This window comes from Panthera leo, chromosome B4, assembly GCF_018350215.1.
Source record: "Panthera leo isolate Ple1 chromosome B4, P.leo_Ple1_pat1.1, whole genome shotgun sequence".
In the NCBI taxonomy this organism is placed as follows: Eukaryota; Metazoa; Chordata; class Mammalia; order Carnivora; family Felidae; genus Panthera; species Panthera leo.
The window spans coordinates 79,830,567-79,968,538 of record NC_056685.1 but is presented as its reverse complement, the minus strand read 5'-3'; the positions used below and the strand labels follow the sequence as shown (position 1 = coordinate 79,968,538).

Genomic DNA, 137,972 nt, shown 5'->3' with positions numbered 1-137,972 from the left:
CAGCATGAAGTTTGACACAGGGCACAATCCCATGACCCTGGGATCATGAGCTGGGCCGAAATCAAGAGTTGGATGCTGGGAGCACCTGGGTGGCTCAGTTGGTTAAGTGTCCAACTTCAGCTCAGGTCATGATCTCATGGTTCATGAGTTTGAGCCTGGTTTGGATTCTGTATCTCCCTCTGTCTCTGTCCCTCCCCCATTCATGTTCTCCCTCTCCCTCTCCCTCTCTCTCTCTCTCTCAAAAGTAAATAAACATTAAAAAAAATTTTTTAAATGGGCCCCTGGGTGGCTCAGTCGGTTAAGCGTCCGACTTTGGCTCAGGTCATGATCTCACAGTTCATGGGTTCAAGCCCCACGTCAGGCTCTGTGCTAACAGCTCAGAGCCTGGAGACTGCTTCGGATTCTGTGTCTCCTTCTCTTTCTGCTCCTCCTCCACTCATGCTCTGTCTCTCTCTCAAAAAATAAATAAACATTAAAAAAAAATTTTTTTTAATTAAAAAAAAAAGTCAGACGCTCAAACCGACTGAACCACCCAGGCACCCCTGCTCCGGTGCTTTTTAAAAAACTCTTCAACTATTATGATATAATTTACAACTTGATTTTTTTCATTCCACATAAAAAAAAAAAGTCTTCATTTGAGGTTTTTGGCAAAGCACTGACCAGATCTGGGTTTGTAAGATCACTCTGGCTACCAAGTGGAGGACTCCAGGTGACAGGGAGGACTGAGGATGGTAAGAGTGGAAAAGGGGGTAACAGATGTTCAAAAGGTAGAATCCACAGCAGAGGTCACTGATGGCGAGCCTGGGAGGCACGGGTTTGTTTTGTACACGCTGCTCTTCAGCACCATGAACAGGGCCTGGTTGATTGAAGATGCTCAATAAATACTTGTTGAATCAGAGAGGTTGATAGGGACGAAGGAATCCAGATCGACTCCCAGATTCTCATCCCAGGGTGACTGATGGGATGATGGTGCTAGTATCCAAGATGAGGGTCCCAGGAAGAGGAGCTGGATTGCAGGGAAAGATTAATCCAGAAGCTGTCTTTCTGGGCCGGAGGAAATGGGGCTGCATTGCACAACAGGGGTTGATGATAGGGAGCAGAACAGACTCCCACTTCTCAGGACTGAGGGCAATGAAGGATTTGAAGCGATCCAGAGACTGGAGGGGGGGAAAGTTTCAGTCATGCTGGAGGCAAAGGGAGAGTCGAAAACCAAGCGAGATTCAAACACCAGTTTCCTCAGAAGGCCAGGAGGGCAGGGCCCTGCTTCCGCGTTACCCACAACCAATGCCTTGTTGCCCTTTGTGTGGCGAGTACCGCAGCCCATTAGCCAAGGCAGAGGAGGAGGAAGAAGGTGTAATAAGTGATTCTAGAATCATAAAGACCTTGTCAGGTGCCCACACTCCCAACTTTGCTCCCACTCCATATTCATCAACAAGATGGACGGGCAGGGTGCTCACAATTGCTTCCTAGGGACTTGTTCTTGACCAAATCCAATCTCTTTATTCAGGGAAGGATGTGAAATATAACCTGCTTTCCTGCTCTTAAAACCCAGAGTTCTGGTCATCACCTCGAAAGGATGCCCCCTCTGCGAAGAGCTCCCTCAAAGCTACTGTCCCTCCTCCTTCCCTTACCCCACCCACCCCTGCCCAGGCCCAGCCACCTCCCACCCTCCGCTGCCAATCCACCTTTAAACAGTCTCTCGTTTGTCTTCTCCTTCTCTTTCTCTGACACACTCCCCTCCCCTGGAAGCCTTCCCTGCCCCACCCTCCCCTGCACCCTAGCACTGATTTCCTGAACTGAACTCTGCAGCTCTCAGCTCCAATCTCATCCGTCTTTGTCCCTCTTTTCAGCCCTCACCTGAGCCTTCCATGGCTTGGCCTCAGAGTTCTTTGGGTCCTGGGTATGATTAATGGCATTTCCCTATGTCATCCCTGGGTTCTGGGGCTGGAATGCCTTTACCATCCCCGGTGCTCCTCTTGTGGGGGGACCAAGCATCACTTAAGTTTTGTTTGGCAGAGTAAGGCACTTCCTTCTCTCAGAATAAGAGCCATTGTAGATCCACGTCACTCGATGCCCTTTCCTAGGAGTACTTATAATTTAGACTTGTTCTTTATTCACGGAGTTTTAAATATCACCAAGAAATGGAGTAGGCAGAGGGGGAAATCTTGGAAGAGCTGGTCAGGGTCCAGTCAGCCCACTTCTCCATGAGCCTGACATGTGAAGGGGTGCTGGGATCCACTCGAAAGGCCTTTTGTCCTCTGGATCCAACCCCTAAGAGTCACCAAAGGACCAACCTAATGATCCTCAAACCATGCTGTGACCAGTCCCCTCCCACCTTGAACTTGGGCAGGCTTCTGACTTTTATCAGAGCAATACACCCGGCAAAATACCACCTCACTGAACCCCTACACTGACCAGAGCTCTAAACCGTCGGAGTCACACTGTGTGACTTAAACAGGTAGACACTTAACATGGATACCCCAAGTCACGTGCCCTCCCCAGCTAACCAAGGTTCTTCCTTGGCAGGGAAACTATTTGGATTCTTTTTCCTACTTTTTCACTATCTGGACAGTTAAATTTCTCTGCAATCAATATATATTACTTGTGCCATTAAGAAGAAAGTAAAACTTTAGAAAGACCAGGAGTTAGGAAGTATAGCTACAGGAGGTGTATAGCCATGGAGGTGGCTTCTGCTGAGTTGGTAACACAGCCCGAGTTAGGTGTGCGTCTTGTGGATGTGCTAATGAACAAAGGGCCACCCCACGGCAGCCTTGAGCCCTGGGCAGCCCACACCCGGCCAACAGGGGCACCTGCAGGGGATGAGAACGCAGGTAAAGAGAGGAAGGGTCGACAAAACCTGGACGGTCGAATTCCTTTCACAGCCATAAAACTTAAAAGATCTAAGTGACAGGAAGCTTTGGGGTTTTTCTGTAAGAATCCAACCGATTTTAAGTGTTATGCTTTGCAGCCTTCTATAAAGTATGCTGTTCACCCAGTTGATGATTAGTGGTTCAGCTAGTAATTATTAAACAGGAAGGAATCAGGAATAAGTTGCTGTAAATTTAAACTGAACACTTCATGTTCTGAATGCTAAACTTGAAGGTTAAACATTGGGCAGGTGGGAACAGTAGTGTGGTTTGTATGTTTTGCTCTTTTAAAGAGTAACAAAGTTAGAAACCCTGGCTCTTGTCCAGGCTCTGTCCCTAACGTAAAGATTCTCAAACTTTTCTGCCAAAGTCCCTTTGATATTAGAGAGAGGTGAGTGAATGGACCCCAGCAGTCTGGGGACTCAGCTTGAAGGGCTCTGGCCAAGGACCAGGCCTCTTTTGAGGCCTTTGGTTTTATTTTTTTTTATTATTAAAAAATTTATTTATTTGAAAAAAATTTTTTAATGTTTTTTTTAATTTTATATTTGAGAGAGAGAGCACACAAATAGGGGAGGAGCAGAGAGATGGAGACAGAATCTGAAGCAGGCTCCAGGCTCCAAGCTGTCAGTACAGGGTTCGACGAGGGGCTTGAACTCATGAGCAGTGAGATCATGACCTGAGCCAAAGTCAGATGCTTAACCAACTGAGCCATCCAGGTGCCCCCCAAAATTTATCTTTATTTTAATTTATTTTTGAGAGAGACAGAGAGTGTGAGTGGGGGAGGAGCAGAGAGAGACAGAGACACCGAGTCCAAAGCAGGCTCCAGGCTCTGAGCTGTCAGCACAGAGCCTGATGCGGGGCTCGAACTCACAATCCAGACCGTGAGATCATGACCTGAGCCGAAGTCAGACGCTTAACTGACTGAGCCGCCCACGTACCCCAGGCCTTAGGTTTTAGCTTTAAAACTATGCAACCTGGGCATTTTATTATATAGCATATTTTGTGTGTGTGTTAAAATAAAAATGATGTTTTAAAATATTTGCCATCAAAACCTCTGTGGTACTCAGAGAAGCTTCTTATGTATCCTGTGACACCTTTACCATGCGGCCACTGCAGTGTGGCCCTAGGGCACCGGCGCCCCGGGTGAGCAGTGCTTCTGTTTGAGGCCCCCTAAGTTCCTTCTCTGATTCTTTGATTTGTCATACTTCTCCGCCACTGTCCAAAGTTACATCTCTGATGACGACCACTTAGCGAGCACTTCCTGTGTGCCAGGCTGCATGCCAAATGCTTTATATGCATTGTCGTTTAAATTGTCACAGCCACGTGGAACTCGGCGAGGTGAAGTGGCTGGCCTAAGGTCACACAGGTGTCAAGGGGCCAAGTGAGTATTCCGACAGCAGTCTGATCGACTCCAAGCTGCCTCCCGCTGCCTCAGGGAGGCTGGAGCCCCTGGCTAAGTGAGTGGCAGCCTGCCTGGGAAGGAGATCGTTGTGGTACATCTAGAAAGAGCGTGTAATATAGGAAGCGTTATTTTCTCCAAGTTTCAGAGATAAGGAACTTTCTCTGAAGGGACGCCAGGTCTTGACCAAAGATCACCTCTCCATTTCCCTGCTGGGCCCTTGCAGCCCACCCTGGAGGGAGTTTCCCCCAACAGGCGGGGCTTCCTGAGCGGCCAAGATGCTGTGGGCGGATAGGCTCTCTCCTCCTGGGCCCTTTCCCCCTAAGCCGGAGTCCCAGGCACCTCTCCCAGTTTGGAAAGCAGATTATTTATGGTTTATTTTTGACACCAGATCATCGCTGCCCAAGTTTCATCAATTTGTCACTGTTTTTATTGTCAGCAATTGCCCATAACTGGAGCACATTTAAAATGTCATTGATCTTGGTATTACAGTGTCATAATCTGACAGTAATAGGTGTAGCCAGCACAGGAAGCCCAGGCCCTGAGATTGATGGCGTTCAGCACACCAATTATATTCTGTCCATCTAAGTGATAAAAGAGTACGTAGGAGGCATTCAATAGATAAATTAGATATCGCTCCCAATTATGTCCCTTTATTTTATGGAGTCATATGTTCCCCTTAGAACTTTTTTTCTTCATTTGGCTTGTAAAGGGAGCGTTACTTGACCCCCAAAGATGAGGGCTGCTCCCCTGCCTGACCCACCTTAGGTTTCTCCCTGGTCCCTGTCTACCTTCTAGAAGTTTCTCACCAAGGCTCTTCCTGAGCTCACCTAGGAGGTGCCTGGCATGCAGTGAGTGGGCAGAGGAAGGAGGTAGAGGTGCCCCAGTGTCTTTTGGGAAGGACTGGGAGGTCGGATGGTGCCTTTTGTTAATGTGACTCTGGCTGATAAGTCAGATGGGGTGGGGAGCCATTGCACAGGCTACCATTCTGCAGTCCCAAACCAGCAGAGCCTTCAAATTAGGACAACTAGGGAATTGCTAGGACTGGGGAGGAAGAGGACGGTCAAAGAGCTTTCAGTCCTCGGGAAGTGAATTCATCCAGCTCCTACCTCCACTCCAGCCTGAATTGAGCCAATTCAAACCTTTCCTCAGAAGAACCCCCAGGGCCACCTGCAGCCCTGTTCCAGGCCGATGGCTTCCTCAGCTTGACTCCCAGCACCACCACTGTGCCGGGAGAGTGAGGCAGCTCTCCTAGGGAGGCTGCGGGCTCCCTGCTGGAGAGCAAGCCCCACAGGCTGCTCTTTTTTTCCAAGACGGAGTGCGTGGGCAGAAATGAGAGACAGGGAATAGAGGTGCCCAGCGTATAAAGCCCTTAAACTCTGAGGACAGCCTTGGCCTGATCCAGACCCCTGTTCCCCAAACTCCATGTCCCCCTGAAGCCGGAAGGAAAGACACAAGAGGCCGAGACATCAGGTGGTAAACAGTGTGCCAGGTCCATTTATTGAGCTTTGCAAGCGGAGGCATCCACGGGCCGGGTGGCTCCCCACAGCCTGTTGCCACCTCAGCTGTTATAAATAATCCTGGCACTAAGTGCCCTGTTACACGGAGGGGAAGTTGTTCTTACAGTGTGAAACCTGAGCATATGGGTCAGGGGAGGAGGGATGATGGGGGGACAGGAGAGAGAGAATGGGGAGTCATCGCCCCGAGGCTTCTCAAGTACACCCCCGAGCTGGTGATAGATGAATTTCTGGAGCAGCGGATGGCATTTCAAGTGAAATGTTTATAGGAAGCAAGTGTGATTTAAACAACGTCTTGGCCGATAAACACCAGCCAGATGGGGGGAGAGGGCAAAGCGAGGGGTAGAGGAATCAAAGGCCTGGAGGCCCCCAGTGTTAAGTAGCTGTCTGAAGCTCTGCTCAAACACACACACCAGCTTTGGTCTTAACATGTTTTTAAGAGCTGGTTATGATTTCCTTGAGGGCGGCTCAGATTAAGCCTAGAGTAGAGCCCCAGCTGAGCGCCTTCAATAACTGTCCATCACGTCATCTTTAAAGACAGCAGCCTCCTTCCTCCCCTCGGCTCAGGGAGCCTGAGACCGGCGGAGGCTGCCAGGCTGCCCGGCTTGTCAGCCTGTTCCTAGGCAGCACTGGGCCATCTGCCCTTGAACGGGTGCTGCCCAGGTGCCGGGGCAGATCCTGGGGCAGGAATTGAGCCCCGCCCTCAGAAAGCTCTCAGTCGTCCAGGAAAGAGAAAAACACACAACCTGGAAAAAAAGAGACAAAGTGAACAGAGCAAAAGGATGGAAGCCGAGGCAGAGAAAACGGTCACCAAATCCAGAACCCTTGTCACCGCGTGCACTGCTGCCACCTGGTCTGAGCCACTTGCCTCTGACGTGGACTAGTGCAGTAACCTTGCCACAAGCCCCCTGTATCTTCTCTTGCCCTATGCAAACCATTCCCAATACAAAAGGCAGAAGGACCATTTAGAACTTGGCACGGCATGTCTTTCCTCCCTGCTTCCCTAAGAGTGAATGAAGATCAAAGTCCTTAAGACAGTATTCAAGGCCCTGCATCATCATCTCGCCCCTCAGTGCTGCTGTCATCCTCCCCCGCTGTCCTTGCTCACGACTTTCCAGCTACCCTGGCCTCCAGGCTCCACACACTTGCCAGGCACGCACCTGCCCTAGGGCCTTTGCACCACCTGCTCCCTGTGCTTGGAACACCCTTATTTATAATATCTGTGGGCCTTACTTACCCCTTCACCTCTAAGTCTTTGTTCAAATACTATATTCTCAATGAGACCCCCGCTGACTCCATATTTGAACTTGCAGACCTCTCTACCATCCTGTTTTTTTAAATGTTTATTAAAATTTTTTTAATGTTTTTTTTGAGAGGGAGAGAGAGACACACACACAGAGTGAGAACAGGGGAAGGGCAGAGAGAGATAGAGACACAGAATCTGAAGCAGGCTCTAGGCTCTGAGCTGTCAGCACAGAACCTGACCTGGGGCTTGAACCCATGAACTGCAAGATCATGACCTGAGCTGAAATCCTAAGCTTAACCGACTGAGCCACCCAGGTGCTCCTAATGTTTATTTATTTTAGAGAGAGAAGGCATGCTTGAGAGTGCAAGCTGGGTGGTCGGGGGTGGGGGGGGAGGGTGCTGGCGGTGGGGGAGAGTGCAAACGGGGGAGGGGCAGGGAGAGAGGGGGACAGAGGATCTGAAGTGGGCTTTGTGCTGACAGCAGAGAGCCAGATGAGGGGCTTGAACTCTCGAACCGAACTCTCGACCGGCGAGATCGTGACCTGAGCTGAAGTTGGACGCCTAAACCACTGAGCCACCCAGGTGCCCCTGGCCCCTGGACTTCTCCACCATCCTGACCCCGCTTCCCCTGATCTGTTTTTTTTTTGTTTTTTCTCTTAACATTTATTTATTTTTGAGAGACAGAGTGACAGAGCATGAGTGGGGGAGGGGCAGAGAGAGAGGGAGATACAGAATCTGAAGCAGACTCCAGGCTCTGAGCGATCAGCACAGACCCCGATGCAGGGCTCGAACCCACAGACGGCAAGATGATGACCTGAGCTGAAGTCGGATGCTTAACCGACTGAGCCGCCCCCCGCCCCCGCCCGGCGCCCCAACCCTGATCTGTTTTTTTTTCTATACCCCTATCACTTTCTAATATACAATATGGTTTACCTATTTAATAAATATATTGTGTATTATCTGTCTCTTCTGCTAAAATGTAAGCTCCACAGAGGCAGGGGTCTTTGTTCACTGATGCATCCCAAGGACCTGGAATAGTGCTCAATAATTGCTTAGTGAGTAAATATGAAGGATGAGGTTAACCAGGGGAGGGTTTGGAGAGGAAGACAGGGGGAGGCCATCCCAGGTGTGGGGTTAACTTGGGCCTTATCTCACTACCGGCCATGTGTGAGGATCTGGGAGTCAAGGAGATGGGTACGGTGCAAGATTGGGCCAGTGCATCGCCCAAAAAGGAGAGATTCAGTTGCCAAAGGGACTGGCCTGGATTTACCCCCTGCTGGAAGACTTGGCTTTGGGTTGGGATTTCCTTAACTCCACGGCCAAAGTGTAATTTGGGCTAATAATACCGAAGGGATGTGCCAAGCAAGCATGACGTGGTTGGCAGTAATGGCTGGGCCAGGAGTTCAGAGGCCTTCAAGGTGGGGAGAGGGTGGCTGATTGCGTACGTGGGGCGGGGGAGGGAACCAAGTCACCATCTCCAAGAGGAGGATCCCCCCCCACACTGAGGGCAAAATAAAAGATCCCAGGCTGCACCTGGAGTAGAAGGAAGTGGAGCGAGGCATCAAGAAAGACTTGCCAACCGTGCAACAGGTGGAAGAGGGAAGGTGTGGAGCCGTGTGCGCTGGGGATCCCGAGCAGGCTAGGCTGATGCCGAGGGCCCTGCAGGCCTGTGAGAGAGACCATGGGATGGCAGGGTGGAAGGCCAGGCCCTTGAGCAGCTTCTGCCTCTGCCCGGCCCCACCCCTCCCTGTCACCTGCAAGGCTTCCAAGCTCCTAGGGCGTGGGAGGGGAGACTGACAGCATTTGGTGGCCCAGACCCCACTGGTCCACGTGTGGGCCTTTAGCACTTCTCCTCAAATCCCCAGTGCTCAGCTCAGCTTTGCGGTGACTTCAGGGGACAAGCCGCGCGAGGTAGAAAGTATCTTAGGAGACGGATACAAGATAGTGGTTGGTGTGGTAATAATGGAGACAGGACCCAGGTGGCCTGGGAGTCCCGAGGATGGGAGGGAGACTTACTTGTCACTGTATCACTTTTGGTGCCTTTTGAGTTTTCAACCACGTACATATATTTCCTATTCAAAAGACATAAAATAATTAAAACAGGACAAAACAACCACAGCAGCAACAAAGAATAGATCCAGGGAAGCGGGAACCTAATGCCTGCGATGGCTACGCTGAGGACGCTGACCTAGCTCTTCCGTCCCCTCTGCACCCTCCTCCTCATCTGGTATCTCCGTTCTCTAGAGGGCCAGAGAGGGGTGTGGCTGGTCTGATGTCACACAGCATTTAGGGGCTAGCAAACGTCTGTGGCCAGGTGTCCAGACTCTGGAAAGTTGACAGGGTCAGCTTTCTCTCTTGGTCTTCAGTGGTCTGTCCTCCCCCTTGACCTGTCCATGTTGTTTGCAAGGCTGTGCATATGCTACAGATCAGCCTTCAAAGAGGCATCCTTTTTTTAAAGATTTTTTTTTTCTAACGTTTATTGATTTTTGAGAGAGAAAGAGACAGAATGCAGGCAGGGCAGGGGCAGAGAGAGAAGGAGACACAGAATCCAAAGCAGGCTCCAGGCTCTGAGCTGTCAGCACAGAGCCCGACCCAGGGCTCAAACTCACAAACAGCAAGATCATGACCTGAGCTAAAGTCCAACGCTTAACCTACTGAGCCACCCAGGCGCCACCACCCCCTCCCCCCAAAGAGGCATCTGAAAAGGTGCGTGGTCTTTTTTTTTTTTTTTAATTTTTTTTTTAACATTTATTTATTTTTGAGACAGAGAGAGACAGAGCATGAATGGGGGAGGGTCAGAGAGAGGGAGACACAGAATCTGAAACAGGCTCCAGGCTCTGAGCTGTCAGCACAGAGCCCGACGCGGGGCTCGAACTCACGGACCGCGAGATCGTGACCTGAGCCGAAATCGGGCGCTTAACCGACTGAGCCACCCAGGCGCCCCAAAGGTGCGTGGTCTTAAATGCCATCTTTCTCAGAGTGTTGCGTGTTTACGGAGCTCTCCTCTGTGCCCCACTCCCCTCCATGTGCATCTGATAGTTTATTCCTTCCCTTCCTGCCTCCTTCCTCTCCACCTCTCCCGACCACCAAAGTGGCTCTCCACTGCAATTCAGCCCTGCCCGTGACAAGACACGTGACCCTGAGCCAGTCATTTAACCTTTCTGTGCCTCTGTTTCTTCATCTATAAGCGCGGAGCGTGACCTTCCTCCCACGGCTCCTCATTCATCCATTTGTACAACAAGCGTGTATTCTGTGCCAGGCGCTGAACCCAGCACCGAGGATCACACGAGACAATATGTGTGGAATTAGTACAGAGACACAGAGAGTTATTGCCAAGGCCTCCTTCCTTGGATGCTTTGCTGGGCTGGATGCTCTACGTCCTCGTCTACATGCCTCTGGAAGAATTTCTTCAGTCTATGCCCAACCTCTCAGCTTCCAACACCGCTCCTGACATCCTCCTCTGGAGAAAGTGTCAGGGGCTGCAGCAATAGCCTTTTTCCCAGGCGTTTCCACTGGACTAGATCCCGAGGGCCTCACTTTGCCTGCAGTAAGGAATAATGCTGAAATTCGCCTGTGGGTCTTGGTCTGGAACTTGAAAAGTGTCCACCTCTCTTGCCCTCTGGGGGCCCCATCCCTGATAATCTGCTCATTTCTCTCCCTCCTCTGCTCATTTCTCTCCCTTCCTGAGCCTCACACCGCCTTGGGGACTGGCACAGAGGCAAAGATTCTGGAACTGGAAACTCTCACATACGCCTCCCTCTAAATCTAACCTGGGCTGTGGATGAAAGCTGGTCCCTTCTGTCAAACAACCACCACAACCTCAGAGCATAAAAGAGAGCTTGTTTCAGATAGAGGAAAGAGAAGTTTCCAGAGCTCTTGGAGAGAGATTGTCCCCACTTGCTGCCTGGCCATTGAAGATTGGGTGAGTATGACTTAGAGGGAGGGATGTTTGTGGAAAAGTTGTGCCGCTTCGGCCTTGGTCACGACAAAATCCCAAGTCAAGTCAAAGCGATGATGCTGGACAATGGGGAAGGAGGGAGACACATCCTGTTTGTTGGGAACAGGCTTGAGGAGAGAGGTTTCGTGAGGGGTTCGATGGAACCACTCAGGTCCCCCAGAGGCCGGAGGAAGGAGATGACCTGAGCCTGCAAAGGATTTGGGGATGCCATGATGTCGCAGGGACTGTGGGGAAGCCAGGGACATGTCAGCTCATCTGTGTCTAGAGCACAAACCCCACGGACAGGGACCAGGTTCTCTCGAACTGCACAAAGCCTCACACCGGGCACTGGAGAATCTGACTGAGGAGGGCAAGTCCTTCCCTGGAAGATGGTGCCAGCCCCGCCCTCAGGAAAGGACAGCTGCTTTAGAGTCCCAGCAAAAAAATGATTCCAGACTGTGGAACCCGAAAGTGCTTCATGGACGAGTTCCTCAGTCCTGCCTACCACAGCCTGCTTTGATCTCACAGTTACTGTGGGATGTCGCCCATCCCCGGAAGACTAACTGAGCAAGGAATAAGGGTCTTGCTTTCAGGTCTAGTCTGTGGACCACGGGAGGCAAAAGAAGTTGGCCAAACTTCCAAGCACCTGTCTCAGCTCCTGGGGAGCCCCATGGAGCGTGAAGGAAGGGGTTCCTCTATGGAGCTGCCACAGGCCATGAGGATGGATGCAGAGCAGCAGAGGGCAAGGGGGGTGGAAAGGCCAGAAGAGGTGGGGCTCCTAGAACCCCTCCTGGCTGCAGGTGAGGGAGCTCCTCTGGGTGGTCAGGCCCCTTCCCCCGGCCCAGGACAGACTGCAGCTTCTGGAAGGCAGGAGCTGGTCCTGCATCCTTTAGGCAGCCCCGGTGCCCAGCACAATGCAGACACTCAAAACTCATGTATTGACTGAATAAATGAGCCTGGGGGCCAAAAGCTAGGCCAGCCAGCAGATGGAGTCGGCCTTGGATACGGGCTCCCCCCATTTGGGCCTCAGTTTCTCCATGTGTAATGTGAGGGGGCTTCCGTAGCTTATCCCTAAGGTTCCCAGCAACCTGTTTGCTCTCTTTTTTCCAAATTCTCCTCCCCCCCCCCCCCCAGTAAAACCCTTCTCTCCCACGAATTCTCTCCCATTCTCTGCACCCCTGCTCAGTGCCTCCCCCCACCCGCGCCAGCCAACTTGCTCCTGTTTCGCCCTTTACAGGTGTTTCTCTTTCTGCTTCTGGCCATTCCTCCCAGCATGCCCCGGCCCCCTCCCCGGAGCCTCCGTATTGGGGTTCCCCTCCCTGCCCCTCGCTGGTTCTAGCGCCCCCTTCAGCGCCCTTAGGCTCCAGGGCGGGAGCTGGGAGGAGGGGGGTCCCAGAGCAGCCTTGGGGCCTGCCCAGGTCCCCCTCCCCGCAGTGGTGCCAAAGCGCGCCCTCTCCCCTCGCTAATGCGATCTGGAGAGACCCTGGCGGGCGGCGGGCAGTCTGGGCTGAGCGTCCCGGGCGGCGCTGATGGATGGTCCCCTGACAGTAATCGCGGAATGAGGACGCGCTGGCGACGCTCTCGCCCGAGGCCGGCTGTTTGGCTAGCCCGGGAGTCCCTCCTCCAAGGCGCGGGGGCCCCCAACCCACCTGGCTTTGAAGAGGCCTGCGGCCTCCGGGTCAGGGCTGAGATGGGGTCTCTCCCTGCCCTCTTTCCCTTGGAGACCTCGGTTTCTGTTTTGAAATCATCCTTGGGTCCTACGCTGCAACTGTGATTCTGAACAAGCCACTCACTCATCTGTCTCCAGCCTCAGTTTCCCCTTCTGTATAATAGGAAATAATGGTCTTTCCAAGCCTGGATGGAGAGTGTTAACAGCCAAGGAGAAAACACGGGGGGAAATTACCATCTCCCTTAAGCTGAAATTGATTTTCACTTTTAGTTTACAGTGCTCAGAAGAATACAGGCTAATGTACTGCTCGGAATGAGAGCTGGGTGGATATCCACACACAGAACATATATTTATGCACGTCCGCATGTCATATAATGTTTTGGGGTGTCTAATAAGTACACCTGAAAGTAAGAGATGGCAGTCAGCGTTGCTAACGTGTGTTTAAAGAGAAGCACAGCAGCGCGACATTTCTCCAGGGAGGTGGCCGCCTGGAGCAGGACCCTTCCTCCACTCTACTGAGACCCGCCCACTCACCGAAACCTCATTCCTTATCCTGTCTTGGGATCCCCTTCAATCCAGGGCTAGGCTGACTCAGGGCTGTGAGGAGAGAATCTTTCTTGGGGAAATGTTCTCAGACGATTTCCCAGCCCCCTCACCCACTTCTGGGTGACACAGAGTTCTAAGGCTCTTCCACTCCTTCAACCCAAGGGATCCCCATGGGGGGGGCGGGGGGGGGGCTGGCCCTGCAGAGGGGCCCGGGGCAAGGATCCAGAACCAATTACAATTCTGAGAGCACACCCAGACGCCTCCTCACTCCCTTTTAACCTTTCTCTCTCGTCAGGAACCAAATTGAGTTAGTCTTGAGTTTTGATTTAATTCCCGAAATGGAGTCATAATCTGTTTAGTGTCCTTTTTCCCAAGTCCTGGGTACTGAAGTGTGCGTGGGGGGTGGGGGAGTTAATGAGAGAGTTGCTCTGTGGCCTGTGGAGAACCCTCACACACACTTAACCTCCCAACACCACCAAAGAGCAGGAGACACCAGGAATGCCACTGGTGGTATAATGGTGATGGTGATGACAATGGTGATGTTAGAGATGCCGGCTAGTATTTACTGGGCGCCTACTGTGTGCCAGTACTGAGCTGGGCCCTGTACATGCATCTCTCCCAATGACCTTCCAGGGAGGTACCATGAATGTTTCCAATTTACAGATGTAGAAACTGAGACTTCGGTTAATTTCAGGAGCTTATGCTGTGTCCACAGCTATTCATTGAACAGCAGAGCCCCAATGTAAAACCACACAGTCTGTGCTCTTCTCCACTTAGCTGGGTGAGACAGAAAGTTCTACAAGCCCCAGCTCCCTCATTTGCACAACACAAACAATAAATAGGGATAATAACACGCTCCTTTCATAGGGTTGTTCTGTTGATTAAATGAGATACGTATTTGCTGCATTCAGGGTAAGCATTTAATTGCTTAAGTGCCTTCAACACTGGGGTGGATGGAGTAGGGCAAAGGAATGGGTACAGTGCTGGGGGGGGGGTGACTGTTTATTATAAGTTGTTCCTGCTGATAATAATAGCATGTATTAGAGAACGTGCTGGGCACAGGCAGTCCTACAAGGAAAAGATTGCTACGCCTGTTTCACAGATGAAGAAACTGAGTTTCAGATAAATTAAGTAAATGGCCTAAAGCCAACCGGTTAATAAATGGCAAAGTGGTGCTTGTATTCAAACAGTGGGCCCTTGGACTCCCAAGCCTGCCACCCCCGGTGCCCCAGGGGGGTCACCAGAAACTGGCCTCCCCTGGAGGAGGTGGGGGGAGGGGAGGGCAACACCCTCTACCACCTGCAACCCAATTTTCTCCAGGTGAGCAATGTTTCCTTAAAGGAACAGGAGGAAAGTCAACAACGAGGCAGCTGAGACAGGTTCTCCCTCCCCCAAAGCCAAAGTGGAGCCTCCCTTCCCTCCCTCTCCTCACTCCCCTGATTCCTCTGCGCTCAAGTTTGTGGCCATTAAATAGAAGAGGAGAAAGTTTGAATCAGGCATGAAATATTTATCAGTTAATTACAATATGCAGATTCTGTTCCTGGGGGTGATTTATCTTTTTGGAAATATAGGAAAAGATCCTGGAAACTTGTATCCTAATTGCTTGGCCTATTATTGTAGCAACCAGGTAGAAATTCCATTTACTATGTAACTACAAATTCTCCTACTGGCTGCCTCTGCCTCTGTCACTGGTGGTCTGGGACTGGATGCTTTTTTGAGGAGAGAGGGGCCTCTCCGAGGTCAATCTGTCCATTCCCCTGTTTCCTCTTGGGGAGGCCCCTTTCAAAACCCTAGTGATGGTAGGAAATGAAAAAGATGAGAGTCTCTAAAATTCTGAAGTGTCCAGAGAAGCCAATGCTAAGTGGCACCCTCCCCCAATGAGGCAATGAGGGCTGAGGCTGTGAAAATGCCCACACTTGGAAGAGCTCTCAGCTGGCAGCCTCTCGCCTCCCATATCACCTCCTAGGGCCCATACCTCAACCCCAGGCTGCACATTAGCATCACCGGAAGAGTTTTCCAACCAGATGCTTAGGCACTACTCCAGGCCAACCAAATCAGAATCCCTGGAGGGGGGGACCCGGGCATCAGTATTTTTTAAAGCTCCCCAGTGGGTTCCAATGTGCGGCAACAGATGAGACCCTCCGGGGCTAACAGGAGGGTATGGCTCCCTGGTGAGGGGGCCCTGCTCCTCTGTGTGACTATGTAATTTTTATCACTCCCTTTCAGGTGGTGGAGGGGACAATCCCTTCACTTTTATTGGAATCTGAAGAGCATCCTTTATTCCCCTTACCAGAAGCTTCTAATATTAATAACTACCATTTATCAAGCCCCTGCTGAATGCTCGGATCTATGCAAATAAAATTTAATCGGATCTACACAACTCTGTGAGGTCAGTGGGTATGTCCATTTTATGGAGGGCTCAGGGAGGTGAAGGAATCTGCCTCGGGTTCTACAAACTGGCAAGTGACGGCTCTGGGATTTGAACTCAGAGCCTGTGCTGTAACCACTGTTACAGATTCTCCCAGATTCTCCGGGCTGGAAGTGCTTCAAAGCTAGTATGGGAAGGGCCTGGGGATCATCTTGGGGAGGGGAAAGGCAAGGGAGACAAGAAGGGGGCATGTGGATGGAGCTCGGAGAAAAGAGGGCTGTGGGGGGAGGGGCCGGGGTGTGTGGGGATGACCGGAGGTACCAAGAGGAAGAAGGTGTGGCGAGGGAAGGGGGCAGTGGTGGTGGAGAAAGCTGGGGGAAGGGGTTCAGGAGCGGGAGCTGGCAATCAGAACGCTGGGAAAGGTGAGTTGTGCCCACCGAGGACCAGGACCGGGTAGCTGGAGAGGGGGAGGGACCTTGTGTCAGAGGAGGGGTCTTTGTGAGGCACGCAGCAGTGAGGAATGCCCGCCATGAATACTAAGGGCAAGAAGAAGAGAAAGGGCCAGAGGGGGCTGGGTGATGTTTAGCGGCCGGGGTGATTAATGGGGGTGAACGGAGGGTGAAACTCAAACCCTTCGAACGGAGATGGTGGGGAATGGTTGTCCAAGAACAACAGCGCACTGTTTCATCGAGAAAGCCAATGTCCAGAGGAGGGGCGGGTGGGGAGGGCGCCTGGGCGCAGTCGCTCCTTTCCTTTTTCCCAAGGTCTCTTTATTTGCCATCAGACAGTAAATTAAAATATGCTCGCCAACTCCCGGGGACTCTCCAGAGGGGCTTCCTACCTGCCTCCTGGCTTGGGGGAGACCAAGGATGCTGGAGTGACTTGGGGAAAGAGCAGCTGAGGTCTGGGATGGCAGCTGAGATGTCTCCACGGTCTGCTCCACTGGGACATGAAATGGCCATGTGCTGGCCGGGCCACAGGTCCCCTCTGGACCAGGCGGGCACTGAGCAAGTCACAGGGGCTGGGTCCCCACACGTCCTGTGAAAGGTGGCGGTGTTCTCAGAGTAAAGTTCTCAGGGCAGTCACAGCGTGAGGGAGGCATTGCCTCCATGAGGCAGAGTTGGGGGAAGGAGGAGGGAAGGCCCTGGATTGGGGTGCGGATCTGGGTTTGAGGAACAGAGGTTAAAACTCTCAGGAAATAGGAGGTCTGAACCCCCTCCTTCATTTTCTACCTTCTGCCTTTCTCTAGATGCAACTTTGGGAACTGCCTCTGCCTCCACCCCCCCCCTCCACCACCCCTATCCCGGTCAGCATTCTCAGAGGGCAGGGAAAGAGGGGAGAGGGAATGAAGAAAATGTCTCCGTGCAGGGGGAGGTGAGCTGCAGGCAGGGATTCGGATGGAAATTATCTCACAGGAGACAATTTTCTCCCTCTCTAGGCCCTTACAGATGTGAAACAACGGGCAGATCCCACTCCCCACCCCCAAACATCCAAGAGCATGGTGTATCTTGAAGCCTTTGCCGCTTCAAGGGAGTGGGGTAGGAGGAAAGGGAGGCCAGGAAAAGGAGGGGCCAGTATTCAGGGGTCTCCGGAGGGCTGAGGGAGACCAGCTTGTCCTAGGGCAGGGGAGGCAGGAGGTCCAACCTTGATCCCAGATCACTTGGATTGTCGCACCTGGGTGTCCTTTGCCACCAGGCCTTACCCCCTGTCTCCACACACAGCTCGGCTAACCTGCTTCTCTCGTTGGAGTCTTACTCACAGTCTCCACTCCACCTTTCTAGGAGCCAGGCCTACAAAGCGCTTTGAAATCTGAAGTTAGTGGGTGGTGGTTAATGGAGCGCAAACACTCTGTGAGGTGCAAACATGACCTGACTGGTAATGTGGCAACCGTTCCACACAGGGGCCGAGTTCAAGGGCTGCCTTCCAGAGGACCAGGCCTCAGTTTGCTTGTTCTGAGGGCAGGGGCTAACAGAGGGTGCCCTGTGCTTCACAGAGGAGAAGGAAATAAATGAGCCCACTGGAGAACAACGGCCACAATCAACGGTCTTAATTATGAATTAATAATTCATAATTATTCCAGACTTGCAGATAAGCACAAGCCCGCTGAAATTATTTCCCAGGGAGGAATTCAGTTGGAGGGGGTGGGAAGGGGACTGCATTGCGGCCATTACTTCTAGAGGCCCTGAAGATCATTCCTCTGCTTCCCAACCAGAACGTGGAAGAGATTCATGAGCTGCTTGGTGGGTTCCCCCTTACGGCTATTACCCGCCCCCCATGCTTCTAAACACAGGGCCACACTTCCTCCCCATTCTACCCTGCCAAAGGGACCTCAGAACCTAGACCCTGGATTTCTGTGGTCTCTCTGGCCCCTGCTGCCTGTCCTGCTTTTTATACAAAGATGGGTGTCTCTTCTCCCTCTCTCTCCTCCCTTCTCATGGAGATTGTCTAGGAGGCCTCATGGTGGTGGAAGGTCTTCCAGTTCTAGGTGGGAAGAGAAACAGGGAGTACCCCTTCTAGTGTGGATGCTGTTAGCTCCAGGGTCTGGGTTCGAGGGGCTGACGCTGACCTACTGAGAAGACATCATGGGATGTCTTGGTGGTGGGGCCTAAACAGGGCCAAGGAGGCATACCCACCCCCAGACCCAGCTCCCTGCTGCTCTCCTCTCCAACATCCATAATTCCAAGTTCCCATTTTTTAAATCTCTTAAAGGAAGCTCAAAGAGCTACTCAGACCCTCACAGCTCCAGATCTCCTCTCTCTCAGGGAATCTGAAAAGGAGAGATTCCTGTTTCTCCCCAAATTCAATGCCTTAGACCACAAAGGGGCCTTATTATCTTCTGGCCATTAGGAGACCCTTGACCACCATCTCTGCTGTGGAACCACCTTCTTCAATATTCTAGAAGAAAGAAGGAGCAAGTGGCCAGTGGCCAAGAGGATCTGGCATTAGAAAGAATTTTCAATCCCAATTCTACAATTTTCCCATCAGCCTCAGCAGTTGCACCAAATCTGCATGTGAGGCTACATCTCAGGATGAAGGGAGTTGGCACAAGCGGACCTAAAGCACTCTTTTCCAAACCTGTGGGTGCAAGGATGTGCTTGAAAATCTGCTTCTGGCCTAGGTGGATGGTCAGCGCAGCACACCCAGGGGGGACCCACTGCCATGGGGACCACACAACCACCCTTCACTTCAAGCTCCTTCCCTGGCCCCACTTTTGGTCTCAAGAGAGGGATCAGTTAGGCGTGATCCAAATTATCCAGATAATTAATTGTGGAAGCACGACTTGCGTTCTCTTAAAATGCCACTCCTTTGGCCTCCAGAGATCATTAAATCCCTTCCCTAGCTCCTCCTATTCTCTACCCGCCTCCCCAACGTACTCCAAAATCTTAGCTACGAAAAAATCCTAAAGTAGGGGAACAAACTTTCCTGATCTACCATTTTTTCCCCACCTGCAACTCCTGTCCCCTCCCCCCAAATTTTCTCTCTTCTGAGCCTCCGCTCTTCGCTTCTTTAAAAAAAAAAAAAAAAAAAAAAAAAAAAAAAAAAAAAAAAAAAAAAAAAAAAAAAACGAAGAAGAAGGAATTTTCAATAGTCCCACTTGTCAAGCGAAGACCATCTTTTAACCTTCAACAGCAGCGAAAGCCGTGTGAACTCTCGGTGAACCAAGATTGAAGTCATAAATCACGCGTACAAAGGCGGCTGCGGAGGCTGGCGCGGGCTGCTGCACCTTTAACGCTTTCTGGGGCTGACAGGCGGCGGCCCAGCTAAAGTTCACAGCGCCCGGGGAGGGCCCGCCCCCGCCTCCCCTCCCCCGGCCCGGGCCCCGGCCTCGGCCCCCGGCCCGCCCGGCCCAGCCCGCGCGAGCCTCGCCCGGAGGCCCCGAGCTGCTCTCGCGCGCGCAGGAGGGGGGGGGACATTCTCTCTCCCGCCGCCCGCTCGCTGCTCGGCCGCTCGGCCGGCGCCCCCACCCCGCCCCGCTTGCTGTATTTAAATAGGCAACTGGATCCACACGGACACAATAATTTAGCTTGTCTATGGCATTTTCTACAGGACCCCAAGAGATGGACCTTCCACTCCCCCTTTTCTCTCTAGAACTGGCATCTTTCATCTCTGTCTATACGGGCCCAATTATACAGATCCTTGGGGTTCCAATAGGATCTGAAGCATTGGAACCAAGAACACCTGGCCATAATTAGAAAGGATTTTCTTTTTCGTTACCTTGTCTTTCTTTTCCTTTTTTCCCCCTTTCCCTTAAAAATTCTATTGTTTTAATTTCAGGTATTTATCTGCTTTTAAGAGGGCTAGAATTAACCACGGTGAGGGCGGGGTAGGAGGGGTGGGGGGAAAGCCCAGCCTTCAGCCCCTTGCAGAGATCGCCAGGCTTCCGAGCCTGCCCCGCCTCGCTTCCTTTCCTTGGCCTTCGGCCTCCTCCTCCTCCTCAGATCGTTTTTTTTTTTTTTTCCTCCCCCCACCGTCTTCTCTCCGGTTTAATTAAAGTTTAGCGACTCCACTTGCCTTTTTTCTCCTCTCTCTCCGAAAGCGGAAACCTGACAGACCAGCGGCCATGGGCCAAGCAGCCCCGTGGCCCCAGCACAATCTGGGCCCGCCACCGTCAGGGCCTCCCCCTCGCCCGCCACCCTCCGCCGCCGCCGCCAATGGCCTCCTGAACTGGTGCGCAGCCCCTCCACCATCCCGCAGGTGTGCAGCCGCCGGCCTGAGGGATCTGAATGACCGGGGCTGGGGTAGGGGTGTCCTGCCTTCCCCTAAACCCACCCCTAGACTTGCTCCAGAAAGTTTGGAGGGTGGGTACACCCCGACTGAGGTAATCAGCTCCCCCAAACCCATGGCTGACTAATATGATATGACAAAAGCTGGTGATGGATTTGGTATATGTTAATTCACAATGCCCTTTCCTCCAGAATTTAACTATAAGTTAATACACACCGGAAACCACGCGCATACACGCTCGTTAATGGGCTTAGGTATTAGCGAGTCCTAACGATGCATACAAATGTGCTCTGCGCTCTGTAGGCCCCTCAAGATTTATGGGCCTTGAGCTCTCTGAAGCTGTAAACAAGGAGAAAAAAAGAGAAAGAGAGAGAGAGACTGGGGGAAAGAGACAGAGGCCTGACTCACCCCTCCAGGTTGTGGGAGAGAAGGGATCTCTGCAAGTGGGTTCTTATGTATTTTGCTTTCCTTACAAGCTCGGTGTCTGTGGGTTTCGGCATGGGGCTGGGGCTGGGGCTCGGGTGGTGGTTGCCCTGAATGCTGCTGGGATGCGTGGGCAGTGTGGTGTTTGTGTGCTGGGGTAGGAGGACTCCTGCCTCCCAGGCCGGGGCCTGCATCTAGCAGATATCTGTGGGCGTATACCTGTGAGTGTGCAGTGTGCTAGGTGTGTGTGTGCATGCAAGTGCATGTGTGAGAAGCAGGCCTCCCTCTGGGCCTGGCTGCTGTCCCCTGAACCCGGTGAACAAATCTCTAACAACAGTCATAATAACAATAAATAATAAATAACAATAAAACAGTAGTTAACAGTCCCTCCCTAGCAGGGTAACAATAAAATGCAAGAGGAGATATTTTGAGGAGGGGCCAGGGGAAGGAGTCATGATCACAGCATCTGAGGGGAAGACAAGGAAGGGAGGGAGGGAGGAAGGAAGGATGGAAAGAAGGAAGGAAGGAAGGAAGGAAGGAAGGAAGGAAGTTAGCTTCTTCCTATGCCCTCGGGGGGCTGGGTTTGGGAACCCCCTCTCCAGACAAGGTCCTCTGGCTAGAGGAGGAGAGGGAGAGCCAGGAGGCCACTCTTTCCTGCTTCTTTTACTCTGGCTTTTGCTTTGTGCGATCAGGGGAGGGATCCCACATATGGGGGTGATTAGTGGCTTTGGGGTCTCTGGAGCCCCTGTTTTAAAGAGAAGAGCAAGCGGACAGGGTCAGACGAGGGGGCAGAGATGGATGAGGCGATGGCCAGAGCCAGGGGTCCCGGCCAGTCGGGCCGCAGAGGTGCTGGGGGAGGACCTGCCGCCGGGTATGGACAGAAGCAGAAAAACATTTATGGCCGCCTGCAAGAGAGAGGGGAGAGCAAGGCCGGGTTTCCGGTAGGCCAGGGAAAGTTCCCTTTCTAGGGGCTTTTCAAACAAACAAACAAACAAACAAAAACAACCACCACAACAGCAACAACAACAAAAAAGGAGAAGAAGGGAGGGGTTGAGGCGCGCTGAATTTTCCCTCGCGGTCTTGGAGCCTGCGGATTTCCATAAAAGAAGAGAAGACCACGCTCCCGGATCCTTCCACATCTGCCTCGTTTTCTCCAGGTACAATTTTCTGGTAATCTTATCTATGTATTTATCGTGTGTGGTGGGGAGTCACATGTGTAGGGATACGGCGCTCGCCCAGAGAGAAAGCCGCCCCACAGTTTCGGGTCTAACGAAATCCACCACCACCACCACCACCCTCCCCCTTTAAAAACAATTGTATCCCCCAAAAAGGAAAGAAAAAATCAAAGAGGAAATATAAAAACGCAAATTAGCCAAGTTTTTAAAAGAGAAAGGAAAGAAAAGGACAAAAAAAATGACCATAACAAACAAGCGTTGAGAACTTTTAAAAGATTTAAGTCACAAACCTTTTCAGAGGTTTTGATTCTTTTTCAACAGCCGGTGACCCATCTGGTCTGAAAGGGACGGAGAACTACACTTGCCACTGAGTCACTTCTTTAAGACCGGTGCACACACAAAGATTCGCAAGAGAACCCGGGGCGTCCTTGCATTTGAACACCACGCGAGGCGGAGGATACTGATAACCAGTCGGACAAAATACTAATAAAATAAAATGAAATCGGGGGAAGCGCTGAGTGCAGGGCGAGCAGCGAGAGGCCGGATCTTGGGTTCCAGGCGGCCCGGGGCGACGGGGGGGCGCCGAGCGGGGCCAGGCTCCTGCTGGCGACCCTGCTCCGTCTCGGCGTCCCCAGCCCGGCCCGCGGCCCCCTTCTCTCCAGCCTCCGCGCCCCTCCTGCCCTCTCGGCTCAGATGCCTGGTTCGGCCTCCCTGGTGCGAGAATTTGGGACCTAAGAAGGGGCAAAGTGACTCAAGCCAGACTCTCCATTTTTCTCCCCTAGGCCTCTCCACTTGCCCAGGCGCTCAGCCACCCGGGGACCGACACAACAGGGGCTTCTGGGCCGCTCCCTACCCACTCCTGTATGGTTTCCCCAAAGTCTAGCGACCTCCAACCCTCCTTGTTGGGGGGGGGGGGCAAATATCAGTGGCCAGACTCCTCTGCACCCTGTCATGGGTGACCTCACTTCAGGAATATCTTGAAGGAGAAGAAAAAGAAGGCCGGCTTAGAGCCGTGTTTACATCTAGTTCTACTGATCTGTTCACATCTGGAGAGTTTATTTATAACCCCCACTATAACTCTCCCTGTTTGGAGGCACTGATGTCTAGAAAATATTGCTCTATCTCTAACCATACCTAAATGTGCTGTGCTTGTATTTACAGATTTATGCTCGAGGAAAATATAATTATTTCCATTGTATTTGTGCATATACAATAGTTATAGAAGTAGATTTATATATGAGAAAATATACGACTCTCTTACAGCCATCCAGTTTTATGGACATTTGATATCCTGACAGATTTATATCTCCGAGCAGCTATATAGATAAATGTATATCGTTAGAATTATGTATCAGGAGATATATACTTATTGATTGTGATATAGAGTAGTTAGAACATTCACTCAGAGCCATATATGGCTGTGGAGATATTTCTATATTATTATCACTATATATAGGCATCTCTATTTATAACTACATAGTTATAAAAATAGACATAAGTAATTATAGTCCTATATGTACATGCTGCTATCTCTCTGTAGAGTTATAGACACTTGTGAATATAACTCTGTAGAGATATCTGTATGTATATAAGGGTGTAATTACCTCGTGATGTGTGTGTATTGGGGCTCAGACCAGTCTATCTCTGTACAGACATATTTATATGTAGGGGCTGAGAGAGACTTATTCACAGAAATATTTCCAGAGAGCCAACTGAAAAGCAGGATCGGGCCATCTAGGAAATCAGCTAGCAGAGTTCTTTACTTACGGGGAGAGGGCCACAAGGTAAACAGAACATAGGAAGCCTTGAGAAGAGGAGGCAAAATGACTGGGGTGTGGCGGGAACAGTCAAGGAGGACAGCGGTGAACCCCAGGCACTGCCTGAAGACAGGGAGCTGGTTTTGTGAGGGGCAGGTACAGATGGTCGTGGGCGCGGGTCTTGTGGAAGGGGAGGCCGGGAACAGTACCACAACCTGGAGGTACACTTCAGCTCCGCGGCCCGGGAGCAGGCCTTGGGTTTGGCTTTCATGCACTAAAGGCCAGCTACCACCTAGCCCCTTCTGCGTTCCTGGCACATTGCTCTTGAACCCCAGTTTCAGGGTCTCAGAAAGGTGGCTTCGGAGGTCAGGAGACTTAGGGACAGGACAGGGAGGGGTGCGCTTTCACTGCCTTTGCTCTCTGGGGCTACGGCCAGGAAAGCCAGGGACTGTGGCCAAATAAAGCTTGCTTTCACCGGGGGCCTCCTGTGCCCCTGGGGGGGCTGTGTGGTAGGAGCCTGTGTGGTAGTTTGAGGGGTGAATTTTCAAGTGTTGGGCTTATTCTGATGGGAGTTTCGGGAGGCCTTGCTCAACCCCCTTTTTTGGAGGCCCAGGCCTCAGGAGCTTAATCCTGCTCCATTGGGTCACTCCTCTGTTGCTCCCCAGCTTGGGGTTCCCTCCCTTCTGGGTACAGAAGGCTATACCCTCCAGCTTCCTACCAGCACTGCCCTGGGCCTTGAGGGGAGAATTTGCCTCTAATGTGTGGGGAACGTGGATCGGCACCTCTAGACCTCATTTCTCCCGCTCATATCTACCTGGCTCTCTCTCCAGCCTCCTTCCAGGTGCCAACTGGGCCCGGACTCCACAATTCTTCCCTGCCACCAACCATCCCAGGAGAAAAGACATTTTTCCCCTGGCCCCCGTTCTTTCCATCTTTCTTTCTTTAAACCAGGAAGTCACAGACCTCTTTGCTCAATGGTTTGTTTGAGGGAGTTTCCCTGCACTCAGGATCAGTGGCCGGTCAGGCTTCCAAGATCTCTAGGATTCTGGCAAGGAAGTGAAGACCCCTGGGCTGGGGTTAAATGCCAAGTGCCACCCTCCACACACCCCTGCCCACGGGATTGGAGCTTCTCCGGGACAAGGACTCTATCTTCTGCCTGACACAGAGGGGTAGCCCGATACGTGCTTGTGGAGATAAACCGAATGGCGGTCAGTGCAACAGCTTTTGGTGGAGAGAATCTCACCTTCTGTGGCCACTGCTGAGAGCTAGCTAGCAGGCACCTGGGGGCCCTGGCTGGAGCCAGGCCAGGAGCCCATGGTGGCTGGAGATTAGTGCCCAGCAGAGAGCAGCCTGAGCTGAGACAGGCGAGTAGGGGGTAGAGTGAGGCACCGAAGCCAGGATCTGCCCCCATAGAGTGACTCCATCCCCCACCCCAGCCTCCTGGCTCCCCAGACCCCCAAGCACATGAAAACTAAACCAGAACTGAGACCTGGACTGGGAAGGAGCTGCCTGTCAGCCTGAGGGCTCCAAAAAGGAACTACCACTTGGTCCCTTAAGAAAGACATAAATAGGGGTGCCTGGGTGGCTCAGTCAGTTGAGCGTCTGACTTCGGCTCAGGTGACGATCTCACGGTTTGTGGGTTCGAGCCCCATGTCGGGCTCTGTGCTGACATCTCAGAGCCTAGAGTCTGCTTTAGATTCTGTGTCTCCCTCTCTCTCTGCCCCTCACCCACTTGCACTCTCTCTCTCTCTCAAAAATAAATAAACATTAAAAAAAAAGAAATACATAAATAAAACAAAAAATAAATCAGCATGAGACAGGCACCCTGGTAGAAGGAAACCCCTCAGCTGGGCTCCAGGGATACTACCAAATGCATCAGAATAAATATTTTAAAAGTTTTTTCACTTAAAAAGTTCACAAATTTTCTGATTCGGTAATATTCTGTAATTAGGTTGTTTCATATAGTTCTTTTTTTTTTTTTTAAGTTTATTTATTTGTTTTGCGGGGGGGGGGGGGGGGTGGTGGTGCAGAGAGGGAGAGAATCCCAAGCAGGCTTTGCACCACCAGGGAAGAGCCACCAGCACAGAGCCCGATGTGGGGCTTGAACTCGTGAACCTCGAGCTCATGACCTGAGCTGAAACCAGGATTCGGACACTTAACCGACTGAGCCACCCAGGTGCCCTTCTTTTTTAACCTGTCATCACTCCCTGTAGATTTGGTCTGTGCAGAATAGGTCCTGGAGTTTGGGGAAGGCAGGTCACCGTGAGTGTATGGGGTGAGTATAGGCAGTTTCTCTATCTAGTGAGGATCTAGGTCTGCAGGGAAGGGTCAGCCTTGCCTCTCCCATCAAGGCCTGGAGCAAGGAAGACTCTCCCAAATGCGATTCCTTTTTTCCATAAGAGTCTTTAGGGGCAATCTGTCCTGTGTCTGGGTGAGGGTCCAAGATCCAGAGAAGGATCTAAGTTAAACCTTAATTCTAGCCCCAGACTCTGACAGTTTCCTCCTGAAACACCCAGCCCTTCCCTCCCCAGAACACCTAATGCCCATAGAGATGGTGGGTGCTTTGCCTAAAGAAATGCTGAGTGGGAGAACGGAGGGTCCGGCATTTACATGGGTTTGCCTAAGCAGGACTCTGGGCAGGTGCCTGGACTCTGGCCAGGATCGGGCTGGCGTGGGGGCAGTTGCTGTAAACCTCAGAACCTGTGGCTTCAGACAATGATTGTCCTTGGCCAAAAGACGGGAGATGAGAAACCCTGGCCATACATCATTAATCCTGGAGAGTCCTAGCTCTCTTACCTGGGCTGGAATGGCTCCTAGCTGTTTCTGGGTCCCAACCTCCTTTGAGAAGCAGATAAAAACAATCTGCCCTCTCCCCACCAAAATGTGCATACCCACAGTGTTGTTGAGGGTTGCTGGGCTCATACAGAGACCAGGAAGCCCATGATCTCTGGGCTGCGTCTCCCTTGCTTCTTGTGACCCATCTCCAGTTATCTCCTTTTGCTTGTACCCTCCCTGAGTGCCTCTGCTTAGGAGTCAGGCAGTTCTTCTCTGCCATTCTTGGCAGAGCTCTCTTCCTTCTTTCCTTTTCTAGAGCAGGCACCAGGCACAGGCCTTGCTTATGCCGAGCTCCCGATCGGCTCTCCTGCAGAAACGAGGAGAGTGGCTATTAACTGAAGCCTGGTCTACACTGCCCTACTACTCCACTCATCTGGGGGGGGGGGGGGGGGGGCAGGGGGAGGGATCCTGAGGGCATAGTGACAGCATGGAGGCCCGGCTATAAGGGGTCTAATTCCCATTTCTAGTGGAAACTTGGATGCAAGGAGCAAGTTGCAATTGCTATGATAATAGTCATAATAATAACAATAATAATTTATTTAGCATATCATTAGATGTGTATTTACTGTCTTCCCTCTGCTTTTTTACAAGTGTCTCCTAAGGAATTCTCACAACACCCAGGGGAAACAATAATAAGCTAATTACCACCCTCCGGCTCCTCCTCCTCCCATCCACGGAGCACTTACACAGCCCCTCTTCGTGTTTACACCTATTTAGCACAGTCTCCCCTTCCCAATTCTCCTCTCCCATTCCCAGTTTTTCCCATCCCTGTTAAGGGAATTTCCCCCTAATCTGGGGTGGGGGGAAAGGTTGGGGAGGAGAGTAGCTGAGCCCCAGAGAGTTTTGGGTATTAATGTTGTTTCCCTGGCCTCACAGCAATGTTTAGGATGATGTGGGAAGAACCAGATTCTTCTCTGATTGTGCGTTGGGGGGCAGAAATTGCCTGCACATCGTTTAGAGGCAGACTGGGTTAGAGAGGGGACGGGTGCCTGCATGATGCCAGAACATCGGAGTCAAGTGCAGGAGAATGGCTGGTCCTGCAAATGTAACATCGGTATCAGGGGCTTTCAGACTGTTCAGGCCAGACCTCAGAGATGCCGGGCCCCATCTATCCCCCCGGTCTCTTTTGGCATTGAGAAAAGAAAAAAAAAAGGGAAGGGAAGGGAAGGGAAGGGAAGGGAAGGGAAGGGAAGGGAAGGGAAGGGAAGGGAAAGGAAGGAGACATGTGCATATATATATATATATATATATATGTGTGTGTGTGTGTGTGCATATATACATTTGTATATGCACACATTTTCGCACATATATTTTTCCTGAGTGAATAATCATGACCATGGCTACACTTTTTAAAATACTCATTTCCTTCCACTTTAAATAAAAAATCGTATCTTCTCAGAGATTACAATGAAAACACAAACCAGACATGAGTTTTTGGATGACGGGTTGCGAGTAGTCTCTTGGACCACCTAAAAAGCCCCCTGGAGTCCCAGTGATCTGTGGAGCTCACTTCCTCAGCCCCAGCCCAGGGTGGAGAGCCAGAGTCAATGTCATGAGAGTCTTCATCACAGACGGAGCAGCTTGGCCTGTCATCGAGATCCTGGGTGTTGCTGCCCAGATACCCAGACCCTGAGGTCAGCCTCCACCTCGCTGCCCTGGTGGCATGATAGAAATTTGTGTGAGGGTAGTTTATGTTTTTGTTTTTTTTTAAGTCCCTATCATGGAGGCAGCCATCCATCCTCTCTGTGGATAAGGCTATCCTCACCCTGAACCTAAGGTTTCCAAGCTGCTTAGAGGAATCCAGAACTCTCTCTCTGCATCTTTATTACTGATAAAGTCATATTACAGTAATATTACTGATTACAGATCTTGAGAGATGAAATGAAGTTGGAAAGAAACTGGATTCATCCAGGTAAAAAGAACATTATGCACAATTTATCACGATGTGAGCTTCTGTTTGTTCTGAACATGGTGGTCATTCATTCCATGACTTAGTTCCAATTTATGGACAGTGTCTTGAAGCCCCCTCAATACTCATAACCATAATCGCTTCCATTTAGAGAAGATGACTATATGCCAGGTGCTTTATACTGAATTTGATGAGGAAATGTAATCTCAGAAAGGTTAAGTCACCTGCCCAAGGTCACATAGCCAGGTTTGAACCAGGTTTCCCCATCTGCTATGTTTTAACACTTCCAAGTCATGCCTCGTGGGTTAGATAAACAGCAGATAGTCATGGCAATGAAACTGATATTTAAAAAAAAAAAAGTTTTACATCCTATGGACATACTGGGGGGCGGGAGGGGGGGGTGGGGAGGGCACTTGTACACTGGCTCCTACAGTGGCCAATCCAAATGCATGCACACTATTGGCATTTTTCTCTCTCTGAATTCAGTGTTACTGGCAGCCCCTGTGATTTCTCAGCATAATGACTGCCCTCACCACTTGGAGTCCACCCCTTTCCCATAGCTGAGGCCTCTGGGTTCTAGGGGAGCCCTTGACTTTCCACTACCCCAGGCAGAGTCTAGCTTTCTCACCAGGGTCAGCCAATGTGAAACTGAGAAGTATCTCGAGATTAATCTTCAGAACCCCTCACTCCCTGAGCATCCCTCCCCAACTCCCCAGCAGTGCTTTTCTTGTTCTATCCTTGTTTGATAAACTACCCCAGCGGTGCTTTTCTATTTGAAAGGATGTGATCTGCAGAGGACCGCACTTAACACCTCGTGCTCTAATGGTGGAGCTCACGGCATTTCAGTGGCAAGATAATTGGGGAGGGGGAAACAGAGTCTTCCCAGGGGCTTTAAACTGCATCAATGCATAAGGCTGATCCTGCACCTCATTATCCATTAACTTCAGATGAAAGCTATCAAACTGGATCCCTTATTCTGATATTTGAAACTGAGCAGACAGGGGGCTGATTTCTCTGCTTTCACCTGACTGCTGGCACCAGGCAGATACCCTGCCATTGTCCTGCCTCATCTTGCCTTTGCCTCCCTCCCCTGGGGGGCAGGGTCCCTAAGGGACACAGCTCCCCATGGTGTGGCTGCAGGGGCCCTGTGGAAGAGGTTGAGTTGTCAAATGAGGAGACACCACAGCTAACACCCCCTCTCCCCCACCCCCCACCAACTCTGGAATGAAGATGGAGAGTTTTCTGTGCCTGGTTTGGTTCACGGAGACACATAGTCCATCATTTGATTTTCTACAAAGAGTATTCCTTCCCTGCCCCCCAGCATCCTCTAGTTTTTTTTCTCAGAGCTGGAAGGATCTTAGTGATGTCCTAATCGAACCACTTCATTGTGAAGGAAGGGAAACTGAGGCTCAGACAGACACCAGGACCCAGGTATTTCGATCCCTAAGCCGTGCTGCATCTAGCTCTTTGCACTTCAGCTGAATACTTTTTTCACCGCTCCCTCTAAACCCCAGGATCCAAGCTTACCTTCCATGGCAGACTACACAGACACCAACAAATGCCATGATGGCGGAGCCCTCCCAGCCCAGGAGCGACCACTTTTGGGCACAGGCTTCAGCATACCCACACCATGCTCCATAATCCCGCTAGAGCCCATCTGTAATTTCTGTGAAGTTAAAGGGTTTCTCTGTTCCCCTGGTTTCTGCCCCACTCCCCAGAGCTGGCCAGGGCCTGCAGAGGGGCTGGAGGGCTCAGGCAGAGAGCAAATGGGTAAACACAACTTTTGTTCCTCGCAGCCTCACGTGAGGACCGAGGCTGCTTTGAATAGAGAAGTTTCCTTAATATGCTGTCAAAGGAAAGAAACCTGTCTCATCGTCCAACTCTGATGACTGAAGCCCAGGGAAGGGAGTTGAGCTTAATTAGCGTTAGGAATGCTGATTCCGCATAAGAAAGAACTTGCCAGCCTGGGGAGAGTCGTCTGATGACTGGGATCTCTGAATACACCAGGTAAATTCTCATCTCCTCTCCCCCATATAGTCAAGTTAAGCTCACAGGGTTCCTTCCCGTCCAAAGATTCTGGTTACTTTTCCCAGTATTTGGTGGTCTGTCTAATCTTAGATTCCTCAGGCAGTGCTCCCTCAGTTTCCCATTGGGCCTTGGCCCTGGGAAACATTTTTAAATCTCACGTTGGTCCTCAACAACTTCCCCATCCTTAAGAAACCAAACAAAATCGAACCAGTTCAGGAACAAAATCCGCCAGATCCCTTATCAGTCTGATGTGGGTACAACAGCACTGGCCCGGGAGTCCAGAGTCTTGGTGTCTCTTATAGGCTGAATTATGTTCCTCCCCAAATTCATAGGTTGACGTCCTAACCCCCAGTACCACAGAGGGTGACTATATTTGGAGGCAGGGCCTTTAGAGAGGTAATTAAAGTAAAATGAGGTCATATGGGTGGGCTCTAATCCAGTATTTCAGGTGTGCTTATAAGAAGAAATTAGAACACAGACACAGAGAAAAGACCACAGGAAGTCAGGACCACGTGAAGAAGACCATCTACAAGCCAAGGAGGGAGACCCCGAAAGAAACCAACCCTGCCAACACCTTGATCTTGGACTTCTAAACCTCCAGAACGGCAAAAGAAATAAATTTCTATTGTTTAAGCCACCCGGTGTGTGGTACTTTATTAGGGCAACCCCAGCAAACTAATACAGTGTCTAAGTATGTCTCAGCCATTGATTTGATTTGCCGGGAGATCTCGGACATTTAAAACTCTCTAAGCCTCAGTTTCCACATGAGCCCAAAGGTCCCATCTTGTGAGTCCCGGTAAAGGGAAAGCCCTGCTTATACTACACAATGTTTACTTTCATGTCATTGTAAGTGGGCACAGTTCCAGATACATGTCCTCATCCAGTCACACACACAGCCCTGCATCACCGCCTTATCCTTCCAAAATCGTACAGTCAACGTACACAGCCCGTTCCCTAGCCGAAATGCCAGTGTAGATTCAACTTTCGATGCAAATGTATTTGGGTCCCCTGACTCAGAGGCTGTGGCTGCTCCTGCGCCTCACCAAAACTGGTTGAAATGACAATATTTTAGTCAGTTGACTGGTTTTGGTGAACTTGGTGCCACAGAGCCCCACTGGTCTATCCCCACTTAATTGATGGATTTTATTTTTAAATTGTCAGATTCTGGCCATCTATTCCCCCCCCCCTTAAGCATATCTATTTATTTTTGAGAGAGAGAGAGAGAGGACAAACAAGAGAGGGGCAGAGAGCGAGAGGGAGAGACAGAATCCAAAGCAGGCTCCAGGCTCTGCGCTATCAGCATAGAGCCGGATGTGGGGCTCGAACCCACAAATCGTGAGCTCATGACCCGAGCCAAAGTCAGACGCTTAACTGACTGAGCCACCCAGATGCCCCGTGGCCATCCCTTTTGATTCAGAATCACTCTGTGGCCATGCAAGGCCTAGTCAACCACCATCTGATCCATTGAGCAGCGTCACCTTTTTTCTTTGAATGGATTGGCAAGTTCACTCAAAAGAGTCAAACTCAGACAATGACAATTGACACAGCCTCACTCAGGCCCTGAGAAAGCACTCTCGGGTCATGTCTAGAAGATGTCACAACACCCACCTGGGTTAACCAATTCAGTGAAAAATCAGTCCAACCTATACCTATAATACAGCATAGGCAAAACAATGTTCCTTTGTCAGCCTGAGCTGACTTAAAGTCTGTATATGGCCCATGTCCTTCCCCCTTCTTACTGAGCTGACTTCTTAGGACAAGAGATGTACGTTCATATGGACACACAGTACTCTCAGTCTTGTCTTTTGAGGAGAGAGGACTGGGCAATAGAGAACTTGTGCTGTCAGGGGCAGTGGGAAGACCTTGGGATGACTTATCTCAGGGGCATGTCTATGTGAACATGACACAGATTGTAGCTTTGGCTGCTACGTGACCCGTTTGATGGGAGGAGAGGGAAGGCGCCAGCTAGAATGGACCTTGGCCATGTTAACTGGTCCTGAATAAAAGCGGGCCAACGTGTATTTGCATGCATCCCGGCTTTTGTATTTGACTTTCTGTATTTTTGTACCAGGGCTTAGTTTGTATCCCTGCATATTCACACATGTCTGAGCGTTTGGATTTGTGTCTCAGCATTTTCCCATGTGGTTAAGTCCGCTGATATGTACTTGGACATTTGCATCTGTCTCTGAGCATTTGCATGTGTTTGTACATGGCCTGTGCATGGATTTGCCTGTGCCTCTGTCCGTATCTTCTTTTGGGTTTCTGTAGGAGGACGCTGTTACGTGTGCATATCTGCATGTCTTTGGAGATCGGTAGCTCCAAGGAGACTTCAGACATTGTAAAGTCTGTGCCTGGCAAGCCAAGGATGAAATCTGATGCTGGAGGATGGTCAGGCAGGCCCTCTGCTCAGATTCTTTCTGGCTCAACAACTATTTTCCTCCAAAATGAGGTTTGCAGTGTTTTCCACGGGCCCCTTCTGGCAGCCTCCACCAACTCTAGACCTCCAGGGTCCCCTCTCAGGCCATTTTTTAATGGACCTAATGAGTGGAAGGGAGTGTCTGGAGGTGAACTGAGAATTTAAGACAGGAATAGAAGAGGAGACTTTATAATTTCCTGCCCATTCTACCTTTTCCCTTCTTAAAAAAAATTTTTTTTAATGTTTATTTATTTTTGAGAGAAAGAGAGAGACAGAGCGTAAGCAGAGGAGGAGCAGAGAGAGGGAGACACAGAATCCGAAGCAGGCTCCAGGCTCTGAGCTGTCAGCACAGAGCCCTATGCGGGGCTCGAACTCATGAACCGTGAGATCATGACCTGAGCCGAAGTCGGACGCTTAACCAACTGAGCCTCCCAGGCACCCCATCTACCTTTTCCCTTATTAATATTCGTCAACTCTGAGCACGAGGCACAGGGGAGCCAGCTGGTCTGAGTTATTAAAGCCCTTTCTCCACTCTTTGAAAGCTAATTTTACTAAAAAATTTTTAGGTGGTTATGAGAAGCATATTGTGGTTATGTTGTAAAAAAAAAAAAAAAGTCTTCATCTTTTAGAGACATCCATTGAATTGTTCACAGAAGAAATGACATGACGTCTGAGATTTGTTTCAAAATATATGAGATCGTGTTGGGTTCGATCTAGATAAAAATTAGATTGGCCATGGGCTGATCGTTGTTAAAGTGAGGTGACGGGTATATGAGAGCCTGCTCATATTATTTTCTCTGCTATCGTGTTTGGACTTTTCAATAGTAGAAAAAGAATCATGTCCACTCAGGCATCTCCTACTATTTTCCCCCTGCGCTCCCCATCCAGAGATGTAGCTCTAATTGTTTCCCCCCATTACACAGGTGAGGAAGTGAAGGCTCTCGCTGGGTAAGGGATTTGCCTGAGGCAACCGGGAGCAGAATTCAGGCAGCCTGACTTCCTACCAAAGGTTCTTCTCATTGGATCCTGCATAAACGTGAGCCTCGTGCAGCCACAAAATACAGAATTTGTGAATAAATACCTATTATGTTAATGAAACAACTAAGACTCCGCTTGCTCATACATTTGCACGGGGCTTACCCAGACAAGTATCTGGACCCCCAAGGGCTCCCCACCTCCGTTCACACAGCTCTGCTTTCCTTTGTTGTACGCTTGTAGATCACTTATTTTGAAAAGATGTGTTAGACACAACGTGTGGGGTGGAGGGGGCGGGGAAGAAGGGGATCGGATCGTTACATCGGTTCTGTGTTCTCGTGTGAAGATCTGGGCAATTTACATACCCTCAGTGAGAAGGTACCGACAGGGGACCTGGAAGGAAGAAATGTTTCCCGACAATGGATGGATCAAGCCCCAGGACCACAGACACGTGGAGAGTTTGTCAGGCTGGTGCCCTGTACCTCTTGACAAAAACTGCAACTCTGTGCGCAGGTACAAGATAGTTTTCTCCTCTCATACACAGATATGTTCAGATAAATATAACCGTCACATATGCTTCCTTAAAGAGTTCGTGCGTGGCGTACATCCACGTTCGGTACACGTTACACAGCCGTGTCTCTAGAGAGAGGGGTTCTGAGTAGGTCAGTGCAGGTGTAGGAGTTAGAAGGCAGGAGTTCTAGTCTACTCTCCACCACTTGCTGAGCATAGATCTTCAGCAAGTCACATCACTCTCTTTGGCTCAGTTTCTCCTCCTGAAAGACAAGACTGATATTAATAGCTAAGCTGCCCATCTCAAGCGACGCTAAATGCAGGAAGGCCATTTTTTGCCTATAAATTTGTATTTTACCCCACACTGTCATACTAAAAATGATGGCGATGAATCTGTGACATATATGTACGTATGCATGTATATCTGTTCATCGAATCCATGGGACAGAAAAATTGAATCGACTGCCTAAGACAACACATTCCAAAGACATCATGGAATCGTGAAATGATGATAGGTGTTAGAGTCAGAAACACCACTAATGAGCTAAAACGGTGTCCAATATAAGTGATATGGAGTGGCTTCTGCTGGTTAGCTCAGTCAGTTCGATCAGTGTTTCTTAAAATGTGGCCCAAGGACCCCTGGGGGTTCTTGAAGACCCTTTCAGGAGCTCTCAGAGCGGTCCCTCCTCTTCCAACTACCTATCTGCGTGAGGCTATGTACTTCGTATACTTCAGCCAAAACAATGAATGTATTGCAGCAAACTGAATGCAGAAACAGGCGTGAGAATCCATTCGTCTTCTCAGCTAGACATTAAAGAGATTTGCCTAGGGGTGCCTGGGTGGCTCAGTCGGGTGAGCATCCGACTCTTGATTTCGGTTCAGTTCATGATCTCGTGGTTTTGGGGCTCTGCACTGAGTGTGGAACCTACTTGGGATTCTCTCTCTCTCTCTCTCTCTCTCTCTCTCCCTTTTTCTCTGCCCCTCCCTCCGCTCTCACTCTCTCAAAATAAATAACTAAGCTTTAAAAAAGAAAAGCGATTTGTCTAAATGCGAAACGAGGACATCCTTTTTACTAAATTGTTTTGGCAAATATAGTTATTTTCCCCAAAAGTTAGTTATGTTACCATGTAAGAGCTTTATTATCTTTTTTGAGAAGATTTTTAGAAGGTTTGAGTTTTTTTTCAACGTTTTTTATTTATTTTTGGGACAGAGAGAGAGACAGAGCATGAACGGGGGAGGGGCAGAGAGAGAGGGAGACACAGAATCGGAAACAGGCTCCAGGCTCCGAGCCATCAGCCCAGAGCCCGACGCGGGGCTCGAACTCACGGACCGCGAGATCGTGACCTGGCTGAAGTCGGACGCTTAACCGACTGCGCCACCCAGGCGCCCCTAGAAGGTTTGAGTTTTAATTCTAATAAGGGAAATCCTGAGAGATAGTATTTTTAAAAGCTCTTTGAGATTTCAATAATTTTTAAGAGTGTAGACAGTGTACGAGTGTGAAGACCAAAAAGTTCGAGAACCACTGGGGTTAGAGCCTGTCAATGGCAAGAACCTGAGGTTACTGTAGGCCCTGCCTGCGCCCAGGCTGGCGCTGCCCCACAACCTCACCAATGGTCCCTGCCAACCTCATGCCATCCTGACGGCCAGTGCCCATGTCCATCACGAGCAAAGAATTGGAGGAGTTCAGAGCACCCACCCTGGAAGTCCAGCAAGTCTGACTGGAGTCCTGGCTCTGCCCATGGGGCATATCGCTAGCCTCCTGGGCCTCCCTCAACTTCCCCTTGGGTAGAACGGTAATACAATAGCTTCCTTACAGTGTGGTCATGAGGCTCAAGTAAGATAACAAATTTAGCACAGTGCCTGCTCCATAGTAAGCACTTAAGAAAATGCCTATTATTGTTAATAATAATAATAGGAAGAAGGAGGAGGAGGAGGAGGAGGCGGAGAATAGCACTCATTGAAAGCTCACTGTGTGCCAGGCACTCTTCGAAGTGCTTTTCATACATTAACCCACTTACTCCTCCAATGCCGCTGTAAGGCAGTTAGCAACCCCAGGAGAGAACTATTCTGCAGTCGCTGCTGTTAGTGTGGCTGTGGCAGTGGTTTCCTAGGTCCTGCCTCCGAGCAGAGTAGTGCAGACTAGAGGGTTAGATACATGTTTGTGGTTTTGATTGAACTGTGAACAAGTGAAAGTATTTGGTGAGGAATCTGATCATCCGGAGGCCTCTAACTCCACCTGCCTCTATAGCCACCCGAGGCCTAAGGAGCCCAATTGCAGGATCAAGGGTGAGTCCTCAGGCCACAGGGTCTCCAGTAAAGGAACAAGCCTTTTTGAGCAGCATGCGGGGAACAGGGGACAGCAAAAGCCTCGATTACCAGGGATAAGTCAAAGAAGTTACTTCATAGGCGCTGTACTTGGGATGTTATTGTCTGTCACAAATCACCTCCACACACACACACACACACACACACACACACGCACGCCTTCAACAAAGTCACCCACCCACACATGCAGGAACAGAAGAAATGAATGTGTTGAGGTCCTAGCATGAATCTGTCATGAGTGTTTTGAGGGTGTGTCTGTAGGTAAACGTGTGCAGAGAGAAAGGACTGTGTGAAATTACAGGCTGGAGGGAGGGACTCTCTTCCCAGTCTTTCCTCTTCCGTCCCCATTAGCAAAAATTCCATAACAAAATACAGACTCCCACCATCTCCTGTATCTTTCTTGGGTCAGGTTCCCTCAGAGAACATTCTGGCTGGTATGGGTCTATCCAACCAGTTGAGGGACAGGGGGGAATACTTCAGTTGCCTCTCATTGCCATGGAAACTGAGTGGCAAGCCACGGGGAGCATGAATCTGGGGCTCTTGGCCAACCACTGGTCTTCAAGGACAGAAGAGGGAGCAGGATGCCAGGCAAGGCTAAATCTCGGGAAGGAGCTGGAGGGAATGAAGGGAGGAGGGGAACTTATGCTCTCCTACCAGCTTTCAACTGTGGGCACTAGGGCAAAGACCTTGGGATTATTCCAGTCTGGGGCTCTGGGATACGAAGCGGGTTCTTGCTAAAGACAGGTCTCCCAGGCAGAGTTCAAGAGTCTTGGCCTGAATTATCTGGACTCAGACCCAACTGGATTGACACAGAGAGGAAAAGATAGCCTATTATTTACCCTGACTGGGTTTACCGTACTCTCCTTAAGCTTCGGAGACCACATATTCCTGGATATGAGTGTTGGAAAGGAGGATCTCAGGGAGTCATTTTTTCTTTTCTTTTTTTCTTTTTTGAGAGATAGAGAAAAGAGGCCCTCCAGTGTGCACAGTATGGACACTGTCTTGATTTCTTCAGTTTGGGTTACGGAATTCTGGGAGCTATTGAGGGACATTCTAATTGCTCAGAGAATGAGTTTGCCATCAAAGAAAGGGGCAGAATGACCAGACAGAGGGGTTAGGAAAGGCCATCTCCCCTCTGTGGTCAGGATAGGAAGATATGTTCAAACTCTGGAGCCCAAAACAGCCCTCAGAGAACTGGGGCAATTATTTCAAAATTCTGCACCAAACCTTTCGATCTCAGATACCTTGCTTTTACCTGAATTTAATGGATAGCTGTCCCAGTGAGAGAAGAGACTGGTCCCTGGGGGCCAGGACTCAGACTGCACCATTGGGTGGGGGGGCCTCTCCAGCTGGGAAGGTGAGATTCAAGTGACTTGGGGTTGGGAAAGCTTCTCAAGGGTTGGCCTCACAGGTCTCTGAGCCCTGGGGTAGCAAAGCCCTCTAGAAGCCAGAGGCCCTCCATTTGGGGGCCTCTTTGATTCCCAGAAGTGGAGGGAGGAGGAAAAGGAGGAAAGGAGGGTGTGGGGGGGAGGGGCAGGCAGGAACAGATGCTTCCAGATCTAAAGAAATAATTTGAGGGGGAAAGGCAGGATCAAACGGAGGAAGAGGAGGGGGAGGTGGGGGGAAAGGAAAGAGAACAAAGGTATAGTGGGGATTGGAGCCTCTTTGGTGGAGGAGATAAAGGGGAATCCGAGTGAGTTGGCTAAGCAGACATCTGCCCAGGCTGTAAAACCTTGCTCTATTTGCTGCTGGCTCTGGAGCGGTCAGATCAGCCCCTGAGGTGGCCTGAACTGGAGGCTCAGCCAGGAACCTTTGAACGTCAGCTGTCCCTCCAGATTGCTGCCCCCCCCCCCCACCTTTTGGTTCTTCTTCTCCACTTTCTCAGTTGGAGGGGAGTTCTAGGAGGAGCACTGGGGCTGGGGAATGTCCTAGAGGATTGCTGCAGGATGAAAGGGGCAGAGCAGCAGGGATATGAGGAAACACCGAGCACAGAAAGCAGTAGAAATGCCAGGCAGAGACCTTGAAACAGCTGAGCAAAGACAAGCAGGGCTGCAGGCAGTCACATTGCAAAATGGGTCGAAATCGGCAGAGAGACAGAGTCCAAGAAGAAAGGTTTCCAACGAGGGGTGGGGGGAGGCACGCATCTCTCCATGTGACCTTTGAGCTTGCTCAGGCAAGACAGGGCTTGAGATGGGGGGCTGGGGAAAGACGGGAGCAAATGTACATGGGGAATATTCCATGCCTCCCCCATTTTCTCCTCTCACCAAACTGCCTTCCTTTTTTGCCTCCAGCTAGAACCAACTGCTATTCAGCAACCATATTTTCCAAGGTCTATTCTAGCTGAGTAGAAGGACTCCACACGCGCAAAGTTACAAACACTGTGCAACTGACAAAAGGGACAGAGTCTCAAACAAGAGCCAGGCCATCGTAGGGATGGGGAGAGATGGGGGGAACAAGAACAAACTGGTTGGGGGACATCTCCCAAGTTACTCACTCTGTACCCACCCCACCCTCCCGTGGATCACCCAGCCCTGTCCCTGCCCATCAGATTTAAGAGCAAATTCCCCCTTTTCTAAGAGCCCTAATCCTAATCTAGTGCCCAGAGACAAAGGCCAGGGGAAGAGGGAAGCAATTCTTCCTGTGTTGGGGTGGAGGTGCCGGGAGGACCCATTGGCCTGGAATTCCTGTGATGGAGGAGACCATTTGTTGGTTTGATGACCTGGGATGCTTCTCTCTCTGTGCCCACAAAAATCTTGAGAGGGTCCCATTTCCCCGCTCTTGTAACTCGGGGAAAAGTATGCATTCATTGCTAGCGAAAATGAAATCTCATTCGGTAGTGGTAACTGTGGGGGATCGGTCGGTCGAGGAGCAATTGAGAGTGTGCTCAATATTCCACGGGAAAAAAAAAAAAATGAAGGCCGAAGAGGGCAAAAAAAAAAAAAAAAAAGGCGGGGGGGGGGGGAGTTTGGGCTCTTAAAGGGCGAGACCCCGGAGGTGGAGCGGAGTTCACCGCGCAGTGAACCCGCTCGGCCGGCCGCGCAGCCCGAGGCCCCCGCCCAGAGCCCTATTGTCCGCGGTCCGAGCCCGGGGTCGTGACCCAGCCGAAGGCGACACGGCGCCCGGGGCGGCCGTGGCGTGGAACCCGGAGGGGGCGCCGGGCCGCTGCCGGCCTCTCGCACCTCACCTTTGCCCGGGCCGGCCCCATCTCGCCATCCTCAGGACCCCGGTCGCTCCAGAAGGGAGCCGGGACCCCCGGTGGCGGCAGCCGCTCTGTGCCCCATTCTCTCGCACCGGCTGCCTGGAAGGCCAGAGGCCGGCAGCGGGGACCTGGGGTCGGACTGTTTGGCAGTGCCTACCACACGCTCCGTTTTAACGCTTCGCCCCCGGAAGTTCAAATATACTTCCCTCTCTAGATGCTGGAAGTGGGAAGAGAGGGTCAGAAAAGAGGAGTGAGCCGAGATGACACTTCTTTGGGTTTGACCCATATCCCCATCACGGCTGGCAGAACAGACCCTGGAGTGCCCTACGTTTTAGGAAATCTGGCCATTGCTGCTGGGGACTGGAAATTTTAAATAGTCCTTTCCATTTATTAGGCTCTGTAACCCTAGTCACCCTCAAACATGGGAGACCCTCCCTACCCATCCTTGTCTTCTCTGCCTCCTAATTTAATTCATCAGCTAGCTGGGTCTACAGGAGGATGAAACTGCAAAGGCCCTTGACCCTGTTTGCGCGGATGTGGGCTCCGTTGCTGGATGGACCCTTTTTAAAAACGCAGCTACAGAGCTGATGGCAGAGAGAAGAGAAGACAAATCCTGAGGAGTGGAGACAGAGCCAGGTCTGAGAAGGGGCTCCTGGACCTAGAGGGCAGAGGAGCAAACCTTGGTTTCTCCCTGCTAGCAAAGCCAAAAGGGATCTGAGCTCCCGGAGGTACACAGACTTTAAGGTGGCTGAGGGACCCCTTCAGGTCTCTGGTTCACACAGTGTACCCTACCATTTTTAACCCCCAAGAGGCAGCTAAAATTCCGATACCCCAAACAGTCACGCGCTGCAGAGAAAAAGTAAAATGGGGCTAGCTCTATGGGGTGTAGCAAAAGCAGGCCAAGTTGGTAGGGGGTGATCAGTTCTACCAGAAAGAGTGGTCAGAGGCAAAGGCTCTTTTTTTTTTTTTTCCCCTACCAAATCCCCCAAATGTTTATTTTGGGCTTCTGCCCACCAGATAAATCAAGCTAACAGATTAGGAAGTTCATAAAATTGTATTCTTAGATAATGATATCCAGAGAGGTAATAAATATCCCCTCTGCTCTGATGGCCGCTGGTGTTGGGGGGGAATCCTTCGTCTCTTTCTCCGAGGCTGGGAAGGGTTTCTTAGAATTAGCTCTTTGAAGGTGGGGTACCAGATAGAAGCTGTGGAAAACCATGAGAAGGAGCTTTGTGAGGGCAACACCAATGCTCCCCCCAGGACTTGGCAAAAAGCAGAGGCAAAGATGTGGAATCACGTAGGCATGCTGCTTCTCCCATCATAGCACCCTCCACCTCAAGGGCCCCCTTCGGAGTCCGTCTCCCCTAATCTTGGACAAGCAGACAAGTGGTGCCTAGCAGAGGGTACCCTGGTCCCAAGCTCTGAGAACCCCTTGTTTTATCTTCCCTACCACTCCCCCAAACACACACATACACATCCATCTCACAGCAGGAAGGCGGCTCTGCACTGCAATCCGCTAAGTCCACGCAGGAGAAAAAAAAAAAACAAACCCAGAAGCTGATGCCCAGATTGCAGAGAAAACTTTGTAGGAAACTTCATGCAAGCAGCAGCGAGAGGCCCTCGGAGAAGTAAAGTTCCCCAGTCCTTCCCCCACCCCAGGCTCGCTTTCCCTCCCCACCTTCTCCTTTTGGAGCAAAGTTTCTTCACTCCCCAGGTACAAGACTCGGCCCAGAAACTCCATTTCCCCCAAGCGGAAGCCCTCCGTTCAGGATTGGATTTCCCGCCTTCCTTCCCCAAGATCGGGAGTTGAGCTAAAAACTGAATGGCAAAACGAGACAGAGTTGAAAATGCTGTACTCCTTGCCCTGAGCAGATCAAGTGCTAACTACTTACATGTCAAGGGGATTTTTGATCTGTGGGGATCTCCTGGTGCTTGGAGAGAAGGACCTTGGAAGACTGGCGTTGCCGCTTTCACCCCGTCTTCTTTTAACTTAGCCATTGGAGAGAGAGATACAACGCGCTGGCAGGCATTCATGCGCCTTGCCTCTCCCTTTACTGTGGGCAAGAAATCTCCAGCCCTACAAAAGCAGTGGCATCGTATCTGGAGACCAGGGGCTGAGCGAGGGCTGGTTTGGGAGGGTCGGAGATGGGGGTGGGGGAGAGGTCAGAGGCGCTGCCGAATATAAAGGCGATGGGAGAGAAAATGCTGTGTCCTCCCCGTGAACCTGGGTTGTGTCCTCCCCGCACCGCCCCCCCAGCAGCCTTTCCCCTCTGCTCAACCCAACTTAAATAAAAACTCCAGCCCTCGGCTTCCCAATGAGGCTGGAGCAGCCCGAGTGGAGCAGCAGCGGGGACCCAGACCTCTGGAACTAGGGGTCCGGCCAAGGGGTTGGCCCTTCATGCCCCTCACTCCCTCCTCCGCCCCCCACCCCATCTCTGTCCGGCACCCTGATCCCATTCTGGGCAGTCAGGTCCAAGGAAAGGAGAGCTTTGGGGAAAGAGGAGAGAATGGAGCCCACTGGAGGGAAGGCCAGAGGCCAAAATCTTCACAAACTCAGATGTAAGGGGGTTTCGTTTTGTTTCATTGATCAAGAATTACAGATTTCTAATGTTTCCCCTTTTCAGATGGAGCGGGACAGAGAACTATGTGTACAGTATGTGTGAGAGGAGGGAGAAGCCCCTAAAGAAGGGGAAATAAAGGAACAGTCCCAATCCTTTCCGGATGTTTTCCTGCGCTAGACAGCGTCCCTTTCGCAAGTTCAGAGAGAAGCTTAAGAAATAAAAGATGGTAATTTTTCTCCTCCTTGCTTTCATCTCTTCCACTTTTGGGAGGAGAGGGGATTAAATTCCTCTAAAACCAAAGAAGCAAAGTTAGAAAAGACTATGGATCTTAAGTTCCTTTTCTTTCTCCCCACCCCCCTTTTCCATTTAAACTTCCTTCAGGGTTGAAAAGACACCCAAGTTCCCCCCCCCCAGACCTTCTTTCCCTTTTCCCAAGCACAGTTAGACCCCCTTTTACTGCCCCAAAGTCAATTGCCTCAAGATGATAGGAGCTACAGTCAGATTTGGCTCCTAATTCACTTGATCACATAAAATAACTCCAGATAATTGTTGGCCCTGCTTCCGCACACTGTAGGCAGCATGTTTTGCTGTCTCCAGGGCACCATTGAGGGAGGGGAAAGTAGACCTCCAGGACCAAGTGATTCCCCCCAACACACACACACACACACACACACACACACACACACACACACGCATGCACACACCACTCCAAGTACCAGCCAGCAAGTGGTTCAAGAGGAAATAAATCCAAAGCATACTGAACAACAGATTTTCACAACTGGTCCCATTGTTACCTTCCACTCCAGAATTTAGGGAGAGAGGATAAGGGTATCCCTGGCTCCTCTACAAATCCCAGATCTCTTCTCCCTCATCTCTTCTACTTCTCAGAGCCCTCAATTCGGAAATTTGGATAAATTGTCTGAGAAACTCACCAAATACCACCCCCCCCCCTTCTCCCAACAAACAAGCAAAAATTTGAGCAGGCCTTGCTTAGGGCCTGGTCTTCAAGATCAGGATTATTTGGGAGCCTTTGGCTTAAATTAATTATTCAGGTAATCCAGGCCAGTTTTGGTTGTTGTTGTTGTTTGTTTGTTTGTTTGTTTCCCTCATTTTAGCCCCCAGGGAAACAACTGGAAAAAAATTTTTTTTTAACAGCCGGAGAGCCTTGTTTCAGCTAACTTCAATCCCTGCCAGGACCTGGGAGGTTATAGGAAAAGGGGTGGTCCCTGCCTCTCCCTGTGTCTTTTCTCAACACCTGGCAGGTCCATGATAAAAGTTATGGAAAAAAATAAAAGTTCTTCATTATCTCCAGGCATCAGGCTTTGAGGCCTACACATGCAAGGGGGCCTCCCAGGCCTCTGGCCTCCACTTCACCCTTCTTTCCAAGTCTAAACAAACAGAGAAGCCACCCTGACAGGTCACTTCACTGCTACAGAATCACCAGCTCAAAATCTTCCTTCTTTTAAGGAGCACATGCTGTTGAGGGGGCATCTTCCTTAATCCCTCATCCCTAAAGGGTCCAAAACGATGAAAACTCTTCTCTGTCCCACTCCCTAAACTTGCCTTCTTGTCTGCAAATCAGGCAGGCCTACTCAGCAGAGAGAAAAGAGAAGAGGGGAGAGGGAAATCAACAAAAAGAAGATGGGTACCTAACTACAGAGAAGTGAGACCCTCCCAGCTCCACTCTAAGTACCCCCAGAAGAGTCTGGCCTCTGCAGACTCAGGGAAGGGACAGGAGAGATCAGCACTAATCCTCCATATGCCCTCTTCTGAGGATCCCCTGCCCCAACCCCCTTGCTGGTTCTTCTAAGGACATTGGAAACGGAGTGGAGAGTTAAGATTTGTGTGTTTGCTTAGAGTAAACTTAGGCAACTATCGAGAAGGGGGGATGTTATCAGGCCAGAAGGAGGAGGGGATAAAAAGAAACCATCAGACATTGACGTAAAACTAATTCACATCCACTGGTTTATTATTGATCACGGGGCATTTCACATCGACACTAAAATTCTTTATTGCAAGTTTTACAATAATCAAGTAAATTCAGTCCAAAAACACAATAACCACGATGGTGGGGGGGGGGGGTTCTACCTATAGACTGCCTCTCTGAACTGAAAGTTCATTTTTATTTTCTTTTGGCTCCTCAAACTGAACAGCTCTGAGAGGCTCTTCAGATGCATTTAGCTTTGTCTGCTGTCTTCCCCCCTCTCCTCCCAGCCCCCCCCAACAATAATACAAAAGAACTTCATAGCTTTGTTCTCCTTAAAATGACTTCCCCCTCACTAACCTCCCCTGGTGCATTTTCAATGCAAAAGGCCTAAGGAAAGAGGGGGGAAGGAGGAGGAGGAGAAGGAGGAGAATTGGCTTAAAAATCTCTCTTTCCTTTTTTTCTGTTCCTCATTTCCCCTGAAATTCACCCAAACCAGACCATCGCACCTTGCAATATATAATTTTTGCAGCTTTCTTCCTTAAAAAATAAATAACCCCCCAAAATGGCCTTAAAAAAAAAAAAAAAACCCCAGCAGGTACCATGCTAAGACAACATCACATGCTTAAAAGGGTCCTTAACAGTGGAAGGGAGAGAAGGGCAGAGGGCTTATCTGTTTTGTCAGTTTGGAATTGACAAGGGATAAGGTGGGAGGAAGAGAGAAAAGAACCAAAAAATATATATATATTAAATTCTATAAATAAGAGTCAATTTGTGTGTGAGGGGAGGATGGGGGCATGGGGTGGGGGCAGGGTGTGAGTTATGTTTTATAACCTGGTAATGTCCTCTGCCCGTTGCTGCTCCGGCGGCGTGGCGCTCTGGGAGTGGTCTTCAGAAGTGCCCGGGGTGGCTGCCGAGAGGGTGCTGGGCGCAGCGCCGGCCGGGGGCGCTGACCTGACTTTGGTGTTGGGGAGTCGGTGGTCCTTCTTCCATTTCATGCGACGGTTTTGGAACCAGATTTTGATCTGCCTCTCAGAGAGGCACAGCGAGTGGGCGATCTCGATCCTTCTCCTTCGGGTCAGGTAGCGATTGTAATGAAACTCTTTCTCTAATTCCAGGACTTGCTGCCGGGTGTAGGCTGTCCTCGAGCGCTTGGGTTCCCCTCCGTTATAATTGGGGTTCACTGGGGGGGGAGGAGGAGGGGAAAAGCAAATAGTGGGGTTCAGAGGCAGCAGGCTCCCGCCCCCCACCCTCACCCCATCCTCAGCTCTGTGGAACAGGAGGAGGGGGTGGTGGAAATAAAGTCATCAAGCTAAATGGGTTATAAAGAAGTTGAAGGAAGCTGGAGACTTTGTAGTGTAATAAGAGGGGAATCCTCATTGTAACGACACTGAATTATTTATGCGCCCTTAGAAAGCGAGCATAGTTTTCACACATACATAACAGATCGTAGCACATGGCTCGGACTGCCCAGAGTAGCTAAGCCATAAAATTTATGGGGGATGTAATTACCCATTCTCGCTCGTAAATCCAGTTCAATTGTGCTAACCCAGAGTCGCTCCTGGAGAGAGAGGGGGAAGGAGAGAAAGGAGGACGGGGGCCGGAGGGGGCCAGGGAGGGTGGGGAGCGCTGGGGAAGAGGGGAGGGAGGGGGAGAGCAAAAAGCAAAGTTGCCTACCCGTGCTAACGTGGATTTTTTTCATCCATGGGTAGACTATGGGTTGCTTGCTGGCGGCGCTGGAGGGATGGTCAGGGGCTGGCTGGCTGCAGGCTGGCGGGGCTGGGGACGGGGAGGCGGAGGCGCCTGAGAGAGGCGCCGGCTCGCAGAGCGGCTGTGATTTCTCGGGGTGGTGGTGGCCCGCCTGGGCCGGCCCGTGGCCTCGCGAATTGCCCGGCCCCTGGAGACTGGTGCAGCTATACTGGCGCTCGGGGTAGCTAGGGCGCGGAGGCGGTGGTGGGTACAGCTCCTGGTGGTGATGCTGGAATCCCGATTCCCTGGTCCGGCCGTAATATTCCGGACTGTGTTCAGGGATGTAGCTATTTTGCGAATATTCTTCGCATGGAGGAAATTTCGGATCGATGTAGTTAGAGTCCATCAAATACGAGCTCATGATCATTAATTTCTGGAGTGGAAAATAATTTTTCTCGCTTTGTCGTTTTTCTGCTCCATAAAGCCCTCCTACTAGCTAGCGACCCTGTAAAGTTACTTTCACCATGTGACTCCGCCGGCCAATCACACGGAGCAACCCAGTCCCCGGATAAGGAACCGAATCGCTTTATTCAAAATGTATCCAATTTTTTTTGTGTGTGGTGGTGGTGGTGGTGGTGCTGGGGGTGGTGGTGGTGGTGATGTGGGGTTAGCTGGCGGGGGCTGAGGTGCCCCCAGTGCGCACGCCGCCGACTGACAGCCCTCCCCTGCAAAAGGAGATGGGAAGCCCCCAGCTCCCTTCCAAAGCCTGGGCACTGGGGGGCTGTCGGGAGGCTGTGATTCAGCCCCCTCCCATGGTCTCCCCTTGGGCCTCCGGTGGGTCCCCTGGGCCTCGGCTCCTGAGCTTTTCCAGAGGTCTCCATTCATGGCGATCCTGTCTCAGTCTGTGTAGGTCACCGGGCAGCGCCCCTCTTTTGCAGGAAGAGGAAGTTGAATGAGGAGGACTGGAGTGGAGGTTGGATGGGGAGGGGCCCAGGCTAAGCCCAGGAGGCTGGAGAGCCTGGGGTGCCCCCCATCCAAGGATACCAGAGTCCAGCCCCCTTCCCCGTACACACTCACCCAACCCTCTGGCCATGGGGCCGGCGAGGCAGGGTCCCAGCTGGACCGGGCAGGTAGAGGCAGCGGGATGCAAATGATTCTGACGTCATTTCTGGAAGTCTGGGGGTTGAGCCCCCGCTGAAGAGAGACAGGAAGTGGTTGGCAAAAGCAGAGTTCAGAAGCCTTGCCCTCCTCCCCTAGAACCCACTGACCCTCCCTGCCCCAGCCCCAGAGCAGATGATCTCTTCCACCGCTGGCTGCTGTTTCCACTCTCCTTCCGTCTGGCCTGCTGCTTTCTTACAACTACCTCCAGGGCTGGTTCCTAAGGACCTAGGGCGAGGAGAAGTGGGATTTGCCAGGAACCAGTGCCCTGTGATGGTGCCCAGCCACGGCCCTGAGCGCTCTTCTTTCTTCATCCCCACAGTGAGCCGACCTAACTGAGAGGGAGGCCTGTGTGGGTAGAGCCTGCTTCCGGCCAGGGATTGTATCCATGTAACACATGTGTTTACATGTAAACACACACTCCCAAGGGCCAGCTCCAGGCTGCCTTCCAAAAGCTGAGGGGTGAGCTCACGGAGCTGGGGAGGCTGGGCAGGCCTCGGGGGTCTCCAGCCCATTCCTCCACGCTCCCGTCTCTGCCACCCACCCACAGGAACACCCTGATGGCAGGGTGGCAGGGCCCTGGAGGAGGGAGGGGGCAAGGAAGGGCTGCTTTTTCCAACCCCCCCCCCCCACGCAGCCAGGGGTGGCCACGCTGTGCCACCAATTCCAATTAGCTGATCCCATAACTCAGAGTTGGGGGGTGGCAGAAGGGAGAGCCCAGGGAGGGAGCTGGGTCCCCTTGTTGTACTTGATAACAATTATAGTTTAAAATCATAGCTTGCCAGGGCTCGGCTATATTTTACTTGATAACAATAAAAGTGACACATAAAGTTAACTGTTTATGTTTTATTTATTAGACTAAATCTGCCAGCGGTGGTAGGAGCGCTTGCCTCGTCGCTCCAGCTTTTATAGGGCTGTAAAACGTCATAAATCAGTCTCGCGGAATCGCCCGCACTCTTTGTGTCGGCGGCGGCGCAGGGCTGGCGGCCGCTGGCTGCCTGCTCCCTCCTTTCCACGAAAAGTCGTAATGTGATTTTTTTCCCTCTGATTTTATTATTATGATCGCCGCCGTGATTAGTCAATCTACCTTTAATTCGCCGCCCTACGCTGCCTCCTCCCAGCCCAGCCTGGTTGACACTTGAATAAGTACCTTTTAAAACGGCATAACAACTATTTGAGGGTTTAATTAGAACATCTGCAATTAAGGGAATGAGGAGGGGAAAGGGAAAAAAAAAATAAAGCTCTCTCATGAGAGGGAAGACCGAAGGCAGGAGATTCCCCACCTATCTTTCACCACCTTAGGGATGCGGGAGAGGGGGGTTCCCATTTCCAAATTAGGGCTCACCCTGAGGGCAGAAATGAGAACCGCCTGGGCCCGCTGACCACCTTACATCCTCCGATGTCATGCCGAGGCCCCCCTCATCCCAGGCTCACCAGGAGTGAGGAGTGCTTGGGGGCTCCTGGATACCCTCTCCCCAAGAGACAGTGCCCTGCCCCCCTCCCACCAGGTGGCTGAGGAAACAGGAATTCCCTGAAGGTCCACCATCTCTTACAGGAGATTCCCAGATTTCCCAAGTGGGTTGAGAACCTCTGCCCATTCCTGTCTGGGACCGTGTGCATGTGAGGACTGGCCAGTTTGGCTGGAAGAGGAACGTGAAACTGTGAGGAGGAGAAGGCTGCTACTTGGGTGATAGTGGTGTGGAGTCTGGGAGGGTTTGATTTGTCGTCTTTATTGGGGGTAGGGGCAGGTTAATCATAAGTTGCTGGAAGAGGGCAGAGGGAAACCAACGCTGGATGCTGCCTACATAAAGAGTCTGAACCGCAGCCCCAGACTGCCCCACAGGGAGAGCCAAAGCTCCAGAGAGCTCAGGTAGGGTGGGGGGAGGGTTGCTGAAGAAGAAGAAAGCCTTCCAGCCCCACCCCCAACCTCCCTTTCAGGCCAGCACCTGGATCAGCTTGCCCCACCCAGTCCTGGCCCGGAATATTCCCTTCCTCACCTTGGAAAGGTGAGGTCTGGGCCTGGCTCTTCTGCTCCCAGCCCTCCCACTCTCCTTCTACCAGCCCTGCCCCCACCATAACCCTCTTTTCTTTCATCTCTTCACCTTCTCGGGATTCTTAGGGAGTTCTTCCCAAGGCATTGCTGGTCCCACACCCCCACTCCCCAGGATTCTGAGCTCCTGCAGGTGGTTCAAGAGAGCAGGAGCAGAAAACCCACCTTGGGCCAATATGTAGACATAGATACAGAGTTCAGTTGCCTCCAGCTGAATGTCAAGTCTGTCTTTGGTTATTACGGCTAACAAATACATATGCATACATATTATTAGTACTTGTTAATACATCAGATGCCTCCTTATGCAGCCATAAATATGTGGGGTTCTCCTTCCACGTTGGCACAGCCAATTCAACACGCACCTCCAGAAAGTGAAATCTGGAAGACTCCCCCAAATTTGTCCACATTCATCTACATCATTCGCCATAAAACTCCTTCTGGGTGCCTATAGCTTAATAGCAAGAAAGTCACCTATCACAAGGGAAAATAGCAAGCCAGCCAGACTCCACCATACACATACATGCAAACATTTTTCACCTGGATATTATTATAATCACAGAAATGAAATCCTTCTGGAGAGGCAGTGCACTTAGCATTGGCTTTATGGAGGGGGGAGTACTAAAGCCGCTCCTGCCTGTGTTGAGCCCTCTTATCTGGTCCTGTCTCCTTTTGTGCTTTGCCCTCCTGCTCCTGCCTTGCCAGCCCGTGGGTCTCCACCCCCCCACCCCTGCTCTGCCCTCTACCTCTCTCTCCCTGACCCAATTTTATTTTTAAATTTTTTCTGACCACCTTTTGCCAGCTTCCAAACACTCTCTGAATGCCACCCTCCCCATCTCCTTTCTGAATCTCGATCTGGTTTCTCTTTCGGAAACCTGTTTCAGTACAAAGCGCTTCCCTTCTGACACCACTGAAGAAAAATATGTGTCCATTGTGTGCGAGGCCTTATTGTGCCCGGATTACCATACTGACCGTTGGATAACCCATATTCCTCCCCTCCCCAGTAACAAGCAGCCGGCTGAAGGACCTCGGCGGCTCCACACGTTCTGTGCTGCATTAAAATCTCACCTCTCAGACTCCCTAGATTTTCCTAGGGAGAAAATAAATGGGAGAGCCAACTCAGGATTTGGAGGGCAAAGAGAAGGAAAATGAGGGTCATTCCTTCTCCCACTCTCAGAAGTGCAGGATTGTGTGTGTGTGTGTGTGTGTGTGTGTGGTTTTGTTGTTGTTTTAGAGATTAAAAAATCACAACACATCTCTTTCCTCTTCCTCAAATAAATTGACTTTTAGATGGTATGCAATCAAGTAATTCATTTCATTTTTATTTTTTCTCCAAGCAACTTGAAAACCCCAAACCAAAGCAAGACTCCTATCTTATTTCTTGTCGTGTGTGTACGTATAGATGGGTGTTTTTGTCCCTTTCTAATGCCAGCAGGCAGAGGTAATGTATGCAAAAGAATATGCAAATGCTTAATTGATTTTTTCTTAAATCTCTTGTCAGTAAAAGTAATGAATTGGTCTAAAATGATTTTAATAACCCGGACATGTCACCAGAAAATACTAAACCTTTTTTTTTCTCCTGGAATCGCTTATAGTAAAAAAAAAAAAAAAAAGCAATCATGGAATGTTAATTTGCCCCCCTTTAAAATATTAAAGATGAATTTCTCTTGTTTGTTCGGAGACCATAGGCAAGGTCCTCTCGTGGATTTCCCCCTCCTTGCCTTGCCTTCCTTGGAATTCAATTTTCCTCAAATCTCGTTTAAAGTGGCTTTTTAAAAAGTGGCCGCATTTTAATATTGGTTAGACAGAGTGACCTGCATTTCACCTCGGGTGTTTGACTTGTTCCAATAGGTCACTGCCATGGGGTTATTGATGGGGAAACTCCATTGAAATTTGTCTCTTCGCAAATGGCCTTTAGATCTTCCAGCGAGTTCAATAACTAGTTATAATGTGGAAGAGGAAAAATGAAGGCCCTGGGCTAACGAATTTGATGTTTCATTTTTATGCTGGAGAAATTGTTAGTTAGAGGTTGGGTTCCCCACCCCCTTCCTTGCTCATCCTGGCCTCACTGACCCCCCTACCCCACTCTCATCCAAGGCTGCTGGATTATATCCCCTTTAAAACTTGAGCTGGGGTGTCCCTTTCTCCCTTTGATGCAAGCTTTAATTCTTATTATTATTAACATTGTTGTTGCTGTTGAAAATTCTGACTTAAGGCTTCAGGAAGCTTGCGCTGCTGGAGATTTGTAACCTAAACTTTCCTGTTAGAGGGGGAAAGGACTTTTACTTTTAAAGGAGCCGAAAGGCAGTTTTGAAAGTTCTAGGAATTAGGTTGGCTTTAGGGTAGCTTATGGAGGGCTCCCTGGCCTGGTGCTTCCAGAATTAAAGAAATGATAGGAGGCTGGGAACCCAGAATTAAGGAAACGATAGGGGCTTGATGAGGGCATCTCAAAATGCCCCAATCTGTTCTTGGCTTCTGAGAGGCCAGAGACCCATGCGACCAGGCACCCAGGACCAAGGAAGGCAGAGCTTGGGAAAGGCTAAGGATAGAGGGAGAATTCCATGGAGCAGGCAAGAGAATCCTGGATCTCTCTCCTCCAGGGTCAGAGACAGAATTCCTGGGGATGTGGAATGGTAACTGCTTGCTTCATGAACAGGGCACCCCAGGAAAGCCCACCTCCCGAAGAAGACAGTGCATTTTCCATGAACTGCAAAGAGGAGAGGAAAAATAATGGGGGTGGGGAAGGTGATGGCGATTTTATAAGGTTCCTTTTTTTCCTGGGGTCCTCAAGGAGTCAGAGAGGAAAGGGCAGGGAGAGAGAGGAAAGGTCTTTATTTTATTCTCCTCAACCACAACCAAGTTGGGGACCCCTTGACTTCTCCAGAAAAGCTTCTGTGAGGAAGGACTGTGGAGAGCTTGGTCTCTCTGGACTGACCCAGCCATTCAAGATCATTACCATTATTAACCTCTATAATAACAAGAGCATCATTCCCTCACAAAACAGAGCTCCCAGTGTGCCTAATTTTCTTCTTCCGGGAATCTTCCCTTCTCCTTCCCTGCCCAAAGGGGCCCAGTTTGCTCAGCCCCAAGTTTCTCCTTTAAGAAGCCTACCTGCCTCCTACTCCCCTTCCGAGCCTTGGCCCACAGATGGGAGTCATTCCAAAGGCTTGCCTTGATTCCTGGGTTGGGGGAGTTAAGGCCCAGGACAACATGTAAGGGCTGAAACTAGGTTGCCACCTCCCTCTATCCCCTCAAACCCAGAGGCAGCATCTTGGTGCCACCTGGGCTCCTGGACACACTTCCCTAGACACATCCCTGGCACCACTAGAATATGGGGAGTAGCCTTTAATGCTGCACCACAGCTCCATAAAAATGGGGGAGCTCGATAAGGGGCCATCGGCGGCTTCAGGACTTCCCAGCCAAGCGGGAATCCATTGCGATCTGATCTAAACTTGCCCGCAGCACCCTCCGCGCTCTGGCCGCGGCGGGCGAGCCCCATCCCCAGGCCGCTCGCCTGCCTCGGCCCGCACCTTGGCCGCCTCCTCCGAACCCAGGACCCCCAGCCTCGGGCCTCGCCCTCTCCCCGGTTTAATTACGTGATTGATTTTCGCTTTGGTCGCGTCGGGACGCCTCTGCCTCCGACTGTTTAAATCTTTCGGCTCCCTTTTTGTGTTTCCGAGTCCTCCTGACGGGCTGTAATTTAGAGACTGCCCCTCGGGTGACCTGGGTCCGGTGGGTCCGGGCTCCTGCCTCGCCCTACACGCCAACGAAATGGTCCTCCCACGGTGCTCGGCGCGGCCCTGGCTGCAGCAGCCCCACGCCGCCGGGCTCTGATACTCGGGTCCTGCCCATTCGCCTTCCTGAATTATTTTGTGCTCCATTATCCTCTGATAGAAAAATGTTCCATGTTTGAGTTATCACTCCATGCCTGGGCCCGGAGCTGGGCTGCTCCGCGTTTTTGTGTTTTCTCTTCCCCCGAATGTGGTGTGCATTAGAAGGTCTGGATGGAGACCCGAGGCGGCACCACGCCCGGCTCCAGGCTCCGCGGGGAGCTCGAGCCGCTTCCCCCAAAGAGCAGACCCGCGCGGGAGCTCGAGAAGCGCCGGGACAAGAAAATTCGGCCACAACTTTGCACCACCGAGCGCGAGCGGGCCCGTGGGGCTGGCGGCCCCCAGCCTGCCGTCGGTCGTTGAATCTGCTCTGGCTTCCCGGCCCCAGACAGAGGCCCGTCGCCCTGGCAGCCCCAGCGGGCCCGGCCGCGGGCACCTGCGTCCAGGAACACGCCGGGCGACAGCCCCTTCCCCGGAGGGACTGAAGGTGAGGCGAAGGAAGGGAAAGAGGGGAGGAATTTTCATTTATGAGAAGTGTAGGTTTGGGGTGGGGAGAGGAAGGGGAAGCCATGAAATAAAGAAAAGGAGCCCCTTCGCCCACCGTGGCTGACCTCTTTCCCTGTCTCCGGAAGAAAAACAAAACAAAACAAAACACAACTCCCTTTCCTCCCCAAACCACTGCTTTTCCGCTTACTCTCTCATCTATTTACAACTAATAAACACTTCTCTGAGTATTCTCCCACGTCCTGTTCATTCTTTGATCCCTTCCAACGAGGCAAGCAATGAGTTTACTATTAGCAGTATTTTATGACTACACACACACACACACACACACACACACACACACACACACACACATTTTTTCCTTCAGGGAGAGGAGGGACTCAGGAATGTGTTGCCCACTGGGGAAGAAGTTCAGGGAAACTTGAGTTGGTCACAACCTTCTCCCTGTCCTCCGACCTACAACACCCCCAACCCCTGCTCCCCCCAACCTCCCCCCCCCCCCACCCCGGACCCCGCAGCAATGTTGCCGGGTAAATAAGAGTCCGCCTGCCTGGCTATTAGGATTCTGGAGACGTTGGCATCTGTAGCAATCATTAGTCAAAGCCGCGGAAGCCAAAGGAGCCGAGGAGTTGGACAGAAAAAATCTTGGAAATGATATACAGGAGCCGCGGAGGCATCAATCCCGGGCCGATAAGAGAGCGGCTGCCGGGAGCGAGGCGGCCGCTTAATTGGGCCCTGGGCACCAAGAACAATTGGGGAGGGGGGCACCTAGGGGTCGGGCAGTGACCCTGGCACCATTTGGGCACTCTACAAAAATAGTCGGGGACTTGAACGCCCTTTTTCCAAATTTCAAAGGCCCATTTGGGGTTGGGGAAGACTTTCATGCCTGTGTCAGCCTCTCCACCCTGAGAGCCAAGACGAGCCCAGCTGAGGGCTCTCCCCTTCTCTCGCATTCTCCTTAGGCTGTCTTGAGAGGTACTGCAGGATGGGGAGCCTGGCTGTCACAGAGACAGCCTGGAGAGAGAGGCTATGGTCCCTAGAGTGGGTTTTGAAGGGGCAGATGACTCAGTTGGACTAGTTTTGGAGATAGCTTTAGAGATAGCAACAGAATCACTCACTTTAACAAGCAAAACATCCAAAAGGTATTTGTTCTCCATCCCCACTCGCCTGATGTCTCTTGATCACAGAGATAGAGAGATGCAGGAAGTTTAAATCCTTCCAGAGGGAGATCTATGCCCCTACATACAGATGCATGCATTATGGAACCCCTTTAAACATATGTTCAAATGTTTAAGTTTGCAGCAAAACTGCAAAGACCGTAAAGATCTCCAAATGTGTAGCCTCAATATGTAGCTATTTTACGGGTTGAGAGGCCCTTGCATAAATCTAAATAAAATTTTCAAAATAGAGATTGAGCAACACACACATAGTTCTTTCCCATCGAGAAAAAAAAAACTCCAAAGATTCATCTAGATGTTTAGAGAGACTGTACCAATACATCCCAGCGTATACATCCAAACACTACAGAAAGATTGGTAATGCGCACGCAGGAATTCGACGGAGGACTGGTATGTTCACTGTGGATCTATAAATCTAAAGATCTATATACCTGCATTTAAATGTGGAGCAGAAAGTGATATAAAACATACATCCTGTTATATAGACATAGATCGATCTATAAATACATTTTCACGTGTATAGCTATTGGACTGCTCAGCTCTCTATAACAATATGTGTATTTGCATTGAGTCCTAGGAATGAGGGAGATTCTCTAGTGATTGTGCGTTTGGGATGTCCTAGCCCAGACTTCTCTGGGAAACAAATGAGGGTAAACTAGGACCTGTGCAAGTGCTAAGAAGCCCAGGAACTCATAATCTATGGCCTCATTTCCAGCATATGGGGGCATTTCTCTGGCAATGGATAGGAGCCCTGATCCCTGGGCCTGAAAGCGTCCTGACTTGATATAGCCCTCACTGAGATGGAGGTAGAGAGCTCTTTTCTTCCTTTCCCTTCTGCTCCCTAGCCCAGGGCTGGGGAAGGTGGGGGGGACCCTTGGGAAGTTGGGGTGTCTTTAGAAGGGGAAGGCTCATTAACATTAAAAAATGGAGTTATTCAGGTAAAATATGATTTTGTTTGGAGACAGTTCAGTTACAGTGAGCCGTCAGAAGGCTGTGGGCTTTCACACATACACCCACACCCATCTTAATTACATAAAACCCAGTCACAGAGGGTTTTCTCCATTCATTCGGTGCTAGGTGCTGGATGGGTTCTTCTATATGCTCGCTCCCAATGCCTCTTTTCAAGAGCTCTTTCGACCTCTGAAGTCCCGTCTTGTCAAGAAGGGGTTTGGGCTCAGGAAAGGGGTCACAGGGAGATAGCAGATCCAGAAGTCATGGTAGAGCCCCCAGGAGTCACAGTATCAACCACCAGGCTCAAAAGCTGATTGCATTCCATGTTAGTCCCTTTTTAATTGAGGGGTTGGGGACACCAAGGTCTGTGTGGGCAAAAGAAAAATGAGCGATTGCATGGTTTTTAAATCTGGAACTTTGAGGGGGGAAAATTCACCAACAAGCGCTTTTCTTATTGGAGGCACAAGATTTGGAAAGCCCTGGACTTCCTTTTATTTTTTTCTTCTTTGGTTTACTGGGCAAAGGGAGGCAAGAGGGCCCCAGGTGGGCTTCGGGAAGTGCAATCCAATCTAGCTGGCCAGCTTGGGGGAGAGTGATTTACAAAGCAAAACCTCAGATGCTACTTCCTGAGAAGTCACCAGATCAAAACAGCCTCCTCTAGGCTTTTATGACCCCATCTCTACTCCCAACAGGAAAAGCACCCTCAATAAAACCTCAGCCCACGCCCCCATCCTCCACCCAGAGAAGGGGGAGAGACCCAATCTAAAATGAGGGACTGACCCTTACTCCCTTCATTCACACCACACACACACACACACACTGGGTTTTCCAGAAAGTTGACTTTTTAAAGAAGTATTTACTAGACAAAATTGTCCCCCACTGACCAAAGAAGCAGCCCTGAGAAATTTGGAGTTTTGGAGTTCGAGCCTAGGATAGCAAGTAAAAGGAGAATCTGATCAGAGACGGGTCTGGTCTCAAAAGTCCCAGTTCAATGCCTTTCAACACCCCACAACCCAACAGGCTAACAGGACACTAAAGGTCACCAAGAGCCTGGCTGCCCCCATCTGTGGGGGCTGCTCCAGCGTTTTGGTGTTCCAGGGAGGCAGGAGAGAGGAAACTTAACAGTTGCCCAGGGCTTGAGGGGCAGGGCTGAGCTGGGGAGGACAAATGGTCTTCAGGCTGAACCCATGGGAAAAATGGGGCAGGACAATGAGTGCGAGGTTGGCTCAAGTCAGTTGGTTTACTGGGCTTCTCTGGGCATGTGCATATGCTACTGTGTGTTCTGGTGTGGTGTTTGGGGCTGAGGGCTGGGGATTTTTCAAGGGTGGAACCCAACCTGCTCTGCCTCTCAGAGAGCTGAGACACCTGCAGTACTGAAGGAACACCAGGTAACTGAGCCCACACATCCCACCCAGCCCGTGTGGGGTTGCAGATCATGGTAGAACTTTCTCTGTATGAGTGTCAGGTGTAGAGAAGTAGCTGCCTTCCTGAATAAACCTATCCAACCTCTCATTGTAGATCTTAAGGCCTGGTCATCAGAGGCTGAATAAGGTCCTGGTTACCTAGCCCAACTTTCCCAAGTCCCAAATTACATCACACACACCCCCAATCTCTCTCTCTCTCTCTCTCTCTCTCTCTCTCTCTCTCTCTCACACACACACACACACACACACACACACTCAGCAAATCTCCTGGGTATCTCTGTTCTCCTTTTGCCCCACAGTGAGCCTTAGCAATGGTAGAGGAAGGTGAATCCCAGGATTCTGTAGGATTCAAGGACAAAGAGATCTCTTTGACCCCAGTTCCTCAGTCCAGCCTCCTTGGGCTTCTGGGGTCCCTTCAAAGCAGCCAAGGGAGATATACTACTAATAGTATACTACTATTAGTAGTATATACTAGTATTAGTATATATACTATATACCATACTATATACTATACTAGTATATATACTAATATAATAGTATTATACTATTAGTATAATAGTATATATACTAATAGTATATCTGGGAGTATACAGATATACTATTCTGGGTGACAAAGACCCAATAAAAGGGAATGTGATTTTCTTGGCCCTCCAGCAATCTAGTTCCTTCCTTAAATGGAATCTCTAACCCAGGAAGCCTTAGCTTGGGGTCTCAAATCTGGATTGTCTCCCTTCTCCATCTGAAAGGGCTCCAGGGTCTCCAGTCCCACCAGCAGGAGGCTCAGGGTAATTCTTGTTTCCCCAGCAAAAGAAAACACAGAATTGAGCCTAGGACAATGATGTTTCAGCTCAAAAACTCAGCCCAAAGCAATTATACACAGAAAGGGAGAGTCAAAGAGACAGAAGAAGTTCACATGGGTATTAGAAGGGACTGGAGCAATCAAACCTCTCTTCCCAGTGCCTGTTGGGACAGAAGCAAGCCCCCATCTTTCTTTTTCCACCCTTCATGAGATCTCGAAACTCCAGTGTGAGAAATCCACAGTGGAGGTGAAAGTTGGTCTCAAAGACTCCCACACCATCTACCAGGGAAAAATAAATGTGCGTGCTTTAATTCAAACTCATGAAAGAGGTCAGTGGTGCAGTGTGGTTGACGGAGACGTGGGAAGTGGAGGTCCCATGCTTTCTGAGAAGAGCTGCTCTCCCTCTGACTTCTCATTCTAATCCTTCCCCTCTGTCCTGTGGCACTGTCCCCAAATCAGGCCCACGCAGAAGACCAACAAGCAGAGTGGTGCTGACAAAGCCCAGCTCAAACTGGGTTACTACTTGCACTCGTGCACTCCTGATACCCCTAAAGAGGGGTTAGAGGTCTGAGTGGCACAGGCCATCAGAGCTCCTGCCCCTCAGTCAGCTCAAGGAGGGCAGAAGATCAAGAGAAGAGAGGGAACTCAACCATAAAATTAACCACAAAACAAAGCCCTAGAGCATGGGGGGTACTGGAGGGAGAAATCTCTGGGTCTGGATTCACGAGTGGATTGGCTTAGGGCCCAGCCCCAGCATTCAGAAAACACAGCCTCTCTGTCCTACGTGCACAGTTTCTGTGCCATTAGACAATCTTGCTCCAAAACAGTTTCTCACCCACTGCTTGTTCTGACTTGATCCATCTAAACACAAACACAGAAATCCACACTTTCAGTGGCTGTGTCCTTTGTGGCAAGGACACAGGATCATCACTTAGTTTATTATTGTTGTTACTATTATTGTATAATAATCGTATAAGATTGATATTATTATTATTATATTATTAAAAGAATGGAAAGGAAAGGGACTTAAATTGATCAACTGTTTAATATAACAGGGGAGCAAAAATCTCCACGTCAGCTCCCTTCCCCAACCACCTCAGAGGTCCTTTGATAAAGCTAATGGCTCCTGAGCACTTCCAGAATGATAAATCAAAAGAGGTCTCTTCTAGTCGCCCCCACCTGCCTCCAGGAGGATCTGAAGAGAATGAAAACTCTACAAGGTAAGTGTTTAGGGAATAATCACTGTCAGAATTTGAATTCAGGGCTGGAGTCCATATCCACACCTACTGTACACCCTAATCTCGAGTCTACGTCTATAAAGCCCAGTGAATTGGGTAGGACCTCACCGGGGGGGAAATGGGAATGATCCAGAGGACGCCTCCAACTTCAGATCCCTGTACAATTGATATTCACCTCGAGGCACATTGTTAGAACCAGAGAACGCAAGCCAAAGACTCCCCAGAACTAGTTCAGGGACAAAGAGAGGGGCTAGAATATTCTCAGTATCGCTTGTCCCATTTGTAGCTGAGAAAGGGTGGACTCAGGGGCTAACGCGGGTGGTGAGGGAGGGAAAGAGGAAGAGGAGTTGAGGGGAAAAGTGAGACAGAGACCCAAGTATTTTTTGGCTGATTGGTTTGTGGGGCCCATGTGACCCTGCTTAGCGCATTTCTGATTGGTTGTCTGACCTTTTCTAGGGTTAAAGACCTAGGAACAAAATCAAAAGCTTCCCAGGTTGACTGGGGCACCTTGGCACCTGGTTGATCACCCATTCCCTGCTCCAGGAGACCCCAAAATCAGGTGTGGGGGGCGGGGTGGAAAACCAAGAGTCTCAGGCCCAATTTGTATTTGTCTTTCTTCCATTTGTGTATTGTGTATTTGTCCTACAAAACAGCAAAAAACTGGCCCAGGTATTTGAGAGGAAGGACGATCTATTACTACTGGGGCAGGAAGAGAGGGTGATACTTAAATGGAACTGTTGAGCTTAAGACACAGAAAAGGAGATGAAGAAGTCATAGAACCCCCAACAGACGTTGCATAAATCTGTGAAACAGAAACACACACCCCTCTCCACGGACAGGAAGGGAATGGACTGCAATTTGGCCAGGAGTCTGGGAAGGCTGAGTTTGCCTGGGTGTGGGACTCTGGCCCCGGCTAAATTTTTGATTAAAGGCCATTAGACTCGCTCCCTAAAGCCCTATAGAGGCCGGCGGAAGGGCAGAGTCAAGTTAGAGACCAAGGAAAACTCCAGTCTCCCTGAGGTTTGAATGGAAGGTTTCCAGAAGCCCTTAAAATCACAGACTGGTGGGGAGGGGAGAATGGAGAGGGCCGCTTATGAGAAAGGGAGAACCTGAGAGTTAACTTTTTGAATGGGCTACTGGGGAAATCCTCTGGGATGCTCACGCTTCCCTGGGAAATAAAGGAGTGGGGGGGGGGGGGATGGTGGGAAGGCCCAATCTTGGCGTGGGACAGAGGGCTCCAGAGGGAGGGCATCCGGGAGTTCCCCATGTCCCCTGCCAGCGCTCCTCACGCAGGCGAGAGCCCGCTAGAGCCAGGGATGGGGATCGGCTCAGACACCGGTGTCTTTGGGTCTCTGTTCCCCTTCACCCTCCTGGAGTCTGCCTGGGCTCTCCGTCTCTGCTTCAGTCCCGCTTCTTCCTCAGTTCTTTGGGCGGCAGGGGCACACTGACAACGTCCTCTCCCCGTCCCCCACCCCAACACTTCTCCACAAAAACGGTGTCCAGGCCCGCCTCGAGCCCTAAGGCAGTCCTCCCCCCTGGGTAGGCGCTGACCTGGCTCGCCCCCTCCCCTCTCCTCCCCTTTCCCTGGGCCTAGGCCAGTAGCCCTCCATGGGCCCGCCTTCCTCCCTGCTTCGGAATCCCTCGAGATATGGGAGATATGGTCGGCCCCTTCAAGGAGCCTGAGTTTCTATGTCTTCCATCCTGGCTTAGCTCCGGGTGACTCATGGGGAGGGGTAGGCACTTGCAGGTGTGGAGGACACGTGCCTCCCGTGCCCGACGCCTTCACTGCTCCTTCCTAGAAATCTTTAAGGTGCCCCAGCCTGAGACTGGCCCCAGGAATCACTGCCCATATTGGGCCCTGATGGCTCCATCCCCCAGAGGCCACTCTCTCCTCCGGGCTGAGGATCTTTCCTGGCCAGCCCAGTAAAGACACTGCCTCCACTCTCCCACTCATTTACACTCCACTCACAGCAGAACCTCTAGGCCTCCCGGCCTAGTTTTACCTCAGACAAGGGCTAGGGGTGCCAGCAAAGACCCCAGCAGCTAGAGGGAGGAGGCACGAAACCACACTGGCCCCAGCCAGACTAAGACCCCAGACTACAGACGCTGGGACAGCTGCCCACCCAGGCCTGGTGGTGAGGAAAGAGAAAGCGCTTTGGGACTCCCTGGATTCAAACCAGCCACCTTCAAGATGCTTCTGCCATTTCAGGTCGCAGCCTATGGGCTCAGAAGTCCCAACGCCTTCCCTCCCTCTCCAGCTGCCTGACCTGCCCTGGCCCAAGGGCCGAACTGGCCCCTCCCTGGCCCAGGGCCCCCCAGGTGCGCTTGCACCTAGAGTTTACACACTCTCACCAGCACCCAACACCCATGTGTGTGCCGCAGTCTTTCTTCCCAGCTGAGGAGGAAGAGGGGGTCAGGAAGACCTAGCAAAGCTCTAAAGAACCCAGGCCTCTCTTTACCGCAGTTGACTCGCAGCTGGAGGGAATAAAGGGCAGGGAGGGGAGGGCTGGTCAGAGGAGACAAGCTCCCCCATCCTCCTACCTCCCAGCGGCTTCTTCTCTTCTTCTTCCACCCTAGCCTGGGGATGCCCGGGGAGGCCTTCTTCCCCTCCCCTTAATGAGTGGGAACTGCCTCCTATCTTGGGGAGGGGGATTAGGTAAATGGGAGAAAGGGTCAGAGAGAGAGAAAATTAACTTACAGCGTTCGCCTGGGATTCATTTGCGAAGATGTAACTCTCACCATCATCCCCAGCGCCGTAATCCCCTCTAACTGCCAGGCCCTCTGTCCTAGCATTAAACCTCACCAGCAGCTGCGTGGCTGGACAGTTAAGATTATATATGATGTAAATATATTGTGGGTTTGTCAGCTCTCCCTACACCATAAAACTTGGTTTAATGACATCACGTGGTCCCCCAAGAGCCACTCACGGGCTTGCCTTCGGGCCATTCACATAAATAACCTCCAAAAGTTTCAAACTCCTAAATTCACATAGAAGCCGTGCGTATTTCTCTAATGCTCAGTTACACTAAAAAGCCCTTGTGCTGCTCCTTTGCCCCACCCCCACACCCCCCTTGCAGGGTGGGGAGGGGGGAGAGGGTGGATCCTTATTTATTTATTTATTTACTTACTTATTTCCATAAGGACCTGTCGCCTTCGAGGTCGTGTTGATATTTTTTTTCCTCCTATTTTTTTTTCCTCCTCTCTCCTCTAATTGCTCAGAGTGGGCCGTGTCCCCCTCTTCCCACTCCCCCGGGGAAGGTAAGTCACGCTTCTTGCCCTTTTTTCTCGCTGCCAGAGGGGGTGGGCTTCAGGGCAAAGTGGAGAGGCAGGCTCCATGGTCTCTGCTTGGGACCCAGAAGCCCCTCCACCAACTTTCCCAGAGCAACGCCAAATCCTGGTACTCGCAGATTGTTCCAGGAGGCTGGCTGGTGGGAGAACCACCTCAGACTTCAAAGCAGAGGCCTCTGCTCGGAGAGAAAGCGAGGGTCTGGGCGGTACCTACTCCCAGTGTAGGGGAGTGCGTCCGAGGCCTCTGGCTAGGTTGTGGCCGCTGACGCCGCTGGAGCAGAGGCTGGGGCCTGGGCGCAGGCCTGCAGACTGACAGGAGGGGCAGGGGCGGGGGCGGGCGGGCGCGGCTGCGTCTACCCCAGCCCGGCCAACCTCAGTCAGCCCTCCAGCTGCTCCAGAGAAAGAGAGGCCTTCACCCTGCCCTGCCTTGGCGGAAGGAGGCCTTCAGTGCAAGGTGGAGCCGGTGCGCCCTACCCTGCGGGTCTGAGTCATGTAGGCCCTGGCCTCGGCCAAGCCCCTGGTTCTATCCCTGGGGCGGTGCGTCCCCTGGGGAGGAAGCTCAGGGCCTCGGCAGCCCGGGATGCCGGCGCGCGCGATGGCGGGCGCCACGGCCTCTTTCTTAGTTAACTGTTACCCACTGGAGACGCCAGTGCTTCTCCACGCTTCACCGCTCGCCCAATAGTTTTCCTCAGCATGGAGAAAAAATTAAAATAACTCCCTGAAGAAAATTACACATTTTATTTGAGAGAGAGAGAGAGAGTGAGAGATTGAGAGAGGAGCCGAGTTGGTGCTAGGCTGGGCAGACTGCTGTGTGCTAGTCATGGAGAGACACTACGGGCGCCCTAACCTGGCCTGAGTGCAGGGCGAAGGTAAGGGTACAGCGATGGGTGCAGTTCAATAATCATTTGTCCAGACCTCCTACGTGCTAGGCATGGGGTGAGGAGAGGCTCCTGGGTTTAAAAAAAAAAAAAAAAAAAAAAAAAAGACAGATGGATAGCTTAGGCAGTGGGATGCAGAGAAGTCAGTCCTTATAATAAATCCAAGGAGCATCAGCATTAATAATCATAAATATTCCCCTTGCCCCTCCCCAGAGTCTCTCTGCTCCCTTTCCCTCTTGGCTGCTATAGCAGTCTTCTAGCCCAGCTCCTGAACCGCACCCTCCCCCAGTGTGGGGGGCCTAGGCTTGGCTCCAGGAAATCACCCCGTTGTGGGAGGCAGGAGAGGAAATGCAGTAAAGTTTTATGGACCCTTCCCACATTTGTTTCTCCTATAAAGTACTTCCTCCCCCATCCCATCCCAGGAGCCTGGGGCAGAGCAGAGCCTGGGCCTCAGCCAGCCTCGGGCACCACCTGAATTATCTGCCTTTCCCCCTTCCCCTTAGCCCACCCTCCCCCTCCACACAAAATCCCAGAGACTGAGACAAATGATGGCAAACAGACAGGACTCAGGCACCAGTCTATGCAGCTCCTTTCCCAGCTAATTGTCCTGCATAGCCTTAGGCCCTAGAAGTGGGGAAGCAGTCAGAACATTTCCTGCCAGGCAGGTACCCTGTAGATTGCCCTCCCTGCTCCCATCTCCCCCAGTATCATAAAAAGCTAAGACACATTTCCTCCAACTCCCCCACACCCCTTTCACCAAGCAGTACCAACTCTTCCTGCGGATGTTTCTGGGACCAAATGGGCCCCTGGACTGAAGGCTCAGCCCTCCCTCGATGTCCAGCGAGGCCCCTCAGGGACCCCCTGGCCCTGGGAGAGATCTTCAGAGGTATCACGGAGCCACCAGTCCCTGCAAATTAGCTCTGGCAAGCAGTGGAGGCTGCTGCCAGTCTAGAGACCTCAGATCCAGCCAGCCAAGGTGGGAACGGGGTGCAGAGGCCTGCAAGCCTTGGAGAGCCACAGCAGGGAAAAAGCCAGTACAGACTGCCTAGGTGCCCTCCCCTTTCTCCAGAGGCCCTTCTGGGAACCAGGGATCTGGAAAGGAGCTCACTTTCACCTTCCTCTTCTCAATACCCCTAGAAGCTCCTAAGAATTCTTAAAAAAAAAAAAAAAAAAAGAGAGGCTGAAAGGCCGTGGGCCTCCCCTATACCCCAGAGCCCACTTAGACACTTTTACCCAATACATGCCCCAAACAGAGAGGCACTGCTGCATCTTTAGTCCTGTTCTCTCTTTGTCTTTATTTGATATGACAAAATATAGTTTCAGGAAAGACCTGGAGTCAATAAATAGTTGGACAACAGCAAGGGGGCAAGAGGGCACAGAAAGTCGTGGCAGGGACTACTGGGCAGCCAGGAGCCTCTAGGACTGCTTGCTGGGGTCCAGTGGCAAGGAACCCCAATAGTTGAGCTAGCTAATAGTCTGTGGCGGGGGTGGGGTGGGGAGGACCTGAGAGGACATGCAGAGGGCGCAGGCTGGAGAGGTTACCGGGCTTAGGGATGGGGGAGAAGGTTTGGAGAGCCGAGGGCAACCGAGGGGACCCTAGGCGGACCTACAGCCATTCCCCCCTTTCATATGCAAATCATTTAAAAACCGAACAAGGAGTTTAGTCGCTACAACGAAGCACCCCGAGTCTGGCGCCGGACTCCGCCAGGCACAACCACTCTCACCAGCCCGCAGCCCGCAGCCCGCAGCCGCCTGGCTAGCCTAAGCCAGGAACAAAGGAGAGGGGAGGCCGGAGGGTCGGGGCGCGGGGCCTGGGGCGCCCGCAAGGCCGACCTTAACTCCGGCAGGCCGCTCGGGGGCTGGAAGCCTGAGAGGCGGCCCAGGCCAGGGTTCCTTCGGCACCAGCCGGTATACCACAGCCCTCTGGAGAGCCCGTGCGGAGCTTGCCCTGGGCCCCCCCGGTGCTAAGCAGAACTGAGGGGAGTCCGGGCAGCGCGGGCAGCCCCGCGGGAACCTGGGGTCAGTGGGGATGCGGAATGCCAAGGAAAAGCGCTTTTGTCTGTGAGGCCCGGGAGCCGGTGCTGCAGCCCCCGCCCTTGCCCCAAAATATAGAGACCGGAAAACCGAAAAGGAAAGGCGCAGGGACCAAAGCGGGCTCAGGGCGCTATCTGCGGGCCTCCCCGCTGCCTCTAAAGGGCCTCTTTGCTTTTCATTTTGGAATCTTTCTTCCACTTCATCCTGCGGTTCTGGAACCAGATCTTGATCTGTCTCTCGTTGAGACACAAGTTGTTGGCGATCTCTATGCGCCTGCGGCGAGTGAGGTAGCGGTTAAAGTGGAATTCTTTTTCCAGTTCCAGAGTCTGGTAGCGCGTGTAACTGGTTCGGGACCGCTTGCCGTCCGTCTCTGGAATATAAACCCCCCCAAGCCAGGAAGGGGTGAATAGCGTGCAGCGCCCCAGCGTCCCGACCCCAGCCCAGGCCCCCACCCGCGGCCGGAGGGAGAGGAGGCGAGCAGGGCAGGAGAGGCCCAGCGGGCCGCAGGCGGGCCCGGCCCAGCCCAGCCTAGCCCAGCCTAGCCCCGGGAGAGGCGCCTCCGCCCTGGCAGGAAACTTTCCGCCGCAGCCTTCACTCAGCAAGCCGGAGGGGCTGAGGGGGTTGGGGGGAGAGGGAGACCCAGGCTCGGACCGAACAATAAGCACCCTCGAGATCCGAGCACCGGGGACCCCCCTCCCGCCCCTCCCGGAGTCGCTGGAATCCTCCGGAGCGGCCAGCGCCGGCCGAGCCGGCTCCACAGGGGAGGGAGGGAGGGAGCCGCGGGGGGATCCCCGCTCTGGAGCCCCGCGCTCCTCACCCTTCAGATCCCTCTATTTTTTTAACTCCCTCCCTCTCCCCCCAAAATTGAATATTGCCTTTTATACACGTTTTGTTCCTATGATCCAATTATGTCGTCGTAAATTTGGGCGCACACAGCCTCTAAGCCTTTTAGTGGACAGTTTTACGAGCCATTGATGCCTGGATCGTAAAATTTATGGCCGCAGGTTTTTTTTCTTTATTTGCCCCGCATGGCCTATAAAACCCAGGCGGACCCGAGCGCGCAAAATGAAGTCCTAAAGTTTACCGTGGCTCATGTGCAGTTTGGTCATCCACGGGTAAATCTGTGGCGGGGCCGGTGGCTGGCTCAGTCCGGCGGGCTGCCCTGTCTGCGCCTGCTCCTCTTTGATCTCCCCACTGCTCTTAGCTCGCTCCTCCAGCGCTGGGCGAGCCGCCTTCTGACTGTACATCCCGGGGTTCAGAGGAGCCGCTTCATCTCTGCCCAGAGCGTGTCCCGGAGCGGCCGCGGCGCTGCAGGCGGGGCGGTCGGGGTGAGCCCGGGGGTTGGCAGCCATGTCTACCCCGTGGAGAGAGTTGGAAGGCGCAGGCGGTGGGAAAGTGATGCTTAAGTCCAATCCACCGTAGCAGTACCTGGATGCCTGCACCTCTGAGGCCGATCCATAGTTCCCACAAGTTTGCATGTTATAGGCAGGGATATTGGGGCTCTGCTTATAGAATGAATTGGCTACGTAGGAGCTCATGGCGGGGAGGGCCCAAAAAAAATTTCTGCACCCTTTTTGATTAAGGGTGATTTGTGACTCTTTGAAGTTGAGGGGTTTTTTGTTCTCCAAAGTGCACAATTTATAGGTGGAGATATCTCTTTCTTTATCCTATGCGCTCTTCCCAAATAAGGGAGCCTTAAATAGAGTCACGTGACTCGAGCGGCCACTCATAAATTTGGCTTGATGACCTCCGGGAGGTTAGTGATGGAAGCCGGCGAAACGCATCTTGATATGTTGGCAAAGCCCAACCAAGGGGGAGAGGGAGTGAGAGAGAAAGAGAGAGAGAAGGGGGAGAAAAAAAATGGTTCTTGGAATTGGGGGGTAGCCGGGACAACGAGCCCACAGCGACACCTGGTGCCTACTTGGAGGAATTGCAGCCTGGCTTCTCGCCTCGCCTTCAGACCGCTGAATTTTCTACCCTGTAGAGGAGAAGCTGGTTGTTGCTGCAACAAACCCTTGAAATGGCCTTTTAAATTGTGTTTAATTTTAAGAAAAGATGAGGCCTCATTTAGGATACAAAAACTAACGGATATCTCAGTCCTCCCCACCCCCAGAGCCTTTCAATCTCCAAAAATGGCTGAGGAAAGGAGATTGGGGGGGGGGGGGAAGGGGAATCTGCCCAGGCTGGAGATCCCAGGGGATTTATCTCAGTTTCTCTAAACTAAGTGTCGAAGTCCCTCTTCTTGGAGGCCCCAAGGCCCTGCTACTGCTGAGGAGGCGACTGTCAGCATGGGGAAGTGAACCCAGTCCCTGGAGAGGTGGACAGGATGTCCAGAGAAGGAGGGGTCCTGGATGGGCAGAACTGGATGGGGGGGGGGGGGTTGAGGGTCACAAATCCGAGAGTCCTGGGAACTCTGGGATGATCCTGGAGGTGAGGATACAGGGGGAGTTGGGTAGACCTCACCATGTTTGGACTCCAGAGTGGCAAAAGGCAATTCTGTGTGTGTGTGTGTGTGTGTGTGTGTGTGTGTGTGTGTGTAACCAGACACAATGGGCTTGGAGGACTGCTCTGTATCCCTATGCATGATCCTCATGTGGTACCTTTGCCAGATATTTGAGATAGAAAATAGATGTTAATTGAGGGCATAAAGAAGCAAGATTCAAGCTTCCACAAATATATGAGCATGGCAGAGGAAAAGGCCTGTTTTGTGCCCTTTTTGGAAAATGCCTCTGTAACAGGTTTTCCAGGGACCTAGATGCAGAAGGTCCACAGGAGAGCAATTTCTGAGCTATTTGGAGGCGTGTAAAGGACCTGGCTGGGGGTGGGGGATGGGGGAGGTGGGCAGGTCAGGCGCCTGGGCAACCTTCACAGCCTGTGGCCAGGGGCTCCGCAGCCATTCGGCCCCTTTCCGAACCCCCTCCCCTAGCCCCAAGTCTTATTCTTTCTTGCCTGCCTCTCCCCAGGAAATCCCCGCCCCTGCCAGGAGAAGCCCCCCTCCTGCCCCCCCGCTGGCGGAGGCGCTGGAGGGGGCGCTGGCGGGGATCTGGAAGGTCTGGAAAACTCTGGCGGATTTTTTCCCTCCGGGAGACCCCCTCACCACCTCACCCCCTAGGTCCACTCAGGTTTCTCTGTCTGGGCTTAAGGAGAGAAGGCCTGAGCTGGGGAAAGGGTTAGGGTAGGGTCTGGCTGCGCTCCTCACTCGCCGAGTTTGAGGGGAGAAGAAGGAGGAAGGAAGCAGATTGGGACTGGGGTTGTAAGGAAGAAGGAATTTTGTCCCAGCCCTGTCAGGAGTCCCAGAGCAGGCTCAGTTTCCAGGCTTTCTTTTTCGAGATGTCCTTGAATCGCTCAATCCCTGCGGAAGGGCTCAAATCCCGCGGTCTTCTCTTTCCCCTCGGCTCTCCGCCTCCGCCACGTTTCGCAACAGTCGGCCTGGCGCGGGCCCGGGGGGCTGCTAGCGCCGCGCCCCCCATCCTCACTCCCAGAAGTGGACGGGAGAGGCCCTGGTGCCTGGAGAATGCTTCTTTTCAGGCCCTTGGGGGCTCGGGGTTCAGAAGCCGAGGACCCCAGACTACCACAGGCTGGAAGAAAGGCCTGTGTGCGGCTGGAGACCAATCCGAGCAACCGGGTTTCTCCCCCCACCCCCAACGAGATCCTATGCAGCCTTTTTTTTTTTTTTTTTTTTTTTTGCGGGGTGAGTGTGTTGCTCCGCTGGGAAGCCCAGAGAGGCCTCCCAGCTCCCCCAGCACGTCCACCAGGAGAGCGGGGAGGCCCCGGCTCTGCGCCCAGCTCCCGGGAAAGGCGAGCGCAGGGGGCTGGGGGCTTGCAGGCGGCGGGCGGACGCGGGAGCGCTCGGAGCCTGCTCCAACTTTCACCCCAGGCCGGCGGGCGAGCGAATTAACAGAAATCCCAATATAAACTTTTAAAAATAATATCAGTTTTATTAAATATTCGAGAACGGATCCAGAGGTCGGATTTATACAGGAGGGTAACACGAGGGGGATTTTTTTTAATTTATTTTGTTTTCTCCTACTGGCTAAACAAACGTCATTCACTTTTTTTTTCTCTCTTTTTGTAATTTTCCCTTTTTTTCCCCTTTTAAGATGGGATTGAAACACGGACGGTGCTAAACATAAATATAAATACAGAGACCACAAATACAGCTAAAAATATTCACACAGAAACGGTCACAGTTTGTAATATGCCATAATGACCCCCAGGATTCTTTAAATACAATTTGCCTGGGCTGGGCATTTGCTGGGGCAGAGGGGCCGGGCAGGGGCTGCGGGGAGGCCCTGGGGGTTGCTGTGGGGCCACGACGCGCTCTCCTTGGGCCTCCCGCCCTCCCCGGCTGCCAGGCCGGGCCCTGAGGCCCCGGAGCGGAGGCCCCGGCCCCGGGAGCCAGCTCTCCGCGCAGGGGCGGGGGTGGGGGCGCCGAGGGGGTGGGAGGCCAAGTCCTCATTTGGAAGGAGATCTGTGGAGCTGAAGCGAGGTTCAGGGACGGAGCCCCCAAGGCCTGGGCGGGGGAAGGGGCCTGCAGAGGAGCCGAGAAAGGAGCTAGCGAGGGAGCAGGAGGAGGAGGCGCGTGGCGAAAGAGAGTTTGTGCGGTGAGGGAGGGGTCCAGAGTTGACTTTCAGGTCCATATTTGACTCCCTAATTTTGTTTTAGGGAGTCAAAACGCATCAATTGTGCCAGTGATAAATATAGAGGGTGTGATTAGGAGGGAATTGGGGGGGAGCAAGGGAGAAGGAGAGAGAGGGGTGGCAGGGACAGTTCTGGTCACTCTTTCTGCTTCTCCTCCTCTGTCTCTTCCCGCTTTTCCTCTTTTCCGCCCAGGCTGTCGGCCGCGGCCCCTCCGCCGCCCCCTGAGAGCGTGGACGTGAGATTAGATTCTTTTTTCCACTTCATCCGGCGGTTCTGGAACCAGATTTTGATCTGTCGCTCGGTCAGGCAGAGCGCGTTGGCGATCTCGATGCGCCGGCGCCGCGTTAGGTAGCGATTGAAGTGAAATTCCTTCTCCAGTTCCAGGGTCTGGTACCGCGAGTAGATCTGGCGACCGCGCCTCCGGTCCGCTCCATAGCCGACCCCTAGAGATCCGGGCACAAAACACACTAAAAACAATCAGCAAGGCATCCTCCGTAGACGATTTAGCCTAGCAAAGTCCTGACCCTCCCAACTTGGCCAGCAGCTGACGGGCCCCCTCAGACTCCAGCCTTCTCCCTTTTGCCCTGCCCCACCCCCACTGGGGGTTCAGCCAGGATCCCAACTTCATTCAGTCCCCCACCGTATGTGGGTGGGTGAGTGTCCCAAAGAAAGGGGGGGGGGCAAGAATCAGGCAGAAAGCTGTAAGTCTAAAAACTGGTTTTTGAAAAATCCCAAATACTGGGGATGAGGGCCCCATTTCTCAACGACTGGGCTCCCCCACTTCCCCAAGCACCCTAGCTCCTTGGAAACTTCTCCCCACTTCTCTGCCTCCTACTCTCCCCCTCCTTTCTCCTCAGCCTGACTCGACTTTGGGGGGCTCCCCTACCCTTTGCCCCCTCCCCTCATACCCTGCCCTGTTCCTGCCCCCTCAGCCTGGAGCCCTCCAATGCGTCAGGGGCCGAGGGGGCCAGGCCCCTGCGAGCAAGCGGGAGGCGAGCAGAGGGGGCAGAAGAGGGGGCCCTGTCTCGGCGTCGGCGAGGAGACGAGCGTGATTGTTTTTATGGGGCCATAAAAAACTCTCTCCGCCCGTTCTTCTAGGGAAGCCGGTCATAAAGCCAGTTCAGTTTATTTAATTTATATCTCGGAGCTGTAAAACTCACCACTGTGCGAATTCATTCGCTGCATCCAGGGGTAAATCTGGATACTGGCTTTCTGGTCCTGGGGCGCAGTCCTGCCCTGCTCAGAACTAAAATCCTGAGCGATTGAGGTCTGTGTGTTATGTCCTAAGGTGTTTTGTCTGCAGTTTGAGAGCATGTCTTTCTCCTGGTAAAAGGAATTAGATCCATAGTCATACGGCCCCCGGCTGGAACTGAACACGACATTCTCCTGTGGCGAATAAAAGGGAGTCGAGTAGATCCGGTTCTGGGCAACGGCTGCTCCATAGGTCGAGAAATGCCTCACTGGATCATAGGCGGTGGAATTGAGGGCGACGTTGGGGAGGACGTCCTGGCCCCCGGCGAGGTGGCAGGATAAGGAAGGGTTAGTGAAGTAGGAATTCATCCCTTTGCCTTTACCTGGTCGGGCTATGATTTCTTTAATATTTATTTCTGTCTCCAGTTTGTACTCGGAACTAGATGGTTATAGGGACGGCTCCAATCCAGGACAGACAAAATGACAAAGTCAGCTGACCCCCTTCCAGCCAATCACAAGCCAGATGTCAAGAAGGGGGAAAAAAATCGCTTCTGCTTCTGTTGATTCCCTAGTTGAGACTAAGTGTGTGCTTTGAAAGTAAGACTTGGATTTCTTTTAAAAATATATATGTTAGGGAACTGATTTGGAGGTGAGAGAAGGGTGAATATGCATTAGCAGGGCCTTGGGGCCCAGGAAAGAGGGGCTACACTGCTAGGAAATCTCTAAGCTCCAGCTAACTTTACTGTGCTGTGGCTAGAGCCAGGGCTGGAGAAATCCCTCTATTTTCGATCCGATTTCATCGTTTGTATCTTCCCCCTTCTAAAATTACACCCTGATTTCTCCATGGGAAGAGCCCCTTCCCAGCTCAGGGGGGAATCCCCAGAAATCCTGCAGGAAATCCTGCTTTGACCCTCCATGGAGTGAGTTCTCATCACTAAGCCAGGATTCCCCCACCCCAGTAATTAAAAAAAAAAAATCAAAAGTAGAAAGAAACTGCATAAAACGTGGCGCTCAGAGGAAGGAGAGTGTGGCTGGTAGGCTTAGGTGTAAGGGGGATGTAGGGAGTAAGTAAGTCTAAAGGGGGTAAGGATGAGACTTCAGGGTACAGTGGCGAGCTAAAGTGGGCAAAAGGGCCATGCATCCACTTCCTCTTCCTTTTAGCCTCCTTCTGCCTCTCAGAACCCCCTTTTTGGGGGGAAGCTGCTGCAGCATTTTGGTAGAAAAGGGAAAAATGTATGAAAATACAATAGAAAAAGAGAGAAAGGAGTAAAAGGTGGGAGAGAGAAAGGAAAATAAGGAAGAAGAAAGAACTCTGAGAATCTTTCTAGACACATCAACTCCTGTTTATGTTGGTGAGAATTTATGATTTGGAGCCAGGGAGGGCCGGTGGGGTAATTCACATAAGATCCAGGCAGAGAGACAAGGCTGGTGGGGCTCTGAAGGACAGTTAGCGTCTGGCAGGCTCGAGCCCCTACACAGGTCAGAAGTCCCTTGCCCCTGCCAAGGGAGGCACCCCTGGACCTGAGCCCTGGGGGCTTGGGAGATTCCAGCAAAGGGCTCCTGGGGAGCTCCCTCAAGGGCCAGCCACACCTGGTAGAGCCGGGCCTCTCAGCAGCCCCCACCCCCATTTTCTTTCCACCTTGGGGCCGAGAAAAAGGAAGGGAAGGTTAGGAAAAAGGCAGCTGAGTACGAGGCTTCTGAGGGAGCCGCAGTGGGCGAACTGAAACAGCGGAAGGTGTGCAGATGTGGGTTTTCTCCTGATTAATCCAAACTTAATTTGATATCGTGACATAGACTGAAAATGCTTTGAGTTGACAAAGAGGGGGCGGTGGGGCTAGCGAAGGAAGCAGTGGAAGCTCATATTTTTCTCTTCACCATTTTGGGGGGGGGGGTGGCTATAACAAGAACCCGGATGTCGCCGGATTTTATGATCTTTTCCTTCTGTGTAACAAAGCGGAGTAATCAATGGGTAGCAATAAAGCCATAAACGGGACTACGCTGGGAAAAAACTCGTTTATTCATCTTCTGTAACGTTAAGGTTTCCCTGGAGTGTCGCTAGGGGGGAAAAATAAAGTTTCGAACCCAAAAGCAGACAGTGTGTAGGAGCTGGTGGAGACAACATGTTAGTTAATACATGAACCTCGTTAGGGGATTGAGGAGTCTCCCTGTCTGACAGTTTGTGTTGGCTCTTAAAAATACAGCCCCAAACCTTCAGAAAGGAGGGAAATTTGCTGATATTTAAAAGGGTTAAGGGAAAGACCCCCATATTATAAAGGTTCCCCCTTGTGGACCATACTTTCTTCTACCCAGCGAGATAAAAGTGAAAGATTGAGGAGGGTTCCAATTTAAGAGGGAAATTCTGAGAGGAGTTGTCTCATTTGGGGGTGCCATGGCAGGTACATAAACACAGACACCAGCGTGACTTGATTTTTGCTCTAGAATCCAGCTGTCCTCAAATTCATGGCATGCCTGGACAGAGGTTTTCAACAGCTGGCTGGGGCTCCAGGCCCCCTGGAGGGCAAAGAGGTAGAGTGAGAAAGAACTGGGGGTGGGGGGAAGACCCAGAGGGCTGAGCTAAGAAACAAGTCAGCGCACCCCTGGACACAAGTAGCCGCTCCCAGAGTTCCCAGCCTCATTTCTGCCCTGATGGTAACAGTGTAACACATAGAACAGGCCGGAAGAGAGAATAAGTTCCCTCCTCCCCGCCCCCCCCCCATTTCAGAGAGAGATTGCTAGAGGGATAAATCATGTCAGTGATATTTCCTTCAAGATATTAAATTGTTGCAATGTACAACAAATTGAATGATGGAAGATAGGATGTCTTAATGAGGTTTCGTTTTCAATGAGTGTTGCTTTTCTATGTATTTTTAAATCTCTTTTATGGGTGGGTGGGTGGGGGAGTGGGGGAAGGAAGGACCTTGGAAGAAAGAAGGGACTTCTAGGGAAGCATGTGCTGCAGCTCCCCAGCAAGGATGCCTGGCTTTCCTTGAGCCCTTCCTAAACAAAGTCTGGAGGGGAAAGGGGCCCCAAAGTTGGGGATAGTCTCATTTGGGGCCTAAAAGCAGTGGGCGCGGGGGTGGGCGACCTGAGGAGCAGAATGTAAGTCTCAGCCCCGGAAAGTTAAGTGTTTTATTACGTCCCTAAACAGAGGGCAGAGACTGAAAGGTCTCGCCGATTTATAATGAACAGAAACCAGCTGCTGAGGGAAAAAGGCAGAAATGCTAGAAGGGGGAGAGGAGGGGAAGCAGAAATACAAATAAATTCCCCCACTGCTTAAAGATTTTCAGCCAAATTAATTTCCAACATACTCTCCCCCATCACCTTCCATTCCTGAGAAAAGAAGCCTCCTTCTTTCAGTTGGATCTTTAATTATGCAGCTGAAATTTGCTGGAAGGATTCGCTCCAAGGGGGGAGAGCAGGTCAGATGAGCCCGATCTTCCCTCCATTGGATTATATTTTCCTTTTCTCATCTTACGTTAATTTTATTTTTTTGGCAAAAGAATGACTGTCTATGGGGGGATAGCTGGGACTTGGGTTTTTCTAAATATATTTATATTTTCCTGTTAAATTTGTCTGAAAACAATTATGGAAACTCATCAGCAGAAGCAAGAACAGATGTTTTATTAAAACTGCAGTTGAGCTCTGTAAATATGCACAAGTCCTGGGAGGGGTTGGGGGGGGACTTGTTCTTTGTTTCTATAAAACAAGCCTAGAGCAATCAGAGAACACCCCCATCAGGCCCGCAGGTCTCCGAGTTGCTCTGCCCCTTGGGCCTCCGGAATCAGGCATTCCGAGGGGGTTTGGCGGCGAAAACAGATTTTCACTTTCGGAGCTGTAATTAGTGGATTCGAAACAGAATTCAAAAAACACAGTACAGGAATAAAGGGGGAGCGTTGCCGCTCGCTGCTCCAGTCCCCCTATCTCCCCAGCCCAAAACACATGCTTTTCATGAGCGCTAATTATAGGAGAGGGACCTTCTGCAGGCGCCATGGGCCTGCATGGGGGGCAGTCACTGGCCTGGAGTCCCCAAGGCTATGGGGTGCTCTGGAGGCTGGGCACTTGAAGGTTTCTCAGAACGAGTCAAGTGCTCCTACCCCAGCCTGAACCTGCTCCAGGCCAGGGGCTGGAGGCCCGGGGCAGCTCTGAACTGGGGAGAGGATAGGTGTGACTGGACTCTGGCTGGGAAGGGGTTCGTGGGCAGGCCTCATCTTGCCTGCCTTTGCTTTCCACTCTGCTCTGGGAAATATATTAATTTCTTGGGGAAGGGGATCTGAAGTGAGAGGGATGAGGTCTGGAATTTTTGCTGGACGGTCTTTTCCAGAGGTCCCGGTTAGTTTGTGTTCTGCCAGTCTTCTCTCTCTCCCTAGATCCCCCACTTCTGCGCAGATGTCTGTGACTCACCCAGCCTCGCACACAGATACACACACTCCCTTTCGGGCTGCCCGCGCGCCACAACTATAGCTCGCGCCTCCGGAGGCTCCTCAACGACCTGGACACCGGGGCCGCCAGGACTCAGCGCTCGGCCTGGGCGCTTGCCTGCCTGGAAGCCTCTGCAGCTGCCGGACCCACCCCTGCCAATTCTCAATTCTGAGAGCAGGGGAAGAGCGGTTGCCCCACCAGCCCCTTCTGTGCCACTGGGCAAGGGCCGAAATCCCTCTTGCAGAGAAACCCCAGTTTCAATAATTGTTCAGCTCACCTTACAATTGCACTGTTTGGTTAAGGCTTTGCTGTTCTAGAGTGGTTGCTCAGTTGGCCCGACTGGCTTATGATTAGAATTCTTTCAATTGAAAAATTGAAAAATAAATCCTACTCCAAATGTCTAGTGTTTTGCGTATAAGTTCCTTTGATCTCCACAGAATCCGGAGTAAAAGGATTGCAAAAAGAGAGTCTCCAAGTCTGCCAGAGAACCTGAATGCGGCAAACTGGGTCGGCTTGGGGACACCAAAGCATAGCTCACTCAAGGAGCCTCCAGTTTCTGCCAGATATGCTCCGGGGAAGTTGTCTGAGCGCATGCCTCCCCATGCACACACTGCATTCCAAAACAGAACGTTCCTCCTCCTTTCAAAGTTCAGGCATGGAGACACTTGGAGAAAAGCGAAATTTGACACATCCAACCCGGAAATGGATCCCATTTGGGGGTGCTGATATTCTGGGGACAGGGCCCAGGCTGGCCAGCTGAATGGAGTTGGGGGTCAGCAGGGAGGGGAGAAGGAGGAAGAGGCCAGATGGGGCATGTCAAGTGCCTGAGAACTGCCCCAAACACCTCTGAGGCCTGGGCTGGCAATTCCTCTTTTGAGCTAAGAGGCTGAGAGGCTGCCCAAGCTGCTTTTGCTTTATTTGCAATTAAGCAGAGAAGAAAGGTACATGCAGAGGCTCTGCTAACTCACGTCCTATTTTCTCTCCTCCCTCTCTCTTTCCAGATTTCTTACTGACCTTTCTTTACCACCACTCCACTAGGCCGACACAAGCTCCCACAATGCCATTTGTTTAGCTTCTCAATTCACTTCACTAACTGAAGGTTAAAAAGGAAAATAGATCCCAAGCATCTCTGTCCCATCCCACTCAGCCCTGAGCCCCTTTGGGCTCCCTTTGGAAGAAATCATTTCTGGCTTTTGGGGGCCTGGCCCCCAAGCATCCCACCTCTGTCCCAAGCAGCTGAATACCAGCTGAGGAGAGGGCCTTTGGACACAGTATCTCATCCCGGCTGGGCATGGGGAGGGAACTCAGATGCTGAGTGACATTTCAGGGCGGAAAAGCAAGTGGCCCTGGTTGGCCCAGGAGGAAGAATGAGAATCTAGAATATTAAGAATATTTTTGGCCCCCAGAATGAGGCCAAAGGATCCTCAAATTCCTGGCTTCTCATATCCCCTCCCCACTAAGCACTGCTTGGACCCACTTTGTTGGTTTATGAGCATTGTAAAATTCAGGAGCATGGCATTTATGACGTCACAGTGAGTTGTCATGAGGAAATTGTAAATGTCATATAAGTTATATACAAGTAGGAGTTTTGTGTGTGGGGGGGTGTGCCCTGACTTTTTTTTTTTTTCCTTTTCCCTTTTCCCCTGGCGTAAGTTCTCCCAGTTGAAAATAAAATGTTATTATGTTCTGGAACAATAAGCCAACAATGAAACATCGTCCTCATTTCCCTATAAATAATTTTATCCTTTATTGTTTGCAGATCTGAGAGAACCATTTAATCTGCACTGGCGAAAAGAGAGAGAGAGATGGGGAGGGGGGAATTAATTTCAGAAACGAGAATATTACTTACTTCAATGATACTCTTTTAGATTTGATAGCCAGGAGCAAGATTAGAGGCAAACAGCGGCCTCTCCGACTCTATACCTGGCGGGATTGGAGATTTATAGGATCTTTAGCGAAGGGGCAATTTAATTTTGTAGGATTTGCTTAAATTCACTGCTATTTTGGGGGGCTGAGGAGAAGGGAGGGTGAGGGGAGAGTGACAACACTTTATCTAGTTTTATGCATCCGCCAACATTACCCTGATTTAAAACCCAACAACCTGTGTCTCAGGGAAAACTCCTGCAGAAAGGAGTGGAGGAGTGGGGTAAGGGGGGCTCGGCTTCCTCAATGACTGTGGCCCCCTTAACCAAGCAGTTGCCAAGGGGAAAGAAGAAAAGCCGGAGGCGAGGGGAGGGCAGCTCTAAGTCTCTCCACCACCAGGACACCCGGAGGTTTATGGTGTCCCCATAATTCCCCCAACCCTATAAACAGCTGCCCTATTTTAGGCCGATTTCTGCTTCGTCCCCTGGGAAAGAGAGAGTGAGGGAGGAGGTAATGGCTGGAGCAGGGTGCCGGAAAGGGGAGGGAGCAGAGGATAGCGCCGCACTTTGTTCTCCTGGGTGAGTTTGCTGGTTTGGCGGGTTTCTGACGCAGGGTGGCAGCAGACAAAACAAGTAAACAACTCACAGACACAATAAACAGGGGCGGCTGCAGCCACAGCAGCAGAGGCCGGGGGGGGGGCTGCGTAAGGGGCACAATTTGGGGGTCATGTCACTCCAGCACCCACGGGTGGCCGAGGTCCAAAAGCCCAAGGCTGCCCCCAGCGCTGGGTGGAAGAAGGCTGCATGTCTCGGCACCCGGCACCCGCAGCGTGTCTGGACAGGAGTCTAGGGAGGAACCTGATTGCCTAGGGAGTGGAGGAAAGCCCCACTAGCCCCTTTCCTGTTCTTACTTTCTTTCAAGAGCTTTTCACGGACATTTATATTCTCCCCTGCTCTGTCTTTTCGGGGCCCCAAAAGGGAGGAAGGCTAAGAAAGGAGGCTGTTAATTCCCAGCCCCGGGCCACACTCAGTGCCCCAGGCCCACAGGCAGCTAGACCCAGTTTCTTCTCCGGCTCTGCCGGTCAGTCTTCGCCCGGCTTCGGTAGGTAGCTGAGAGAATTAAAACGAAATCTCACCCGTAACCGGATCTGCCTATTTGGGAAGTGTAGAGAGCCCCTAATCTGCCCCCCAGACAACGCAGGCAAATCTGGGGTCCGGTGAGCAGGGGCAAGAGCAGGGATAGATGTTCACCGCACCCCTAACCCATTCTGTCTCGCCTTCTCCACCAGCCTTTTCAAACAGCTTCCCCAGACTACTTCCCAGAGGCCACCTTATTAACTAGCCACTCAGATCTCCTTTGCTGTCCCAGCAATGCTTCAGGCACCAGGGCCTAGCCGAGTGCTCAGAACTGCTCAAACGTCCACCTTACCCACGAAAACACGAAAAGAGCTTCCCACAAAACTCTCACTTTCAACACAACAGTGTTCCCCTGGTAAACAGCCTCTGAGTTGGGGAAGTTTGGGGGGGAAGTGTGGAGAGAAAGCCGAAGGGATTCAATATTTCCCTGGCCCAGCTGCTTGGACTGTGAAGGCAATAAGGTCTGAGAGAGCCTTTGTGGCATCCGTTGGTTACTGGAACCCGCATACTCCGATTCCAGCGTGCACACATTTGCAGGAGAGCATGCCCAGAGAGCCTTCTTGGTGCACCCAGTGCCTCCTTGAGCCCAATCCCATCTAACAAAATTTTGCATGCACATAAAACGGTGTTTGAGCGAGTATAAGCATGGTAATATACAATTAACCACCGACGAAACATGAGTCTGTATATATTCACGCATAAGTCAGAGTCTGTACATTTGAGCCTGTATATAATAAGTGTATAAAGCTACCAAGCCTGGTTTTTGCAACACAACAGCCAACCCAACAAGGCCGCCTTCTCCAAACAAGGGTGCATTCTTCGTGGGGATCACAACTGTCAGACCCAGGGGGAGAAAGGGTTTGCTCTGCCCATTTCTCCTTAGCTAGGAACTGGTGCATGAAATACAGTCCATGGCAGGGCTGACAAAGCCTAGAAGGGGCAGGCCTGAGGTGCCCAAAGAGGGGAACGCTAGGGGCCCTGGGCTCCGGGGAGTGTTGCCAGAACCTGACCCACAGATTCAGTGCCTCTGCCCAGCCTTCGTCCTGGGCGTCCTGGGCGTGTGCAGAGTCCTTGAGCCAGATTCTAGTCTCAGCCACCCTGGCTATTATTAGATAATCACACCAGTGCTTTCCTGCACTAAGGACCGCATTTACAGGGAATCTGGCCTGCAAGGAGGCTGGGGGTTGCCACTGGTGGCCCCTCTTGTGCTTCTGTTTGAGCACCAGGAGGGAGAGAAAGAAGGGAAAGAAAATCGAAAGTAAGGAGGGAAGGAAGGGGCTGGCGTTTGGGGCTGGATTTATCCCCTGGCCAGACTAGAAAACTGGAAAACCAGGATCAGTCACTGCTGCTATGCTTTCTCTGCATCCCTCTGTCTCATGAGGAGGATCTAGGGGGTGAAGGACGTGGGGGCCTGCAGGACCCTAGCCAGGAAGGGACAGAAAATCAATTGATAAAAATATTATATAAGGACACCTCGGATGCAGCCGTTAACCCGTCACCCATGAACCCAGCACCCTGAAATTTCGCCAGCAGCACATCTGTTTAGATCCCTGTAGGCCGAGATAAATACCCCAGCCTTACCCAGGCCCAACCCTCCGAAGGGAGGGGGCCCCTCTAATATCCCAGGTGAATCCCCACTGTCCTGAGTGGCCTTCCCCGGAAACTGTTTTCCTCGGGGGGCAAACAAAGGAGACTCGCGCCCCCCCCCCCCAGTCAGTGCGGCCATCGGCGGCGGGGCAGGGGGGGGGCAGACAGCGGGGGCAGACAAAATACAGGCGAAAGAGAGAAATAGAGGCCTCACCGGTCGGCGGTTCCCACATTACGCCAGGAGAAAGGCTCCCATTTTCAGGCCTCCAGGGCCCCTCCAATGGCCCACCGCACTCCCCTTGCCCTTCTCAGGTCCCACAGACACGGGGTCTCGCGGCCGCGGCCTGGTACCCGGGGCGTCAGCCCCGGGGCCGCGCTGGAGCGGCGGGAGAGCGCGCGGCAGCCTGAGCAGGCGGCGGGCTGGGCCCATTTGGGGAGAGCCAAGCGCTTTTCTCGATCGTAAACAAGGAACGCGAAATTAGCCCCTCGGCAGACGCCTCTGCCGACACACAAGTCCTATTGAGGGGGGGAGTGAAAGGGGGAGAGAAAATGCCATTTCTTCCCCCGGGAGAATACCTCAGAGGCCTTTATGTCGGATATGAAACGGGAATTTTGGGGGGGCAGCAGAGGAAGGGAAGGGGATTGTGGGGGGAGGGGAGAGAAGATTCACCATCAACTCGGACCCAAGGGGTTTGATTTGAATGCAGGCGAATTATGTTTTTTAAGAATTTGATAAAAACAGGTTCTCCCTCCCACCCACCACCCCCCCCCCCCCGACCCCCAGGCGACGGGTCAGGGTTTAAACAGGAAATCGAGGAGCGTTCCCCTCCCCCACTGGGGCTTGGCGGAGAAGCCCAGTCGAGCCACGAGAGAGAGGACTGGAGGTGGGGGGCAGCTCTTAGCTCGGATTGAAGGTGAGTCTGGCCCCCAGACTCTCAAACCTCTCCAAGGAAAAAGCGCTTCCCCTCCCCCAGCTCTGGGGTGTGTCTGCCTGGGTGTGTAAGCGTTTGTGTGTGCATCGCCCTTTATAAACAGAAGCTCACACATATAGGGGCCGCCTCGGACCCAGGCCAGGCAGCAGGGCGGGGTCATATATCAAACTGCAACACATTCAGGGCCACGTACATTTGGAAGAAATTAAGCCACTGTGTTATGAAACCATATGTGTCGGGTTAAGACCATACAACACGCCATTAGCACCAATTATTAGGAAGATCCCGAGCGCCCAGGACCCTCCGGGCCGCCCAATTCTGACGTCCCTACCCCATGAGCCAGCCGCGCCTGGAGTCCTCACTGCCTCCACTCACCCAAGAAGCCCGCCAGCGAGACCTAGGCCTGTCCCCACCCAGCCTGGGGCCTCCCCAATTCCCACCTCCGCTCCAGACTAGGCAGATCCTAGCCCAGGGCAGCCAGGCGAGGCGGGTGAAGCAGCCCAGTGGGTATCCCTGGTGCGGTGGCCGCGGTGGAGGGTGGGGGACGCTGGGCCGGGTGAGAGAAGGCAGATTGGCCCCTTTTCTCCAAGCACAAGATGGCTTTTGAGTACCGCGTCCCCCACCCCCACCCATCCACCCATCCACCCGCAGTGCAGGGCACCTCCCATCTTTCGGTCCGCTCGAGTGGGGGCGGGAGCTGGGGGTGGGCAGACGCACTCCCCTCCGCTGACGCGCACCAGCCAACAGCCTCCCCCCTAATTGCCAATTAACAGGCCCCGCCGTCAGCCTAGCTGCGCTCTCTTCCTGCTCCGCAGCCCGGCCCTGGGCCCGCACTGCGCATGTGTGAGCTCTAGCGGCAGCGCTCTCCGGGAGGGAGGGGGCTGCGGGCAAGGAGGGGGCGCCGGAAAGTTTGTTTGGGGGTTGGGGGGCTGACTTTGCTTAGGGGGCAATGGTTACAGCCTACAGGTTCTCTCTCTTGCCCTGGAGTTTGAGCTTCCGGGCCCCCTCCATCCCAGTCCTATTAGCCAAGAGGCCGCGGATCTATAATAGGTAAGGACAGGGTGGGCATAAGGCAGCGGGTCAGCGCACTAGACCCCGGCCTTGAGCCCCACAGGCGCAGTCCTCTTGCCCCCCAACCCCCAACTTCGGCGCACAGTGACATCAGGACAACAGACTTCCCACACTACCATATTACAGCTTAACCGCCCCCCCCCCCCACTTTTCCTCCCCATAATTGCCCGCACGCCCACCCTCTCGCCAGCCCCCCTCTCCTCTCTAACCAAGACAAGCCGCTGCTGTCCTTATCTTGAAACCGCCACCCAGCTACGGACCATTAGTTACATATTTGAACCAATAAGGAAACACTTACCGGGCGCTGCTGTCACTCTCCCTCTCCCTCTCTCTCTCTGCCTCTCTCTCTCTCCCACTCTCTCTTTCTCGTCTTCCCTTATTCTGTGCCGCTGCCGAGCCTGTCTCAGCTCCACACACACATATATACTTTATATAAATTTAAAAATAAAAAAGAATAGTCCCAATGATCAAAAAGCCAAATAAAATTAAGGAGAGTTGCAAGAAGGGGGCAAGAGGGAAAGGTTGGGAGGGGAGGGGCGGAGGCATCTGCAGCTCCCTATCTCAACTCCTGCTCCCGCATTCCTCCTGCCCCTTGGGGGGCTAGAAGATCGGGAAGGGAGAGAGAGGTGCCCTCAACTCCTGCCCTTCCCCCCCCCATCTTCCCTCCCCAGGTGCCCCCAGCTTCCGGCAACTCCACCTGGGAGAAAAAAAATTAAATGGGGGGAGAAAATAATTATTAATCAGATTAATAAAAAAAAAAATACTGGTAATGAAAGGAGCGCCCAGCGCAGGTTTCCCTGGCAATGGTTAGGCTCTTACAGGGAGGACTGTTCTGCGGAGCGCTCCGAACGGACAAACCACAATAAAAAGTTCACGTTCATGGATGGAATCCACATGACTTCTTGTGGCCAATCCAACTTGTGAGTCGATCGTAAACTTTTATTACTCAGCTGTAAATTTTCTGCAAACAACCGGGAATGCGATGCATTTGTGTAGCGTGTGCAAATGGGCGCCGCGGTCGCCATGTTTACCCAATTCTCTCGGAGAGGGAGCATCCCCCGACCCCCACCCCACCCCCACCCACCGCCCACTCCCCACGGGCCAGGCAGCTCCAGGCTAGCGCCGAAAGGGCAAAGGAGGGACGCGACAGGAGGAAAGGAAGGATTCTGGCGCTGAGTCGGCCGCCTCCCTTTGCCACACCGAATTTTAAATCTTTTTCTTAATAAATGGGGTATTAAGGTCGGATCTGGGGGAACCGAAGCTTTGCAAAGGTTTGTGCCATTGGTGGAGCAGTGACTGCTGAAGGGGTGAAGGGACTGAGCAGGGATGCGCTTCCTACTCCGACCGTTTTTTTTTTTTCTAGGAAGAGAACTACATCCTTCCCAGTGGGGAGCCCAGGCAGCCCCCCACTCCACCCTAAACGGGAACAGGAGACACACGCCGCTGGAAACCTCCTAGCCAAGCCTGACCTGGCCGTGTTCTGACGAGCGGAGAGGGTTTAGACCCATACTGGGCAGCCCTGCGGAGGCAGCAGGAGGGGTGAGAGTTGGGGGCGGCCTCCAGAACCCCCAAAGAGCCCGTCATCCTCAGGCTCCTTTCTCAGAGAAAATGACATTTTTCCTTCTCCAAGACTATCCCTGGTGTCAAGTCTCCTCAATTCCTAGGTTCAGAGGGCAGCTTATTCCCAATCTTTTTAGAATTGAAAATAAAATGAAGGTCCAAGATCTTGGTTCCCGCTTTTTTTTTTTCCTTGAGTGTAAGGCAGTTTGAAGCCTTTTCTGCCTTGTCAAGTGACCCACACCCACCTGCCTTTTTTCAGAAAAATTCTGGTGCCCCAGCAGCTGGGATACACCTTGGAGGCCCGGAAAAAAAAGAAACTTATCCTTCTCCAAATTCCACCTTCTGTGCTAGTTTCCAAGCACCCAAGGTGTCCCCCCACTTTCTCCAGACCCCTAATTTTGGCGATGAGTCCAATGTGGGGGAACCCAGAATAAATTCCCCCATAGAGATCATTTGCCAACCATTCGCAACCCAGCGGAGCCAACAGCCCAAGACTCTGCACCAGCTGGAGATTTGAAAGCCCAAAGCTCTCCCCTTGATCCCGCTTGGAGCTGGCACAGGGACTTCCAGGGCTGGGTGCCCCACCCCAACCAATAGGGGGTCCCTCATCCCCTCCCCAAACTTCCTCCCTCAGTGAGGGAAGCAGTTCCCTCAGCCGGATGCAGAGACCTAGTTTCTTTTACAAACCCACCCATAAATTTTATAACAGGTAGTTAAAAATTACGACAAGGAAGCTCTGGCCCAGCTTTTCACAATGGGCCACTGGAAGAATGGGACGGCACTGCGGCCTGCTCACGGGAAATTTTACTTCTAGTCTGTGGCACAACCTGTCCCGAGTTCACTCTAATTGGGGCCACGTAACTTTCTGCAGCCGTCAGGCAGCCAGTGGGGCGTCTCATTTGAGGAAGATGAGCCTGGGGAAGGCCAGTCAACTCTTTCACCCTAGGGCCCCCCCCCAAAGCCCTTTAGAGCACTCACTACCTCCCTCACCCCCCCACCCAGGTCCCCTGCAGGCCCACACCTCCCTTGGCCTCTGCAATGAAATGGGAGGGGAGATAGAATGCCGAGAATTAAAAAAAAAAAAAATCCAGAGAAACGAATTTACCCCCCAACTTAATAGCTGCATTATCCCGTCTCTACGGTTGAGATTAGAATAATAAATTCAAGGCGAAATGAGCGAGATGCTTCAACTCAGCATTTTGAAAGATACTATTTTTCACAAATCACAAATAGCTTTCGGAAGCCACTTTGATTGGCTAATAAAAAAGTAAAGAATGGGAGAAAGTCCTATCTGCTGCAGCCGAATGGTCCCCATTCCGGTAATGGGACGGCGGGAGCATTTGGGAGGACGCGTTTCTAAAGAGAGCGCATCCCGCTCGCAATTAAGTTCCCCCATAAAACGGGTTTTACCTCCTTTTCTCTCCAAACGAGAAAAAAAGAGGCGGTGGGCAGAAGGGGTGGGGGAGCGGGTGCTGCAAGAACGGGCGGCTGGAGCTCTCTTGGTCTGGCCCACCCGAGGCTTTGCGTCTCAAGCGATGCCGGGCGCCAGACGCACCCCGCCCTCCGACGCCCGGCTTGGGGCCACGGGCATTGCTGAGAAGGCCAGGGATGAATGGGGGCATTGGGTGTGGGGAAAATTCGGCGAGGTCCTCCGGAGCCACTTAGTGTAGGGTTCAAGCAACTTGGCTACGGGGCCGGCGATGTTTATTAGAAGAAATCATAATGACACATTAAAAAATGAAACAGCCCGCGGCCGGCCCTCGGAGTCTGGAAGGGGCGCCCGTGGGAAGGCCTGAGGTCGGAGCGAAATGCTGTTTATTGGGGCCTCCCCGGTGGGTAGCCTGGGCCTCCCGCAGCAAGCGGGGTTACCTGGATGGCGCAGCGGCTGGCAGCAGGGACCCCAAGTTTCCAAAGATTTCCCCCAGAGCTGTGCAAAGCTGTTCCCGGCTGCTTGCAGCCTGTGCTTGCAGTCGGCAGCCTCTCTCCCGCCGCAGGCATCCCCTATCAAGGATGCCTGACCCAATCCTGTATTCACGACCACTTTGCGTGGGTGCCAGGGACCCAGATGCGGGTGAAATTACACAAAAATAAGAGTCAGCTGGGCCTAAGGGAAAATAACTGACCGGGAGAGAGAGACAGAGACAGAGACAGAGAGATATCGGCTGTCAAAAATATTTCAGTCTTTGGGGGGATCTGGTTTTAAGGACCAGAAGATCCCATCGCCTTCCCTTTCCCCCTTCTCCTGACTGAGTCAGAAGACTTGTTATCTCTGGAATTTGGTACTATTTGACCAGAATCTTATTGGCATAAACAGATTTCTCTGTCTAGGATGCTCCAGGGAGGAGTGAGAGACCCCTTTACCCCCTGAGTCCCTTAGCCTTCAACCCCTTATTTTGGGGAATGAGGGGTCCCATGAAGACCCCCCTTCCCCTGCTGTGGCTGGGATGGAGGACTGTCCACTCAGCAGGTCCATCCTACCCACCCCCCAGGCCAGTGGCCCACACTATGAGGGCAGGGCTGGCTGCCCAATTGCCAAGGTGAAGCCAGGGGCCAGCGTGAAACAGCCAGAACAGAGGCTTGGGTAGATGCTAGCGGCCTGGGGGACAGTGATGAGTCTGCTGGCAGAATCTGAATATCAGAATATGGACCCAGGCTGCTTGGTGTACCAACTCCCTCACCTTCCCCTTCTTTCCTCCCACCCCCCCCCCCCAGGCTTCAGCTTCCTCCTCCCCACCCTTAGCCACCTTCCTCCAGCCAAGTCCTCCAGGCGGCCTTCAGCCTCATATTCTTCCCACCCTGCTCCCTGTCCTAGTGCTGGGTGCTGGGTGCCCAGGGTTGGTCACGAGGGGCATGTGGAGATCAGAAAGGACCCCAGTGCCTCATCCTTAGCCCCTGGAAGAAAAGAGCCTAGCTGTGGGAGGGGCCCAGGGGGGGCATATTCTTTGTCTGGGCCCAGCCCAAGGCTGAGGAAGAGGAAGGTGACTCAGTGGGGGAGATGCTTTCTTCCCACTGGGATCCAGAACCCCACTTTGTTTGGAGCCAAGTTTCTCCCAAAAGCACACTTGCAGCAAACTGCTTTTCTTCCTCCTCCTCTACACCTCCCCCACCTTTCACCTGCCCTCCCTGCCCAGCCTGCCCTCTCCACTCCTAGGCGCCTCTCCACGTGAGCTCCCCCAGCCCAGTCAGACCAGTGGCGGACACCTTTTCCACAGTCTTGGGAGAGGAGGATAAGGAGGGAAGGAGGAGTAGAGAATGGGGGGGGGGGCGGGGGAGGAGGGGGCGTTGGGAAAAAAGCAAGTCATTCCAGCTTCAAATATGTTTTTCTCCTTTTTTTTTTTTTTATTATGACTCACGTATACAATACAAAGTACTTGGACCAGGAACAGGGCTGCTGCCGGGACACAAAATCTACATTCATAGCTGGACATAAAGACAAATGACCAAAAATTATTATTATAGATATATTTTAACGTTTTTTTTCTTTCGAGCACATTGCATAAACAGAGAATTCAAGACAGAGTTAACTATACATTCAGTGCAATTTAGCTCTACTCTACTGGGGTTAGAAGCACAATAAAAGCGCACGGGACCGGTGGGCTAGGCAGTCTCAGTTGTTGGGGTTTTCTTAGTGAAATTAAGCAGCAACAAACGACAACAAAACCGCATTACGAATACTCTCAAAGCAGGATTTCTCTCTATAGGTAGTGATAAAATACGTTGGAGGTTTCTTTCTTTTTTTTTAATTTTAAAATTTTTCTCTTTTTTTCTTGCATATTAGGATTTTCAAAAATGTCTTTTTTCTTTCTTCAAGATTATTGCAGGTTCCCTTTAGGTAGTATGTTAAAGATTTATTATCAGTATTATTATTATTATTATTATTATTATTATCATTCTTATTATTTTCATGATTATGGTGATTTCTGAGCGCTAAGACTAGTACAGCTCAGAGGAAGCTGGGCCCAACAACAGAAATCAGACAGCAAAGGGGAGGAAGGCATGGGCCCGAGTGACCATGGGATGGCTAGGTAGGATTTTAACGGCGACTGCAGGCTCCTATCTACCCCGAGGGGAGGGGGGAGGGGAGAGACCCGCATCTCCTTCAGGTTTCCATCAGGTTTCTAGAGAAAGTCAAGGGGGGGGGGTCTTTCTAAGTGGGGGAGCCCCAGGGAGGAGGAAGGGACATTCCTTGCTATCATTTTTAAACGTTTCTTTAAACATTGCCCTTCCCTTCCTTCCTTCCCTTTTCTTTCCTTTCTTTTGGAAGAAATTAAAAGTAAATCTAATACACTAACCCTAGCATAAAAACAAAGCCACAAGTCTTCTTCTGCATTTTGAGAGGGCTCCCCTCTAAAATAAATACCAGAGAAGCAGGGAGGTGGGAGAGTGGCAGGAAGGGGTGAGAGAGGGGCAAAGAGGCCAGGTCTCAGACCTCAAAATCCAGGCAGGACTCCGAAGGGTGGGGGTAGGGACAAGTGTGTGTGTTGGGGCAACGACTGAGACAGAGTCCGAACTTTTCGCTGTGTCTCCGTCTCCCCCCCCCTCCAGCCCCCAAACAAATAAAGATCGGGGGAAGTCCAAAGGTAATAAAACCAGAGCTGCAAGTATCTGACAGGTAGTTAGAGTTGTGAGTGTCATTCTATTCTCTATAAAAGCAAATGACAGTCGTAAACTTCTCAATTTATCCGCTACCATAAAACGAAACTTCAAGGGAGTTGCTAAGGGGGGGGGGTCTCTCTTTTTTGCTTAGTCCTTGTTTTCTTCCTTTTCCTCCTCTTCTTTCTCCTCTTCCTCGTTTCCTTCTTCCTCCACCTTCTCTTCATCTCGGGCTCCGGGCAGTTTATCCTTGTTGTTTTCCTTTTTCCACTTCATCCTTCGGTTCTGGAACCAGATCTTCACTTGTCTCTCAGTCAGTCCCAGGGCGTGAGAGACTTCAATCCGGCGCTTTCGTGTCAAATAAGGATTAAAGAGAAACTCCTTTTCTAGTTCCAAGGTCTGATACCGGCTGTAAGTTTGCCTTCCGCTGCGCCGCCCCGGAGCTGGACAGAATAGAACCCCAGTCTGGTTATGTTTGGGTGGGGGCTCGGCTTTCCCCTGCCACTCTTCCTCCCCTGAAGTCCCCCCTCTGATCTCCCCAGTTCCCTCCCTCCTGAATACCAGGCGAGAGATCAGGGAGCAGGCAAGGGCAGGAAAGTTTGGGGGCTTGTTTTGTTTGGTTTCACCTTGGGAGGTGGGGTGGGGGTGGGGGCAGGGACCGGGGTCTGTCAGGAAACTGGGGGATGGCAGGGGCCAAGGGAGCACTGCAGAGTGCCCCCCAGGCCTGCAGGCTCAGGAAACTGGCCTTTGCAGCTTTGTTTACAAGTGCAGAGTGGCATTTGGTGAGCAGAGCTGGGGACAGTCTTGTTTCCAAAAGAAAGGAAAAAGGTCTGGGGGTGAGGAAGAGGGACTCTGCTCACTGCCCCCTCCTTGAATCTCTCTGCCTAATGCCTTGCCAGGAAGAAAAATAATTGATCTCCTGGAATGTATCACTGCTTGGCCTGATTGCTAACTGGAGACCAGCAAATAAATCACGGGCCATCCCCGCTGGAACTTGTCGCTTTCTCGCTTCCCCTTTTACTTCGAAATTGGGCCATGAGGGGCCACCCTTGGAGGGGCTCATGGCCTGAGCCACTCTGAAGGTCTCAGGGAAAGCCCACAAACCTTTGATTGGGGGCAGCTGGGCTTGGGTCCTCTGGAGCCCAGAGCCCTCTAATCTGCATGGCCCCTCTCCTTCCGTGCACTCTTTTTCTCTCCTCTCTGGCTCCCTCTCTTCTCTCCAACTGAGGGAAGTAAAGCAAAGTTGGGGTGGTGGCCCTAAGGCTAGTTCTCTGTGAGGAGGCAGTGGGTACCCCCAGAGAGCCAGGGCACCTGTCCTTGGGGTCTTGTCACCCTCTGATCCCGCTAGGGGAAGGAAACAGGAGTCTCCCTTTGCCCCCAAGAAAGCCTGGCCACTGTTCTGGACTGAGGCTCTCTGCCTTATGGAAAGACTGGTTTGCTCCAAAGGCTGATAACCTCAGGGTCCTCGGGGCCCCTGCCCAGCCACCTCCCCAACTTTGACTGTAGAGATGGCAAGGGAGGGAGACAGAGGGGGAGACGAGCAGACAGACAGACAGTGGTGGAGAAAACGATTTTTAACCCTTTGCACCCGGACACCACCTTCGCCCCCCGTCCCCCCAATACCCCAGGCGAGCCCCGCGCCCCACCCCCAGCCGAACCTCCCAACCTCGAGAAACCCACTCAGGCCCCCGGGGGTGGGGCCGGAGAGACCCCAAAGCCAGGAGGGAAGGCGAGGGCAGACAAAAAGGAGGCGAGGGAGGGGGGAAAGACCCCGGAGCGCGGGAGACCAAGGGGGAAAGAGAAAAGGCTTCTCACCGTGGGGTCTCATCCATGGAAACATGAGGCTGGGAGACGAGTTTTGATTTAAGTGGCCTTGTCCTTCGCTACTGTTAGTGTTGGCGGAGGATTTACAGTCGGGATATTGCACCACGCTCGCCTCTTGCTGAGCCCCATAAAGGGACTGTCTGGGGAGCGCCTCGTAGCCATAGAATTTGGAGGCGTCTCCGTGGCAGCTCAGCGAGCACGGGTTCTGCTGGTAGCCCGAGTTGGAGATGCCCGAGGTGCCGTGGTGGAAGAAGTCTTGGACGTGGTGCGAGGCGTGCTGGAAGCCGGGCGCCGAGCCGCCGGGCCCGTACACCAGCGCATGGCTCCTGCCCACGCTCTGAGGGAACCGGCAGTCGTAATAGGCCGGTTCCAGGGACTCGCCGCCTTTGTATTTGGAGAACAGGGGGTTGACGAAGTAGGAGCTCATGCTGGGCACATGAAAACCCGCCGCCCCCTCCCCTCTGGCTCGCGACTCCCCCCCGCCCGGTACCCCCGAAAGTCCCCTCCCCCCGGGAGCGAACCCCGGGCCGGCCGGCTCCCCGGGGCTGGGCTGGGCAGGTGGGGGGCGCCTGGGTGCCGGGCCCGGCCGGCTCGGCGCGCGCGGCTCCCGGGGCTGGGCGCGGGCGGCGGCGGCGGGCGGCGGGCGGCGGGCGGCGGGCGGGCGGCGGCGGCGGCGGCGGCGGCGGCGGCGGCTCTCTTCACTGTCGGTAGGTAGAGCTCGCGCTCTCGCACTTAGCTCTTTCCTTTAACAGCCCAGGCGAATTCCTCAGACTCCCGGCGGTGGCGGCGCTTACACGCGATTCGCGTTCATCAATCCACGACATGAAGACAGGCGAGAGAGAGAGAGAGAGAGAGAGAGAGAGAGAGAGAGAGAAGGAGGGATGGTGGCGGGGGGTTGAGGGGTTCAGGGCTGGGGGGACCTGGAGGAAGGGGAGGGGAGGAAGGGGGAGGGAGGGGGGTGTGGTGTCTGTGTGTGTGTGTTGGGGGGGGTGGTGAGCCAGCCCCAGCTAATGGCTGGGGCCAGCTTCTCCAAGGTGCGCGTTCGGATTTGAAGGTGCCTCTCCCCCCTTCCCGTTTCCTTCCTCTCAGAGATACCTGAGCCAGCAGGTCAACTCAGGTTACCTCAACAGGTATGAGACTCTCCCCCCACCCCACCCCAGGGGGTCGGATGCCTCGAAGAGAGAGCAGGTCCCCTAACCCAAACGATGGGCTCCCCAGGGGGTCCTTAAGCCTGGCACTCAGAAGGAGCTAGCGCATGAGTACCTCGTATCCCCCAATACTTCAGGCATCCGAACCCTGCATGTCTCCTGCCCCTCCTCAGGGTGGGAGGCCGCCCTGTCTTCCACCATCCCTAAGATTCCCTGGCCTGTCCGCTATGGGTAGAGGAGAGGGGCCGGAGGTGGGGCGCTCTCCATATACCCAGTCAGGGCGGCACTGCCCCTTCAGACACCAGCTCCTGCCTGAGGCTTGGCTGGGGGCTCTGAGAGCAAAGCAGTTTATGGGGACAGAGGAGAGGGCTGCTGGAGGGTCCCTGGCCCTCTGGCGGGGCGGATCCAGGATGTTTCTTCTCAGGAGACTATTTGTATCTGGGTTGGAAGGGACTGGAGCAGGCCTCTTACTTGTCTCCACATACTCTAACCCTATAGGAAATGCCAGCTCAGCCCGGAGGGGCCCCCTGGCTTCACTGCACCCCCTACTTCCCCAAGCCAGCTGCCCAGGCCGGGATGTGGATGGGAACTGTCAACAGACACTCTTTAAATATTTACCCACAGTTTCTCTAGGGGGTTCCTCCCCCATCTCCAAGACTAGGGAAATTCAAGGTAATTCTAACGGATAAAAGAACCCTAGTCCATCAGGACCCTTTTCTGGCCATAAGCGTGTACAGTTATGTGAGGCTTAACACAGACAGAGAAAAGGGAGAAAAAGGAGAAGAGGGAGAGCTGTGGATATGTGTGCTGTGTGCATACGAATGAGGAAGAGGAACAAGAACGATTTTTCCGGTCTTCCCCTTCCAAGGCTGTGCGGGGATGTCACACACAGGGCAATACTGGGGCACACTCAGGATACACACATCCTGTATGTGCCACCTTCCACCCTGAGACACATCGAGTGCATGCTCCCTAAACTATCATGCATGCCTAGAAGCGCCCCTGTCACCTCGCAGACCCTGTGCACTCAGGCACACAGGAAAATAAGACCTGACAGACACACAGGCATCTTTAGCTTTTTGCATCATGAAAAAATTTGCTACCTATTTTCTTTCCACATCCTGGGGTTTCCAGGTTGGATGAGGAAGGAGGCTGTTAGGAATCCAGGTCTCTGCCTTCCCCATCTGGAGCCCAGCTCTGGGGATGGATAAGGAATGGCAGTGCAGGAAAGGACGGTGTAGAATGACCCCTCCCCCAGTCCTTCTATTATCTAAATAATTGCTGGGAAGATGGCCACTCTCAGCCCAATTCCCAAAGGAGATTCTCTGGTGCCCCAGCAAAGGACACTTCCAGGATCCCTTGAATTTGGAGGAACCCACCTCCACCTGAATTAGGGACTGCCCAAACTCTGCAACATCTGGGAACTCTGGCCCTGGAGCAGCAGGAGGGGAGGGTCAGAGGAGGGCTGTGCCAGGGCTGCAGGCCTCCCTAGGGTCCAGGACAGTGTGGGGCATGACAGGGGTCTCCTTCACTACCAGAGCCAGCTCTAGCCTTGGTCCCAGCCCTGCGGTCTCTGAGCCTACTCTGCTCAGAGTACCAAGCTGAAGGAGATGGGCTCTGGGTTCCCAGCATCTGGGTCATTGGGGACTGTCATAAATATTTTCCCTTCTCCGCCTGGAAAGAGGAGGCTCCGCAGGCCAGATCCGCTCTGGGGCCTGCGCCTTATCTTTTAGAGGGTGGGGGGATATCTCGACATTTTATGGTCCAGCGAAAACCCTGCCACAGAGCTATTCTTCCAGGCCTTTGTGTCTTGGAATGCAACTGTCCCGAGTGTGCCGCCACCACCGTCTGCTCTGAGAGCCCACCAGTCCTGAACCCCCTGGCTGGACTCGATTTCCCCTTTTGGGGGGGGGGGTCCCTCGCCTTTTCTTTTTTCATTTGATTGTCTTTTTTTTTTCTTTTTTCTTTTTTTTTTCTTTTACACGTATCTGCTTGATTTCGCTCCCGGAGCTCGGATATAAAGGAACCGCAAGCAGCCATCCTCGCTGGGGCGTCTCTGCCCCTCGCCCCGAGGCCTGCTCCGCCCTCCTAGGTACCACGGATTTATGTTCGTTTGTCCGGGTCATTCTGCCTTTTTGTGTTAATTACGCGCTGCCTGCTTGGTGCTTATCTCCTTCGCAAAGCGATTATTTTCGACGCCCGCCCTCCTGAGCCTCTCGAGCCGGCTGCCAGAGCTAGGGCCCATCTCCCGCCGCCACTCGCGATTTATTTACACCTCGCAGGTGAGAGGATTGATTTGCTCAGAGCCAGTGGGGCCGGGCTGGGCCGGGGCGCGGGGCCTTCTCCCGGTTGCTCCTCGGGGCCGGGCCTCAAATGTCAGTGCGGCCAGGCCGGCCAGGGGCACTGCCGCCGCCTCTAACATTGAGCAACAGCGCCACCTCGCGTCCACTTTCTCCAATGCAGTCGGGCCAGGAAAAAGCCAACAGAGCAGGCAGGTCCCAGCCTTGGCCCAAAGGTGGGAAGTGAGAGGAAGGAGTTTCCAAATGGATGCGAGAAAGAGAGAGAGAGAGACAGAGAGAGGGAGAGAGAGATATGGGGGGGGGGGTTCCCCAGAAGGGAGTTTCCTCGGGACCTCTGTCCTTTTGTTTTCCAAGTTCTCCAAATAAACCTTGTCAAAGGTTTCACACAATTTTCTTTTTGTCACCCTCCCTTCCCGCATTAAGAGACACTGCAAAGGAACTGCCGCGATCTCCCCCCTATTCAAGCGCATTTCTGTGCTCAGAACACCTCCGCTCACGCAGATGCACGCTCCGAGGCTCCCGCGACCTCCTGCCCGCGGCGCACACCCTAAACTCCTCGCTCCTCTTACCCTGCCGCTGGTTCCGCACTGCCTATTCCGCCGCCGCCTGCAGGACTTTGGGGTGGGACTGTGACTTCTCCCGACTGTTTGCCCCCTGGTTTGTAGCCCATCCCTCTCTCTGTCTCTCACGCGCGCTCTTTCTCCACCTCTCCCTCCCAGCCAGTGAGGTCCCGTTCTCCGTGGGCCATAGACAAAACATTCCTATAATCCGATTTCAAAGGAAAGAGTGTCCACCTTATTTAAACCATAAAACAATTAAGCCCAGACGTCTAGCCAGCTCCGCGCTGCTGTTTTGTTCGGCCCCATTCAGAATCCAGCGCAGGGAGACAAACAGCGCCATAAAAGTGGCATTTCGGGGCTGCGGAAATGTACCTATCCGCTGCCTTCCCAAGTGGAACAACCTTTAGGGTTTTGTGATTCTGACAAAGGAGCAGAGGAGAGGTGGGAGGGGAAGATTAGGGCAGGAGGGCGTTTGCCAGCCCCTCTATCCCCCAGCTTTCGTTTCTTTCCCTAGATGTGGGTTTGCGTTGTGTTGTGGTTTAAATTCACGAATTGTAATAAATAAAAATTGAATCGAATCCTGACCTGCAGGCTGGAGGATGAGCTGGAACTGAACAGTGGGCTGGGCCGGGTGGGCCTGCTCTGGATCCCACGGTCTCGCCAGGGCCCTCGGAGCCCGGCGGCCCTCCTTCCTGCCCGGAGTAAGGCCGGCTCGGGCGGGCTGCAGGAAGCAGGCCGCGCTGACGGAGGAGGGGAGGCGACAGGGCCTTGGAGCAGGGGCGGGGTGGAAGCCCGGAAACGCCGCGGAGCTTGGACTGGGAGAAAAGCCCCAGTCCCCGCAGTCAGGACCCAGGGACACGGATGCCCTGGCCTCCGCCCGGTGCGAAACTGACGCCAGGGTCTCAGAACAGCGCAGTGGCCAAAGGGGAGAGTGAGGATTTGCGAAAAGAGACAAAACTACGGGCAAAGCACCATTCAAAAGGACCAAGAGAACAACTGCTTCTGGAATTGGGGAGGAGGTCTCTTAAGTGGGAAAAAGGAGAGGGTGCTTCAGCCACTGGGAAAACCAGCGTTTGCGACTTTTGATGGCTCCCCTCAAAATATCACCCAAACAAAATGTTTGTGCCTTCCCACCTTCCTTCAGCCCCCCAAACTGGCGTGCTGGACGGAAGGAGGGGGTAGGAGATTCAAATGATGGGGAAGGGGCTGGTCCCTACAAGTGCCTCACCAATCCTGTTAGGCGATGCGATGGAGGAAGCGACGGAAGGACTGGGATCCCCAATTATTTTCTTTTACGGTGGTATTCCCCAAGTATTCAGAACAACACCCTGCACCCTCACCAGAATGGGCAGCCTGAGATATTAAAGGGCTATATTTCAAGCAGTCTGAGTTTAATAGTTTCCAGATTGGGGGATTTCCGAGAAAGGGGGCGCCGAGCCGAAGCATACCCAGCAGCTTGTGTCTGCTTCTGATTAGCAGATGAAAACTGCCGGTTCTGGGGAAGGCGCTCTGGGGTGCAGTGCAACTGACCAGCCCCTTCGGGCTGTTGCACACGTATGGCCGCCTACCCTTGCGCCTGCGGTCCCACCACCACCAGGGAACACCCCACTCCTGGCTAATCCCTGACCAACTTCCTTGGGCCTTGGCCACGTCATCTCCCAGAAATGCTGCAGCCACTCAGCATAAGCCCGTTACCCCCAAACCAACATTCAAACTAAACACCAGAGAGAGATTGAGAAGAAAAGAGAACTAGGAGAGGGAGAGAGAGAGAAGCTGAGAATGCACTGACAAGTTGAAAGTGGATCTAATTCTGATTGTATTGGTTTTGCCATCTTTCTCCTTCCTCCCTCCCTTCCTTTCTTCCTTCTTTTTCCTCCCTACTTCCTCCCTCCCTCCCTCCTTCCCTCTTCTGTTTCTCTCTCTCTCTCTCTCTTTCCCTTTTTTCACTCGCAACGCATTCCCCAGTGCCTCTTCTGCTCCCTGAGGCCTGCTCAGCCTTCTTCCTCACCGCTCACCGCACACCCTCCCTCCCTCCCAGCCATCCCTCGAAGCACCAATGCAGACAGGCAAGAATCCAGCCCGGGCCCTCACCCAGCACCCAACTTTCATCTTCACCTATCTCTTCCCTCCGATCTCGTGTACTCATAAATTATTACAATTAATTACAGCCAGGGAAAACCATTCATGCCATGCCCCCACCCCCCACCCCTGGACTCCGAGGAGCTACCAGGAAACTCACAAGGCAGCCAGCCGGGGCAGGCACGAGCTGGGCCCGGGCCTCAGCAGCCCCCACCCCACCCCAGGAGTCTTCACGCCCACCCCACCCTGCCTGGAGAGCAATGGCAGGCACTTGCCCTTCCGAGGTAGAGGGAGCCCCTTCCCTGGCTCCGGCTTCCCCCAAAGGATCTGAGCACTTGCCTCCTCCACGACAGCAGCCTGGGAGCCACAGGGAGGAGAAATAACGAGAACTGGATGCGGTTGGGTTTCTGGTTTTTTAAGTGACTTCGATATATTAACACAGAGCTGTTCTACCATAACAAACAGAAGCACGTTACAGGACGGACGCTGGGGATCAGAAGAAACACTGCTATGTACACACCCGAGGCTCCGGCCTGCGCCGCCGGACCCAGCCTGCGGCACGGTCCGGGCCCTCGCCCCTCAGCTCCTGGGCTGGGAATTGTTATTGTGTATGTGTGTGTGTCTTTTTTTTTTTTTTTGTACAAAATCTGCACGCAGAGCACCCCAGGCCTGGGGAGGGATGGCCCGGACCACATATGATACAGAAAAAAAAAAAATAGAAATATAGCGATTCAAGTACTGGCTTCTCTGAAGAAAGGAGGGGAAAAAAATCACATTTGTGTGTGTCATTTATTTCAGTTGCGCTGGGAGAAGAGAACGCGGTTTCTCTCCCCGCCTCCTCCTCCTCGCTGGGTAGAACTAACTCTAAAACACCAATTTCTCAACACTGAACCCTCCCAAATCGCAAGAGTTTTCCTTTTCCCCTTCCTTTTTTTTTTTTTTTGTCTCTTTTTAAGCTGATGGGCTTTTCTCTATCTTGCTCTTTCCTTTTCTTTTCGTGCTCTCTCCCGCCTGGGTTGGGGTATTTTTGTGGGGTTTTTTGTTTTTCCCTTGGCTGTGCCGAGGCAGCAGGCTGGGGCAGGGTTTAGGATTGCTCCTTGTCGGTTTTCTCTTTATTCATCTTTTTCATCTTCATCCTCCGGTTCTGAAACCAGATTTTGACCTGCCGCTCGGTGAGGTTGAGAACCCGGGCCACCTCATACCGACGGTCCCTGGTTAAATACATATTGAAGAGAAACTCCTTCTCCAGTTCCAGCGTCTGGTACTTGGTGTAGGGGCAGCGCTTCTTCCTCGTGGAGCGGGCGTGGATCCAGTTGGCCACGGGGTTGCCTGGAGGGCCAAACACAGGCAGGGGTCAGCGGAGCCCCTTTCTAGCCCAGGACCCCTGCCACCCTACCCCTAGGCTTAGCCAGGCTCCCCAAACGCAATGATTGAACCTGAATTTGGACACGTTTGGTTTTTGGAATTTCCTCCCTGACTCCTTTTGCGTTCTGCCCTCTCCCCATCTTCCCCCTCTTCGGTTTCTAGCACCTAAAACTATAGGAAATCAAAGCTATCAAAGCCCCTACAGTCTGGTCCTCAGCTTCAAGAGTAGTAATTCGAGAATATGCTCATAAAAAGTCCAAATTCCCAACTGTTTCATAGGCCCATAAACGCTTCTCTCTCTTGTTTTTTATTTTTATAGCGAGGTCTCTCTCCTCCCCACTTCCCTCCTCCTCTGCCCCCTCCCACCCTCCCAGCCCACGACCAAGTCCTGAAATTTCAGCAGTTCTGTTTCCTGACCCTGAGAGTCCCTAAGCCCCTCACCACCCTCTTCAGCGCCCGTCTCTGCTCTCGGAGTTCAACCCTGCTGAGGCGAATTCTCAGAGTGATGCTGGAATGGGGAGAGCCTTTCTCCTCTCCCCAGAGAGCTGCTGGCCTTGGGACAGTCTCCCCTATATCTTAGCTTCCCTGTTTGGCTTCCAGTGCCCCCCTCCTGCCAGCCCCAGGACAGGCTCTGCAGGAGCCAAGCCTCCAATTTCAGGTTTATGGGAGTAGCTGAGGGCAAGGAGGGAAGCCTTCAGAGGGGTATAATTAGGCCCTGGCCCCTTATGGGGCTGGAGGAAAGGATTTCCTGCAGCCCCCTCCTGGGACTCCCCCAGACACTTCCTCACACCCAGGGGCTGCACCCCCTCCCCTGCTGTTTCCCCTTCTTTCCCCTTTTTCTGGCCCAGCAGCTCCCACCTGCCCCCCCCCCCCCGCCCCCACACACCTACCCCTGCCCTTCTCTGCAATACTCAGAAGGCTCCAGTCTCCTTGATGGGGAGTGTGTGTGTGTGTGTGAGTGTGTGTGTTATAATTCTCTAATCTGGGGAGATGCTCCCCCCCCCATTCCTCATCCCTGAGCCCGGTTTTCAACCCTCTTTCCTGCAGACCCTCAGAAGAGGGCTCTCAAGTTTAAGGAGACTGGGACCCCACTTCTCTTCCCCAACTCTGTAAGTCCTGATTTCTCCAAGTTCCCAGGCTGTGAAATCCCCCAGACCCCTCACCTAGTGCTCCTGGGTATATAAGAAGTCCATGCACCTTCTCTTTAAGGAATTCCTCCTGGGGTGAGACTCCCCATGCTGGCTGGGAGGTAGGGGTGATTTTTCTCCCTGGGGTATTTCCTCTCTGTCCCCAGTGTCCTCCTCATCTCCCCCCCACTCCAGTCCCACCTCAAACCATGAAATGAACCTCAACCCTACCCCATCCCCTGGCCCTGTCTGCATTTCTTCGAAAGTAGCAACTGAGCCAAAAAGCCTGGGCTGGGGGTGTGTGTTTTGGGGGGGGGGGTCTCTCATCAAAGCCAGCTCCAGGGAGAGGAGCCCCCCTCAGCCCTCTCCCAACCTGGCTCCCTGGGCTCCCTTCTCAGACCTTCCTGCCCCTGAAAGCTCCCCAAGGTAATTCGCTTTTATTGAGTCCTCGCCCCCTCGCCCTCGCCCCTCTCCCGCGCTCCCTGCGCCGCTCCGAGGGGCTGTAATCCGGCTCCCCCCCGCCCGGCCTCCCCTCCCCTCCCGCGCTGGTTGTAAAGGAAAATTGCTCCCAACTTACTGGGGTCCAGGTCGGCCTTCTCCTCTTTGTGCTTGCTGCCGGCGAGTGCGTCCGCCTCGGGCGAGGGCAGTGTCTGCGGGGCGCGGTCGCGCAGCTCCCCGGGCGAGCCGTACATGTAGTCCGGGTAGCTGCGGCCGTCGCCCGGGCCGCAGTCGGCGCGGCGTCCGGGGTAGGCGTCCGGCTTGAGGGCGTAGTGACGGCCCCCGGCCGGGAAGCTGGGGAAGGAGACGGCGCCGGACAGCGGCTCGAGCCAAGTCCGCATGTAGCGCGTGTCGGCGCCGAGGTGGGGCTGGGGGCCGTACGGGTGGTATACCACGGACGACTGCGAGGGCACGGGCGCCCACGACGTGCTGAACACTGCCGGCTTGGGCGCGAAGCTACAGGACGGAAAATCGCTACAGTCCGGCACCAAACCGCTGGGTCTGGCGGCGGCGGGGTGAGCCCCCGTGGCCGGAAACCTGGACGCTAGGAGGTCTTCATTGTCGTGAGAGATGAGCGAGTCCACGTAATAGTTACTGATGGGCCCCGTCGCCGACATCGTAACAGGGTTTTACATACATAAGATTATTGTATGAACTGTATATGTACTTTTTATCTGCTCACAGAACAATCAAGGCAGGTAATTATTTTTCCAGCCTTTTCCCCGCAGCTCATTGGTTCCCCGGCCCCCACGTGATCGTATTTACCCAAAAATACGGCGCGGATCAATGCGCAGGGGCTTTTTTTTTCCTTGCTTTTTTTTTTTTTTTTTTTTCTTCCCTTCTCCCACCCCCTTCTCTCTGCTGATCCCCGCGACCTGCGTTTTCCTGGGGGTCCGGAACTCTGGACCCAAAGCGTCGGCCACCCCCTCAGGACTACTCGTATCTCATCAGAGCACTCCCTTGCCCATGTCCACCCATAAGCAGATGGCCTCCCGCACCCCCCCCCCACCCTGGAGGATTTCTTAATGGGGTGAAAATGCCAGTCCCCGAAGCCAGGGCTCCCGGACCCCCAGGGCCGAGCTGGGCGCGGGAGCCCCGCAGGGGCGGAGAGGCCGGCTGAGGTAGGTGGAGGAACTATTTCTTGACGTAATCCGTCTCTGTCGCCCCGACGCTCCCGCAGTCTCTGCGCGAGCCGAGATCAGCGATTGTCAGTTCGGAACGTGGCTTTTAAAAATGCGTTTTTAAATAGTGTGTATGTATGTATTTCTTTCAGGAGCAGCAGCAGCGAGGGAGGGAGGGTGGGAGGGGACTGGGGAGGCTGGGGTGGAGGGAGGGAAGGAGGGAAAGGGGAGCGTCCTTCTGCCACTGGCCAACTCAGCCCCCCAAATCTGGGGTAGGGCAGCTTGGGGAAGGTGGTCCGCCTGTGGGAGGGGTAGGACCTCGGGACCTCATACACCTTTATCCTCAGAAGTCCTCTCTTTGCTTTGGCACAGATATGCAAGCTCCTTTATTTTAAATTTATTGTCTCTATCTATTTATCTTTCTTTGCCAGCATGAAGAAGTGGAGGAGAGATCAGCACAAGTTAAGTGGGGCGTCCCCATCCCGTCTTCCTGCTCACCCTCCTTTGCCCCCAACTCCATCTCTGCGACACCCTGCCCCCCCAAAAGAAGTCACTCCAGGGCTCTGTCTGCAGAGAGCCAGGGTGAGTGCGGGCAAGGCGAGAGAGAGAGCGACCTCGGTCGTGGGCAAGTAGCTTGTTTTTACGTCCTTCAATAAAATTTTTATGAGGATCATTTGATTGTTCATAAATGTGTCTTTCATTAAATAAAATTGTAGGCTGTTTTTGGAACGGGAAAAAAGCAACGGAGGGATGGGAGAGAGCAGTTTCTTTGGGGTCGGACGCAGGGATTCCGGAGGGGGCAGTGTGATTGTAGGGAAGATCAGACAACTTGGATTCCTCCCCCCAATAAGTTGGTTGCTACCTTCCTCCTTGAATTTGGGGTCTGTTGCCCAGCCCTCTGCTTTCCATCAGACTGCCCCATGGTGGTTTAGTAAAGGTGGGCTTTAAGCTGGCAGGGAATTCTCAGTGTGGGTGCAAGAGAGGGGGCAGGGAGGTTGGCTGGGGGTAGGGAGAAGGGCAGGTGATGTCCCCAGGGACACAATGCACCCTAGGTATGGCAGAGGGAGTTTGAAGGAGGGGTGCAATTTCAGGGTCAGAAAAGAAGGGTCCCAGTTTGTGCTATGGGAGATAGGCAGGAGCTGAGGCTCAGACGCAGGTTCTGAGGCAGCAGAAGGACAAGGATTCCCAGACATGAGACGCCTGCCCTTCTTTCCCACTCCTGTCCCCAGGAGGGGACCAAACGCCAGGGGTGGGGGTGGAGGATGGTTTTCTCCTGCATCTCTGTCGACCTGTCTCCTCTAGGGGGGAGAAGGGCTAGGGAGAGGTATCCCAGAGAGTGTAGCATGCATGTTGGGGGGGGGGGAGGAAAGTTGAGGGGGGAAGGGGAGATCTACAGCCTGCAGCACTGACCCCAGCTTTCCAGGCCCCCTCCCCAGTCCCTGCTCCTCCCCCTCTCCGGTTCTTTCCTTTTCGGTCTAGCGGGGCTGAGATTTCGACTCACGGGGGGTGTGTGAGAAGTGCCTGGCTGGGGATAGACAACCCGGGGCCTCAGCCTCTTCGCCCTCAGCTCTGATTGTCTTCCCCTCCCCCGGACTGGACTGGTGTGGGAAATCCAAATTACAGCAAGAAACAGAATATCTCTTTGGCCTTGATGGAGTCAGGTTAGCTGTCAATCAAAATTTCTCCCTCACTAGTTCAAGGAAAAGACAGGAGGTTCCCTCCCGTCCCCCTGCCTAGGCTTTCTCCAAATCCCCAGCACCGTCAGCACCTCCCCCAGCCCTGGCGGCTGGGGACCCTGCCTGGCTCTTGGGCGGCTGCTGGCAGCAATGAGCAGAGACGCGTAGCCTTCAGCGGGCCCGGGGGCCAGACAGAGACCTAGAGGACATCAGGGGACAGAGCCTGAGAGAGACTGAGCCTGAGACATAACAACTGAAACGCGGCGCCAGGCCCATGGAGAGGAAGGAAGGAGGGAAAGAGAAGAAAACGGAGGGCTGGGATAAAAAGAAAAGGAGAGGGGAGAATTAAAGGAAAGAGGGGGGACAAGATGAAAAGAGATGGGAGAGCAGGGAGAGGAAGGCATGCGGGGAGTGTGAGGGAGGAAGGGCGGCGATAGGCAGGCAGGACGGGGCAGGGCGCGAGCTGGGAGCAGCCGTGGCATTGTGCAGTCCGCTTGCTTGCCGGGCCTTTGCCGCGGGACCCGGCTCAGGGCGCGGCGGCCACTTCTGTCCGGACACAAAGGAGAAAGAGGCCTCCTCTCTGGCCCCTCCCGGGCGACCTGCTGGGGTGGGTACACTAGGCCTCCGGGGGATGTGGAACCCCGTCTCAGCCCAGGCAGCCACCCAGGCGGCTGGGGGCTGAGCCACGCTCTAGCCAAGGAGCTAAGAAGACATGATGAAGGAGGTCTCAAGCCCTGCTCCTCCTTTTTCGTCTTCGCCAGGCGACAGGGCCCATCTGCCCCAACCTCAGGTCTCCTAGAAGAAAGGCGCCCCGAAAGACCGTCTTCCATGGGCCTCTACTATTTGGGAGAGCCCTTCAGACAGAGTGGCTGTAAGCAGATGCCCCTTTCTCTCCTACCCCCTTTGGCCACTGCCTTCTTTTCAAATCTTGAGCTGCCTGCCCACCCGGCTTGCCCACCCAGCAGAGGCGACAGCAGCGGGGCAGCCGGGATCCCAAGGCCCAGGCTCCCTGCTGCCGTCAAATTCCCCGTGAAACTGAGGGGAGATTGTCGCCTTCGTTTGAGAGCGTGAACTCAGACCCTCCCCACTCAGGCACAGACACAGCTGTGGATCAGGAAGCAGGCCTCGCCCACAGCCCCCTCCCCACCAATGCCCCGCTTTGCCTAGGCCTTGCAGAGAGCAGCAGCCATGAGGAGGGGGCTGAAAGAGCCTGGGAGTCCCTGAGTTCACCAGGCCGAGGCCCCTCGGGCTCCACAGCTGCATGTGGGCTGTACCCCCTAGTCTCTGCGTTTGGAGGTGGGATAGCAGGCAGGTCAGGGCCCTGAAGCAGAACTTCAGGCTCCCCCCACACCCCCCCCAAAGCCAGGCCTATAGATGTGGGGGCACAAAGGATGTGGGGGCACCAGTAAGGAATCGCTCCTCTTTCCAGGTTCACCTACTCCTTCTGAATCTCCTGCCAGATTCCCAGACTCCCTCTTACCCCCACCACTCCCTTCAATTTTCCTCAGCACCGATGGGGCAAACCCGAGGGACTGGAGGACACTGGGAGTCCCTGTTGGGGAGGGGGGGAAACCCCAGCTTTAGCTGGCACTTCTGCATCCGCTCTGGTGCTTAGAGCTTGCCTCCGACCCCAAAAGATTACACTAGGCACAGGAGAGCCCCCTAAGGGGGAGGGGCACCTTTACTCCATCACCTCAGACCTGCACAGCTGCGACCACAACCAAGCTAGCACCACCGTGGGAAGGACAGACAGACAGACAGACGGACAGGTTAGCGTCATCCCCTCCCCTTGCTCTGCGCCTCCCTCTCAGTGATTTAAATTCCCTCCGGTTCAATCCACACCGTCAAGTTCGGATTAAATTTAAAACAGGCTTTTCTCCTGGTCCGCAGCCGCCGCAGGCAGGGAGCCCGCTCCCCGGCTCGTCAGCACCCGCCCGCGCGGAGGAGGCCGTGCTCCATTTGCTTTCATTTTCCTTCTCCCCCTGAAATGGGCTCGTTTCACCTCTCCGCTGCCCTCTCCCCCTCCCCGCCCCCTCCCCGGTTCCCCTCTTCTTTCCCCCCTTCTCGTTCCTGGTCCCTCTTTGTTGGGAAAAACACACCCACACACAACTCCTCCTGGCTAAGGCCTGCGCTGGAAGCAGAAACTGAATTCTCCTGGCCCGCCGCGAGGAGACCGCGTCCTGCCCCCACCCCAGGTGGGTATCTGGGATCCCTACATGCCAGGAGTCAGGCCCCTAAGCCCAGCAGGAGCGAAACCCCTAGGGCCTGTGAACCTGGCCCTCTCAACGCCACGGCCTGCATTCCCGCCGGCCCCCCGCCCGCCCTGCCGCCCCGCAGCAAACGGGGCTGTTTCCGGCTCCCCCAACCCGGTCTGGTTTCCCAGCCTGGGGAGTGGCTGAAGGAGGAGCAGCCCCAGAACCAGGGGTGCTCTCTGCCCGAAGCCCCCATGGCTCTGGGCGCCTTGTTACCTGATCTTTGTGTGATGTGTGTGTCGCAAGGAAATTTGCAGTGACTTTGGAGCCCAGACTGAGGAAGCGGAGGTGGCGAAAGGAGAGACAATACGGGCCCGAAGTACAATTAAGGGGCCAGAGCCGCTAGTCTCTCCCCCGCCCTCCCTGCCAGACTAGGAGCTGTCTGGCCTCAAACCTCAGGGCAACCCGCGAACCTGGAGCCGGAAACTCAGCCCGTGCCGGAGGGAACCAGAGGATCCGGCATCCAGAACGCTGGAGGAGAGCTCCCTTCCAACTTGGGGGCGCAGCAACCAGCCCCGCTGTGTTGCAGCGAATCCAATGAATGAAAGTGCACATTCCGACGAAAATTCCCTGTTTTTTCAGCTTTTGGAAGGAGAGCCTAGGGTCTGGGACGTCTCAGACAGACAGACAGACAGACAGGCAAACCGCGTCTCCGGAGGCAGACAGACTCACAACATGAGTGTGAGCCTAAAATCAAATGCAGGTTCAACATTCCCGAGGCCTCTCTGCCAGGCCGGGCAGGCGCCGATCTCCCTACCTTCTCTCCCCTTCCAGGGCGTTGGGCAGAGACCCGGAAGACTCGGTCCCTCTGGCTTGGTCCAATCCCGCCTCGGGAAGCGCCTTCGTTACCTGCTCCTCGGCTCCCCACGGCCACAGATGCAGGGCAGCCGCCTCCCGCCGGGGGAGGGAAGCCCCGGCCACCGCAGCCGCCGCCGCTGCCCGCCCTCCTTCCCTCCCTCCCTCTTTCTCGCCCTCCCTCCCTCTCTCCCTCCCTCGCGCGCTGCCGCTCGCGGGGCCCTCCCGCGGGCAACCTGTTCTGGACCAAATCCAGGTATCTCCGAAAGAGAGAGAGAGAGAGAGAGAGACAGAAGGACCTCTTACGTGGAAAAGAAAGAAAGAAAGACCCTTAACCGCGTTTATTTTCCAAGCTCTGACCACTGGCCGGCCTCTGTTCAGACGCCCTGGACACGGCCCTGTAGCAGCAGAGGTGTGCGGGGCCTGCTGCCTCGCCCACGCTGACCGCCGCGCCCCTCGCACAGCGCGCTCCACACTCTGGGCCGCCGCCCCCCGGCAGCCCAAACACCAAACAGACCTCAAGGTCCTTCCTACAGACTCAACATCCGGTCGCCCGCCTCGAGGCTGGCCTCCGCCCGCCCCGGAGCCCGCTCTGCTCCGTCTGCGGCCAAAGTCCACACACAATCCACCTTGCCCGTGCTCTCGCGCCGGGCCCGGACGCCCCTCCTGACCGAGGCGCCCGCCGGGCCACACTCGGCCCACGGTCCTGCCCGGGACTGCAAACCTCGTCCCCTGCACGGGACCCACACAAAGCCCAGTGCCCTGACGCTCCCACCCGCAGCCCCCAGTCCCCAGCCGCTGCTGCCCTTCACCTGTTCCCGAGAAAGGCTGCGTCTCCGAGCCGGGGCAAAGCCGTGGGAAAGCCGTGGGCCTGGGCGGAGGGTGCCGGGGCAACCGGGGAGCCGAGGTCCCAGGGAGGTTACAGAAGATCCGCCGGGCTAAGCCGGAGCCCCCGCAGCCCGCGAGATTATCTCAGAGACCAAAGCTCTCCTTGGCGAGCTCTTGCCTTTTCCTCCGTCTCCCGCAAGTCTTAAACACTCACACGCCGAGAGTTCAGCTCTATAAATCCTGCTCCTCTTTCCCATATCATAATTAAAAAAAACCAGTAGGGGAGGTTTTAACTTTTATTGCGATTTCTGGAGTTGGGCTGCGGAGCATATATTAAGTTTACGCTTATGCGCTCTCGGCGGGGAGGGTCCTTTAAGAAATAAAAATCCATCTTAATATCCGCAGACGAGAGAGATAATTTTTTCCCTCCTCTTCACGCTGTTTCTTCTGAAGACTCCCTTCCAGCGAAGCGAATAAATAATCACCATCGCCTTAGCCATAATCTACAGTCCCAGGGCCCCGGGGTGGACTCTGGCCACCAGCCTGGCCCTCACCTTGGCGGGATGAGAACTCACCCCATTTCCCAGGATTTGGGGAGGGGGACACCCCAGACTCCTGGCTCTGTGGCCACCCCCCATCAAGCCCACCAGCTCTGAAACGGAAATGGGGGCAGAGAGAGACTCAAAGAGCAAAAGTCGTTCATTGGTGAATTTCGGCCCATAAGGGACGCTCTCCCCAAGCCAAGCACTCCTGAGCACCCCGCCCCTGCCTGGGACTCCCTTCACTCCAACTGGCCCTGTGATTCTGACAGCTTGAAAACTCAGAGACTGCTAAGGGCTCCCAAACCAGGGGAGCCCCTGCCTGCCTCGCACCAGCTGGCCTTCCTCTCTGAAAACCTCCCTATTTCCCCGGGAGCCATAGAGAGATTTGAGCGTTTTCCTTCAAGGGAAGAGATTCTTTTCCCCCACAAAGGGCTGGGGGACAGACGGAAAGACAGACTAACAAATTCAGCTAGGGAGAAGAAAGGCTCTATCCCATTTTCTCCTCTAGCCTCCCTGGGGTAAAAGGAAATCTCTTTGTATAAGAAAGACAGAAAAATACGTGAAGTATTCACGTAAAAAATAGACGTGGGATTTGAGAGAGCCTGGAGGAGCCAGAGATACAGAAACAGAGACTCACACTCATACAGGGTTAGAAATATCCGCCCAGCAGACCACTGTGAGAATGTAGAACTCCAGGTATATATTTTGTTACAGGGACACAATTGTGTTCCCCTCTCCAAGTTGAGAATGTGTTAATAACCATACTATTTCCAAAGTAAGAGAACCAACAGCCTGTCCTCCTCCTTTTGGCTTTCTCTTTCCCAGTCTCTCTGAGAGCAGAGGTGTATCTCCCCATTCTTCCTGACACCCCCCCCCCCTCATTTTTTCTCTGCAGGCAGAGAAGCCTTTTTGGGGAGCCTTCTCTCTAGCCACCAGGGCCAGGATTGAGGAACCAGGTGGAGAAAGGAGGGGAAGAAGCTTTGCAAAGTTTCACATTGCTCAGATTCTCCTTTACTCCATTATCCTCCCCTCCTCCCCCTGGCATCAGCCAACAACCTTCCCAACAATATGGTAATGGTGGGCGCTGGCAGCCTCCGTTCACCCAGACATTTCCACACAGCGCAAAGACAAGCAGCTGCCTGACAGCCACAGACACAACAGACCCAGGCCTGTGGGCCACAGACAGCGAGACAGAGACTACAGCCAGGTTCCTGTCCTGATGTTTCCCAGTAGGGCGTGGGCGTGTGTGTGTGGGGGGGGGGGGGTTTCTACTTGGACTTGATGGCTTCCCTCTAACCTACTAATACCCTAAATATGCCCTTTCTCATTGGGGATGGAACTATAGAAGGGGAAGGGGAGGTGGCTGAGCTGGCGCTCAGAGTTCCCCAACTCTTGGGACCCCCCCACCCCAGTCACCCCACTTTTCTAAGGGGAAGCTCCAGCCCCAGCCAACTGGAGGCAGATTTTTGTCTTTGGAGGTGGCAGGTGAGAGAAACTGGCCCTTCCAGAGACTCCCTTCTCTTTCTGTGCTTCTCCTCTCTTCTACTGATCCTGCCCCACCCAGCTACCCAACTGAGCTGGCCCACCAGGCCACCTCTTACTCAAATTCCTGAATTTCCTTGGAATTGGCTAGACTTTCTTTGTCTGTCTCCATCAGCTGGGCCCAGGAAACAATAGCTGCAGGAAAAAACTCCTCTCCCTCACTCACAGGGATTGGGACAGGCTGAGGAGTGGACAGTATAAAACAGGGCTCTCCAGACTTGTCCTGCGGCCCCACTCACAGCTTGCCCTCATCAGTCTGTGCCCATTTGCCCTATCTGGGAGGGGGCTGTGGGGCAGTCCCACTGGGGAGGGAAGGAGCCGGGTAGGTGGGTTGGGGCCCTCGACGAAAACCGACTGATGTAACTCAGGCAGTTTCTTGTTGCCGAGTTCAAAACTCAATCCCAACAACATGAAACTACCTAAGCCACAGATCAGCTGAGCGAGCAGGGCGGGAGATTCGGCTTTGCATCTATCGGGAGGAGAAGGGAAGGGGGTTGGGGAAGGAAGAAATTCAGCCCCGTCCCCCTTTCCGCCCCCACAACCTCTCTAAGGACTAGAGAGTAGACTTTGGGTGGCTGGGTGGGTAGGGGGTCTGACTGCCCTCATCAGCCTCTGGTCTAAGCAAATTGCTCAGGGAAACTCTGGTGAAATGGGACCTCCAGCCGCCAAACCCCCCGCCCCGCCCCCAGCACCGCAGTGGAGCTATTCCCCTGCCTCTGGCTCTGGCCCTGGGGGAGGCTGGAGGGTCCTTCCACTCTTGAGCTGGGTCCCCTGTCTTGTCCATCTGGCTCTCCTGTGCTCTCCTCCTGGATTCCCTCCGATCCTCTCCCTCTCTCAGCTCTGCTTTGCTTCCCTGCATCTATGGGTGGCCGAACCAAGGCGCCTGTGCTCCAGAGCCTCTTCCAATCAGGCCACTTGCCTGGCAAAACCCCACGGCCAGGGAGCGTGGGGACCGAGAGCCTGAATAAGGCTCACATCCAAACCAGCAGAAAGCAGGAAACCCAAGCTTCAAGCTCCAGCCCTTTCTAGCCCACCCTCCCCGTTTCCCCCAGCAGACGACCAGACTGAGCAACATCTAGACCCATGTGTCGACCTCAAGGCGACCCTAAGTGCCCGTGTAGCGAAAGAAGCCAAAAACCACCAGTTCACCCCTTTAACAGCCGAACCCCAAGGCAGCGGGGTCGGGGAGGGGAGGAGAGGGAGCTCCCGGCCACTGCCCTCCACTGCGAGCGGCCACAAGGCAAGCCTGGGTTCTCAGCAAGCTCAGATGCCCGAAACACCTTCCTCCCTGTTGTGCCCGCGGCACGGCCGGGCACCTGGGGACGCCGCTAGTCCCCACTCCGCCGCCAAGAGAAGAACAAGAAACCGCTTCTCTTACCTTGTCGCCGCCTCCTCCTCCTGCCTCTGCCCGAGCTTCTGCTGCTGCTGTCGAGGGGGGGGGGGTGGCTGAGCTCCTCGTCCCCCTCCGGCGGTTAAGTTTATTCCTCTCCTTGGATAGGTGGGGGGCTCTTGGGGTTCCCCCAGCAGCGGTGGGGTGTGCCTGGCCCAGCACCCCAGGCAATCAGATCCGTCTGCTCCTCAAGATTGCAGTTTGCTCTCTGCCTCTTTCCCTCCTCCAGTCACCTTTAAATGCATCTTTTACTGCAGCACCACATTATATTTGCAGATCATAAAATCCACCTCTCGCGCGCACCAAGACCGTCCTGACATTACTGTTTTATGACCTTGACTTATTGTGGTCACCTGGATAATATTTAAATCAACGTTATGGTCTCTCACTTACATTAAACCCGCCAAGAGACATTCTAGAAAGGCTCTAGGAGATGAGTCAAACACAAAACACACACATCCACACACTCAGCCTCGTTGGGGGGGGGGGGTGTTGCTAAAAAAAACATTTAAAAACAAAAAACCACCCATTTGAGGATTACGATTCTGGAAATTTATTAGGATTTTCTTCTCCATTAAGGAAGCTACATGCAAAAGATACAACATACAGAATATCTTTAAATAACACAACTCCCAGACAGGGACAGGGCGATATTTGGGAGGGGGGGGGATTTCTGTCTTTGCTTCACTATGTTCTATTTTAAATTTTTAAATTTTTTTTGTATTCCTCTGGATGGAATTTCTGAGGTGTCAGTGGCGGGGGGATGTGGGGGTGCAGGGAGGATTGGGAGAAAAGCAGAAAGCAGTACAAATACGAGACTTCAAGCAGATTCTCAGAGCAACCAGGAGGTAAAGACACGGAGAGGGTTTGCTGGAGGCGCTGGGCGCTACGACAAACACACAAAACACTAGCCGAACTTTCCAAAACGTCTATTATCCTAAGGAGGAAATGCAGCAAGGAAGGAGCGATTCTGACTGTGCTCTGCGAGATTACAGACCTTCTCTGGTTTTTTTTCTTCCCTCTTTTCCCCCCTATGATCGGGTGGATTCGACCTTAACTTTGCATGGAGGACAGGATGGTTAGTGTGAGTGCGTGGGTGAGTGAGGGGTTGACACACACACCAGCCACACTCCCACCCTTGTCTATGCGGGCACACCACACCCCACACCCCGGCACCCCATTTCTCATGCTTTAGGTGGATGCATCTTCGCAGCACGAACCATAGGTCCCTTGGAAGGAGAGTCTGAGGTCTTTGCCTTTTTTTTGCAGGCGCGTTGCATTTATACTCAGGGAGGGAAAAAAAAATATACCACCAGGCACAAAGGGAGGAGGGGCGGGGAAAGGAAGGAGCGGGGAGAGGGGGGAGGGGGAGGGGAGGCCGCGCGCTCAGGTGAAATTAAAATTGGAGGTCAGTTCCCGGATCCGATTCTCTCGGTTCATTTTCTTGAGTTTCATTCTGCGATTTTGAAACCAGATTTTGACTTGTCTGTCTGTAAGGTTAATGGTCTTGCTAATCTCCAGGCGGCGCTCTCGCGTCAAATACATATTGAACAGAAATTCTTTCTCCAATTCCAGCGTCTGGTGTTTAGTATAGGGGCACCTCTTCTTCCTTCCGCTCTTTGCTGTCAGCCAATTTCCTGTGGTGTTTTCTGCCTTTATCTCCTCTGTTAAAAATAACATTATTTACATAAGTATCCCTTGAAGAGGCAAACCCTCGCTGCTGCCAGCCAGCTGTGGGGGCGGCTGAGGGAGCACAGGGGGGCTGCTTTCACCCCACAGGCCTGACTGGTGGGGTCCTCTTGGGCTCAGGGCTCTTAGAATTTCTTTGGGGTCCTGACTTACGTGGGGGGAAAGACAGACAGTTCTCGCCTCCAAAGCATTTATTAATTAAATTACCCCAATCCACCTTGACCTAGCAGATTCTGAGTACTCCCACTCTCCCTCAGCTTCCTGACCCTGGCACGCGCTCTCAACCTCACCAGGCCCTCCCTCCTCTGTGTTTCATTCCAGTTCTGGAAAAATCCAACTAGAAGGAAAAGCGCCTCCTAGGCCTCATACGGGGTTGCAGAGTCCCCCCTGCTGCCTAGAGCAATTCCCAGAGAGCTTTGACCCCTTTCAACTCAGTGGAGGGATGTTGTCGCCTTAGGCTCTGTGGCCAGAGGCCACCGCAGCTGTCCCTGCACCAGACCCCCAGCCCTTGTTCCCACCTGAAGTGCCACAGAGCAACTCTGCCCCTTTCAATCTCCCGTTGCCAGCTCTTCCTCTCCTGGCCATTTCCCCCAGGTGTGAGTAGCTGAAGCAGGGTTGCTGGTGCAGGCAGCAGAGGTCAGGGGCAACAGCTCTGGGGCGTGCTGAGGGGTCCTCAGACAACTGCCCTAGCCATGGGACCTAAGGTCAAGGGAGAGAGATATCCTGAGGAAATGCAGCCTCCTGGAAATCTCCACCTAGTCTACAGAGATATGTATGCCTGTACATACATGTGTATTCCTGTAGAGATGCACACTGTCACACATATGTACACACATAGGCACACACGTGTCTATTTATATAAGGAGATGCTATAGACATAGTGTGTGTTTCTCATTATCTTATTGACAACTTCTCTCCTTGGTACACATGTTGGCTGGAATGGACCAGCCTTGCTCCTCAAGCAGCAGAAGAGACCTTGGCCATCTTTTCTAGGGAAAAAAACCCCAGAGTCCAGACACTCAAGAAGGGCACCCAGCAAAGGATTCTGCTGATGGCTCTGTGCTCTATCTCCCCGCTTTGCCAAATGTAACTGCCAGATTCCTCGCTCTTATCTTCCTGGGGAGCGGGACAGGGCCCTGGGGGAATCAAGAGGCACACACACACACACACACACACAAAAGCAAACTTGAGGTTATAGTTTTAGACATTTGAATGTCCTTAATTCCGCTCCAGCCTCTGCACCTGCAGCTTCTTGCCAAATTGTTTAGAGGCTCTCCGCATCTAACTCTGTCCTATTTATTTTCTTATTGGGGTTGTTGGGTTTGGGGGGGAAGGGAGAAATTACAAATGAGGAAGTCTGGCCAAAAGCCCTCTTGGCTGTGGCCTGGTTGAGACACCATATGGGGGAGGGTGGTGAGAGCAAGAAAGGCAGAGGCAAAGTGCAGAGTTAGAGGGATTAGTTGGGGTGGAGGGGCTTAGGTTGTTGTGGGCAGGGGAGGAGAGGAAGGGTTGCCTACCCCAACGGGGGCAGTCCCAGTTAGGAGGTAGACTTGTTAACTTTGACTTTGCTTTTGGTGGGGGGTTAGGAGGCAGGTTTTCCCATCCTAAAATCGTGTCCCAACAAAGCTCAGAGCCTGGGGAGGGGGCACAAAATTAAACTTTCACGCTGCACATGTGCCACAGGGAAGCCTCCGTGGGTGTGTGTACCTCACTCCTGCAGCCTCATGAGCACACCCGTGCTCATCTTCTGGCTGAGGAGACACCCAAGAGGGCAAAGCTCTACCCTTGCCCGCCAAAACAGTGTGTGTGCGTGTGTGCGTGTTTGAGAGGGAGCGGGCATGCGTGAGTGTGCGCTAAGCCTGCGAGAGGCGTGTGTGTGAGTGTGACACAGGTCGCCGCCAGGCATGCGTGTGCGCCGCATCCATATACAAAGCGCCACAAGATCCAGGCCGCCCCCAGTCTGCTCAGCTCTTTCTCAGTATTCCATCTCCCTCTACACCCAAAGAGCCCCATTTATATACAGCCTCCAGTAGCCAGTGCCATGGGAAACAGGTTTATTCCTCTCCTCCCAGTTGGGCCTTTTCTGATGTTTTTTGTTTCAACTTTTCAGGGAAAGTCGGTCCCCTCAGGCTCCCTCCGCAGCTCCCATTTCCCCCACATTCTTTCTCCAGGTGTCAGAGAAAGGTCCTGGAGGCCCCCAGTTCCTGCAGCAGAAATGAATCTTGAACCCTGAGCTTGAACTCTGGATAGGCTTTCTCTCTCCAACCCAAATCACGATGAAATCCAACTAAAGCAACATTCCCTTTCAGGAGAAGACCGCTTGCCACGCACACAGAAATTTTCCAACCACTCATTTGTAAGCTGCTTTTGGAAGACAACGAAAAAAAAATTTTTTTTTGAAATTTAAGTAGAGAAAGAAAAAGGAAAAAAAATTAACAGGGGAGACAAAAAAGAACTTACAACATCCCAAATGCCCTGTTCCAACGCCATCCCCAAGCCAGGCGTTTGGGGGAAGGAGGGAGGGACGTGGCGGTCAGCCCTTCACCTCCACCTCTTTCTGCCCCAGCCCCGCTGCCTGAGGCCCCCCCAGCTGAGCCCAAACCGCAGGAGCCCAAACCACAAGCACAAATCAGACTCACAAACAACAAATCGCGCTTCGAAGGAAACAATTTTCAACTGGGAAAACGCAGGAAAGCGAAATCCCCCTTCTCCCAAGCCTTCCCTAGTTGCTGGCCCAAGATCGCCATTTTAAGCTTTTTGCGAGCTTCTGACCCGAATGGGGGACATCAGCCCCCCCAGTCACCACCGCAAAGCAAGCAAACCGAAGCCAGCACGCGCCCGGGAGCCGTCATCAGCCCTGGGCAGCACAAGGAGCCTGCAGGCTGCCCGCGGTGCGCACCACTCCCGGGTCTCGGCGCCCACGGCCGCTGCCGGCCCGGCCCCTCCACTCTGCCGCTTACCTTCCTTAGCCAAATGACGCGCCACCAGCCTGGCGCTCAGCAGACACGAGTCGCAAGCCGGGATCGCATTCCCGGGACCGTCCAGGGCCTCCTCGGCCCAACCCTCCCCTTGCCCCCGCCCCAGCCACGAAGACCAAGTGCCCGAGCGTCCCAGCCGGGCCGCGGCCCAGGCGGCCTTACCTTTCGCTTCGTTATCCGAGGTGTCTGGGCTGGAGTCCGCGGTTTTGGCCCGCTCCTTTTCGCTCTCCAAGGGGCTGCCTTTTGGGCCCGCCAGGCTCTGCTCGGTCTTGATCTCATTGGGGCTAGGGGTCTGGCTGTCGGACTTGGGGGTCTCAGGGAAACTCACTTTGCCCCCGAGCTGGGGCGACTCCAGATGTTCGGCGCGCGGGTTGAGACTGGCCCGCTGCTCAAAAGGGGCTTCGAAGTCGTTGGCCCCGGCACAGTGGGGCGGCTTGTCCAGCGCGGAGTAGCTCGGGCTGGCGCGGTAGTAGCTGGGCACGGGTACCTCGTGCTCCCCGAGGCAGGACTCCTGCAGGGGGTGGGAGTAGAGAGCTGCCTCGGGGCCACTTTTCGCCCGCTTCTCTGCGCTGTACATGCAGCAGACATTCTCCTCCTTGACACTAGGTGGGTAGGAGCAGGAGGACAGCGGCCTGCCAACAGGTTGTTCCAGGCGGTAGGTGGCTTTGGGGTCGCCCCAGGAGTCCAGCTGCGAGAGGTAGGACGGGTAGGTGTTGAGGGCGAGGTTGGGGCTGCTGCCCTCGTCCCTCTTGGAGAGCGAGGGCGCGAGCCCGCAGCCCCTCATCACCCCGCAGTTGAAGTCACTCCCAGATTGCATATACATGCCTGCGCTCCGGCTATAGCGCTCTCCTCCGCCGGGCGCAGCCAAGGGCTCAGCGTACGAGTTCGGAGTTACATTGCGAGGGCATGTCATTTTCAGAGAGAGGGGTTTTTAAGGAGCAATACTACAGCGGAGGAGCTGACATCTTTTTTTTTCCCCATCCGGGAGGGGGGGCGGTTGGAGGGGCGGGAGGGAAAAGAAGGGGAGGGGGGGAAATATCAGCTCCATAATTATCCGCGCATTCAGTTCTCACCATGTGACGGCTAGACCAATGGGATTTGAAAATGGCCTTGATGATTCAGACGGCCGTGACGTCAGCGGGGTCAAGTTGTCGGCAGGCGGAGCGCGCAGCGTGGAGTAACAGCGCCACCTAGCAGCCGCCTCGGGGTAGGGGCGCCGGAGCCCTTCCCCGCGAACAAAGGAAGCGCCCCCGGGGCGGCAGGGGCAGGAGAGGGGTGGAGGAAGGTGGGAGGGGGGGTTCTAGGAAGAATGGGGTTTGTTTACCCGGGAACAAGCTTGTAACTCTTGGGGAAAGTGGGGCGGAGAGGGGGGAAATGCAGGAGAGAGGGAGAGATCAAGGCATCTCGGGGCTCAAAACAGTCAAATTCAAATTAAAAGGTCAAGACACGATTCAGGTACTTCTTCCCTTCGCTTCACCTCTTCTTTTCCTCTCCTGGCCTCTGGGCCCCGCTTCTTCCCTTGGGATGGGTGTGGGGTGAACTTGGTGGGGAGGGCTCCAGTGGGCAGAGAAAGGGAGAAAAAGTTAAGGAATCCCAAACAGAACTAAACTTCCTGCTCTCCCGCGTCCCGGTTCGCCGGGCTTGGCCCGGGAGCTCAGTTCCCGGACCTCTCCGCTCATGGAAGCTGGTTGAGTTCTAAGTGCCCCGTGGGGCTTGACGGAGGAACCTCCAGTGTCTGGAGTGGACCAAGGAGGGGGTCACCATCACTTCAGGACTGCTCCAGGAGGGTAAAGGAGGTTTCCAGTGGATCTAGGGGTCGGGGGAGGAGGAAGCCGAAGACCAGAGGCACCGGCTCCCCGACCCCGGGAGCGCAGCCCGGCCTTTGCAGGGTGGGCGGCTCCTGGGTCACCATCTCAGGGGCTGGAAGGCTTTGGCCTTGGAGTCGGTTCGGCTGCTTTGCTGCAGGCCTTGGCGGCCCTCGCTTTCCAATTGACCTTGCCCCCACTAAAACAGGGAATATTCCCAGAGAGAAAGAGGGAGCCTGCGGGGCCTCCGCTGGTTTGTGGGGAGTCACGTATCACACGGGGAAACTAGGACACCAGATGCGACAAAATCCTACCCAGAGACGTGTCCTTTGCAGAGCGAATGGGCTGGGGGGGGGGGGCGTTTTTAAATGGGGGAGAGGAACCAGCCTGTTTTTGTGGGTTTTATTTTTTAATAAAGGGAAAGGAGAAATAAGGGACAGGGTATATTTTAAATAGTTCTTTCCGTTTCTCCATGGCCTTTCTCCCAAAGCGAACTAAACTCTCCACCCCTTCCTCAGGAAACGGAATCTGGAGAATAACTTGTCTTTCCGGTCGCCCCGCATTTCCCCCCACCCCGGACGAAGCCCGGGGTTTCGATTTTCCAAAGGGCTGGAGTCTGGCCGGGCAAGGACCGGTGCTCAGGGCGCCCTGGCGTGGAGTGTGGAGGCTGGATCGCTCCTGGAGAGGCCCAAGCCAGCGGCTGCTAGAAAAGGACTTCGGAAAGAAATCAGCCGAACTCTCTCATCCAGGGGGCAAGAGAGGAGGCACAGGGGTCCCTGGATCCCCGGGAATCCTGGAAGAAAATGTGTAATGTGTGACTTGTTTGCAGGGCCAGCCAGGGGGAGAGTAGAAAGGGTTTTGTGTTTTCATTTGCAGGGGTCGCCGTGGGCTCGGCGCAGGGGTTGGCCGGGGCAAGGTTAGGCTGTTTAGGCCCCAGACGAGACTTGGGACAGCCCGGGCGGCACTTAATCCAGGGAGCCATTTGTCCCACCGCCCACCCCTCGGGAAACGGCGGAGACTTTATGGCCACTCTGTTTGTATTATCTGCATAAGTCTTTCCCCACCAGTTTGATCGAAACTGTTCGCTTTTACGAGGACCCAACGAAAATTCCCCGTCATATTTATCAGCCGGGGATAAAAATTTAGTATGGGAACTGATATTTCCTCATTTATGGGGCGATGAAATTAAAGACCAAAGCAATTGAGAATTATATGGCTTTGGGGGGGTTCCCTCCCCCCCTCTTTCACATCTCCTTTATTTTCCCGCCTGGTGTGCCTGTCCCTGGAGTTTGGCGTCCCAGTCTCCTGCCCTTGCCCCCTGTTTGGGGGTCTGCTGGGCCCTCTCCTTCACACCCAGGTACCGCTTGGCCAACCTTAGCTTTTCCTAGTTTTTCTCTCGGTGTCCGTAGCTGGGGGCCTCCCGGAGCCTCTGCCCCGGCCACGCTGGGATCTGGCTGGGGTGGTGGAGGGTTGCCAAGAGCTTCGCAGGGGAAGAATGGGAGCCCAGCCTGGGAGGGGGCAAGGAAGGGGGTGGGGGGTGAAGAGGACAAACTCCAGATTACCTCTCAAAAACAGCAAGCCCCAAGACTTAACCTGGGGAACTAACGGGAGAGGAGCAGAGTCACTCCGCCTCCGGACCGGCTCTCCCTACCAGCCCGACACCCACCCCAAACTCACTCCTTACCTCAGCCATGGGAGGGGTTGGAGTCGCTTCAGAATTCTTGCCATTATTAATGGAAATTATCCCCCCCGGGAGAAGGAGCCTCCCGCCTCGGCTCTCACCTCCTCACAAGAACGAATAGTGTTTAAAGTTGAAATAATTAAAAGTATGATAAACACGGCCCATTAATGAAAAAAGAAATCAAATTCATCAGCCTAAGTGGGACCCCCGGTGGGACAAACGTTTGCCTCTAATTACGCAGGATAAACGCAAACCCCGAGCTGTTAAACGAGACCCCCGAGCGGACGCAGACTTGAATAACTTGTTGGGTTTTTGCAGACTTTGGGATTCTGCCCCAGTGGAGACGAAAGAAAGGAAAGCGTGAGGGTGAGGATGGGGGCGAGGGGGGCATTTGAGCGGGTCCAAGGAAGTACAGTCGGATGTGGGTCCCAGCCCTGCCCCCTTGGGCTCCGTCTTTTCCGAGGCCACGAGCAAAGGCCGTTTCCGTCCTATTGTCCGGGCCTGGCGTTCAAAGGCACTCGGGCTGCCACGGCCAAGCCGCTGCCCGCACCCACCGGCCCTACCCCGCAGAGCCAAGACCCTCAGGCCTGCACCCCTGGGGAACTGGATTGGGGTCCAGAGAAGTCTGCGCTGCTGCATTCACCCTGTTAAACCATTTTCCCAACTTTCCGGGAGGGCTGAGAGACCTGTGCCTATGTCTGACGCCAGGGCTCCCCTTCTTGCCTCAATTTGGGGATGTGAAAATCCAAGGGCTGCCGGCCAGACCAGTGCTCAGGCTGTGCCTACTTGTCGACCAATCCCACCCACCCGGAGAACCCTGGCATTGTGTGCGTCTCTTCCCGGTAGGACAGCAGAACCTGGAAGGGCAGCAGGGATGGGGGGCTGGGCCTGTGGGACGGGGAGTAAGAGAGCGGACAAGGGTGCTCCTTGCTAGCTCCTTGCATATTCCAGGAAGATCGGTGGTTCCAGAGGGCAGGCTGAGGGCTGGGGCACTAGGGGTCCCCATGTGAAAACAGAAGAAGGAAAATGCAGTGCTCAACGAACAGAAAGGGACCGCGACTGTTTTCCGGGCTCTAGCCCTCCAAGTGCCCCCCAGAAACACCCCGATTTTTCCAAGGAAAAATTAGAGTTTCCCAAAGAGGTTCAGGAAATCATCTGGGAAATGCCAAAGGTGAAGTGAAAAAAGGAAGAGCGTCTCTCCCTTTGGGGTAAAATAATAAAATAAAATCATAATGAAGTTTGTGTGTTGAAATCTCTTCAAGTGAAATGGAAAACAAAATCACACCAGTGGTGAAAGTTGCAGGAGGTTTTCCTCTTGTTTTGGAGGCCCAGACAAATCATTTTCATCCCAAAACTTGAAGGAAAAATTTGCTTTTGACTTCACTAACACAAGGCTCTGGCCAGGCTGAGCTGGGAGCAGGGAAATCCTGGGCAAACTGAAGAATGCTCAGAAGCCCAGGAAGGCGATTTTCAAACAGGTATGAGAGAGACATGGGAGACCCGGACACTTGGAGGGACCTCTAGTCCACTCCGGATCTCACAGCCACCCTGGCAACCCGGCCGTCAGAGTTCCTCTCACATCTGGACGTTGTGCACATTTGCACCCAGATGCTATGGAATTTACCCGTTCACGTACTGGTCGAAATTGTGCTTAGTTGTGTGCACACAGCCACAAACAGTCACCTTTACCTAAAAAACACGCTCCCTGCACTCCCCATATCCTGAAGTCTGATAACCTAAGCCAGCACAACTGCATTCTTGCCCTGCCGAAGCCGGCCAATAATTTTGCTTTGCCTCTTGAATCGAAACCAGACAGAAAAGACTTTGGAAAGAAGCTTGGAGAGAAGGAGACAGATGGGAGTGTGTCTTTGTCAGGGGGAGCCTTGCCCCCCACTTTAGCGATTTGCTCCCAAGTTGCCCCAGTAGATTGGGTTTCCAGCGGGAAGTCAGGGCTGTGGTCGGGCCGGCTTGCTCCGGAGAAAAACCCCATTCCTCCCTTACCGACTAAATTCCTTTTCGGAGATCCGTTTTCCATCTTTTTTTCCCCTTCCTTCCTTCCTTCCTTCCTTCCTTCCTTCCTTCCTTTTTGTTCATCCCTCTTTCTCTTTATTTGCTTCTTTCTCTTTCTCTTTTTCTTTCCTTCTTTTCCCCCTGCAATTTATTTTTTCCTTCATTTTTTCTGATCTCTCCTCTTTCTTAATTCATCGTTTTCTTCATTTCCTTCTTCCCTTTTTCTTCCTTTATTACACAATTTGTTCTTTGCTCTTTTCTTTCCTCCTCAATGTTTTTCTTCCCCCGTGACTTTCTCCATACCCTCCCCCCCCCCCTGCCAACCTTTCTTGTTTTTCTCTGTTGTGCAGGGTTCAGGGAGGGGAAGGCACCAGGCTCGGTCGCATCTCTCCCCAGCCTCACTGCTCAGGCTTGGAGTTGACCTTCTCCTGCCTTCAGCCTTAATAACTCGGCTCCTTACAAGGCGAAGTGTATGGCTGCCAGCGGCCGGCAGCCAGGCCTCAGCAGTCGCCATTAGAGGAAAAGAAAAGCGGGCGCTGGGGCCGGTTCCTACTGACTCCGATGGCTCCCTGAAGGGCCCGGTTCGAGGGCTCAGGTGTCTTCAATTCCGTCACCGCAAAGGAGGCTCGTCCACCAGGTCTGTCTTTGGAGAAGTCGCTCCATCTTTGTCCTGATCTCCAGAGCTGAACAGTAAAATAGCCTTGACTTGAGCCCAACTGGCATCCCCAAGGCTGGGGAAATGAAGGAGTGGGGTTCTGTCAGTCCCAGACGAGTGGGGGGGGGGACAGATCCAAGGGGTCACTGGTGGGCTTAGCAGCCCAAAGCCATGTTCCCACATGAGCACCTTTGTTCTCTGAGCTTCCGGACTGCAGCCTGCTGGCCCTCCTTCTCCTTCAGTCTTGCAACCACTCAAGCCCTGGAACCTCTGGGCAGGAATTTCTTGGCGTTTTGAATCCTGTCTTTCTTCAAAACCCAGTGTGGACCTTGCAAGAAACAGGGAGGCAAAACTATGTGTGTAGACTCTCCCAAATCAGCGGTCTGAGTCAAGGTTATGGGTCTCTACTTTGTGCAGTGGGTTGAGGGAATGTTTGGGGCTGTGTGTGTGGGGGGGGGGCGGGGAAATGATGTCTGCAAGAGAACAAGAGGGTGTGATGGGGAATGTCTGGGCCTGCTGACATTGTCCAAACTTTGGGGGTCTGTGAGGGTATGTCTCAAGAGCTGAGTGGCGGGGACTCTTGCAGGCCCACAGCCTCTGTTAGTCGGTAGCCCCCAAAGCTGGGCTCAAGGTGGGCCTCAGGAAAAAGCGGACTCCAACCTTTAAGCCTTGTTTTGCCTTAGGCAGAGCGAGGCAGCTTCAGACACCACTGCCTCCCCCACCCGTGCCCCAGAACCTCTCTCCCCACAACCTCCCAAAGATCCTGAAATTTCATTCCATGGCGAAACCAAAACTTTAAGTTTTTTAAAAAGGGAGGAGGAATCTTGTAAAACTTTTATGCCAAACAAAGTTATAAAAACTTCCCGGGCGTTGCCTTTTCCAAAGGTTTATATGAATAATAAAGAGTGTAGTCGCGTGCACACGGTTCTGGCGGGCTCGGAGCAGGGAGGGTTCAGCAAACAGCATTATTCCGCCCTGGGGCACCAGGAAACCCCTGGGACTGCCCCCTTGAGGGAATATTGGCCCAGAAACGAATTGCCCTACAGATTCCTGAGAGGGGCGGGGAGAGGGAAGGGGTGGCGCCCTTGACTTCCTTGAAGTTCAAAGTTCTTCTTTGCTCTGGTGAGAAAATCCCTCTCTGCCCTCAGTCCACTCGAGAAAAAAGCCCCAAGTAGTTTTTCTCCCTCTGGTGGAGAAGTGGCTCTAGGTATGCCCATGTCGGTTTACCTTTCAGACAGCTGGTATGCATCTTTCTTGCTTCCCCAAAGCAGAACTGCCTGTCCTCTCCATCCGGGACACCTAGAACGTGTGGGCTTTCTCTCAGGGGTGCTTGGTGGGGTTGTGTGAGCTGTCTTTCAAGGGGCCCTGGCATCCCAATTCCTCAGCAACCCAGGGGTCTGAGGGACAAAGAAACCCCAGCGCAAGGCTGGCCCCAACCTATTTCTCCCTGCAAATTCCCAAAGTTCCCCCTGCACCCCTAAAGCCCGTAGCGAGAGGGGGAGGGGCCCAGAGTGCTCTCTCTCAGCCCACACCACTTAATACCCTTGTAAACTCCCACGTGCGCTATAAACTTGGATTTTTACAACCAACATTCCTCCTTAGCTCCGAGAAACTTTGAACTCGGCCTCGGGTTTATTTACTGGGGGGTGGGGGGGGGGTGGGGAGCTGGGAGCTGGGAGCTGAGAAAAGCTGGAAGAGAAGAGGGGGAAAATGCGGGGCAAGAGGGTAATGGCGTGGGGGTCTGGGGTGTGTTGGGGGAGCCAAGACCATCCGCTGTGGGTTTGTTTACTATTTAGAGCGGAAGCATTTTCTAACACAGGCCAGACTGGGTCGTTAAGGGCGAAATGAAACTGGGTTTAGAGGCGCGGGGGGGTGCTTTATGGCGGCGTCTAGACGAAGATCTTTTGTTCCCGGCCAGCGCCTCGGCTGGAGGGGATTACCCAGAGAGGCTGAGCCCAGAATGCCCCTGACCGGCGAGGGGGGTTGGACGTCCCAGGGGCCAGAAGGTGGGTTTGTTTGGGGGACAGAGACCCCTTTTTTCTCTTTTTAGAGGGTTGCCAGGGACTGGCAGGTTCCTGGGTCGGGTCACAGAAGCCTTTGTTTTTCTTTTTCTATGACCCCCCACACATACACCCACACCCCTAGCCTTCCGAAATCCCTCCTGGGGCCAGGGATCTTTCCTGGGATGCATCTTGCAAGGAAAGTGGTAGTTGTAGGTTTTAAATCTTTTTCTCCAAAATCACTATCCATTCAGAGATTAATATTTTGCCTTATAAACAGGTTTGCTCTATAGAGTTATCTCCATCTTATTTTATAGGCAACATGGCCAGCAGGCCAACAGTATTCCTTCATACGACTAGGGGATAAATATCATGGCTAGAGGGGTCTTGCGCATACACATACATACACACACAGAGGACCCTCAGTTGCATTATTGCTGATGCTCATAAACACTGCCAGCAGTTACACACCACAGAGGACACAAGCCCTTAATGTGCATGTGGTCAGGTTTACTCCATCCTACAGCAAAAAGTATACATATAATATCCCTTCTCATGTGCACCCATAGGTACACTGACTTAAAATATTTGTGTGTGGGCACATAAGGGAATTGTGGGGCTGCCTATATACCTTAGCTTGCAAATTCCATCTGAAGACTCACATGTACACATTACAGATTCAGATACTTAAGCTGCATGGATCCCTGTCATCAAAAACAACGACGGAGCCTGGATGTGATTGTCCACCCTCAAGGTGTTTTGCCTTTCATTCCACAGAGGTGTACTGACCAAAACATTTTCTTTGACTTATATAAGAACAGTTTCCAAAGAGAGGGAAAAGATGAGAGAATTAGTTCCAAATCTTTGCCCCTAAATAACGAATTTGGAGCAGAGACTGACAGAGTGCCCCCACTGAAAGCACTTGAAAGGACTGTGGTTATCTTTATACCAAAAAAAAAAAAAAAAAAAAAAAAAAAAGCAGCAAATATAGATGGGTGTGGTGAATCTCCCATGGGTCACCTCCATATCCAGTACCCCACCTCATGCCAACCCTTTACAAAACAAATCTCTGGGGCTTTCTACTCTGGGAGACCCAATGTATAAACATCAGGGTGGCCCCAATCTAGCATCTAGTTGTGTCTGGAGGACGGACCCTGGCCATTTGTGCCTGAGGGGAGGGGGGCCCGGCCCTACCTTTCCACCCTCAGGGGCCAGTCTTGGTGAAGAAAGGGAGGGGGCTGGTTTCTCTTCCTCTTCCCTCCCTCCTTCAAAACTGTATATAAAAATTCCAATACAGTCTTCTCATGGAGAAAAAAAAAAAAATGAAAGCCCTACCCTCAACCCTGCACATTTAACTGCGACAGACGGAGACATCTGGCGGGAGGGCGGTGGAGCCAAGAAAATTCCTATAAATTTAAATTCGATGATGGTTACAATTAACTCCACAACAAACGTGTACTTAAACAGAAAGCGTTGCTGGGAGTTTGGACGCGGCTCGGGCTGCACGTGAGAAAGGAGAGCTTTAAGAGTAGCACCGTAATGTCCTCAGCTTGAGAGCAGGAGGAAGCTACCGCCAGGCTCTGCCCCAGCCAGCAGAGTGAGGGTGCAGGCTCACCAGCTCCGGCCTACCTCAACTTCACCAGCCTGTCCTCACCAGCTGGGCTCTCCCCGCCTTCCTCCTCCTCCGCCTTGGGAGCACTGAGGATTTTAAGAGGAGAGGGGCTAATAAAAGGGTCAAATAAAATCATAATATTGAACAGAATGAAATATCTTTATTTGCCACCAAAAAAAAAAAATTCACAGCAATCCCTCTGGGACGGGAGTAGGGTGGGGATTGCACACGTACACGCGCACTCACGCACATGGAGAGAGATAGATGATTGGAATCTCATTCCAGGCGAGTCCTCCCCCCCCCCCCACCCCGTCCCCTCTGGGTAGAAAGCAACGCTTGTGAAATTTATTTACAAAAATTCAGGCCCCAGCATGGGGGAGGCGCCCAATCCCACCTCCCTACGGCTTCCTCCACCCCAATCTTTTTTTTTCCTTAAAAAAAAAAAAAAAGGGGAAGTAACAACTGCATAGACTATATAGCTATAAATCCATGGAGTGGGGCACGTTTGGAAATAGGTTAGGAAACCTCAATGCACCAGTTAAGAAATTTCAAAAAAGGACTCTACACGTTCACGGGGAGAACAACTAGGCTCAGGCGGGGCCTGGGCGCAGACGGAGGTAGGACAAGGACTTTGCACACCTAACACCAGGTCGAAGGTACAGAAATTTCACAGCAAGGCAAGATCACATTTAGCTGCCCCCTAGCAGTGGGGCTAGGTGGGATAGGGGCGGGGAGCCCGAGATGTCTCCCCTCGCAGACACGGTGTCTTAGCAGATCTTTTCACTTGGGCAAGGGAAGGCTTTTGGTTCAAGGATTGTTCTCTCAGGCGCCCACGACTCTCGCCCCTCCCCCACCCAATCCAAGCAGCAAGACATTGTCGCGAGGTGTGTTTTCTTTTAAATAAAGAGTCTTGGCCTCGGAGCCAGCTATGTCCACTCGCCTTGGGTCGGACACTTCCCTTCCACCCTCTTTCCAGGCTCGGTCCCTGTCCCACAGCGAGAGTCAGACGGAAGGTGGAGGAGGTTCCAGAAAGAAGTGCGGGCGACGGCAGTGGGGGCCAGCCCTGGCCACAGTCCAGTTTTCCACCCGCGGAAAGAAGGCGAGTTAGAAAATAAAAAATAAAAATAAAATAAAATAATTTCCCCCTTTTCCCCCCCTCCCCCAAAAGGGCCCGGTCTGCGGTTACAGCAGAGGGTTTCCCGAGAAATACTGCAGCCGGTCTCTGCTTAGTTTTTTTTCTTTCATTCTTCTGTTCTGAAACCAAATTTTCACTTGTCGGTCCGTCAGGTTCAGCATCCGGGACAGCTGCAGCCGCTTCTCTTTGTTGATATACACGTTGAAGAAAAACTCTCGCTCGAGTTCCCGGATCTGGAATTTCGAATAAGGGCAGCGCTTCTTGCGGGTGCGGGGGGCGTCTGGAGGGGAGGGGAGGGGGCAAGTGCGAGGAGAGGGGAGAGAGACACGTGAGACCCGGGCGACCCCAGCCCGCTGAGCGCTCAGCGGCCCTTCTCCCAGCCCACCGCCAGGCAGCCCTCCCGCCGGGCCGGCCTGCTCTCCTCGCCCGGGCCGCGGTGCTGGGGCAAGCCCCGGACCCCCTGCCAGGTCCGGCTCGTCCGATCCCGGCCACCGCAGGGTCGGCGCCCCTCCCCTCGGGCGAGAGCCTTGGCTGACGGAGTCTGGGGGAGAAGGAAGCCAGCCGGGCCAAGTGCGTCCCGGGAGGGGGGGGGGGGCGCCTGCCCAGCCGCTGTCCTCTGCCCCTTCCTGCGCTGCCCTCCTAGTGGCTCTGAGAACCCACCACCCCTCCCCCCCTCCCCCAAATCTAGGGGGACCGCGGAGAACAGGCGCGAAGAAGTGAGATCGGGCGGGAGCAGTGGGGAGGCGGGGAGGAAGCGAGCGAGCAGGCACCAAAGCCACCCGAAAGCCGCTTCCGGGGGCCCTGGCGCCCCAGGACGCCCGGCGGGGCCGCGCCTGCCCAGCTACCGGGCTAGGCCGGCGCTGAGGCCGAGGACCGCAGTGAAACACGGAGACCCAGGCCTGGAGCCTAGGGAGCCCCCTGAGCCGCCTCTCCCCACCCCCTGTCGCCAGGCTCCCCGGCTGGCTGGCTGGGGTTCTGCTCAAGGACCCGCGAACACATAGTTTGAACATTTCAAAAATAGTTTTTAAAAGAAGCAGAGGAGTCCCGGCTGGCCTCTCCGGTCTCAGGTTCTGCTCCATTGCCTCTCCCCCACCACTCCCCCTCTCTGAGTTTCTCCCTGTCTTTCCCTCGCCCTCCCCTTTCTCCCCCTCCACCCCTCCCCTCCGTCCCACCCCCCGGCAGCCCGGCTCCCCATCCTTCCTTAAATGCTCTTCTAAGTTCACGATCAAAGTTAATATCGCTCGCGATGGTGGCGCTTTTAAAAATTTCACAGACCGAGGGAGATAACGGGGAGGGGGGTTCACCCGGCTTTTCCAAAGAGCCCTTTTCCCTCCCTCCCCACCCCTTCTCCATCGTAAAAAGTCGAGTCGTTGGGAGAGAGGGCTTTGTAGGTTATAATAAAATCCTTTGAATGCTTATAAAACTCCACATAAAATCGGACTGACCCAAAACACGAGGCCGTCCCCGCTCCCCTCGCCTCCCCCCTGCTCTCGCCCTCCCTCTCCCGCTCCCTCCCGCGCTGCCCGCCTGTATCCCGGCCGCTGCTACCTACTGGGGGCGGCTCCCTTGGCCGGCTCCTTGGCCGCGGAGTGGGCTGAACCGGACGAGCTGGGATTCGTGTTTTCCTCCTCGGCCTCGGCCTCGGCACCCGCCTCAGCCCGGGACGCCAGTCCCGAGGCCGGGGGCGCCTCAGGCTCCCCCTTGGCCTCGCCCTTGCCCGGGCAGGGGGGCTCGGCCGGCGCGTCGCCGCCGCCGCAGTAGGCGTTGTCGAAGAAACGGTCGAAGGCTTGAGGCAGGACGCTGTTCTTGTTGACTGAGGAGTAGAAGCCGGCGGGGGCTGCGTGCGGGGCGCTGGGGTGGTGGTGGCCGCCGTAGGAGCCTTCGTTTTTCATGAGGATCTCGGTGACCGTGGAAGGAGGCAGGCACTCCCGGTGCATGAGCTCGTCGGCCGCCGCATAGCAGGAGGAGTAGCTGTTCCGGTGGTGCCACTTGCCGGATGGCTCCAGGCCGTAGGAGACCTCCCGGACCGGGGGCACTTGGGCTGAGTAGGGGTAGGAGATCTGTCGAGAGGGGGCCTGGGGCAGGAAGGAGGAGACCGTGGAGAACTCGGGCACGTAGTAAGTGCAACTGGGCAGATAGAGGTTGGAGGCGCAGCTCCCTCGCTCGCCGAAATCAGCGCCCCTCTCCTTGCGCGACGGCGAGCAGAAGTTGCCCAGGTTGACCGAGTTAAACATCGTTCTCTTCTCCTGCCGGCTCCAGATGGAGGTTTTGGACCCGATCTAGCGAGGGGGGAAAATTTGGGAAGGCGAGATGACGCGTTATCCGTCTTAGTCTCTCTCCCCGAGCACGTGATCCAAAGTAGATATTGTCATATATCAGTTCGGAGCACTTCGCAGACGTAGGAGGGGTTCTCTCTTAGGTAAGATGGGGACGTTCAGGCGATTGGTTTGCAAACACCGCAGAAACATTATGAAAATCAATTGCAGATTTGTATTCGTTTTTCTCTCGTCACTCCCCTCCTCTCCATTCCACAGAGCGAGCAAAGGAGGAGAGAGAGGGTTGGGGTGGGGTGGGCGGTGGGATGGGCGGGGGCGGTGGCTGGGAGGGGGTAATTGTATTTTTTTTTCTAGCCGCTGCTCTTCCCCCCCACCCAGGATTGGGGAAAGGAGGAGGGCTCCCACGTTTGGGGGTCTTGCCTCCTCCCGGTGATGAGCCCAAGATTGAGGAGGGGAATGAAGACCTCTTTCCCCACTGCCTGGTCCCACAAGAGATGTGAATCCTTCCCCCCAACTCTCAGGGACTCTTACCCTGCCAACCCGCAGAGGACCATTGCCTGTTTACAAGAGTTTGAAGAAGTCCATTCTTTTCTTGGCCAGGGCTATATGTTAAGACTCCCTTTCCCCTTTGGAGAGACTCCCCAGAAGAGTATATGAAGTTTTCCAAAGGTGAGGCAGCCCAGCAGCAAGCCAGTGTCCCAACTTTGTCTGGCTTGCTGTGCTGCCGGCGGCTAGGGACTCAGATTAGTCATAAACGAGTGGTAAGCAGTGCGCCAGCCGCCCAGCCGGTGCCTGGCGAAGTCTGGGAAAAACCTTCTCTAATGTTGTGTTAAATATTTAGTATGAGAGAGTGGCCCTGGGTGAATATTTCATGCCTGCCTTTATTGTCAATCAATGTGCAGAAAGCTACATCCACTGTGGATTTTTTAAATCTCCAACCCCAAAGACAAAGATTGAAATGAGATCTGTATATTTTCTCTGTCCCAGGTCCTTTGGGTCTGGGGCTCAGCCTCAGCTTGGGGGCTGAAAAGAAGCCCAGAGTCAGGGTCCAGGAAGGACATGATGGGGGACTGGGTTTGGGGCTCCTGTCCTTGAGTGATTGGGGGGCTGGGGTGGCCAGTGGGGCCAGCTGTGGGTCCACTGGACAGACTAGCAGGGCAGTGGAAAGGAGCTGAGGAACCTGGGTGGGCAGGGCAGGGCCGGGGCCACTCCCTAGTGGAGGCCCCCAGGCCCTGCTCCCAAGGGGGCTATAGGCAGGCCTTGGTGCCTCTATCCCATTTCTCAGCCTTTCCTTGCCCTCATCCACATTTGCCAGCCTCCTAGATAGCTGTGGCCCAAGAGGTGAACTCAGTGGTTCTTTCCCCCTCTGCCTCTCATCCCTCTGGGCACCATGGACACAGTTAGGCAGCTGTGAATCACTTTATTGAAAGGTTCTGGACTGGATCCAAGGGGCCTGAGCAATCGCTACAAGCAGAAAGCACCCTTGGATCCCAGGAGAAGCTGCCAGGGCATGATCCATTCAGGTAAGAGGGGAGGATCACCGTCCCCAAGGACTCAGAAAAGCCAGAAATGGCCCAACCCCTCTCTCTCTCTCTCTCTCTCTCTCTTTTTTTTTTTTTTTTTACTCCTAACCCTTGGCTAAAATTGATTTCCACTTTAAAAATATTATTTGGATTTTATTTTCCTTTCTGATCTTGGTGAGGTACTGCGACCCCCAAACAAGATGGACAAGACACAAAAAATTGCATCCTGTTCCCAGATATAATTCCCCAAATCCATTCTTTCTCAGCCCTCTTGCCTCCCCAAATTTGACCAGCCTTTAGAGCATCACCCAGGGTGGAGTTACCTTGGCCGTGGGTCCCATTGTTGAGCTAGCTCTGGGATACCCAAGGGTAGGCCTCCAGCACCCCTCTACCCATTATTTGCTGGGCCATTCTTCCTGAGCCCTTCTTTCGTCCCGGCCAGATCTTAAATGAGGGCAAAGAGGACCGGGACTGGGGCTTTGCTAAAGTGTAGGACTTCTCTGTCAGGGAGGGGCTGCAAGAAGAAAATCCTGTTGCTTTTCCTGCTTCCTCTACCCCTTTTTATAGGGTGACCTGAGGCTAGCGTTTTTAATTATAATGATGGGGAACTATGGACTATGGCTTTTATGGGGTTCGTGCTGACCTCATTAAACTCAAGTTTATTGGAGGCAAAATGTTCCCCAAACAGTGATAGGAACCAGCAAGAGGGAAGTGAGAGGTACCCCTATCCCTTGCAGAGGTGTGGATAAGGGATCAGAGTCTCAGCTTCAGCTTTTCCCCAGTTCCCCGCCCCCCCCCCCCCAGGGCCCTGCTTCCCTCTCCATCCTGGTCTCCGGGGTGTTGTGGGGCCTAAGCCCCCAAGGCAAATTCTGTACTGCCAGGGCCGACAGTAGGGAGGGGGTATGCTTCCTGTGAGGAGCCAGCTGTGGGCCTGAGCACTTGAATTTGACCACCAAAGTTTATTCCAGGGCCACCATAAAAGTGAGCAAGGCGGCTGCAAAGAGCCACAGGCAGCTTTATTTCCTTGAAACAAAAACGAAGGCAAGAAAGAATGTCAAAGAGGTTGATGTCCAGGAAACTCTTAGGGTCTCCCCACAGAGGCTTCTGAGAATTAATATTCTTCCCCCTAAAAGTCAGGCATGAAGATCAATTTTTTGTTTCCAGTTTTGGTCTGACTTTTAATTTTTCAATGACTTTTTAAAGATCCTAGCAACTGGAGGTTGCTGCTGGGGTCAAGGAAAGAAGGCCCTAGTTGCTGAGGTCAGCAAGGCATTGATTGGCAAGAATGCCCATGGTGTGGGCTGGCCCCTTCCCTGCCCAACCGTAGGTCCAGGCCCCCTCCAAAGCGTACACTGAGTTGTTCGCCCCAGGTTGCACCCCAGGAGTGCTGCCCCCAACATGAGACTCAGTTGTGGCCCCAAATCAGTCCCTAAGAGCCCTGGCAAGCCTCACTCCTCGGTGCGAAGGTGGCTTCCCCTCCCCCACCTCGCGGGTGCCTGTGGCCCTTCCACAATCCTGGAGTCCCATCTTTCACCCGAAATCCTCCAAGGCAGAACCATCCATCCTGCCTACCTCACCAGCTCTTGGGGGCCTCAGTCACCACCTCCAGCCTGCCTGCCTGCCCGGCCCCTAGCAGGCAGCTGCTTCAGTCTGGGCAGCTGATGCGGTACCCTGACCAGGGCCGTGACAGACTCCAGGGATGTTCCAGTCCACACACGGATACCAGAAGCGGCTTCAGAAGGGGGCGGTAGCTCCCGAATTCCCAGTTCCCGCCTGGGACACCCCACACACGGTGTTGGCTGGCCTTCCGGCTTGCCCACCTCCCGATTCTAGAGAGCAGACTGGGGTAACCGGGAAAGGGTCCCATCCCACGGACCGAGCCCTGGGAGGGAAAGCCAGGAAGGAGAAAAGAGGGGCCGTTAGAGCTCCGGTGGGTTTGGACCGTAACTTCAGTCCCACGTGGAGTCAGTAAAAGATAAGCAACGGAGGGTGAACAACCTCAGCGGGCCAGAGGCTTGGCCGGCCAGGGTGAGCCCCCGTTAGAAATCGGCATGCACTTTCTGCGCGAATTTTTCTCCCTTAGAGCAATACTGAGGCATTTCATAATCCCTTTCATAATCCCAGCCAGAGAATTAGAAAGGGGTGGGATTGCTGGTTCTTGGCCCCCACCTCTTCTCAGCCTTGGCCATCGCCCCAAGGCCAGGGGCCCAAGACAGGTCACCCAAGCCGGCCGCCGCTGCTGCTCCGAGGTTCCTCGGGCTCCTGGAGGGGATAGGGGCAGGACAAGGGCAGCTCCTCTGCCCCCGCAGCCCCACCCACCTTCCTCCGCTGAGGGATTGTCCCAGGAGGCTAGCAACGCGACCCCATTTCTCCCCATAAAAGTCCCATTTTACGAGCCAGTTTCACTGGGCCCCTCACCAAATGCTCTAAAATGAGGGAAATGCCTTAAAAGCAGTCTGAAATGGAGCCACTGCCATTGGACCTTGGTGTCCAAACCCAGTCGCAGCAGCACAGAAATGCCCCTTCTGGGCGGGATTTGCCCTGTTGGGCCACCCGGATCCCTGGCCTGGCCGCCGCTGAGCCCAGCTTGGCCGGAGCCGCCATTCCCTGGCTTTAGCGCCTACTTAGGCTCGGACCCAGTCCGCACAGATCAAAGTGAGCTCGCGGCATTTTTATGAGATGAACTTCAGTGGCTCTTTACTTGTAATCAGATGCCTGGGTCGAAAATGCAAAAGGGAACAGCCCATCAATCCAAAAAGGAAAAGGAAGAGAGAGAGAGAGAGAGAGAGAAAGAGAGAGAGGGGAGAGTGAGAAGAGAGGAGAGACAGAGAGAGAGACAGAGAGAGAGAGAGGGAGAGGGAGAAGAGGGGACTGGGATGAAAAAATTCAGGTGACACATAGCAGGAAGATCGTGGTCACCAACAAAAAAAGACCCCTTGCTTGCAGCAGAAATGGTTTGTGGGTCTCTCCCAGCCTCCAGGCCCCGCCATCTGCCTGCACGCTTCGCTCCGATTTCCGGGGGGCCAGGAAACCTGACTCGCCTGTGTTCTGAAGCTTGATCCGAAAGCTTCCACAGTGTGGACGCGCCATGTGGGGCGAGTGTGGCCGCCTGCACTCTCTTGCCCCGGCGGGGAAGTCGCCTTCGGCTCAGGATTTAAAAGTCTCTCCCATTTTGCTGCTTTCCTCTCTGCGGTCTTCGTGGTTCTCTCGTCACTGCGGCCAGAAGTTGAGTTACAGGAAGATTCACCAGAGATTTATCGCCTGGCTCCAAACTTGGAGAGCCCCGTTGTCATAAACAGCCATCTATTGTCTAGACTTTTATCTCCGGGTATGGATCGTGCATTATTGAGGCTCAGGAGACACGGGTCTGGCTCTGTGGGGTGTGTGTGCGCGGCTGAGCGCTTGCCCTTTGCCCCCAAGGGTTTTGGGGGGGGTAGGTTTAGGAAAGTGCACAAATTTGTGTGTGCTCCTGGGGCTGGGCAGGTACACCTGGGTGTCCAAGTGGGGAGGCTCAGGGTGGGGAGGGTCTCTCTGTGCCTGGGAACATTCTGGTGCATGTACTTTTGTGTTGGGTGAGAATTTGTCACGGTGCGCTTTGTTTCTGGGGCATTTTAAGTGTTCCTGTCTGGGTTTTTGCAGGTTTTATGAACCTGCATCCGCTTGGCCTGTTTATGTCCCTTCGAAGCAGATCATCTGGTGTTTTTCAATATTGGGGTCCATTGTGTACGTGTTTGGCTTTTCTTAAGGGAACGGATTTAGGTGGTACCTTTCTAGTCTGGCTCCCTCAGATTCCCACCTCCCCTAAATCACACCTCAGCCTCTGCCTTCCCCAGAGCCTCTGGCTTTGCTCTACTCCCTGAAAGTCCAGAGGCAGCTACCAATTTTCTGTCACAGGGACAGGGACGAAACACATTTTTGCAGGATGAGGTCTGGCTATCTCTGTCTTTCCCAAACTAGGGGGAAACATCCCAGCTCATAAACTCCCTCACTTCCTGGGGCTCCCCTTCCCAGGGCTGAGAGGGACATCAGAGAGGCCTCCCCCATTTCATTCTGACCTTTTAAAATAGTCTCCACACAACACTGAATAATACCAAAGTGGGCCTGCTTCTCCCTTCCTGGGGCTTTCTGGCAGCAAATGTCCTCACCCTAGCCACCTCCTCTTGAGCTCAGCCAGTAGGACATTTGCCCAGATTAAATGTCTGTGGGAGAGATGCCTATCACCTTAGATCTCAGGGTCAGAGACTGTTTTTGAAAGCCTGGCTCCTTTAACACCGCCAGAAATAATCAAATCATCCCCCCTTTGTTTTTCATTATCAGAACGCAGGGTGGGAGGGCTCTAAACACTAGGCCTGGAGCTCCACGGACCACCCCAGTGCTTCTTGCTGCTCCTGCCGGGGTCCCAGGCCCTATTTCCGGTGCCAGTAGCCCTTGAGCACCTTAACCAGGTAGGTAAAGTGGGAGGGGACTGATCCTAGAGGCCAGAGGTGACAAAATGAGGGCCTTGTGGAGCACCAGATTGAACCAGAGGCCCCCAGCATTGCTTTCTGAGCATCCCTCCCTACCCTTGCCCTAGAGTTCCCATTTAAAAAGCATTGGTTAGCCCTAAAAAGGGCTCTGTGGGCGCAGAGCAGGAGGAAACAAGCTGTCAGGTTCAGGAAAAAGGAGGTGAGCCCTTCACAGACACCCCTATGCTATATTCTCTCTCTCTCTCTCTCTCTCTCTCTCTCTCCCTCCCACTGCTACCCTGCAGGGAAAAGCTGGAGGATTCCACTTCAGGTTCCTTTCTCCCGCGCCCCTCGTTTTCGGCTGAGCAGCGCGCTGACCCCGGCCCGCAGCCAGCCAGCCGGGGTCGCCACTGCTGCTGCGGGTCCGGAACTCACTTTCCTCCGGCTGGCCGGCTGCGCCGCCGCCTGCCTCGGTCTCTCCCTGCCTCCCTGCGGCCTTGCTGCTACCCCCACCCTCGCCCCCTTCTCAGGCTAACAAATATTTGATATACTTGTTTCTCTGCACCCCAGGCCTAGGCTGAGCCGGCTTATGCTGGATGATCGCTGCGGGAGGACCGGGTCCTTGGCCGGCGGCTTTGCTCCCAACCCCATCCGCCGCAGTCTCTCCTTCATTCAGCGGGGTAAAACGCTTCTCCCTCCTTTCCTGCTTCTCCCCCTTTCTTTCCGCCTCTGGATCTGAGAAATAAATAAATCCAAGTCTCCTACCTCATCAGCCCTCCCCACTGGCGCTGCCTCACTTCTCCTCCTCCTTACCGAGCGAACCGCCTTGTTTTCAGAAGGAAATCTTAATAGATCAGAGGCTGTAAATGAACTTTTCTCTGAGATGGCTAATTCGCTTTCCATTTCTTACGTCCTGCTGCTTTTCACGGTGGAATGGAAAGGATTTAGAAGTCTGCAGTAGAGGAGGGGGGTGTGGGGAGACGGAGCCCAGAGTTACAGACTGTGGCGAGAGATACAGAAGACCGAGAGATACAGAGAGCAAAAGAGACGTTTGGTTGGGGAGAGGAGGGAGAGAGGGAGGGAGAGAGAGAGGAAGGGAGGGAGGAAGGGTGGGAGGGAGGGAGCCCCAGCTGGCGGGAGCAGAGCCAGAGAGAGAGAGAGAAAAGGAGAGAAAAGTTTCCTGGAGTCTTCATTAGTTGACTTCTCTGTCCGCGGCTTCCCCCAGCCAGCAGGGCTCACCCCCAATAAAGGAAGGAAGGGGGTCTTTATTTTTTTTTCTAAGGCCCCAAAGAGTCCGGTGTTTACAAGACTAGAAATGCTACAGCCATGTCCCGGCAGAAAGAAAGGCTGAAATGGAGGACCGACGCCTTCCTTATAAGGTACGATGCTAACTTGACCTTCACTTTGTCATGGCGCCCCCCGCCCACCCAGACTGCTGCAGGCAGCCTGAGGCAGCGAGCGCCCTGCAGACCCTGGCCTCTGCCTCCCTGTTTCCTCTCCTTTTCTTCCAAATTTCTCTTTCCTTTTTAAATGTCCCTCCTTTCCCATCTTTTTATTTCCTTTTTTTACCTTTTCCTTTTTATTTCCTTTCTTCCCCCCCCCCCCCCCGAGGTTTCTCCTGCTCTTTTTTTCACTCATTCCTTTTATTCTTGCCTTGCAATTTCATGGTTTCCCTTGACTCCCTCTTGCCTGGCTCTCTATCATAACCTCTCTCTCTCTCTCTCTCTCTCTCTCTCTCTCGCTCACTCCCCCCCCCCTCACACCCCAGCCTTCTGGTCTTCTGCATACCAGAAACAATAAAGCATGTTTTCAGTTTTTTCTCCATCCCCATCCCCACCAACCTCCACAGTCCTAGCCTGGCTTCTGCCCCCACCCAGGTGTCCCTGGGGAAGAGGTGCAGAAAAGAAGGCAATTTGGGATCAAAGGAGGCTTCACTCTGGACCCAGTGCCCACTTGGGGATGACAATGAACTTGGTTTTGGTAAGACCCTGTCTTCCTCCCACTGGCCTAACCTAAGTCTCTGTGACCCTAGTAGTCTTGAACTGATTGTGGGGAAATATGGGGAGAGCAGAGACCACTGCTCCTGAGACTAAAGGGGAGATTTAAGTACCAATTGTTAAGTACTCAGCCCTTCTCTGAGCTCCCAGCCCCTAAAATTTTAGAGATTTCCCTTAAGACATCTGGACAGGGAACTGAGAGAATTAGGGATTTCTGGAGATTCACACTCATGTAAAAATCAGAAAGAGAAATGCTATCAGGCCTCTCTACCTTGCCTCTTGCTACCTACCAGGCTCCAACAGAGCTTCTGACATTAACTCTAATCATATCTTGTGTGGCTATAAAATAAATGATATTATCAACACCCCTATAATTATCTATTATTCGCTTACTTGTGATAATTACAATACTAGATGAGGCAGGTCTATACAGACAAAGTAAAGCCAGACAAGTATCTTGGAAAAATGAACCTGGATCACTGGGGCCTTTGAAATCTCTAAGAGTCTATAAGCTCCTGCTTAGGACCTCCTTGGTCTAGGAGTCACCATGATGTGGGTGATAGGGTGACACTGGGAGACCCTACTACCTCCTTTTCCTCTATATGCCATCTAGCCAACCCCCCTCCTCTGAGCTGACACCAGAGAGGATCAGACAATAAAAGGGAAATGCCTTCTCTCCCTCCCTAGCGCAGGGGACAGGATTCCAAAGGGGGGAAGTTGAGAGGGTCTTGCGTTGTTACATTCCCAGACTTTATAGTTCTGTCTAGTGTTACATTGTTTCTTCAGGCAAAGATCTTTGTTCTCCTTCAGTCATATTTCTCCCTCCCCCCTCCCTTTCTTTCTCTCTCCCTCCCCCCCCCCCCCCCCGTTTTGGTCCCTTTAAAGGAGACTCAGATCATCTTGTGCTCTTAATAGATGACTATAAAAGTAAAATTAATTCCCCCCTGCCCTTTAATATCAATATCTCTTCGTTAAATATGCACATTGGTGAGAATAAACAGAATTAAGTGTTGCAACCCAAACCAGCAATTACATCCAAGAGGTTTGTTTTTTTTTTTTTTTCTTCCATGGGGTCTGGCTTATCTGGGGGTGTTCACTCTGCCGCGAGATAACCAGGGGTTATTTGTATTATTATTATTTTTTTACAAGCTCACTGGGGCCTGAGCCAGCACCAACCTGGTAGAAAAAGCAACCACGAAGCCAGAGAGGGAAGAGAGCTCCAGACAGCGATGAAAAGGAACCACGCGGTTAAGTAATGCGAGGGGGGGGGGAGGGGGGGGAGGAGGAGGCGGCAGGTCTCGGAACAAACGTGGCCGAGAGCGAGACAGGCACTCACAGACAGAGGTTTACGTATTTGTATTAACTTTTTTTTTTTTTTTTTTAATTCGGGGCTCGATGAAGAAAAGGGAAGGTTCGGGGAGTGGAGAGGGAATTATCCGAGATCACAGCACGAACGCCCCAGAAGGGGAGAAGACGGAATAACCGCGCGCGCGGATGCCGGGACAGCACCGGGCCCTGGCCCTGGATTCCCGCCCGCCGCTGCCCCACACGCTGAGGGCTGGGCCCTCCAAGCCCCCCCTCGCGGCCGCCAGGGCTTCCTCGCTCTCCTTATCATCTCCATCTTTATGACGAGGCTTGTTAACAAGACCAGCGAGCTGGCCACGCACATCTATCTCAGCGCTCACTCTCAGCCAAGCATCGGCCGGCGCGGGGACTAGCGAGGCACTAATTAATTGATTCCTTTGGACAGTAAAATATGGCAGCGTCTACACGGAACCCATAAACAATATCTCTGCGGGGTGTGAGTGCATTGTCTCTCAAAGAATTTTTCCATAGGCGTGTGTCAAGTAGCGGATTTTTCGCCACTAAAGAAAGACCCAAGTGGGACTCATTTCTCCGGGTCGAGACAGAGTTAGCTCAGTGTCAGAAAATGCTTTAAGCTGTTACTGCCTCTCCGAAAGTGTTTAGGAGTGGATTTTGTTGAGAAAAACTTGGGTCATGCGATAACTTTTCCCTGCTGCTGGTGTAGACCTGGCCAACCTTAGGGATGGGAGTCAGAGCTTAGGGGCTAGGTGGGCCAGAATCTTCTCCCTGGTTGGCTGAGAGGGAGTGGAGCTGCTCTGTGGTTTGAGAGAGTCGTAGAAGAGTAGAAGACCAGGTCCAGCCTTTGCTTTAGGCTGTCTCTCTAGACTCCAGATTTTAAAAATAAATTTTAAAAAATGTAAACAGACTTTGGCTTTCAGGAGCAGTGCGTGCCCAGTGCACACCTGAAACTTGCCTGTTACCCCAATCTGCCTGTTACACACCTTGTCAGGCCATTGCATTTCCCTCCCACCGCCCCCCCCCCCTTTCCAACTGGCAGCCTGGAGTAACTGTAATATATTTACCTTAGGTCTAAAAGAACAAGTCCTGAGACACGGAGGGAAGGGAAGTAACCTAATTAGATAATGTTAATTCTTTACCAGGCTGTGATTATTCAGTCAGACTCTGCTGCAAACAGGACTTAGGATTCTAAATATAGACCCTGACTTCAAGAGATGTAACAGGGAAATAGAGATCAGCGACCAGCGATTATTGTATAAATAGTCCATGTAGACATAGAAGGGGTTTTCAAAAGATGGAAATAATAGAAAAACAGAAAAACAGAAAAGAGGCTCCGTTGATGGAGACTGTCATTGCCAAAGCGCGAGCTTCCTCCAGCTACTGTTTGCAAAACAGCCAAATAAACGCGTATTATAAATACAATAATATGCGAGCTCAAAGAATTTACTTCCCTGGATTTGGTACCTGCACACCAT

The 137,972-nt window shown here is 53.1% G+C and overlaps 7 protein-coding genes and 1 long non-coding RNA gene across 13 annotated transcripts; all 8 read right to left on the bottom strand.

The window, feature by feature from the left end:
* Positions 1–8,147: 8,147 nt before the first annotated feature.
* Positions 8,148–22,246, bottom strand: LOC122223593. Its single transcript, XR_006204362.1, has 3 exons — positions 22,162–22,246; positions 9,045–9,100; positions 8,148–8,950 (listed from the first exon to the last, which is right to left on the bottom strand). It is a non-coding gene; the product is annotated as an uncharacterized LOC122223593 (long non-coding RNA).
* Positions 22,247–44,366: 22,120 nt separating this feature from the next.
* HOXC4 (homeobox C4) lies at positions 44,367–47,755 on the bottom strand. 6 transcript variants are annotated; one of them, XM_042944573.1, is made up of 5 exons: positions 47,489–47,755; positions 47,268–47,385; positions 47,077–47,193; positions 45,988–46,432; positions 44,367–45,493 (listed from the first exon to the last, which is right to left on the bottom strand). In XM_042944573.1, exons 1-5 carry the CDS (start codon positions 47,554–47,556, stop codon positions 45,138–45,140), a joined length of 1,104 nt encoding a protein of 367 aa, XP_042800507.1. In that variant the 5' UTR covers positions 47,557–47,755; the 3' UTR covers positions 44,367–45,137. The 6 variants fall into 6 exon arrangements, with proteins under 6 accessions (XP_042800507.1, XP_042800506.1, XP_042800509.1 ...); XM_042944572.1 differs by having other exon boundaries at positions 47,268–47,755; XM_042944575.1 differs by having other exon boundaries at positions 45,988–46,928; positions 47,363–47,755.
* Positions 47,756–65,483: 17,728 nt separating this feature from the next.
* Positions 65,484–66,866, bottom strand: HOXC5 (homeobox C5). Its single transcript, XM_042946707.1, has 2 exons — positions 66,413–66,866; positions 65,484–65,698 (listed from the first exon to the last, which is right to left on the bottom strand). The coding sequence occupies exons 1-2, from the start codon at positions 66,864–66,866 to the stop codon at positions 65,484–65,486; spliced, it is 669 nt and encodes a 222-aa protein (XP_042802641.1).
* Positions 66,867–69,754: 2,888 nt separating this feature from the next.
* Positions 69,755–71,626, bottom strand: HOXC6 (homeobox C6). Its single transcript, XM_042946706.1, has 2 exons — positions 71,130–71,626; positions 69,755–70,412 (listed from the first exon to the last, which is right to left on the bottom strand). Exons 1-2 carry the CDS (start codon positions 71,527–71,529, stop codon positions 70,105–70,107), a joined length of 708 nt encoding a protein of 235 aa, XP_042802640.1. The 5' UTR covers positions 71,530–71,626; the 3' UTR covers positions 69,755–70,104.
* A 16,407-nt stretch (positions 71,627–88,033) lies between these two features.
* Positions 88,034–90,572, bottom strand: HOXC8 (homeobox C8). The gene is made up of 2 exons (XM_042944571.1): positions 90,137–90,572; positions 88,034–88,764 (listed from the first exon to the last, which is right to left on the bottom strand). Exons 1-2 carry the CDS (start codon positions 90,570–90,572, stop codon positions 88,472–88,474), a joined length of 729 nt encoding a protein of 242 aa, XP_042800505.1. The 3' UTR covers positions 88,034–88,471.
* Positions 90,573–97,219: 6,647 nt separating this feature from the next.
* HOXC9 (homeobox C9) lies at positions 97,220–99,994 on the bottom strand. Its single transcript, XM_042944570.1, has 2 exons — positions 99,302–99,994; positions 97,220–97,561 (listed from the first exon to the last, which is right to left on the bottom strand). The coding sequence occupies exons 1-2, from the start codon at positions 99,837–99,839 to the stop codon at positions 97,317–97,319; spliced, it is 783 nt and encodes a 260-aa protein (XP_042800504.1). The 5' UTR covers positions 99,840–99,994; the 3' UTR covers positions 97,220–97,316.
* Positions 99,995–110,744: 10,750 nt separating this feature from the next.
* HOXC10 (homeobox C10) lies at positions 110,745–114,948 on the bottom strand. Its single transcript, XM_042944569.1, has 2 exons — positions 114,198–114,948; positions 110,745–111,032 (listed from the first exon to the last, which is right to left on the bottom strand). The coding sequence occupies exons 1-2, from the start codon at positions 114,946–114,948 to the stop codon at positions 110,755–110,757; spliced, it is 1,029 nt and encodes a 342-aa protein (XP_042800503.1). The 3' UTR covers positions 110,745–110,754.
* Positions 114,949–124,980: 10,032 nt separating this feature from the next.
* HOXC11 (homeobox C11) lies at positions 124,981–127,167 on the bottom strand. Its single transcript, XM_042944567.1, has 2 exons — positions 126,486–127,167; positions 124,981–125,213 (listed from the first exon to the last, which is right to left on the bottom strand). The coding sequence occupies exons 1-2, from the start codon at positions 127,165–127,167 to the stop codon at positions 124,981–124,983; spliced, it is 915 nt and encodes a 304-aa protein (XP_042800501.1).
* Positions 127,168–137,972: the final 10,805 nt, after the last annotated feature.

Excerpts from the sequence above, each read along its gene's own strand:
- HOXC4 (XM_042944572.1), bottom strand. The coding sequence starts at position 47,672 with ATGGGCTGGAGACCCCCGAGGCCTGCCCAGCCTCCCCAGCTCCGTGAG. Across the intron at positions 46,433-47,076 it reads CCCCATGGCCAGAGGGTTGG|AAATTAATGATCATGAGCTC; the intron begins GTGAGTGTGTAC and ends TTTCCACTCCAG. Across the intron at positions 45,494-45,987 it reads AAAAATCCACGTTAGCACGG|TGAACCCCAATTATAACGGA; the intron begins GTAGGCAACTTT and ends CTCCCCCCCCAG.
- HOXC5 (XM_042946707.1), bottom strand. The coding sequence starts at position 66,866 with ATGAGCTCCTACGTAGCCAATTCATTCTATAAGCAGAGCCCCAATATC. Across the intron at positions 65,699-66,412 it reads CAAACTGCACATGAGCCACG|AGACGGACGGCAAGCGGTCC; the intron begins GTAAACTTTAGG and ends TTTATATTCCAG.
- HOXC6 (XM_042946706.1), bottom strand. The coding sequence starts at position 71,529 with ATGAATTCCTACTTCACTAACCCTTCCTTATCCTGCCACCTCGCCGGG. Across the intron at positions 70,413-71,129 it reads GCGAATGAATTCGCACAGTG|GGGTCGGCTATGGAGCGGAC; the intron begins GTGAGTTTTACA and ends CCGGATCTCTAG.
- HOXC8 (XM_042944571.1), bottom strand. The coding sequence starts at position 90,572 with ATGAGCTCCTACTTCGTCAACCCCCTGTTCTCCAAATACAAAGGCGGC. Across the intron at positions 88,765-90,136 it reads TCCATGGATGAGACCCCACG|CTCCGGGGCGGCGCAGCGGA; the intron begins GTGAGAAGCCTT and ends TATTCTGTCCAG.
- HOXC9 (XM_042944570.1), bottom strand. The coding sequence starts at position 99,839 with ATGTCGGCGACGGGGCCCATCAGTAACTATTACGTGGACTCGCTCATC. Across the intron at positions 97,562-99,301 it reads GAAGGCCGACCTGGACCCCA|GCAACCCCGTGGCCAACTGG; the intron begins GTAAGTTGGGAG and ends TTGGCCCTCCAG.
- HOXC10 (XM_042944569.1), bottom strand. The coding sequence starts at position 114,948 with ATGACATGCCCTCGCAATGTAACTCCGAACTCGTACGCTGAGCCCTTG. Across the intron at positions 111,033-114,197 it reads CTCGGATAACGAAGCGAAAG|AGGAGATAAAGGCAGAAAAC; the intron begins GTAAGGCCGCCT and ends TATTTTTAACAG.
- HOXC11 (XM_042944567.1), bottom strand. The coding sequence starts at position 127,167 with ATGTTTAACTCGGTCAACCTGGGCAACTTCTGCTCGCCGTCGCGCAAG. Across the intron at positions 125,214-126,485 it reads GGCCAAGGGAGCCGCCCCCA|ACGCCCCCCGCACCCGCAAG; the intron begins GTAGGTAGCAGC and ends CCTCCCCTCCAG.